The sequence below is a fragment of the Styela clava genome, chromosome 9, assembly GCF_964204865.1.
Source record: "Styela clava chromosome 9, kaStyClav1.hap1.2, whole genome shotgun sequence".
Taxonomy (NCBI): domain Eukaryota; kingdom Metazoa; phylum Chordata; class Ascidiacea; order Stolidobranchia; family Styelidae; genus Styela; species Styela clava.
This window is the reverse complement of record NC_135258.1, coordinates 13877250-13999145: the sequence shown is the minus strand read 5'-3', so window position 1 is coordinate 13999145 and position 121896 is coordinate 13877250. Positions and strand designations below refer to the sequence as shown.

Below are 121896 nucleotides of genomic sequence, written 5' to 3'. Positions count from 1 at the left end.
ATTAAAATGGGAAATTCAAATCAATAGACATATTCAGAGTGTATAAACCTAATTTAAATCGCGATCTGCACTGCTTTACGGGCACGCATGTGTCCAGGTGGATATAAAGATTCATAATCATTTTGTTATGTGCAAAATTTGTCATTTCGAATTTTGTATATTGTAATTTGAATATATTTGTTATTCTATTCAAAACACTTTCAAGTTTACACATGTTCGAAATAAACCCCCAACAATGACTAAATGAATTTTTCTCACAGTTGTTAACTAGTTACCAGTCACTTAGATTCTTAGAATATGATAATATAATTCTAACGGAGAAATACCATCCGAAACAAAAATGTCGAATGCCACCTGGCTAACTTCATATTGCAACTCTTCATTTTGGGTGAGTAACTGTCTTCAAACAAATCCAAAAAATGTTTTAGCTCTGTTAAAATTCAGATTTTGAATAAATTTGATGATTACATAAGGAAAATATTAATTCGTTGTCGTGAACTGAAACCACAAATTTCTATGCTGCAAAGTCCAATTCCTTTAGATATTTAAATTTAAAAGAATGTAAATTTCAATATAAATTGTATAGTTAAATGGAAGTATATAATATTTATATAGGAATATTATTTATTATTTTAAATATTTCTTCTTTCTAGTACTTTAAGGCATATTTTTAAAAAATATTTAAGGTCAAACTTGGATTATAGGACGTATATATATTTCTAGCTAAGACCTAAAATATCTTTAAATTTTTATCATATACCCATTGTGTTGCAGGATGATGAGCTTATGAATAGACCATCTCCAGAATTCACACCATGCTTCCAAGAAATTGCGATGGTTTGGGGACCATGCTTTTTTCTTTGGTTATTTTCAATATATCAACTTCTAATTTTAAAAAATTCAAAACAAAAATCGTTGAAAGTGTCGACACTTCATATCTTGAAACTGGTGAATACGATTTTCATTTTTTTTAATAATGCATACCGAACCTTGAATTTATAGTCCGCAATATTGATAAATTATTTTCTAGAGTAAGACTGAAGCTAAGCCAATATAGGCTTCTACTGTATATCATTAGCCAAGGTGGTAGGCAAGATCACTCAAGTTTATACCTAAATACTTTCATGTATGCTTTGTCTAGCTATGTACACTTTCCATATTTGTGGTGATGATAGTCGAACTTGGATACCGAGGATCGAACGTAGCTAACAATACTATTGAAGAATATACTCAGGCATATTTTGCCACTCCAGCAATAATTGCTGCCACAATGGTAAGGTTTATATTTTGTTATATATTTCACTTGTGATTCTCGGTCACGTTCTAATGCCTACATTAGTAATGATTTAACCCCAATATATCTATGATTCTTCAAATGTGAATTGTGCTTCGTGCTGGCATGTGTTCGACCATCATTTATGCATTATTTAAAGCTTCATTTTTCACAGCTATCTTCATTATTTTTGAAAATAAAAATAGTGATAAAATTTATATTTAATTTCTTTCATATGTTGTCCATTTTCAATATAATTTAAAACATTATTTATTCACTCTTCAGATTCTCGCATTTGTTTTACAAACTTACGTTCGTTTGAAAGGCGAAACGACGTCAGGATTGTTGTTTCTATTTTGGTTTGCATTCACCATTTGTCAGATAATTCCATTTGTATCAATGGTTTATGCTGCAACGCCAGTAAGTAACATATATATATCTTGAAAGGATATTTTTGTCTATTGATGTTGAACACTAAGACTCAATTTAAAAACTTTCTGGCTTGATTGTGAAGTACATTCCCCTATTTCAACGATTAAGTAGCCTTTATATGGTCTTTTTAATTACGTCCTTGTTTACAAACTTTGGCGCTACAGAGCATTGAAAGTCTGAGTCCATCTATAACCAGTACAACTGCTGTTTAAAAATCTTCCCGGATTTTACAACTGGGAACATTTTCAACTAAGGTTTCAGCTAAGCTGCATTTCTGTTTTCTAGGAAATTGAAGACATGGTTGACTTTGTTTGTTTCTTCGTATTTTATTTCTTTTTGTTGGCTTCGTTTCTCCTGTCAGCATTTGCGGAACCGGTCCCGAAAAGGAATAAGGTTTTAATTTTACATGATATATAGATAAAAATTTAATCAAAACAAAAAATCAGTTTAAAATCATTTTTTATTATTAAAATACTTATTTTCTCGTAAAATCGATGAAAGGAAGATTGTTCAACTATAGTGTGTACATCAATAAAATGTCGTATATAATGATGTGTGGATATCACTTTTTGTTGAGATGGATAAATGCATAATAAAAACCAAAATGGAAACAAAAATTGTCACTTTTTAATATGATCATTTTTATCACTATTTCAGAAAGATTGTCCAGAATTGGTGTCTTCTTTTCCAAATCAGCTGGTATTCTGGTGGTTCAATCCGTAAGTACATGTATTGTTACCAGTTTTGTTTTATATTTAACCTCATTCGATGGTAATATTATGCGTAAGAAAGTGCCGGAAATGGTAATACCAATAATCAGTTTTTTGCAATCCTGTTTTGTAGAATAATATGGAAAGGCCATAACAACCCATTGGTTTACGAAGATTTGTGGCGATTGAACAAACGAGATACAACTGAAGTTATTGCACCAAAACTTAATAGAAATTGGGAAGAGGAATTGGAAAAGTCAAGGTAATAATAAAGTGCATTATCATGGTATTTGAACCCAAAAAAATCTGAGAAGAAATATATTTCTTAGTTTGGTTTTTAGATTAAGATAATAAACACTTGTTAAAGATCAGTTCTCATCGGAATTACGAGTCAAGATTGTTTCAGTATAGCAATTATTGACTTAACTTTATATCAAAAATCCAAACGAATCTGTGAAATCTATATTTAAAAAAAAAAGACAATGTGTACTTGTGTCCATTTATATTTAATAATTCTGATTTTTAGGCAGTCAAAGGTCAAATTAGGACTCCAAGCATCGAAAGCAGATCACACAGTTTATGCAAATGTTGGACTAGATGATGTTGTCATTGAGGTACGTCATTCTATGATGTTTGCAACCTAAATATATTAAGCTTACTATCAATTTATAGAGCTGGGATAAAAGCAATGCGCTAATATTTTAAATAATGCTATTCTTCTTAGGTTCTGTATAACAATACCATTATATAACCACATTGTTTTTTTTTTCTTTTTTTTCTTTTAAGTTATGGTACAAGTTTATGCTCCTATTTTCGCATACAAATCAAGTTATTTAGCGCGAGTTTTCGTGTGCGGATTCTGTTTAGGGTGGTTAGCATGATAACTCGTTTCTAATTTATATATTAATTGAAAAATTAAAAAGAAAATTAAAAATTTTTTCCATTTCAGCCCAGCGGGAAAGGATACGATATGTCAGACAAACATTACAAGCCCTCTCTGGTGAAAGCAATGTTTAAAACATATGGAATGACAATGCTCGCTGCTGCATTTTTCAAACTTGGAAATGATACTATTCAATTTCTTTCCCCAATTCTTCTACGGTAACAATTCATCGTTGATTCAATGTTTTTAAATGGTTTAGAATTAACGTCTCAGAGTTTTGGCTGAGGACGGCTAATAATCGTAGGTGGCTTGTTCTGAAGTCTCTTTTTGTCATTTGCAATTGTGAATATCAAGAAAAACCTCATTTCCGTGCGTTTACTCGTAATTTTAAAAAGTAGCATAACATATTCGAAATGTTCATTCGCCAATGTTACTTTTGCAGATCTTCATTCGCTACCCAGATAAGTTCAACAGTGACTCATGAGTTTCAATTTCAAAATGCATTGTCAATATTTTATTGTTGAATAGTGTTATTTAAAACATAATCTGCTTTTTTAAATCCCAATGTAATATTGACTATTTAGTCAATCGTGCGAACGTGCCTTTTGTAAACTTCAATGTTTCACGTTTTAAGTTACAGCGCTATATCATTTTATTTATAGTTTAATATGAGTGCACAAATATCAAAAGAATGGATCGATAACCTTTCGCCTGGTTTTACACATTTCATGAAGTAAAAAATACTGTTTTGTTGTCTGTTAAATTTGAACTCGTCGCGACTTACTTCCTTAGTATCCGGATGTGCACGCGGAAGTCGATTAATACGTCTCTGACGTTCCCTTGTCTTGACTTGAAATACATTCACAATGTCATGTTATCTATTGTGTTCGCATTAAAAGAGTTTATTACGAAAATAACTCAACTAATATATTACATTAACCAAGTTAGACCAACCTTAACTAAATAGGCAAATCCAAATATATATATATATTAGTATTCAAACATTCAGTATTATACCAACCAACACCAAATGAATTTTCAGGTTTCCCCACCTATTTTACATAAGAAGTAAAGTAATCTACATTTTTTTTTATAATATTTTAATCGAACCTACGGCATTTTGACACAATGTTTGCTTTAAATCCCACCCCGCATAGTTCAACAACATCCAATTTATTACACATTAATGAAAACTAAACACACCACCTTTATTTAAACATTCTAGACAAATGATGGCTTTTACTGAAGATACAGATATCTATGAATGGTATGGATACGTCTATGCTACGGCCATGTACGCTGTCACGATTGTACAAGCGCTGTTTCTCAATCAATATTTTCATAGATGTATGCTTGTTGGTATGAACATCAGAACTTCAGTCATTTCCATGGTTTATCGAAAGGTAACGAACATGACCAACTAAGTCGATAGCAACACTAAACGTTTCTTAGGAGAAGACGTACTGCTTTTTATATATTTGTTCTGCAATGCTACAAAGGCCTGTTAACGAAGGCTGCGCATTTTCAAATACCTGATGATTTTAGAATCGAATCAAATATTTTGTTTGAATCGAATCGATACTTGGAAAATGCTTAAATTTATGTGACATTTTTTTATTGTAATGGGTCTTCCAGACCAATAAAGTACTGAAACATAAAATCTACCACTCTGTCAGTTGACTGTCAAAGTGTTCACACCCAATGAGAGACATGTTCTATCAATAACTCTCTCGAAGGAAAAGAGTCATATGTTACTATCGCATAACAAAAATATGACTTCACAAAATAGTTGAAGTATTGAAGCAAGATGACGGCGATTCAAACTTTTTGATTCGATTCGATTGGAATATTTGATTCGAAATGACCGGTTCTACCTGCTTTTTTGTCAAATGTGTAGAGCGTTTGCCTCGATTTCTGACTACTGCTTTCTTTGCATTTTGCATTGCTACAAACATGGGTCTGGCAATTATTTACAAATATATCAGGAGCTACATAATCTGTAATCTTTGCGGCCCTGCTTCGACTACCCAGTTTAATAATCCCTGGGTGAAATGGTGGAAGACTGTTCGGTCAGGGTACAAACTTAAAACAGAATAGTCAATTCAAAGCATTTCTATTTTTGTTCACAGTCATTGCGAATATCTAATGCAACAAAAAAAGAGTCCACAGTTGGTGAAATTGTTAACTTGATGTCAACGGACGCTCAACGTTTTATGGATTTGATGAGCTATATTCAAATTATATGGTCTGGACCTTACGTCATTGCTATTTCCTTATATCTTTTGTGGCAGGTAACAGAATTTGTGTTTTGCAACATTCAATATATATATATATATATTTGTTGTTTTGAAAGCTTTTCTCGATTTTAACAATATAAACAAGTGATAACTCCTGTTCAGGAACTTGGACCTTCTGTCATGGCTGGTTTTGCCCTGATGGTTCTGCTGATTCCGTTGAATGGATGGATAGCTTCCTACATGAGGAAATTATCAGTAAATAATATGAAATTAAAAGATAAACGAATTAAACTTATGAACGAAATTCTGAATGGAATTAAGGTAAGATTGACTTTCTAAGTCATTTGATATATATATATTATTTTTCGTATGACCCGAACTTTCTCATCAAGAACACACTAAAAGTAAGATCCAGAATGTCTAACCGACTATGCTAGCGCTGTTAATCCAGCGCATTACCCACCCGCTTATCGCCGTCACTCAAATACAAAATGAGAATGGCTTATTCAGTAATATTATTCACATATCAATATATATATGCGCTTTTTGTCGGTGATATTCTTCCGTAACAAACCAATTCGTAGTATCAGGAATCAAAATAAACCGAGGAATTGTACTGACCAGAGGCAGTCTATTGAGATATAAAAAATACAAGTCGCTAAGGTTTCAGTACTTTAAAATGGTTTATCCATTTTTTAGGCCATGTAAAGTTAAGAGCACAAATTATTAAAAAAATAGACTTCGAATCCATACCCATGATGCCAGCATATTATCAGATTATTATACCTACCAAATACACACAAGTAACAAGTAAGATATAGCTTAAAGCGACTAAATAATTTTTTAAATGTGAAATATTAAACTTTTATGATTCTTTTGTTAAACTAGGTTTTGAAACTTTATGCCTGGGAGCCATCTTTCGAAGAACAAGTCGGTGAAATTCGAGCTGCTGAATTGAAAATTGGAAGAAAAATTGCATATGTCCGAGCGTTTATGAGCTTTTTGTGGACTGTTGCACCATTCATGGTAGATATTACTTCTTTCAATAAAGCACGTATTGTTTCCAGATAAAAGAAATACAGGAAAAGACATTAGCCATAAAAGGATACCATGACAAGTCTTGAACCCTACAAGTTGTATCGAACATGCTATTACGTAGAAGAAATATCTATATATATTTGTCCCAACTTAGCCAATTTGGTTTTCAGAATGCGGGAAAAAAATTATTGTTAGATTTAAAAGTCATTATATATCATCTTGCAATGAGCTATTCCTACTTTTGAACACTTGTCAGTTTAAACACTTGTTTGGTAAAAGAAAATGTTGAGTGTCCATTATCAAAGTTTTGAATTGTTGTTCCAAATTTTTTGTTGTTCCCTCCCCTAACTTCATCCATGTTATGACATGCAAATTAGATTTTGAATAAAATTTCACTTTTTTTTTCAAATAGGTTGCTCTCTTATCATTTCTTACGTATGTTCTTGTCGACGAAAATAACGTCCTGGATTCACAAACAGCCTTTGTATCTATTTCTCTATTTAATATTTTGAGATTCCCGCTTGTTGTTTTTCCGATGGTCATATCGTCCGTCATAGCCGTAAGTATATGTATATATGTTACTATGTCAATTATTTGGTGAAATAAAGCTATGTGCTGGTGCTGCATAAACTGACATAATAGTTGACTTTATAATCTAATTTTTAAACATTGTTCATTTCAACCAATATGCAAGTTTTACATATAATCATAAATACATGCCTGTATTTTGCGTTACAGGCACAAGTGTCGGTCAAAAGATTGTCGAACTTTCTCACTGGAGACGAATTGGATCCAAATGCTGTTACCAGAAGTTTTGATACGGGTGAGCACAAAAATTTAAATGTGTGAATTATATTATACAGGGTTGCGTCAAAAAGGTATTTTTTATTTCCCTGTTTTGTTATTTTTAGACAAAGAAAATGCGATCGAGATAAACGAAGGCAACTTTGTTTGGGAGCCTGATCACGAATGTGATCTGAAAGAGTAAGTAAAATTTTGGTTTAATATTCAACATAAAACGTTCCATTTATACCAGAAGAATCGATGAGAAATGAAACGTCCGCCAAATTATAAACCAAACTAAATTGTTGATAAACCTTTAGACAAGTAATACTGGGAGTAAAAGATGATTGTGAAATCGCAATCAAACAAGGCTTATCTGGTATGAGGCAAAAATTATCTATGGTGCATACAAATCGTTTAATATTATCTATAAGAGGGTGTAACTTCCTGATCTACAAGAGCTTCAATGTTCAAAATTTGAAAATGATTACAGTCAATATAGTAATACCAATCCATTGAGAGTTAATCTGTACAATTCAGCCGTTCTAACTGCATGAGCTGATTGATTATTATCTTTTCCTACTCATTGTTTATAGAGTAAGCATGAAAGTTAAAACCGGATCATTGGTCGCCGTAGTGGGACATGTGGGCAGTGGAAAATCGTCATTAATTTCAGCAATTCTCGGTGACATGGAAAAGAAGAATGGTTATGTCGAAGTTAACGTAAGTTGATAACATATTACATCAAGCCAACTTGTGTACTGTGAGAAGCATGATTTGGAATATGAATAATTTCGTTGCAGGGGTCAATAGCATATGTACCACAGACGGCTTGGATTCAAAATGCAACATTACAAGATAATATTTTGTTTGGTCAAAAGTATGTCGGAGATAAAATAAAAGAAGATCGTCAAACAACAGAATTTCACAGTGCGAAGGGGCTAGATTCTAATATTGTTACAAAAGCAAAATACAAATCAATTTTAAAAGCAACAGCTCTTGGTCCGGATTTAGAAATTTTGCCCGGTGGAGATCAAACAGAAATTGGAGAAAAGGTGGGATTTTATTTTTATACCCGAACGCATTGTTTGTACAATTCGATCATTTATACATAGCAAAACTATCCCAATTTCGTTCTTTTTATGGATATTTTCCATATATTGCAGTTGTGATAATTTAGTAATTTGCCTCTGGGCTTGCTGAGTATAACTGTGACTAAAACCAACCAATCAATAAGTAGGCCTATATGGTCTACCACAAAAATTCCTGGTGGGTAAATAATTGAGAATGAGTTCCAAATCGTTTTTCTGGACACAGTGTTTATGAAAGATCATCCTGGTATGCATCTCAATGTATAGTTTGCACCTAACTTGATGCCTTTTAATGTATAATCGGGTTTAATTATGTTTTTATTGCAATCCCAGGGTATTAATCTTAGCGGTGGACAAAAACAACGAGTTTCTCTTGCAAGAGCAATATGCAGCGATGCTGATATATACCTTCTTGACGATCCGTTATCTGCTGTCGATTCACATATTGGAAAGCACATTTTTGATCACGTTATTGGCAAAGACGGAATTCTAAAAAACAAAGTAAACTTTTCAATTTTTCAAAAAACTTCTCTATTTACTTGTTCGACTGTGTCTACATCATGAATTATGCTTTTGGGGTCTATTCGCTAAACTTCGAAAAAGGTTCCAACGGGTCTCTGGCGATCACAAACTTCTCCCGAAATACTATGCACGATTTTCGTTGAACAAAACTCTGATCACTTATTCGTATCACTCGGTTTCACCACCGTCTGAATGGGGCTGGGATATTTATTCTGCGAATGCCAGTCGTCTTCCTCCTCTTCCCAGTCGTCTTAGCGAACGGCCTCTCTGAAACGAAGGATCTACTTTGTAGAATTTACCGTATAAAACCTATCAAATATGTCTAATATAGATATATATGTTGAGTTTGGATAGCATTTCCGGTATGTGAATTTTTCGCAGACTCGTCTTCTAGTCACGCACGGTATCCAGTACCTACCAGATGTAGACAACATTTTTGTAATAGATGATGGACAAATCTCAGAGACTGGAACTTATCAGGAGCTTCTAAACACTGGGGAAAAATTCTCCAAGTTTCTAGAAGAATATGCGAATAAACAAGACGAAGGCATAGAAGATGACGCAGAGAGTAAGTTTATAAATCATAAAAAAAACTAAAAGAAATACAATATTTTTTTATAAAAAGAAGTTTTTCTAATTTGTATGATTCAGCTATATTTTAGCAACTATTATAATAAGACTTCACCTTTTATATATAAACCGTGAGGTTTTGAAAAATATATAAAAATACAAATATAAATACAATTTATATCGAACATTATTCTCATGTTGACCCTAATGACTCGGAAATCGTATCCCACAACATATACCAGACATTGCACCAGGTGAGATATGTGGCAACTGGCACGGTAGACACAGCCTTTTGTTTGTTAAATATTCGGCCCCAAATGGCCCAATATACAAAGTTTTATATAGTCTCATCACAATGAAAAATATTTCACCTATAATAAACTAGGCAATTTATTGCATTTCATATCACAGTGGTTTTGATAACCGACGATGATCTGTCTTCGATACCGGAATCAAGAGACTCTGTGACAGATGGCAGTTCTGATTCTGCAGTAGGCGATGTAATGAAAGATGATGACGTGACAGAACTCCGAAGAAGAGCTTCACAGTACGCGTTTTGTGCAAATATTCTCATGGATATAAAAAAAACAATACCTATTAATAAAATAATAACGTTGTCTTTCCATAATTCTAATATTGCACAGCATAGCAGGGTGTCCAAAAAGTTCCGCCCGATTTTATAGCATTGCCAATTGCAAATTGGAATGAATTTTGTTGTATGATAAATGGGACAAAATTCAACATCTAAAACATTCAATAAGAAACAGGTTGACTATAATTCTTTTTTAGAATTATAAAAAAAAAATACCGATTGATTATAAAGATTTTATAATCGGGCGAAACTTTTTGGACACCCTGTATAGTATTTTAAGTTACATGTCTTTTATTTATGTTGCATTTTATTCGTTCACAGACGCGGAAGCAAGAGGTCAGTTGGTTCAATTAGAAAGCGTACCTTGAGTGCAACAAGCAACGGGGCAGTCCAGAGAAAAACGAGAGAAAGTGTCACGAGTAACTCGAAAAAGAGAGAGATGCGAGAGAGTGTTACCAGCAAAACAAACTCGATAAAACGCAAAGAAGCTATGAAATTACAGCAAACAGATACAAACAAGGGAAAGTTAACTGAGGAGGAGTCGTCGGAAATAGGACATGTAAATTTTTTATTGGACACGTTTAGTGGCCATAACGGTCGTTTCAAAATTTTATTGTTATTGTTATTGTTATTTGTCTCCGTCTCCATTTTTAAAAAATCGCTTTTCTTCGAATACTGGACCAATTGCTTTGATATTTTCAGTGGTTAAAGATAAAATTTTTCTCCAGAAGGCTATTACTTTTTTTTCTCGCTATGACGTCATCAAAATTATTGCCACTGGGTGGCGCTACGTGTCCATATATTTGAGCATAGCTCTCTTGTAATTATATCAAATGGAATCATTACAACCCCCTAAAATTATGACTTACTCGTAAGTAAGGAAATTGATAGTAATGAAAACTGTGGGATAAATAATACTGCCGCGAAGCCTGTACATCGCCTATCAACGTGAGACTTTGTGCTCGCGATACATACATATGCAAGAACTAATATTTTCGACATATACCTTATATCAATGCATTTGGTACATCCGCCTGATACAGTCTGAGCACTCATAACTGTATAATCTTACGCACCTTCACGGCATTTGTGTTTTCCCGCTATGCATTCGTATATTATACCCACCTAGTTCCAGCAGTTAATTACAGCGTTTTCAGCAGCCATGTGAACATTATTCGAGTTGATCGATTCCCGGGTAATATTTGTTAATATAGGATGCTACGTGTGCTGATAGTACATTAATCTGTGATACTATATTTCAGGTCAAACTTCGCGTTTATTACGAATATATCAAAGCGATTGGAATTGGATATTTTTCTTTAGTCATACTTGCTTCCATACTTTATCAGGTTTGTACATATCTACTTCTTGGTTATCAAGTGGCCACAACGAATTTGTTCACTAAACCAAAAATAATTTTAAAACAGGGTTCAGTCATTGGAGCTTCAATCTGGCTTACTTATTGGACAAATGAAAACGATAAAGTTTTACTTGGACTTTCGAATGAAACAGCCGTTACTACTGGTGTGGGGATAGGAGTCTATGGATCCTTTGGCTTTATACAAGGTTAGTGTTTAGTCTAATTAAGTCAACTATACCCCATGCAGTTGCAGTTCATTCTGCAATAAAAACTAAAATAACGACGGAAGCAAGTGAAGATGCATTTGCAATTTGTGTTTGCATTCAAACTAAGTTCAAATGCTATTTTAAAAAGCGGCGTCCCATCCCCATAATATTCCCAAAGCAAATCTAACACGCTATAGGACTAGGAGATGTAAAAAATTGTACAAAAATTAGTTCAATTATTTTTTGTGATGTCATTTATAATGACGTCATATAGCAAATTATATATAATTAAAAATTGGTTTTTAAACCAACATTGCTAGGGGTCAAATTCAGTTGTTTTGAATGGCCACGATTGTGCCAAAAGGCTTATTAAGCAATTCAGGGAAAGGCGGTTGGAGACTGCCTTTTTCAAGTTATAAGAAGTTTATCCGCTTTACAGCTTTAATAATTTCATACTATAAAAATGTTGTTTCCTTACCAATATTACCTACAGTAACATTGGTATAGATTTGATATTAAAAAAAAATCTTCAAATTAGCTGACATGAAGTGTTCATTCCTTCCTCTCGGAAACCAGCATATATATGTGTAATTAAGGTTTTGCAGCTTGGCATTACGGCAGTGAATACTTTAAAAACATTTAGAAGATCTTGATAGCAAGCTGCATGAAAAGGCAACCTATCTTGCTCAAATAGTTTTCTTATTAATATTTTAGCAATATTCATTCTTGGAAACGGAATTTTCCAAGCGAATGGAACAATAGCTGCTGCATTGATGCTTCATCACTTTTTACTGAAAAATATATTTCGAGTACCGGTAGGATTCTTCGATACAACACCACTAGGAAGAATCGTAAATCGATTCTCCAAGGTAAAAATTACAGCATATTCGTTATATATATAATGCATAAATTGAAAACTTTTATAATAGCGTAAAGCTGCAACGTCGAAATCTTTTTATATATAGGCTAGGACCAACAAACGAGACCAACTCAAAACGAGTTTGATTACCAAAGACGTGTTATTAGAAACTGTTTCAATAACTCATGAATTGAAATTGACTGGTAAAATTTCATTTTTTGAAAGCCCAATAACTTCATGAAATGCTGATTTTACGAACTTAGCAAAACATGTATATATGTTCCAGGATATTTATATCATCGATGAAATTCTACCTCAAACTGTGAGAATGTGGTTGCAATGTGCCTTCAGTGTAATTTTCACATTGATTGTCATCATTGCTTCAACTCCAATATTTGCAGCTGTGATCGTTCCTATTGGAATTCTCTACTTTTTTGCTCAGGTTTGTTAAGATTTGATTTTTATAAATGCGATTAGCGAAGCAACAACTTTTAAATAGCTTGTCCTTTTTTTTTATAAAAAGCATACAACATAGTAACAAGTAAGGTTGTATTCGAGCCAGTTGATACTATTTTAAGCGTTTGCATACCATGGAATATTTATATATATATATACTACATAACAATCCAGATATTGAGGTGGGGTGAATTTGGCTGTTAAAGTTAAATTAAGTTAATTTGAACAACCAAGACAGCACTAAACCCCCATTGCCAACTAGTAATCATAGAAAATATGCATATGGTATTAGGTATTAGTGTGAATTAAACGATTTCGCCTTATTTTATTTTATCCCACTTTGACTGAAACTCGAACAAAATGTACGAAAATGGTTTTATTTGATGCATTATTATACTTTCTAACATTCGTGTTGATATATAGTACTACAAATACTACCAATTTATTTGTGTACATTCTAATTCACAGCGATTTTACGTTTCAACATCAAGACAACTGAAACGATTAGAATCGGTGACAAGATCCCCAATTTATTCACATTTTGGTGAAACTGTCTCCGGAGTGTCTCTGATCAGAGCTTATCAACAAAGTGAGAGATTTATACAACAATCAAAAGATAAAGTGGACAAGAATCAAGAATGCTATTATCCCAACATTGTTTCCAACAGGTTTGCTTCTTTTCAACTTCAAATTGTTTGTATTTCCGCACTTTTTATCTTGTAAGGATGGTTTCATGTAGCAGGTTTGTATCATGTTGCAAAATGAAATGAATGAATGCTTATTAAAGCTTGATAACAACCGTAAATTGTTTATTGCATGCATTTTTATTCAGATCAGGCAACTACAAAACACAATGCTGTTTTGTCTGCTTTGCTAAACTAAAAATGCACGGCCTAATTCGAGGAATATTTATTCATTGTAATTATCAAATTTTCAGGTGGTTAGCAGTACGACTTGAATTTGTTGGAAACGCGATCGTATTTTTTGCTGCTTTATCGGCTGTATTGAGTCGAGAGACATTGAGTGGAAGTGTCGCTGGATTATCCATCTCATACGCTCTAACGGTAAGCAAGCAAAATGAAACGCGTTCCTTTTTCTTCGTATATATAATGCAACTGTATTTGCTAACTTTTAATCTATGTTTAGATCACCCAAACGTTGAACTGGTGGGTTCGACAAATGAGTGAAATGGAGACAAACGTTGTTGCAGTTGAGCGGGTTCAGGAGTATGCTAAAGTGAAGAACGAGGTAATTTTTATGCTGCCTTGAGTGTTGCCTTGAGTATTTGGAACAAACTCATTATTCAACAAAATGTTTAGCGCTCTAAAATTGTGTAACTTGTGAGTTGTTTATAAATACTTCAACCAGTATGTTCTTCGTCCTTATTTGCTTCTGACCTGTTTTATATATCTCTAATAAAATTTGTTAGAGAGGTAATACTGACTTTGACGTTCTGCAAATTAAATAGACATATATTTTGCAATTGTGTTTAACCCTGGTTTCCAAATCATAACGTTTTCATTGTGTAATACTTGATTTATTGGTTTGATTTTTTGCCAATAGTTACAATAGGTATTCAAAACTATATGCTATATGCTGCTATTTTAAAACCAATGCATAAAGGAGAATATTTTGCTTATGAGCGATTTGTTTTATTTTGTCTAGGCTGAATGGGAAGTAAAAGAGAACAAGCCGAATCGCGAATGGCCTTCTGAAGGACAAATTGAGTTTGAAAATTATGCTACAAGATACAGAGAAGATTTAGATCTTGTTTTAAAGAATATAAGTTGCAGCATAAAACCAGAACAAAGGGTATTTATCCTAATATTGACGCTCAAAAAATGTCCCTCTATTCCGACGTGTGTAATTTTTCTAATTTATTCAAGCAAACACGTTTAAAACATGCGATATTGCATTTTATTTTTTACTTCAGTATGTTTTGATTCAACTAAAAACTCTATGTTAGACAAGGTCGTGTGCTGTGGCCAACTTTCTTTTTGCTTTTTATACAAAGTCTGTGTTAGACATGTTCGTGGGTTTAGGCCAATTTTCTTTGTGCTTTTCATACGTGTGTTCGCGCATTGCTGAGATTAAAAAAAACGTATATGTAAATATTACTTATATTTTATTCTCATAAAACGTTCTTACGTTTAGGTTGGAATAGTAGGTCGCACTGGAGCTGGTAAATCATCATTAACTCTCGCATTGTTTCGTTTGATCGAAGGATCAAGTGGAAAAATTAAAATTGATGGAGTCGACATTTCTAAAATTGGTCTTCATGATTTGAGAAAGAAACTAACGATAATTCCACAGGTAAAATTTTCGAAGCATAAATTATGAATCAATGTGTAAAAATAGTCAACATAATGTTGAAAACAATTGTTATCATCACGATAGAATTAAACTATCCTGAGTGTAGCATGTATATATACACACGCGTTTGAATTATTTTGCTTACTATTGGTCTGATTGTTTAATGTTTTATACCGTATGTGCTATTATAAAAATCTCTTCATTAGTTTTCTAAAATGAACAACCTACCATCGTGAATAGCGGCAACGTATCGAAAACGCGCGAAAAGAATTTCATAGTTTTAAATTTTTCAATATTTTCTTTTATTAGGATGGTACTCGCATACTACACAAATTTAAACTTACCACTTCAAATATAACAAGAATGTGTGCAAGCGATATTACCATACATAATAATTTTCTCAAAAATACATATTCAATTTAACGTTAATCTTTTGAAAGGATCCAGTTCTCTTCTCTGGAACGATGAGATTGAATCTTGATCCGTTCAACTCGTACACAGACGAACAAGTATGGAATGGACTTGAGCATGCTCACTTGAAGGAATATGTCAGTGGATTACCAGACAAACTCGAACATATGTGTGCCGAAGGTGGCGAAAATCTTAGGTTGGTTCATTTATTTCTTCTTAAAAATGAATTCGAAATAATATATACATCTTCCAGTGAAAACATTAGAAAAAATATATTTTGAAAGTACAGACAATCAAAATTGCTGTTCTGTAAAATATGGCCTTATTAAAGGAAGTCAGATCTGATTCAGAGTGAAATTTAGCACATATCATAACTATATAAAAATACTTCACTCCCTCAATTTTAATTAAGTGTTGGACAACGTCAGCTTGTATGTCTTGCTCGAGCTTTACTCAGAAAATCAAAAATTCTCGTTCTTGATGAAGCAACAGCTGCAGTGGATATGCAAACTGATGATCTCATACAACAAACTATTCGAAATGAATTTGATGATTGCACTGTCATAACTATCGCTCATAGATTGAACACTATCATGGATTACGACATGTATGTTATATATAAAATCGTGTGAATAATAAGTAATTTTAAGGGGAAGCAATAAATATTCGAATATTGTTCCAGTCACTCAACCACACGGAGATGATTGTGTAACGACTATAATGTTCAATTTTAGGTCACGTCTAACTTTACTCTATTTTAACAATGCCCCGTATAATTATACCAACGACTGCAAGACCATTCTCCAATACTTTTAATCAAACTTTTATTATAAATACTTGTATAATTCCTGTTAATTTCATTCAGTACAAAATAAGAGAGGAGCGAAACCATACATTTAGAAAATAAAATACATCTGATCCCTTCATAAGTAGATTTTTCCCAGCAGCTGAGTGCGATATTAACTAAGAGAATTGCAATATTAATTGCGATATTCTATCATCAATGCAAAAAATATAATAGTCATCTAAAAAATAATAGCAATACTAGTAGAATTACTACTGAGGTTGAAGAGTCAACCGTCGTTCCGAGGTCAGTTTGAAGACCACTGTCTCCTCTACGTATTCTGACATGCCAAACAAACAATAAGCAAGTATGTCATCACATCCTAAAAATTTTATTGCAGCAAAATTGCAATAAATGCGCTGCAAATACAATCCAATGGTTATTCCTAATGTTTACAACAAAGATATAAATGTTTATTTTTCTATCAGGATCATGGTATTGGATACTGGGAAAATTGTTGAGTTGGATTCACCGACAAATTTGTTAGAAAAACAAGGAGTATTCTACGGAATGGCAAAAGATGCTGGATTAGTTTAATTGTTCCTTTTAGTATTTGGCTTTTCCTATTTTTATTATTCATATTCGTATACTCGTGTTTACTTTGTTGTTTATTTGCCTAGAATTGGATGATAAAACAAATATTCTTTCAAATTGCCTGTTTTAAGGTTCAAAAAAATGAAAAATAAATAAACACTGTATACTTCAATAGAGATAAAATTTTTCACAAAAAAGCATAAATTTTCTCGTTTGAGCTAGATACATCTGTTGTATGTTCCATTTATTCCTACCTTCAAATTCAACTTGTTCCATTCAACACTTGTATAAACACTTAATTCTAATTTTTCATTTCATAAAATTACTGCAACTGCAATAATTTTTTTTATGTTATTCAATAATTACTGTGATTTGTTGATGAAAAATTAATAAAATTTAACCTTTGTAAATATTATGTCAATTTTTTTAATGATCATCTTGCTAGAGGTTTTTTAGACTATCATTTACGCTCCCTATCGAGTGACGAAAATAGCTTTCTCGGCGAAATGATCAACAAGAATTTTTATTAGAATTTTTAATTGAGTCAGTAGGCTACTTTTAATTGAGCCAGAGTATTATGAACAAAAAAAACAGTGATTCGTTGCCGATACGTACGCATCACACGCCGAACTCCTACAAAATCACAATGTATTCCCGTAAATACAATCAAAACTTCTCAATCCTTATCGTGGTAAGAATTTTCAATAATTCTAAATTATACGTTCAAATAAAATATTTTTCTATATATTTCGAGTCTTGCTGCACACTAAAACAAATGTATTTTTGCAACGTTTCGTTCGGCCAAATCAGACTTAACCAGACAAGCCGATATTCAAGTTTAAATATTTTGTTGCTATAATATTTATGTTCATTGCATGTTGTCACCACTGGGATAATGCCCTTCAAAAACTTTGTCTGTATAGTATCTTAATATATAACAAAAAGAGAGCTATGCTCAAATATAAGGACACGTATGATAATTTATCATCGCTTCACCGAAAACCATAGGTTATCCTACACGAAGCTGAACAGTAAAACAGCTACATGGCTATGGTAACGTGACTTACTAGTACCGTACCCGTACCCAGAACGGCACAGTTTATCTATTTCAATAAAGCCCTCATAATAGGCGACATTAATTATAACTGTGACTGTAGGCCCCGCTTTCAAGAGACTGTTTGGGCTTCCATATCGGCAAAGCGGCACTGTTACAGGTACACAGGTTTTCCAGTTTCTGTGGCGATTCTGGTTCAACGTGAATTGAAAAATCAACTGATTCGAGTTACAAATATTGGAGATAACAACGCGATTCAATATTTCAGGCAACGATACACAACATTTATTGTTTTATTGCGTTTCTACAACTTTAAAATCGAACACACAGTAATTCTGCCGTAAGAATAGTGAAATAGAAACTCAACAACATAAAAATATATTACAAATATGTACAGATTAGATGACCATATGCCCGTGGTTCAAAATGAACCGCATGTTCTATTAAATGATGTTGTGTTTCAAAAAGGTGGATAAAATGTGTTTTTCTGTTCAAATGTATTTATTTTGGCGCTTCCGAAGTATGTGCACCAAGATGGCGCACAACCTGAACCCTAACCTGGTACTACTATGTTCAGGTTGTGCACCAATACTTCTGGAGGTCCTTTATATCAGGGGTGCACAACTCAAATGCGGATACGTGCCAATAATCTTGTCGGGTGCCACGCACAATTTGTGGTATAGTAAATTAACTCCCGTGAAGCAAACAAATTGAAATAACAATACCTAACAACGAATATCTTTTTGTTGAAACAATTTAATGACCTGAAAAAAAACTGCTGATTTTGATATGAACGTGATATTTTAATGTATATCATAAATATTTTTTTTACAAAACTATTCGCGTGCCACGTTTGAGCGTATGGCGTGCCAAATTTGGAACGCGTGCCTCGTGTTGTTCACCCCTGCTTTATATTACTACAAAGACGTAAATAGCTCGCAAAGAGACGTGTTTACAAATTGGTTAATATTCCAAATAGTGTTTGTCCAAATTACTAATTTGAGATTGTAAAGTTAGTGAAAATAGAAAATAGAATAGTCATGTGAAGCGTAAAATAGCGAGAAGATTGAAACAAAAGCATGGTACTTCAGTATTGTAGACCACCTACTAATATAGTATATACACAATTGATTTAGAAGCAATTAGGGTAACTCCAGGTATTTACTACCCATCCTTGACTCTTACCGACAAAAATCGTTTTCATGTGGTAGATAAGTGCTGATGAGAATGAGTAATTGAACTTTCTTTACCACTTAGCCTGGAAAATAAGAGAACACAGTAAGAATGAGTGATAATACAACATAGACTACATTTCATCAAGTTCGAATTCCTGTATTGCCTCTCAAATAATATTCATTATGAGTGATGAAGTTGAAATTGAATAATCAAATTGATTAGAATATTAGATTATACACAGCCTTGTCCGGTTAAAAGATTTGAAAACAGTTCATGAGAAAAAATACACGCTTGAATGAAAGCTGGACCTGAAGCGTTTGTCGCTTAGCATGCCTTCTGTTTGTGGTTCAAACATTCTCATTCTATGAACGTAGCCACGTGCTCAGATAAAAAGTCACGTGGCTCGATGAACCAGAATCGGGTTGAAATCGGCCGTCCTACATATAATCACTTGGCTAGGCGGTGGAAGTGGCCTCACCAAAGGTCAAATATAAATCGAACCTGAGATATATAAATTGCGGCATGCGGCAACAAAATGTTTTCAAAATGCTACCAATTCAGTAATTCACTATATATATATATATATATATATATATATATATTAATACTTTTAGAACGCCTAAATAAGCGAATTGGAGAAATTAATCAACTGCACAAATCAAAGAAAATGGGGTAAGCCTATAGGTCTTGCATACCTGTCAATTTTCACTAACAAAACTCACCACAATAGGAAGAGAATCAGTAGTGGACTTGAGAAAAGTATCTGCTGATTTGCCAGACTGGCTGGAGCCAGACGTAGAGTATGGACCAATCGACATGAAACTTCTCCGATACTTCTTCAGGAACGCTTTTCTGACTTCATGGTTTCTCGCGCAGTGGAGAACAAAGATACCGAGTCCCTGTTTGAATTCGATAGATCAAACAAAATACAATAAATTTCTAGTAACTCGAAAACTTCGAAAAAGTATATAACATCAAATACTTTTTAACTGTTATGTACTAACAATATATTAATGTTTACCTGTAGACTGTTACAGATGCAGAACAAGTAGAGGAACCATTTGGTTGATTCGCCGACAGCAAACAAACCAAATATCCATGTAATTCCAAGGAGAGGCATCAAGCAAGCAAGAGCTTTTGCAGCACGTTTTGTTTTCTCTACTTCATTTTTCTTGAGAACCGATTTTAATCCGAGAAAAACTTTCATTACAAAGGTCAACAGAATACAATTGATCTGAATAAATGTTACACTTTTACCTTTAGTAAAAACTGAACCTAAAACTATTCAGCGATGAAGATAATGCCTACCACAATAAACCCAACAGCAGGCCCAATAAATGCCCAAATCATTCCGTTTTCCGTCGAGATCCAACATCCCCTTCCATTACCATAACCGTGATATCCTGCACCCAGGCTAGCGCACACGATGATGATTGGTATAGTCCATCCAGCAACTGAAAATACGGTTTTACAACACTAGGAAGGTAAATAAAACGGCAATAATTTTATATCGTAGACAGCGAAAACTATCTTGTTCAACGTTTAGAGAAATTTGGTAATTTATTTGATTAGCATCACTTACCAATGAGAAAGAAGGCGAATTTATACATTGCATTGTCAAAATCAATTATGAAAAATTATAATTATAATTATTAATATTTTCTAGGGCAGGGGTATGCAAACCGATAATCTAAAATAAACAAATATTACTACACGCATTATTTCGGTTTTTGGACTTTCGTATGTAGAAAATCTTACGTTAGCCGAAGCAATATTTTTATGAGAAGAATTTTCGCAAGCTGGATTTTTCTTGGGTTTTGGGGTTTCTAGGTGCGGCCCGCGGCTCCGCCCAGTTACTCGTATCTGGCCCTCCTGTAATACAGGCTGAACACCCCTGTTCTAAGGGGTTCTTAAAATCTTTCGACCCAAACAAGGCAATGGACACGCGGTCACTGACAGTGAGCAAAACTGTAAGTTTGCAGTCTACTTTGCATGGTTTAATAGTTATAAATGTAAGCAATATTTGAATTTCACCTAAAACAACTTTGAAGTTGTAGTCTCCTTTTACAGCACGAACTGCTTTGAAATATAGCTGGCAACCTTCCATTAACATCCACGAGAATGCAGCCATGAAAAAGAAATGTAGCAATATTGCGATTGCTTTGCAGCTCGCCTGATGAATTACAATAAAAATAAGGAATATTTGTGAATGAGGTTGTGCTGTTCGAGATACTATGTCCAAGAAAAGATATGTGTAAAATGAAAACGTCAACCCTAAAGCGTCTATTTTCTAACTCCAAATTGCTTATAATAATTATACATACGATATATCCTGGATGAAACAATACTTACAATCCCCTAAAAAGTGTTGTTCAATAATAAATTAGATAAGATTCTTTTTTTGCTCGAATAGGGAAAAAGATATGTGGCAAATAAAAAAGACACTAAAACAAATAACACTTACCGTGCCCACTACTGCATTCGTACCTGCTACCAGAATAAGTTGTGCAATACATAAGCAAAAACAAAGATGCCAAAGGAGAACAACACGCTGAAACATAAATTTAATTCAGTAAGTTAGTGTACTCTGGTATATATAGTTAAAGCATTGAAATTTAAATAAACATTGTAACCTGAATCAAGAATAATTAAAAAAAAGTGTTAATTGGTTTTTAAAAATATTAATAAAACAAATGCGGTCTAAATAAAAAACTGGCTAACACTGAGAAAACACACATTCAAGAAAGTTTCGGTTTTGGTTATCAAAACGCTAGCAACCAGACATTTTTTGTTGAGAATCAAATAACATTTTTGTGGTATATACAATACAATAATTTATTCGGCAAATAAAACTAACGGCTAATAAACATAATCGTGACTTATTTATCGTAAAATAGCGTCACCTCAGATTTGTGTAGTCTCAAAGCAGCAAAAGTCGTCATTGTCACTAGCAACGCTGTTATCGAAATTCCACAGCCAATGTATGTGATAATGTTAAACCAGAATTCCTCCACAGCCGAAATCTAAAAAATTTAAATCGTTATAAATATTTTTCGATATGCTCAATAAAAATCGATTACAATTACAAATCTTTTGTTCCGATAAATGTAGGTTTATATTTGGCAGAATTTAGTTACCTTGATGTCAGAATGCAAAAACAATATTGCGAAATTCGTCATGTGATTACAGGAACATCTGGTATGTGTTACATTAGTTGAAATAACACTGCATCCATCTTTTGACCAAACGTTATTCACCGCGTCAATAAATCCACATTCAGGGATGAAAAAGCCGACATCCTGTTGGGGTATACCAAAACATTGGCGATAATATCGTTTCAATTTAAACATATTTATAAACATTTAGATATTAAATGAACAACAACAATACATCTCATAAATATTAGAATAGAAAAGTGTCAAATACATTATTTTCTGAAATAAATCGAAATTATTTAGGAAAACATTCTTTTCCGAGGGCGAGAAGCTTTTTCATTAAAACCTATCGCAGAAAACATTAAACTCAACCCGTTTGTGATGCATCTGTATATTGTCTATAACTCTATAACTTGAGTTTTGCATTCCAATCTAGACAAATGTGAAAAATCTATTATGACGTCACTTTCTATAATTATTGGATGACCTTCCACTCAACTAGATATTGGGCGCGTCATTGCCTATCATGTTCGTTGAACAATTTAGAATACCCATATATTATATAGTATTAATATTAGTTTTCCCATATGTCGGTATTACCTTTTCATGTTTCAAGACGAAATTCACTGGTAACGAAATTCTATTGGAATTAATGTCTTCGACAGTCGCAGAGACAATTTGTGAGCCCACTGATGACGTCACTGAGAATTTTTTATGTTGAATGTAAGTTACACGGAAAGTAGAATCACTTATCACAGGTCCAATTTCAGAACCTCCAGAGGAAAGAAGACATTCTTCACTTCCGGCATTACAGCCAACCACGTTCACCGATCTGTTATAGATGTAAAAAATGTGTAATCAGTATATCTTTACAATGGGATTAGAAAATAAGACATTTCTGGGAACAGTGCGTTGTTGAACTCAAAATACCGACAATTCTTCTTTGTGAATTTGAATAGGAATAGGGGGTAGATATATTACGGGTTTCAGATGTTATTGAAGATCTAGAGCAGTGGCCAGCAAACCGTGGGCGCGGCCCAATCGAGGGCCTCAAATAAATTTTAAATATATATGGGCAGTGATACACAAAAAAGTTCTATAAATCCAACATTACATATCTATTTTTGCAAAATGGTTTTTGGTTCATATATCAAACGCTCATACGTCACGTTCATTTCAACTATAGTACCGGCATTGCAACTAGGCCTGGTATGTTCGCGCAAGCTTACGGGTTCTAACGCCACGTTCGATTGTTCAATCTTTGTACCATCACGTAGACCGGTACGTTCGCATTAATTACTATCAGTATCAAGCATCGTAAAAACGTATCACGAGATCCAGCAATTCTACCGTATGTAGACAGCAGTTGGATCATACTCTTCCAGCTCTTTTGTTTTCAAAATGGGGGACGCACGTGATATGCTTCAAAGCAATTTAAGTGTAGAAAATGTCTACATACTCCAGATTCAGAGCCACTGCTGATTTTCCTCCATTCGAACTTAAGTCTAGAAGTCGTCGCGTAGATGCAACGGCGTAGTTCTCAATTTTAACGGCAACAGAGCTCAATTCTTCTATATTTTCATCGTTTTCCGTTTCATTGACCAAAGCATCGGCCAAAGCATTCGTCGAAAATTGCAGAAATTTCTTGCATTGAAACAAGAAAATATTGAATGAACATATATTTCATAACAAGTCGATTTTAGATCTATATATACTCAAGATTCATTCACGGTGTAAAAATTGGGTGAGGCCAACCTTCCTAAAGCGAAGTTTGACTTACTTTTATTATCGAAAATTTGATTTAAAAAACTATAAACTATTAATGAATTTAATTTGGTAAAGATTATGGATTCTTACATGAAGAGGAGTACGGAGCTAATCGGAGTCATGATTGCAGATTTACTAACGTACGAACCAGCCAAACAAGAACTGGCGATATGAACTCAGTTTTACAGTAGACGGTACTGTGGATGTAGAGTGATGTAGATTGTAGACTATAGAGCATACCATATGCCCTTTACAGAGGAAGCCATTTTAATGGTAATTGGGACCATAATATATTCAACCCTACACCTACCTAACTGATCATTTTATAGAAAAATTTACTTGACGTACCGGTAGTTGCGTTAATCAAGATTTAACACTAACCTCAACTTTATCTTCGTCTAAAATGGAAACGAAGTTTTCAATCCGATCAAAGACTGAGATTAATTCATTTGCACTGATTTTTGTATTGTCAGTCGATACAGATACTTGTTGTTCAACAACATCCATCAAGTTTGATACAACTTCGTTTTTCTCGGATGACGTCAAGTGTGACGTTTGCAAACGATCAAGTATTGCATTTGTATCAGAAACCTATGTGATGGACGGGCAAAAATATGATTGTAACATTTCACAAAAAAGACTATTTAAAAACACTAAAATACATCTGCGAGGGTAATATATATAATGAATAACAACACAGGCAGTGCCTAATTTAAGCTATATTGAAAAGCTAAAGGTATGTAATGTAAGTATGTACTTACAGACTCTGTGTTACTTATCTCTTCAACGAATTGGGCTTGGACAGTTTTGTCAGTCGGACCTGAATTAACAAAAAATAGTAATGACAATACTATTATAGTTGAACTATGTATGTCTGAAGAAGTCTGACCTTGGTCAGACGAAACGTTACAGAAATATATTTGTGCTAGTGTGCAGCAAGACTCTTGAATCCCTTAGGATTGGTATCTCTACTCTTGCTACAGCATCCTTGCAATATATGCATACGGATCTACCGGCACAAACGCATAGAAGAAGGATAAGTAGTTAGTCTCGCAGAAACCAAATAATCAGGACAATACTATTGTCAGCAAATTTCGTTCATGCAATCGCCCTTTTCTTATCTGAAAAGTATAATGTTGCCAATGGAGCAAAAGAAAAATGTATTTACCAGATCCTGAGCCAATTGAAGTCATAGCAGTAGTAGCTTCAATGTGGTCAGTTCTCGGCACAGTTGTCAACTCATTCCCACCACCTGTAACGTTACATTAATAAAAAAATTCCATAAAAAAATCTTGTGTGTCTCGGATTCCGAAATGAATATGTGAAATCCTTTCCCGTAAAATCCTATACATAATAAAACATGATGGTAAATCCGGTCGACGAATCCTAAAGTTCTTATAAACCACAGGTTTCATTTCAAGCGCAATACAAGCGTTAACACGGTGACCGTACATTTGAACCCATGTACATTTGAACCCATGCGTATATCCACGGGTTCAATCTATATGCAGGTGCTAAAACCCATGGGTTAGGGTTAGTATGGGTTTAACTATCCGTGAAACAAAAAAAAATCCATAGGTGCAATAGCATACAGGTGCAATTGTCATGGGTTCAAATGTACGTGGGTTCAAATGTAACGGAACCGTTAACACATGTACAAAACGCAAAACTTTTGACCCTGGTTTTTGATTGTTTAAACTGTTTTCAAACTGAATACGCGATAAACCAAATATTGAGCAGTTTATTACTTTTCAATTTTAATACAGTTTGCTTGGATTTAATCATATATATGTACCGTAGCAAAGAGAAATAATATCTTCACAAAAATCTCGTTTTTTAATGACCATCAACTTCGTCAAAAGGGTATCAGCGTATCGTCGCTCAAATAAATGAGTTCGTAACCAGGTTTAGAATTTTATAACGACGACGCACCCAAATACGGCAAATGAGTTCATAAGATTGTTCAGATAATTTATTTGCCTACTTTTGTCTTGTATGTGTAACGTGTGAGCCATTATATTCAAGCCTTCATCGGTTTCAAGCGTAGAAATCCAACACAACTACTGCATCGAATTTGTGCCAATACTTGAATATTCAGAATACAATATACAAACAATAAAATTTTCAAAACCATTTATATTTATATGCGTTTTTTAAATTCAATGTCAGTCAAAATTTATCTTAATTACCATTTGTAGCAGGCTTTATTGTAGTTGAAGCAACCCACGATCCATTAATGTAGTAATAATAGGTTATGGTAGTAGTTCTGTTTCCTGAACAAGTCATAAATAAAACAAGTTGGAAGATGTTATCAATTTAAACCGATCGCCTCTATATATCATGATTGTTCTCTTCGAAATAAATACCCTTCTTTTCAAACTTTATAGTTTAGTTTATATAATAAATGCGTAGTTTTGCCTGTACATATACCTTTCCTAGTCATTGCATATACATAGTTTGCACTATAACTGCCATTACAGAATTATTTAATGCTTACTTCTTTTCGATGGCATAGGCTATACGTATCAGCAAAAAATCGTTTTTTATTACTTCTGAGTTGTTCTTATGTAAGTTTCTGTGAAAAATCTCAACAAGAACCAGAGATAAGATAATTCTAATCCAAATTTCCATTAATAATCTTGGCTCGAAAAACACCCATGCTTGAAACAAAAACTTACCATTTGCGCTCCAATTTTTATCATAGAACCAGCAGTTTGCAACTGTTAAAGAAAAATTAATCTTCTTATTTAAATTTTGTACTTCAAGTAAATTTCAATCTAAATAAAATATTACTCTTAACTAGCAATATTCGATTAGAATTTTAGAATTTTCCATTATACATATTTGCCATCTGTATTCGAAAACTTACCACAAGAGAAGAGTGCAATGACAACAAAAAAGTTCTTTAAAATAGATCCAAATAGCATCTTAATTTTCATGTTACGAATAATATTTTGAAAATATTAGCAACTGCCATTTTGAATGCGATGCTCTCCGTAGGAAATCTTTAGTCCAAATGAAGTCAATTTTGATATTCAACGAAATAACGTAATCGGAATTGCAGTTTTGCGGCTGTCTTCTTTTTTGAAAATTATTTTATCTGGACCTGATCGCAATTAAAGATGAGGGGTAATATACAATATATATAATATATTTATTACCGGTCGGCGAAATCAAATGGAAATACGAGTGCGCCGTTTCAACTGCTTCATAATACTAATCCATTAATGCAATTGAATTTATATTTCAAATGTTTCTAAATCGTTCACCGTCAACGTGTAAAATATATAGCACATCTTAGTTACTGAAACGAAAATTTTGACAAAGGGGAAAGATGACACACAAATCGATATATACGCATTGGATAAATAAACAATTATTTTTAACTGAATGTCACTCGTTTTCCACCTGGACATAGATATAAAAACAAATCGATTGCGTAATGCAACAGAATATTTTAGTGAAAACGCACCGGAGAAATGACGTCAATTTTCACTCTTAAACGATGGATAGTGCTCAAGTTCAGCGAAATCCCCCGACAACGTTGTCGCACTTGTCATCGTGCATGTTATAACAGACATATTAGATGCAGATAAAGACGATTTTTTCACAACAATTTTGCAAAATGATCCATTGACCCTCTTTGGCCCTGGACTTGCTTCAATTTGCTCTCCAGACTACAGCGCGTAAACCTCTCCTTCCAATAATAATAGTAATAAAAAGAGAGCAATGCTTTAATATGTGGACACGAAAGCCAAAACGAAGTATCGTGTTTCCCCCAAAATAAGACTGAGTCTTATTTCAAGTTTGTTCCGAAAAATGACATTAGGGCTTATTTTTGGGGGATGTCATATATATATATATATATATAAATCATTTTTTAAATTCAGGCTAGGTCTTATTTTTGGGAAAACACGGTAGCACTATTTTAAATCTTTTACAGTATCGGCACCGTAGTCTTCCTGACTTCGACCTATTTCCAAATCGCAACGATCGCGAACGCAAACGTGGAACAGCCACAAGGTGCGCAGTTTGTTTTTATTTTGATGACGTTATATTTCGTGAAAAACGAATCCAATAGAGCCCACAGAAATTTTTGAAATAAATAAGAGCAATAGCCGCATAGTGACAACAGCAATTTTTAATCATTAAAAATTTTAAAGCAATTGGTTCAGTAGTAAAAGACTGAAGCGATTTTTCGCAACAACTATGACAACAAGAAAAAGAATACCACTATCATCAACAACAACATAATAATTAGAAGAAGAAAACGATCTATAGGTTCACTTCGTGTCCAACGAGAAAAAGAATACCAACAACAACATATTAACGAAAAGATTCATAGGTCCACTTCGCGTCCTTTTACTTTAAATATTTGAATCTGTTATTGGACAGAAAACTACTGAACCCATTGCTTTGTGTGTTCTATGGTTAAAGATTTTTGTTGTCGCAAAAAGGGTATTATTTTTATTTATTTCAAAGAATTCTGTCGGCTCTTAGAATCCCCTTCTCACTATGAAGTTTTGTGCGCAAAAGTCATCAGAATTAAAAATTGAGCACCGTTTGGCGGTCTCGCGAGCGTATTGCAGTGATCTGGCGTCCAGACTACCTGTACTCAGTGTACTGTAGAAGATTTGATACTACTTCGTTTTGACCCTGGTGTCCATATATCTGAGTATGGATCTCTTGTTAACACTATCTTATTAGCTTTTAAAAGAATGATTTTCGTTTGAACATCAACCTCACTATTGTCTAATATGGCATACTCGAATATTAAATAAACAATGCGTGATATTCGTATGATGTTTCAAAATATAATAAATATTTGCACAATTTCAATACATGACAATCATTTTTGAATCGTTTTGGTATTTTGTTTTTGATGATCATCATGTTAGTATTTCTTTTTAACTTCTTCTTATTATTATTCATCAACATTGATATAACTGTTAGCCAATACATAAATGTGGTAAGAAGCATAAGCATAAACAAATATGGCGATAATATTAATCATTTTCCCAAGATCTGATAACAATAAATAATCCGTCGTTTCAATCATATATATCAGACATAGCAAATATTGAGTCAAGTTCGTCTTTTTCGTCGTCTGCATCTGAAAGTAAAATGGGAACTGTTGGAGAAAAGTGTTAGAGCGATAAAACAAGCACCATTGCTTCTTACCAAAACGTCCTTAATTTTATTGAAATAACTTCAATTTAGATAAGATGGATATTGCCATTTTTCAAGGTTTGAAATCACTTGCTCATTTTTTAATCCAATCAACGAGAAAACACTGTCTCTTGGGTCAAATTAAAAAAAACGTTCGCATTATAGGCAGATGATAATATGTAAAAGTATTTAGATATGTAAAATCGAGGTTTTTCTCGATCTTTATATACCATCCACGCCATCCCGGCATCCTCTGTCATAGTTGAAATCATCATCAGTATCATTTACACATCCATCTGCCCCGCCCTGTGTATCATACAGCACCAATTCCTCATCGAATAAAGAACTGAAAATTAACAATTAGTTTAAGAAAAGTATATCATAGAATTTAAGTGAAACAAGAATTATAAAACGATTTTACTTTTTATTTTATATTATAGTATACGTAAACCATCAATATTTCCATTGAATGTTACCAAAGCAATCTACACGCATTTAGCAATACGTTAACTCGGCGGCACATGTTGCAACAGGTGACTGAATATCTTATGGTCGCGAGCGGGTAATTTTGAACAATTTAAGTTTGTGACACAGAAGGCCTTTTTAAAAGATTTTCGTCTTGATAATCACTCCAAGCGGATGAAAAATCAGTTTACTGTTACACTAGTAGCCGACATACTGCTGACACGTTAAGCCAGGTAAAGTAAACTCCTTCAATAGTGTGTAACCAGAATACAAAAGTATACATTGACAGCTTCAGAGAATTTGATAATTGCTAAAAAGTAACGAGCATTTGTTTGGCATATATTACCTGCAATCAGAGGCTCTCGAATCGATCGATTCTTCTTCATCGGTCTCAGTACCGGTACTATCTCCATCATCATCTTCGCTTTCTACTGAACCTTGTTCGATTTCTAGCTGACAAGACGCTTTTCCTTCTGCGCCATTGTCGGTGTCACTTCCTATTTCGAAATGAAAACGCTGCTGTAATTTTTTATTGACTTCAAAGTACTGAAAAATTCGGCCCAACCGTAGGACTGCTAACTGATTATAATCAGCATCCATTAAACAAATTATTGAAAATCTGGAACTCAATTTCTCATCAAACTGTATCAAAGTTACTTTTTTTTTAAATTTACGTTTTACCGACCTCGCTTTTAATTTAAAATTCATGCTTAATATAGAACTCACAGCATTTTAGTAATCTTCTGACTACTTGCATATTACGTTACAGTATACTGATGTATCTAAAGCTGGCTTATTGAACACCGTTTTGCCAGATATTCTCCTTTGTCAATTTACCCACGTTGAATGATTCCACCTATTTGCATACAAGAAAATTCAAATTTGTTTTTCACTGCAGCTATCGCAGAATTCGTTTTGTTCAGCGAATACAAACGTAATCAAACGAGGCTTGTGAATGGTTTGTGGAATACCAACAAGCAATGTAATATATATACCTTCATCGTCTTCTTCGCCAGATGATAAATCGCTTGATTCACTACCGGTATCTCCCAAACACCCATAACAAAGGCTGAGGTATTTGGAGCTTGTATACGATGAAGACTTAATAACTGAAGCGGAAGCAGCTTTTTTCGATCGACATCGGCCTGCAGAAGGCCTGGTGGCATTGTTGTATATTTTAATTGTACGGCCGTCTTCAAATGTTTGACGGTATACGATTGTAGCAAGACGATGACTGTGATTTTTATCAGCATTGAAATTATTCAGTCGTGGTTGCTCTTTGACCACGCTATCGCTTTTGCTACGTTGACGTCTATTATGCTGGGAGAATTCAGAAGCTGTGAATTGTCTTGTAGGAACTGATTTGGCTCTTTCCAGTTGGCGCTCACTGTGGCCTTCAGGTTCGGTTGTTAAAAATCTTGATGATTTTTGATTTCTGTGTTTTTGAAATCGATTGCGCTTTTCGGAGAAAGGTTTTGAAACAGGTCCTAAATTTTTTGTCAAATTGTTAGTTACATTTTGCATGTTTTTAGTTTTAGCCCTGGACGTTTTAGATAACGGTTTATCTTTTGATAAATTTATGTAAAATCGATTACAACGCAAATTGGCTGCTTTGTTGTACGGCATAGGAATGTGTTTTTCAAGACGAGAATCGGGGACTAATTCGGGAATATGAATGTTATGAACGTTTACAATATCATATTTCAATATCGTCGGAAATGTTGCAATTCTACGAGTCTTATTTTCACGATTTTCTGGCGTTTGTTTTGAAGACTGTGTCCGCATTATTGTAGTTTTACCTCCCGATACTTCCATAAACTTCTGTGATGACGGTGCACCCATTTTTTGACTATCCGATCCACTATACATGAGTGGTATTTCCAAAACAAATTTTTTCTTATAATTTTAGCTACTATCTAGTTCCATAAAATATGTATAAACTGTAAAATGCATCTGTAATTAAATGCAGTGCTTTAAGCAACGTTTAATATAAATTAATAACTGTTCAGGAGAAATAAGCAGAAAACCTAAAAAATGTGACAAAATTAGTCAACCCAAAACTGCTAGTCAAACTTACTATCGATGTATGCAATCGTGTATGAGAGAAGAAGAAACAATTTAACAATAGCAGGGTCTAAATTGCCTGATTGGATATATTTTACATACTCTTATTGAACACGGAGTGAAAATTTTGTTATTATGTTGTTGTTAGAATTCTTTTTCATGTTCGTGTTCTTCTAGGATTCGTTTTTTATTGTGTGTGATGACGTCATCAAAATTAAAAATTGCGCACCTTGTGGCGGTTCCGTGTTTGGTTTGCGTCCACGTGCGAAGACTACGCTAGCCTACCGTATCGGTAATGTGAAAGATTAGATAGCGTTATACTTCGTTTTGGCATTCTTGTCCATATATCTGAGGTCGCTCTCTTGTTTATATTATTGTCGTCTCATTTCTTTTGAATAGCTTGGGATTATACTTGCAAAATCTTCTTTCCAAGGTTGGTCCAAATTATACCAGATGACAACTCTAACAAATCTTGATACAACCAGAGATGGTGGTCGTTTTTGTGCACATATAGTTTCCACCTCACTATTTTAAATCAGTACGCCGCATCGTTAGGACACTTTGAATATATTAATATGATTACCTCTTGCTTATCCTAACCGTCATGATAAATAATCACGGAACATTTCACAAAAAACATAAAAATCGTTATTGAAAGAACAAAAATGACTTTTGGGTAAACGTATATTGACGTGAAAAGTTAACTTATCTTGTCGCGAAAAATTGACAAATTGCCAATCAAAATTCGATATCTATATTGAGAAAAATGGCAACGTTCAACATCCGGCAATTTGACATCTTAGAATATTAATAAAGAGGTAGTTCGATTTTTAAACTAACTTTGTTTTTACTTCGCAAGTAGATGACCTGATATTAAAGTTCACAATAGTCACGGTACATTATGGGCACACTGTATCCGAAATGTAGTAAATTTATTTCGTATTTCCTAGCAATTTTTATGAATCCTATGACATATACCTACTGTAACTCTTTGCCTAAGGTTGACTATATATATTAATCCCACTGCAACAAAAACACCATCAAAACTTATTGAACTGATTTTATACTTGAAATAAGTTGGTAACAAAAATACTCATTCACACCATTGAACCATCATCACTTCACTTAGGAGCCCACTATCTTACTAAATAAACATGTAACGCTAAATACCCACGTAACATATTTTTTGATTATAGTTACCTAATGAACTACGAATGCTAATACATATAATTATCCGAATCTTATCGTAATTATTTGATGAAAATAGGGTTTGAAATCAATTTCAATCAATGCTGCTAATATGTTGATGGTATTGAACGAACCAATGTAACAATTGTTTAATCAATGGTAAATAAATCCTCCTTTCCATATTTGTTATTGTTCATATTAGCGTTTATATTATTGGCTTTTTGATCATAATAAAAATTAAATCAAAAATAAAAATATCTCGGAGAGTACTTTAATTTTTCTGTCAATATTACTGAGAGTAATGATTTTTATGTTTTGCGTCTAAAAGTCACCGTCCTTGAACCATGCGCAAAATTTTCTAAAATGATTTCAGATAAGATTCCAAATTATACACCAGAAAATATATGAGAAATATAATTATATGGTTTCACATGAATAGAATCAAAAAACTGTTATTATTTCAATGTTCAATTCAAAGAAACATACTACAGGACGAATATATAATTTTTGACAGTGAAATGTGAGTCAATGGTGGAAACTACTCATAAAGAGATTAAGAAAAAGATCCACGCAAGGTTCAAAGTTTTTTGTCTACACAGAAGAAAGGTAATTCAAGACTTTATATACGATTATTCTTGTGAGTAAAGTAAAGTGGCCTGTTTTTTATTTTCACATATATGTATGCTATTGCATATATATATATATAGTTTTAGTTATATCGAGACGGAATAATTTTATCAAGCACCAAATACACTCGGCTCGTACAGCGACTATGCATAATCATGTGAGAATATTCAAAAAATATAATATATTTCGGTATTTTGAATGAGATTTTTTAAGACGCAAAACACGCTGATGATAGCATAAACTATGAATTATTTGAACATGACAACGTTAACTGAAAACGCCCACCTAGAACAGATAGACGTCTGCACCCTCGCGCATGTAACTTCTCTCGACAACTGATAGATTAATCGTACAATGATTTCTACTGTCATATTTTAATTATGCTATTTTAAATTTAGTAAATCGCTCGGATTGACTTATCTCAAGTTTCTAAAAATTGATCGTGTCTGACTTGTAATCAAAAGTTTTCTTTTACTTTTATCAAGAACATAAATCAATTAGTAAAGATTTTTAATTCTCTACAACGCAACAAAAACTTTTTGGAGGCGCAACAACAACAAAAATTGGTGGGCAGCATATGAAATATGGATTGAATACGAAATACTAATTGCATATTAAAAACATATCTCATGCAATTTGTTATTTTTTTAAATCAGACAACGTCTATAGCAAAAAAAAATATTGCTACATTAATGTTATACATTTGGTTCAAAAAACATTAGATTTAGATTAAAAATCCTCGATTCAGACATCGTCTCTCTTACAAAGCGTTGAAAAAATAAAACGAATACTATGATGCACTAAAATAGATAAATCATCGTTGTTTAAAATCGCATCTGTACTCTTGTTGCTTCCTCTAACTATTCGCCTAATACGGTATGTCTATATCAACCTGCGTTATAGAACAGCAAAATATTTCAGGAAAAGAGACTGCTTTCACCACCACAGTTACCTCTTCGGAAAGTAACCTTCTAATTCATAGGAATCACGATTCTTTGATGGTTCACCAATTTCACTACCACGAAAACTCTCAAGTCTAAGATTCAAACAATAAGTGGATTAAAGTCCAATGACGTATCAAAATTAAAGGCTTATCATTTATTGAAAATAGAAATGACAACAACGGTAAAGTCACGCAGAAAGAAATTTCTAGATATCGAGAATCTTGTTCTAGAGTCTAGAATCTAGCTAGACGATAATAAATGACATTGGAACGATATTTTTAAAATTATTTGAAATTTAGTAAATTGAACACACATCCCCATGTAAGTTGGAGTTTTGGTTAACCATCACTCTAAAAATAGTTCTGTTTCAGCATCGAAATGTCGCGACAAGCTGCTGTGTGTCTGGCACTGTTGTAATTATTCTTACTGGCAAAAGAATATGTTCCGCTATATGAAAGCAAAATATAAGTATTCAGAGTTTAGACTGTATTGTATATATTTTTGAAATACTAATCTTTCTTTCTCTCGCTAGAAATTGCATAACAAAATCTAAAATCCGGTATTTTTGTGCAGGAAAATATATGAAGATATTGTGCTATATATATAATTTAAGAATGTTTTTAAAAATGTCAGAAGATTAAAAATTTACTAAAACTTCTCTTCGATTCTAATGAAAATTGTTAAATCAAATGTATTCAGTCCACATTTCAGTTGGAAAATTAGATATATTTTATTCAACTTTGAAGCGTTAACTTCTTTGAAATTCTAGTGAAATTATCATGCGTTTTTCAACAGTGCACATCAGTCATTAATATTTCATTTTTAAAGGTTCTTCTCATTGTTGTGGTCTCAAATATTTTTGATTCCTCATACAGATAGCAGATAATTTTCTTGGAAACACACCAAATTATACAAAAATATCGACCTCGTGATCATAAAATATTCCAATGTTTTTTTCGTCTGAAAAAGATTAAAAAAGACCTGTCATTCAGAGCGATTCAATCAAAAGATCAATAAGATACAATAGCTTAGAAATAAGTGCAAATTCCAAATAAAATGACTATATAGACAATTCTATTTAAAATAATACAGAAAATTGAGTTGTTTTTTTTATTACAAAAGGTTGTCCAATATTTAATTCGAATATGACTTTCAAAAAGCCAAATTAATGTTGGTAAATAATTAAGTTAAATCCAGTGTATAAGACTAATTGGTACACTGCAAATTCGTTTGTAGTTTTTAAGGATTAATTATCGCAATTATTTATTCAAGTTATTATCGTAACTGCTTTTCCGGAATAGATCTCATGAGGAGGAGTGGGAAAACGAATCAATGGATGTGGTATAATGTCCAACTTAACTTGTGTGCAATTTCCAATGCAATTGTTTATAGCGTATGAAATTTTATTTAACTAAAAGTCAGATAAATCCCATTCACTTCATTTTTTACCCAACATAACCTTTATTAATCCTGAACCAAGCGTACTTACTGTTTTCTATTCTGGTACATTTAACGATGTTGTAAGAGCAACCTAATGAAGACCTTACGTCACCACAAGATCAAAGCTTAACCCATCCAAACAGCGGACACACGACGATGATCAAGAGAAACGATGTTGATTAAATAAATAAATAATTAATTGACACTATCGATGAATATATCGTTTTCACATGGTGTTAAAATAACAGGTCGTTACATTTTGAGTATGTCATCTGTGGCGTAAAACTTTCGTGTCTCGAGTTGAACGCTCGCGTTTAGAGTTTATTAATTATATAGCATATATAGCACAAGTATAGCATAGTATATTAAGTATATATATTGTATAGTCGGGTTCTATGAGAAATAATTAATTTATTAGATTTTTAAAACGACGTCCGTAAATGAAAGGTTCTACGTGATTATTGAATAACGTTGGAATTATCGTGTACAATGTTAAGAATAGAATCATTTTGATGATGCATTGACGCTGGCAAGCTGTAATTTTTGTATGGTCAAGCAAAATTGATTTACACATTGTAAATTGCATTATATTTTAGTAATACATATTTTGTTCAAAAAGATAAACTGAAATCTGGAAAAAGTAGAATAATCCATGACATAGTTTATTAAAACATCCATATAAAAGTGTTCTGTTCATTCAAGCTATGACATAATTGTAATCAGAATAAATTCCTCATTGATTGACCAAGCTGATGTCACTGTCATAAAACAATGTTTACTCCCGTTATTGCATTATGTTACGGGGGCTTTCCGTCGCGTGACCGCCAACAATGATAATAGGGGTAACTTAGAGCAAACTAATACCCAAACAAAGAGGCTTTACTAAAATAAAAGTCTATATTTGACATTGATTTGAAGCAGTAATTTGAAAAAATTAAAGTATTGCACCTGGGTTTCTGACGCCTCTTGAATGTTTCGTTGGGGTTTTGCTCCACCAAGGAGTTTGAAAACCACTGGCTGGTAATAAAATTTGTTTGTGCACAAAACCCTTTGGTAGTCTTACTACCGTGATATAATTTCCGCTTACGTATAAGGTGAATACTGCATTTAGTTCCATTGTCACCTCGTAACCCTCTCTCTCTTAAAATATAGGATTTTTGTACTTCCTTTTTTTCATTTCAATTTTCTGAAAGAATGTTCATTGTTTTTTTTTAAAGAATTGAAAAATATTTGGTTCCATTACATTTGAACCCGTTTACATTTGAACCACGTACATCTGCACCCACGACAATTGCACCTGCATACTATTACACCTATGGAAATTTTTTGTTTTACGGATATTTGAACCCATACTAACCCTAACCCATGAGTTTTAGCACCCGCATATAGATTGAACCCGCAGATATACACATGGGTTCAAATGTACATTGTTCAAATGTACGTGGGTTCAAATGTACGGTCACTAAATATTTTAATCACAAAGACGGTATGCTAGAACCCCAAATGCACATGGAATATGACAATTGATAATACATTTCGGTTGCCGAATACTATTGTTCCCACTATCTATAATAAAAATAAAGCTCATTTGTATTTTGCCATTGGTACTGGACAATTGAATATGAATTGACATTTAATTGTTCTTACCATCTACCGACTATTGTGGGTTATAATCACTAAAAGCCGATATATCCTATTAAAAATTGTATTGCTAGCTTAAAATTTCCTTTTATAAGTAAAGCAGTTAACAGTACTGGTAAAGGGAGCTTTACAGACTTAAATCAAAGAGATATTTGCTTGAGGCATTACACAATAAACTGGGAAACATACAATTGGAACAACTCCGTATTTCGTAATAATGAATATGTAAGAGATGAATTGCACAAATTTGTTGGTTCTATACTAATAAAACCAAGTCAAGAGGGATTTAATTTTGCGATTAAAATCAATCAAAAAAGCGACCTCGTCAACATGACCATCTACGTTTAATTTGCAACGTCCTTTAGTCTTTTTTGGTTCAAAAAAAATATGCGTTTATCGTAGCAAATATTTTCTAAAATAAGATTAACAAATAACGTGCAAACATAAAAACTTAAATCATTTTTTCCATATTCAGAAATACTAGATTGATTAGTACATTGCAAAATAAGCATTGATCTACGAGTTGTTTCGAACAAAGCCTATTGTAATGAATAAGAACAATTAGTGATACACAGAAATGGAGAATGACATGCCTTCCGTCTGAAAAAATGGCGGACCTCCTGGAGTATACGCATCAAGATGACGCACAACCTGAACTCTGGTTGTGTACCAGCTTAAGGTTCAGGTTATGCGACATCTTAGTGCGCATACTTCAGAAGTACCAAAATGGCAACTATCATGTACACAGTAGATTGAACAGAACTTTGTTATAAATTTAACTGATATTGTTATTGCAAGTTTCTGAGTATGATTCTAGGTTAGAGATTTTGCAACGGATCATGAAAATTGGTATTACTTTTAAATTTTCTTGTAACGAGCCAGAATTTTTATTGGTAGACGAAATAACTCGACAGTAGGAATATCTGACAAGAAAGGGTAAATTAATAGGTTAAAAAATTACTCAAAAAATAACGGAAAATACTTTTGGTTTATTGAAAATATTGGGTTGTTTGTTTCTATAATTCTGCTCATATTACTATAGAACTTGAAACTAGTAGAAATAAACTATTCTGAAACAAGCATCAAAGAAATAAGCTTGTATCATATCCCAATTTTGTATTTCCTATATATGGCTATCCATAACAACAAAACAAATGTATGAAAAGATGCGTTGTATAAATTTGAACATTTTTATATATATTTAACTGTCTCGCGATATTTAAAAGATTGTGGATCATGATGAAAGTTCTGTTCCTCTAGCTAGTAAAAACTCATTGGTTTGATCAGCATCAAGATTTTTTTGGCCTTTCGACATCTGATTCTAACGATAAAACTGTATCTTCTGCTGTCATAGAGATCGCGTTACATCGTTGAAGCATGTGACTGATCAATAATCTGAATATATTTAAACGAGGTAAAGTTTATGTGATAAACAAAGTGAAATTTTCTATGATTGTTGTCAAAAATGCAATTTCAGAAATGACATAAAATATTCATTGCAGAATATTCACTGTATGAGTCGAATGAATATTATGAATTTTTAACTGAAAAAGGGGGAATAAAATGCATTATCTTGTACATTAACATTTGAGAACTAAGATTAGACAATAGTATAAGATATTGACGTAATATATCTTTAACTTGCTCATGAACTAACTAATTTGGCCAACAAACTTAGCAATTCAGTTATTTAACAAATGCAACGGGGTAACAACGTATGATATTGAAATATACATACTTCATTGCCTCTTCTATTCCTTCATTATTTTTTACAGAACACAGTTTCCAGCCCACAAAACCATTGTCTTTTGCAAATCTATCAATATATTGATCTGATATTTGTCTCTCATTTTTGAGGTCACTCTTTTAAAGAAAATCGATGTCTTAATTAGTCACATCTCAACCTGCATAGGCTATAGTTAGATATTCTTTCAAATCGCTCTGAAAACGATTTTTTTTTTCACTTTTTTCTTAATAATATCTCTTGAAATTTGAAACGCCAAACTGTGATAAAGAAAGGCATGCGTCATAAATGCTGTGTTTTAGATTAGAATTGAATACAGTAGACTTGACCTCGATGTAAAGTGAACTTCGTATTAATAATTTGAAATCAAAGTGGAATTTGCAGCAGTGTTGCTCGATGGCTAACAAGTCATTGAAATTATATTCCTTACTTTGTTTGCCAGTAGAAGACATGGAATCGGATTTTGATCTGCTAAAAAAACTTTTGCGTCGAGATCTTGCTTCCATTTCGTACAGTTTTGAAATGATTTAGGGTCAGTGACATCAAACATTAGAACACATGCAGATGCCCCCTTGTAATATACTCGTGTCAAAGAAGTACCTCGTTCTCCTCCTGCCATGTTATAATATCGAAAAAGCTATGTCAAAGAGGAATATTATACTGCGCAGCGTGAGAGAAAGGCGTGCATCGGTATTTTTACGACAAGGTTTAGGAGCACAGACTTTACTAAAAAGACCATTAAACAAACCATACATACAAGAGCAGTCGAGCAATACAGAATAAAAAGTGCCCCTCCCCTTTATTTAGAATAGAACAGAAAAAAATAAAGATGAAATATTGGGTTCCATATGGCTTCTGAAGTATAATAAAAGTAATAGCTTTCATAGCGACTTCCACCATCTTTAAGTACTACAAATTTAAAAATCCATTTTTTTTTCTCAACAACAACAAGAATTTAGCAAAAAATCTACATTTACAATTCGTGACCAATATCATAATTGATATTCATTTTCTGAGATAAGAATGATATAGGGCAAAGTAATTGCAATATGATCATCGCAAACCCCAATTGTCCATCATATTATATAATATTCTCGGTATTTGCGATTAGTGATACAAAAAAAAAGTCATGTGAAGATCGTTCAGGAGGCAAAGATCTGACATTAAACTTATGAAATCCAATCGAAGCATGATTGAATGTCTATTTCGTTCATTATCATAGATATAATTTAACGGTATGTGATAATATGTAAGTTACATCATTCCAATAGCACCAGGAGTATCAAAGAAAACTACCCAGCGTACAGATTAGCAAAGATTATTTGTAAATGAATATTTCTAGGCTTCTTGACTCTTAGAAACTTAGTTAAAAGTCTCATTCGACTTCAGTGGTTTAAGCGCCAATTCCAAGGGTTCAAACTTCCCGGATTTAATAGCGTCAAGTCTTTGTTTCTTCGTCGCCGTGTATGTGTTTGGATGAATTGTTGTTGTAGTTTAGTCAATATATTATTGATAAAAGTAGTAATCATTGATTTCGTCTTCAGAAACAGCAGACAAAACAGGCAACATGAAATTGGCAGAAAAATGAGGAAGATAAGCAAAACTTAGAATATGGTTCAAGACAAACTGATAAATGCGCGCTCGTCCATGGAGCAATACAAACAAACAAAAAACACCAATGTGTTTCAGTACCTCAATGAGCATATATACAATGAGTGGAAACTTCCAAATATTTGCTCATTAATCCATTGTACCCTGCATTTTTACGTCGTCCAGCTAAATGGTTCGTTGCATATGGAGAAAACATATCGCTCGCTGCAAAAATCCTTTGCTTTGCTTCGGCCGCGCCGGGTGCGAAATTGGCCGTATTGAGGCTTGGAATTTTTCGATTCGTGTTCGGTTTTGGGTTTCGAAGTATGGTACGTTGAAAGCATACTAACTAGGAGCATATGCATATTGGGAATGCATATCTATTATGCAAAAAACGTAGCTACAGAACATAATATGAATCAGTCGCCAAGTGGGGTGCGGTTATTGCTGTATTTATTCATTGATATAACATGGGACTTACATATTTATCCAGGGAGAGAGGAAAATCGAAATCCTGAATATATATGGCGAACCACGGCCTCTCCAAATAGCTCTGTGCTCCATATGAACTCCCAGGCTGCCAGGACTTTGTGAGGTATTCGTTTACTTATTAAAAATACTGATTTTAACTATAAATTACTCTGGGATATCTTGTCATTGAAATTTAAAATTTGCCGTTTTCATGTCTTGTGAATTTACACATAAAATTTTTTTTTATTATATTATTTAGAGCAGGACTTCCCAAACTTTTGAGCTCGCGGCCCCTTTTAATATATTAAAATTTTTCGCGGCCTTGTCCACGTTAAATTATGCCACTTTAAAAAACTTTAACATGTCTACTCAATACAAAAAACAAGCACATATTTATTCAGATTAACGTTTCTCAATTATTCAGTGTAATGGGTACGAATTAGGGATGGGCCGGGATCCGGACTCGGATTCGAGTCGAATCCAGGCATTTGTTGGACTCGGATTCGATTTCGAGTCCACGTCGTTTTTACCGAGTCTATAATCAATTCTGTTTTTACTGATTTACGCTTATGTTTGTACTTTTACCCCTATAAATCTCACTACATACCTTAACTAGTTGAAATTCAAGGTTAGATATTTAACAATATCACTCGTGTGTATTATAAACACTCCTAATAAAAACGACGACAGATATCCAGATAATATAACGCAAGGTAAATACTATTCATAGCATATAACAATGATGCGCCAGTCGCCTTCAAACTATCTATACTTTTTGGTATACATGTGGTACACAATAAAATATGTGTAAGCGCAATATTTTTGAGTTTTCGATTCGCGTAAATAAATATGAAACATGCGCAGGATCAACCCAAGTGGGAATCTCATCAATACCTCTTTTAAATCGAGTTTATTACGTGCAATCCTTTCTCTAAAAAAAGGGAGCAATGGAACGCATGGAGCGTTTTAGAACGTTTACATGAACTACTAAATCGCAAGCATTGTATTGACGACGAGTGGCATCTCTCTACCATTTGCACACGCGACATAGTAAATTTAAGGTTATAAATATCTGGAATTATGGGAAAGCATTGTAGTCAAAAGCTTTTTATTTTCCTATTTGACATGTAAGAATTTCTAAACAGCCGCCCAGAATTGACGCAAGGTGGTGGGCTGGAAATCCAGTTCACAGCCAAGGCGCACATTGACCCACGTTTACGTTTGTATTATGGCAGCCGAAAAGGAAGAAAAATATATTTTTATATTGATTCAACAGCTGCGGAACCATTAGGCAAAAAATATGAGCTCCGACGTATGTTTGTGAGCGCGCGATGCTGTAGTATGGTCAAAAACGTGTTTTTTCTACTTTTACATTGTGACGTCACGGGATCGGAGGATTCGATTCGAGTCCTTGACCTATTACTCGGATTCTTCGAATCTCTGTAATGCCGGACTCTTCCCATCTCTAGTACGAATCCTTTTTTCTGCATAGCAAGGCTCAATGTATGTTTGTTTATACAGGCCTAAATGATGAATTACGATGTGTGGCTACCGACGGCATGGTCCTTATCTCGAATTGTTCACTCTTATTGATCAAACTTAGCATAAGGCAGCATTTTGGGCGACGCCAAATTATCAGGGAAAAAACTCACGGCGCACCTACACAAAAAATATACTGCCTCGAAACAAAACACAATTTTGTCATCGTTAATATGTACTAAATGTCTTTTGAGGGTTTTAATCATGTAGGCCCGAGGAATAAAGGCAAAAAATTAACGTTTTTTTTTTTTTTTTATCTCTGCCTGGTTTTTCCTCAAAATGCTAAAGAAATCACTCAAGTTTGATGAACTTGGTTCAGCAAATAAATAAACTGCAGCCTATACGAAATTGCAGCATGTAGGGTTTATCTCTTATATTATGTAACAACAGACCCTACGTACAAAAAGTAAACACATAGAACGGCAAAATGACTTTGTTTCATAACACGTCATTTGAAACAATAAACATTTAGAATAAATATGATGTGTAATATGTTTCGAGGCGCACTCAGCGAATCGTCTTCGGAAACCGCTAGCCTAGTGATTAATAGAGCCGTCATTGTTATGCAAACCGCAAATCGGGTTTCACGATCAGAATATGCATTGTTATGCAAGCGCGATCATTCTACCGTGTTTCCCCGAATACAAGACCAAGCCTGAATTTTAAAAAAGATTTCGATAAAAGCGCTCGCTTTTAAAAAAGACTTAGTCGATAGCGCAACCTTTTTTTTTGACTCAATCTCGTGGAAGTGCGTCGTTTCAATTTTGCTAGGACGTCGCAAAATTTCGTGATTCGTGAACCTTTCAAACAACCCATATCTTCTACTTTCACTGGAAAAAAGAAAGATTAAATCGATCTTACCCGTGATGTTTCTATAATAGAAAAGTTTAATTCTGGAAATTCGGTTTTCTGTAGATAAAAATTATTTGTCCTTGGTTCAAAAAGCGTTGCGCACTCCCATCTTCTTTGAGATTAATTATTTATATACAGAAGGCTTCTCTACCAAGGCCCATTAATTGCGATTTCACTGACTGTCGTTAAGTTTTGTTTGTTCGTTTATATGAAACTCATTGCGGAAAAGGTCTTTTGAAAGGTATCAATACGTATTTTCACGGGTCGCAACTTGAGCATATTTTTAAAGGGCATCACAATACGATGAAGTTCGAGAACCACTGCGTCCCAGTCGATAGCAAGAAATATTTTCTACTTTTTTTAAATGGTTAATAGTTTATATGTAGCAGTTATTTTAAATAAAAACGTGCTATTTATAAGTAAACGGAAATCGGTAGGCCTATTCATATTTTGTATAATAAAAAATCTCATTATTCTCTATTCCAAAAATAAGCCCTAGTGTTATTTTCGAAAGAAAAATGAAGACAGTGTCTTATTTTCGGGAAAACGCGGTATTATGATGATGTATTCACTCGGAATCTTGAAATCTTTGTTTCACACTATTTGTATAATAATTGTATTTCGAATTCACTGGAGTCTGAAAAAAGTACAATATATATGGTACTTTGTGTAAAATTGGTGTTCTCTTTGCGGCCCCTAAAATTCGTTTCGCGGCCCCTTTCAGTGCCGCGGCCCCTAGTTTGGGAAGCCCTGATTTAGAGTACAGTCCGTTATCAATTATGATTTTTGCCTATATATTATTTACTTTTAACGATCCTTCATATAATTTATGACGGCGTAAGGCGGGTAATAAATTAAAAACAATGCGTCGTTCACAGCGAAATTCCACAGTTACGTGTAGCTCGCCTCTGTCGGTTTTGGTGAATATATACAAAAACACGCTCGCGTGTAGCGCCGATCGAATGCATGAAATGTGGAACTTTTACTTGAAATTTAATGCTAATAAAGTTGATTTTTTATTGTCATTCAATGATTATTTACATGCGTCGTGATTACTGGTGGACAAAATCGTATTTTTTTATATAAAATTATTCGAATAATTTAACGAATATCGGCGAAGATGTTAAAGACAACTATTAAGGAATGCATTCACAACAAAAATTAATTTTATTCTGATTTTCATCTTCTGTGTAGGATTTTTATCACAGTTACGGTCCCAATTTTGAGCGAATAATATTATCCTTACTGACCCCGGGATGCGATATTTGTGAAGCTGGTAGTTGACATTTTTATGTTTTAATTTGATATCGTTTCCGTGTTACTTTCGTATTAAATAATAATTAAAAAACTCCGCAAATTGTTGAGTATTCACGTAACTCAGCTTTGGTTTCAAACACTGATACTTAACACGTGAATAAATCAGCAATAATGGCATTTCTACGTGGTCAAAATATTATTTCTCCACAATATCTCGGGAAATTTGCGTAGAATACCTTATTCACATGCCTTGCTTATCTGATTCAACGTTTCTAAATTTACAAAAACGATGTTGACGTGATTTAAGCAAAATTAGAAATTGAAAAATATGATGGCGCAAAAATGAAACAAAACAAAAAAATCTCACATTCATCGTTTCTGCCTGTTGGCGATAGCCGTCGGTAAATTTTACGTAACTCATTGTAAATTTATGTTAATAAATTCTATTTTCGCCCTGTATTTGTATTAAAATAAAAGAGAATGTCCTTAAACTAGCTTATAACTCTTCTTTCATTTTGAACGCCCTAACTAAACGACGGTTACATGCGTGTTACTGAATAACAATCACGCATTCTTATTTATCATTATTAGCGCCAACTAAAAAAGATAACATGTCGTAAAGATAAAAAAGTCTGGCGGTGTTAATTGCGCTGCAGTGATAATACACAGAATAATATAGTTTTGACGAAACCATAATGCGTGACCGTAAACGAGGGTGCTGCTTTTTTGTGGAAGAAGTTTCGCATAAAAAAGTTTCTCAAACGGAATGGCATTGTATTCATTGATATAAAAATGGGGTTAACATATTTACCCAGGTGGAGAGGAAAGCCGATTCCCTGCTATTCTTCGAATTTTTGTCTTCGTTTTTAATGTCAAGATATCCCAGACTGACAGAATAATTTAAAATAGGGGAGCCCTGGGGATTCGTATGGAGCACCTTATAAACTATGATTGTGAGAAGCCGTGGTTCGCCATACATTTAGGCCTTCTTATCGCCATTGCTTTCCCCTGGATAAATATGTACCTAAATTCCATGCTATAATTAGAAATTACCGCACTTGACTTCATATTCTGTGCTATAGCTACGTTTTCTGCCTAATAGATATGCATTCCCAATAAGCATATGCTTATAGTTAGTATGCTTTCAACGTACCATACTTCGAAACCCAAAACCGAACACGAATCGAAAAATTAAAAGCCTCAATACGGCCAATTTCGCACTCGGCGCGGCCGAAGCAAAGGATTTTTGCAGCGAGCGATATGCTTTCTCCTTATGCAACGAACCATTTAGCTGGACGACGTAAAAAATGCAGGGCACAATGGATTAATGAGCAAATATTTGGAAGTTTCCACTCATTGTATATATGCTCATTGAGTACCTACAACTTAGCCTTAGATAAATCGTTGTTACAGCAGACACCAGTCAGGCTTGGTAAAAGCTGCAACTACTGGCTATTAGGCTGAAATGGATCCAACGGTTTTTCACCGTTGTTAATATATAAAATATTCAATTCTATTCCAGAATCCAAACTCAGAGTTGAGCGCTTCACTAAAAAGCTCTTCGACAAAAATCAATTACTAGATTTCTAGATTGACCCGTATACGCATTCTAATGAAAAGGTATAATGCGATTGAATTGCATATATATTTTAAGTGTGCAATTACAATAAACTGAATTGTAAATATTCACTACCTACCTCCCAGAGTCGATTTATAGGGTTCTTTGAATGTATTATTAACAAAGCGGCGAACAAAGGAAGTCTTTCCGACCGCCAGATCGCCAATCAACAGAACCTTATACATGATTTATGGTTTAAGCCATTAAATGATAACAATGGAATGAAACCTATAGTATGATAACCCATCAACAGAACAAAGTGCTGTTCATCTATTCTTAAGTTTTTCAATTTGTCATTCATTATATAACAAAACAATCAGCTGGGAAGGTGAAACAAGATCTGTCAGTTCGGACCTGATAGTTAACAAACCGGGAAAAATCTTCAGATATGCAACCTTCGGACATGTGAAGGTTGTGTAACCTTGTAGTAACTTTCACAGAGTGGTTATTGGGTCATATCGCCATTGTTTTTTGTTTTTTTAAGTAGGAGGGCTTCTAGTTTAGGAGATACCCTAAAAATAAACTGTTTTGGTAACAAGAATTAATTATTATTCAAAATCCCTTTATTAAATTTATCCTGTGTTGTTTGCATGATTCAAGATGCGTTAAAGTCGTCGCGTAAGACAAACTCCATGTTTTCTGAATGTCTGTTCATCCCACTACAACTAGCACCTACACAAAAATATTTATTGTCTACTTCATAGCGAATGTCTACTCTGGATATTCTATACTTCCTCATAACAATTTCAAAAATGCTTCGTACTTTTCACTAGACAACTCAAGTATACAAGGGCATTTTGTCCGAATCCACAATCCACATCATATCAAACGGAACAGATTTACTGTAGCTGTTTGACTAGAGTTCGATACACTAATTTTTGTTTACTCCCAATTTTCAAGTGCAGGTGCTGCAACTGTGTAAATGATTAGCTATAGCGTGATGTAATAAGCAAAAATATGTATAAATATTTGCTATTGTGTATCTCTTATCCGTCACACAAGTATCTTTTTGTGGGATTACCATACGTCCCGGTTTAGCCCACTTAAAAAAGTAATTAGAAAAGTAATTTAACCCACCCCTGAAATAAAGATTTTCGTCCGTTTGTACGTACTAGGTACAGTATTTGTTATATTTAATTTGTACTAGCAACGCTAGTTTTTAAAATACTATGGAGATGCCTAATCGAAAGAAGGGTGATGAGTATCGTACATTTCAACTTGTGCTGCATGTGAGCAGCCGTTCAAGACCGCAGCGACAACATGCAGCATCAGACGTCACATTAAATGTGTATTGACATCGTATGTGTTGACTTTTGAGTAAAAATTTCAGGTCTGATTAAGTGAAGAAATGCTATATGGCTCGCACGGAAATGCAGTTGAAAATATGTATCTTTTATGGCTTTCTCGACCAAAAAGGTTCTCGACCCCTGCTTTAGTCTAAGTGGGTTCAAAAAATATGCGTCCGGGTTTCTTAAAATATCGCAACAAATATTTTCTAAAATAAGATTGAGTGCAAAATAAGCATTGGATACAGCCTACAAGTTATTTTAAACCAAAAAGTATTGTAATCAGTCAATCAAAGAAAAGAAGGAAATTGCATGCTATTCGTCTGAATGCGAAAAAAGTGAATTATCATGTATGACCAGAGTTAAGTAGACGGAACTCTGGTATACATTTAACTGATATTATTATTGCAAGTTTCTGAGCTTGTTTATTATCACAAATTTTGAAACGAATCGCGAAAAAGGTTATTAATTTTAAATTCCCGTGTAACAAAATATAATTTTTACTGGAAAATGGGATCGAATGGTAGGAGAAATAACCCGTCATTAGAAATTCTTGACAAGAAAGGTAAATTAATGTGTTGGAGAATTACTTAAAAAAATAACGGAAGATTATTTTTTGTATATTGAAAAGACGAGTATTGGGTTGTTTGTTGCTATAATGCTGCTCATATTGCTAGAACTTAGAACTAGTAAAATGGAACTACTCTGAAACAAGCATCAAAGACATAAGCTTGTACCATATCTAAATTTTGTTTTTCCTATATATGACTATCCATAACAATAAAAACAAATGTATGAAAAGATGCATTGTATAAATTTGAACATGTTTTATATATATTTAACTGTCTCGCGATATTTAAAAGCTTGTGGATCATGATGAAAGTTCTGTTCCTCTAGTAGAAACTCATTGGTTTGATCAGCAGCAAGATTTTTTTGGTCTTTCGACATCTGATTCTAACGATAAAACTGTATCTTCTGCTGTCATAGAGATCGCGTTACACCGCTGGAGCATGTGACTGATCAATAATCTGAATATATTTGTACGAGGTAAAGTTTATGTGATAAACAAAGTGAAATTTTCTATGATTCTTTTCAAAAATGCCATTTTAAGAATGACATAAAATATTCATTATATGGGTCGAATGAATATTAGGAATTTCAAAAATACGGTATCTGAAATTCAATGAATCTATGAATATAAGTGAATGAAATGCATTATGTTGCACATTACCATTAAAAAACTAAGATTAGACAATAGTAAGATGTAAACGTAATATATCTATAATTTGCTCATGAACGAACTGTTTTTATCAACAAACTCAGCAATTCAATTAACTAACAAATGCAACAGGGTAACAACGTATGATATTGAAACATACATACTTCATTGCCTCTTCTATTCCTTCATTATTTTTTACAGAACACAGTTTCCAGCCCACAAAATCATTGTCCTTTGCAAATCTATCAATATATTGATCTGATATTTGTCTCTCATTTTTGAGGTCACTCTTTTAAAGAAAATCGATGTTTTAATTAGTCACATCTCAACCTGCATAGGCTATAGTTAGATATTCTTTCAAATCGCTCTGAAAACGATTTTTTTTTACTTTTTTCTTAATAATATCTTTTGAAATTTGAAACGCCAAACTGTGATAAAGAAAGGCATGCGTCATAAATGCTGTGTTTTTGATTAGAATTGAATACAGTAGACTTGACCTCGATGTAAAGTGAACTTCGTATTAATAATTTGAAATCAAAGTGGAATTTGCAGAAGTGTTGCTCGATGGCTAACAAGTCATTGAAATTATATTCCTTACTTTGTTTGCCAGTAGAAGACATGGAATCGGATTTTGATCTGCTAAAAAAACTTTTGCGTCGAGATCTTGCTTCCATGGTGTGCAGTTTTGAAATGATTTAGGGTCAGTGATATCAAACATTAGGACACATGCAGATGCCCCCTTGTAATATACTCGTGTCAAAGAATTACCTTGTTCTTGTCCTATCACGGTATAATACCGAAAAGAGATATGTCAAAGAGGAATATTATACTGTGTAGCGTGAGAGAAGGGCGTGCATCGGTATTTTTACGACAAGGTTTAGGAGCACAGACTTTACTAAAAAGACTATTAAACAAGCCATACATACAAGTGCAGTCGAGCAATACAGAATAAGAAGTGTCCTCCTCCCTTTATTTAGAATAAAACAGCAAAAAATAAAGATGGAATATTGGGTTCCATATGGCTTCTGAAGTATAATAAAAGTAATAGCCTTCATAGCGACTTCCACCATCTTTAAGTACTAAAAATTTGGAAATCGATTTTTTTTTCTCAACAACAACAAGAATTTAGCAAAAAATCTACATTTACAATTCGTGACCAATATAATAATTGATATTCATTTTCTGAGATAAGAATGATATAGGGCAAAGTAATTGCAATATGATCATCGCAAAACCCAATTGTCTATCATATCATATAGAATCCTCAATATTTGCGATTAGTGATACGAAAAAAAGTCATGTAAAGATCGTTCAGGCGGCAAAGATCGTGGCATTGAATTATCAGAATTACAGATACCGTATATATAAAAGTATAATTTCTACTTAGTATCTAGATCCTATTATTCTTTGATATGTTTTGATAAAACGACTAACCTGCAATATCCCATAGGTGCAGTTTCAATGAATTGCCGTCATCAAGTTTAAGAGTTTTCATCGAGAAGTCGACTAAACAAAATAAAAGTTGAACATTTGTGATGAAGTGGGTCGTTTTAAGCTCGAACAAGGTACCGTAATTAAAGTTTTTACGTTAAACTTATGAAATCCAATCGAAGCATGATTGAATGTCTATTTCGTTCATTATCATAGATAAAATTTAATGGTATGTGATAATATGTAAGTTACATCATTCCAATACCGGTAGCACCAGGATTGTGAAAGAAACTACCCAGCGTACAGATTAGCAAAGCTTATTTGTAAATGAATATTTCTAGGCTTCTTGACTCTTAGAAACTTAGTTAAAAGTATCATTCGACTTCAGTGGTTTAGGCGCCAATTTCAAGGATTCAAACTCCCCGGATTTAATAGCGTCAAGTTTTTGTTTCTTCGTCGCCGTGTATGTGTTTGGATGAATTGTTGTTGTAGTTTAGTCTATATTTTATTGATAAAAGGAGTAATCATTGATTTCGTCTTTAGAAACAGCAGACAAAACAGGCAACATGAAATTGGCAGAAAAATGAGGAAGATAAGCAAAACTTAGAATATGGTTCAAGACAAACTGATAAATGCGCGCTCGTCCACAGAGCAATACAAACAAACAAAAAACACCAATGTGTTTCAGTACCTTCAACTTAGCCTTAGATAAATCGTTGTTACAGCAGACACCAGTCAGGCTTGGTAAAAGCTGCAACTACTGGCTATTAGGCTGTAATGGATCCAACGGTTTTTCACCGTTGTTAATATATAAAATATTCAATTCTATTCCAGAATCCAAAATCAGAGTTGAGCGCTCCACTAAAAAGCTCTTCGACGAAAATCAATTACTAGATTTCTAGATGGACCCGTATACGCATTCTAATGAAAAGGTATAATGCGAATGAATTGCATATATATTTTAAGTGTGCAATTACAATAAACTGAATTGTAAATATTCACTACCTACCTCCGAGAGTCGATTTATAGGGTTCTTTGAATGTATTATTAACAAAGCGGCGAACAAAGGAAGTCTTTCCGACCGCCAGATCGCCAATCAACAGAACCTTATACATGATTTATGGTTTATGCCATTAAATGATAACACTGGAAACAAACCTATAGTATAATAACCCATCAACAGAACAAAGTGCTGTTCATCTATTCCTAAGTTTTTCAATTTGTCATTCATTATATAACAAAACAATCAGCTGGGAAGGTGAAACAAGATCTGTCAGTTCGGACCTGATAGTTAACAAACCGGGAAAAACCTTCAGATATGCAACCTTTGGACATGTGAATGAAAAACATGTCTAATAATATCGGTTTATACGTTCTTGACAAAAGGCACGTTGTTAATATTGGCTAGTTATTACATACTACGGCATTTGACTGACATACAATAAACAAAAAGGATGACAAAATGTTACCAAAAACCTAATTGTATCAGTTGCAGAACAAGTAACACATATTGCATATAACCTTGTAGTAACTTTCACAGAGTGGTTATTGGGTCATGTCGCCATTGTTTTTTGTTTTTTTAAGTAGGAGGGCTTCTAGTTTAGAAGATGCCCTAAAAATAAACTGTTTTGGTAACAAGAATTAATTATTATTCAAAATTTCTTCATTATATTTATCCTGTATAGTTTGAATGATTCAAGATGCGTTAAAGTCGTCGTGTAAGACAAACTCCATGTTTTCTGAATGTCTGTTCATGCCAATACAACTAGCACCTACACAAAAATATTTATTGTCTACTTCATAGCAAATGTCTACTCTGGATATTCTATATTTCCTCACAACGAATGCTTCGTACTTTTCACTAGACAACTCAAGTATACAAGGGCATTTTGTCCGAATCCACAATCCACATCATATCAAATGGAACAGAATTACTGTAGCTGTTTGACTAGAGTTCGATACACTAATTTTTGTTTACTCCCAATTTTCAAGTGCAGGTGCTGCAACTGTGTAAATGATTAGCTATAGCGTGATGTAATAAGCAAAAATATGTATAAATATTTGCTATTGTGTATCTCTTATCCGTCACATCTTTTTGTGGGCTTACCATACGTCCCGGCTTAGCCTACTTAGAAAAGTAATTGCCCACCCTTGAAATAAAGATTTTCGTCCGTTTGTACGTACTAGGTACAGTATTTGTCATATTTAATTCGTACTAACAACGCTAGTTTTTGAAATACTATGGAGATGCCTAATCGAAAGAAGGGTGATGAGTATCGTACATTTCAACTTGTGCTACTTGTGAGCAGCCGTTCAAGACCGCAGCGACAACATGCAGCATCAGACGTCACATTAAATGTATATTGACATCGTATGTGTTGACTTTTGAGTAAAAATTTCAGGTCTGATTAAGTGAAGAAATGCTATATGGCTCGCACGGAAATGCAGTTGAAAATATGTGTCTTTTATGGCTTCCTTGACCAAAAAGGTTCTCTGCTTGACCCCTGCTTTAGTCTAAGTGGATTCAAAAAATATGCGTCTGGGTTTCTTTTAAAAACATCGCAACAAATATTTTCTAAAATAAGATTAAGTGCAAAATAAGCATTGAATACAGCCTATAAGTTACTTTAAACCAAAGCGTATTGTAATGAATAAGGACAATCAGTCAATCAAAGAAAAGGAGGAAATTGCATGCTACTGAATGCAAAAAATGTGAATTATCATGTATGACCAGAGTTGAGTTGACGGAACTCTGGTATACATTTAACTGATATTGTTATTGCAAGTTTCTGAGCTTGTTTAGGATTACAAATTTTGAAGCGAATCGCGAAAAGGGGTATTAATTTTGAATTTCCGTGTAACGAAATATAATTTTTACTGGAAAATGGGATCGAATGGTAGGAGAAATAACCCGTCATTAGAAATTCATGACAAGAAAGGTAAATTAATGTGTTGGAGAATTACTTAAAAAAATAACGAAAGATTCTTTTTGTTTATTGAAAAGACAAGTATTGGGTTGTTTGTTGCTATATTGCTGCTCATATTGCTAGAACTTAGAACTAGTAAAATAGAACTACTCTGCAACAAGCATCAAAGAAATAAGCTTGTACCATATCTAAATTTTGTTTTTCCTATATATGACTATCCATAACAATAAAACAAATGTATGAAAAGATGCATTGTATAAATTTGAACATGTTTATATATATTTAACTGTCTCGCGATATTTGAAAGATTGTGGATCATGATGAAAGTTCTGTTCCTCTAGTAGAAATTCATTGGCTTGATCAGCAGCAAGATTTTTTTGGCTTTTCGACATCTGATTCTAACGATAAAACTGTATCTTCTGCTGTCATAGAGATCGCATTACATCGTTGGAGCATGTGACTGATCAATAATCTGAATATATTTTAACGAAGTAGAGTTTATGTGATAAACAAAGTGAAATTTTCTATGTTTTTTTTCAATAATTCCATTTCAGGAATGACAAATAATACGCATTGCAGAATAGTTATTGCATTGGTTGTATGAATGTTAGAAATATTTTGTAAATATCTGAATTCAACGAGTTTATTAATAAAAGTTAAAAAAAAAATTATTTTGCATATTAATATTTAAGTACTAAGATTCGACAATAGTAAGATATAGACGTAATCTATCTTTAATTTGCTAATGAACTAAGTGATTTAGACGACAAACTTAGCTATCAATTACCAATGGAGGGACTTATGTTATAGAAATATACATACCTCATTCCTTCTTGCAGTCCTTCATTATTTTTCACAGAACACAGTTTCCAGCCCACAAAATCATTGTCTTTTGCAAATCTATCAATATATTGATCTGATATTTGTCTCTCATTTTTGAGGTCACTCTTTTAATTAAAAGAATATTCGATGTCTTAATTAGTCACGTCTTAAACTGCATATAGGTAAAAGTCATTTTAACTCGCTTTGAAAAGCGATTTCTTTCACTTTTTTTTAATAATATCGGTCGAAATTTAGACCGCCAAACTGTGATAAACAGGCGGCGTCATAAATGCGGTGTTCTAAATTAGAAGTGAATACAGTAGACTTGACCACACTATAAAGTGAATTTGCTGTGTATTACTATGTTTTATGTAGACAATTCAGAATGTCTAAAAGTTATCACTTCCAATTTTGTCCGATTATTTGATGTTGAAATATTGTTTTTAAGACCACAGAAGTGCATCAAATCATTATAAAATACGAATATCTTATATTAACCAATTAAAATCAAACTTGAATTTGCACCAGTGCTGCTCAATTACTGGCATGTCACTCCTTACTTTATTTGCTAGTAGAAGACATGGAATCGAATTTTGATCTGCTAAAAACACTTTTGCGTCGAGATCTTGCTTCCATAGCGTGCAGTTTTGGAATGTTTTAGGGTCAGTGATATCGAACATTAGAACACATGCAGATGCGCCCTTGAAATATACTCGTGTCATAGAAGTAAATCCTTCTTGCCCTGTCAAAAATGGAATATTATACTGCGTAGCGTTTGATATCATAATGGTATGGAAATGTTAAAATGTTGATAATTAGTATTGTTTTATCTGGAGTACTCGTTTAAACTGGGTTCATATTTTATTGGTTGGGGTAGGATAGAGGGGTAGGATAACAATTCAGCAATGCTCAAATAATGGACAAGTAGGTCGTGAATTGGTATTGTTGCGTAAAAATGAATTGAAGAACAAAAAATGATTAAAAATCGGGTCCCATACGGCTCGTAAAGTACATTAAAAGTTATAGCTTTCTAGCTTCTTCTTCCGACTTTAAGGACTGAAAAATTGAAGAAAAAGGTTGATGCATTAGTTGCAAAGAAAATCAATTTTTCCCCAATAACAGGAATTTAGCAAAAAAAAATCTACATGTACGATTCGTCTGCAATAATTGATATATATTCTTTATTTTTTATTTTCTGAGATAAGAGTGATATACAACAAAGTAATTGATATATGAACTTTGCAAAAACCAAATTTTCCGTCTATATACAGGGTGTCTCAAAAGTAAGTAAACACTTTTAATTTTCATTTGCTTTTCATGTACTTATCATAGAGCGTTCATTTCTTCAGAAAACATAGTATGGATAAGTAGTAGCATTTAGGTATTGAGGTATTGTTTGCATTTTTCATCAACCCACAGTATTTTTTCTTTAACCTATAACAGTTTTGGTCAAACGACTAACCTGCAATATCCCATATTTGCAGTTTTAATGAATTGCCGTCTTCAAGTTTGAGAGTTTTCAACGCGAAATCGACTAAACAGAATAAACTTTAAACATTTGTGGTTAAGTGGGTCGTTTTAGGCTCTAACAAGATAATTAAAGTTTTTACGTTGAACTCTCTAAATCCAATCAAAGCATGATTGAATGTCTATTTTGCTCAGAATTATAGATAATGTAACAATTTTTGATAATACGTAGGTTAAATCATTTTAATACCACCAGGATCATGAAAGAAAACTATCTAGTGTACAGATTATTAGAGTCAAAACGCTTATTTATAAATGCTTATTTCTTTGCTTCCGACATCTAAAAAACTTAGTTAAAAGTCTCATTCGACCCCAGTGGTCTAAGCGCCAATTCCAAGATTTAATAGCGTCAAGTCTTTTTTTCTTCGTCGCCGTATATGTATTTGGATGAATTGTTGTTGTAGTTTGGGCAATAAATTACTGATAAAAGTAGTAATCATTGAATTCGTCTTAAGAAACAGCAGACAAAACAGGCAACATGAAATTAGCAGAAAAATGAGGAAGATAAGCGAAACTTAGAATATGGTTTAAGACAAACTGATAAATGCACGCTCGTCCACAGAGCAATACAAACAAACAAAAAACACCAATGTGTTTCAGTACCTTCAACTTAGCCTTAGATAAATCGTTGTTACAGCAGACACCAGTCAGGTTTGGTAAAAGCTGCAACTACTGGCTATTACGCTGAAATGGATCCAACGGTTTTTCACCGTTGTTAATATATAAAGGTTCAATTCCATTCCAGAATCCAATCTCAGAGTTGAGCGCTTCACTAAAAAGCTCTTCGACGAAAAAACTAGATTTCTAGATGGGCCCGTATACGCATTCCAATGAAAAGGAATAATGCGAATGAATTGCATATATATTGTAAGTGTGCAATTACAATAAACGGAATTGTAAACATTCACTACCTACCTCCGAGAGTCGCTTTATAGTTTTCTTGGAATGTATTATTAACAAAGCGATGAACAAAGCAAGTTTTTCCGACCGCCTGATCGCCAATCAAAAGAACCTTATACATGATTTATTCTTTAATGACCTTATTCATGTCATTAAATGATAACACTTGAAAATAAACTATTATATATAAATAGATCAAAGTGCTGTTCATCTATTCTCATATTTTCAATTTGTCATTTATTACATAACAAAGTAAGCAGATGGAAAGGTGAATGAAATGAGCGTAGACGGAAACAGGTCTGACAGTTCGGAGCTGTTAGTTAACAAACCGTAAAAAAATCTTCAGATATGCAACCTTCGGATATGAAAAAATACATATCTAATAATTTCGGTATATACGCCTTTACAAAGAGCACGTTATTATTGTCTTGTTATTAAATACTACGGCATGTGACTGACATATATACAATAGAAAAAAACAACGACAAAATGTTACCAAAAATCTGATTGTATCCGTTGCAGAACAAGCAACACATATAGCATATAACCTTGTAGTAACTTTCACAGAGTGGTTATTAGTTTATATTGCAATTGTTTTTCTGTGCATGAGGGAGATTCTCATTTGGGAGATGCACAAACAATAAACTGGTATGGTAACAAAAAAGTGAGAATTGGTATTTGAAATCCCATTATCAAATTTATCCGGCACAGTTTGAATGATCCAAGAAGCGTTGAAGTCGAATTTTGAGAAAAATTGAAACTCTATGTTTTCATGCCACTACAACTGGCATCGACGCAAAAATATTTATTGTCCACTTCAGGGATCACCAAACTATGGCCCGCGGGCCAGATCCGGCCACTGGCGTCCTTTCATTCGGCCCGCAATAACACGAAAAAATGGCGAATTTTTTCCAAGGGGTGCTTCCCCGAGCATCGACTTCCTTGTTCATTACGTGTCATTGGCCAATCAGCAAGGTGCAAAAAGCGCGTAACAATAGATAGACCCTTTTGCATCCGCTCAAACACTTTTGGCACTCGGACAGATTTTCAGTCGTGGTTTCAAACAATACCTCGTTTTCGAGATTTTGCTTGCTATTCGCTAGTTTTTGGTCTTGATTCCGAAATTTAATTATAAATTAAATAAGTCATTTATCATTTTGCCTTCTTAGAAGTTGTAGCTTAATTGCAGTAATCAAAAATTGTCTAGAAATAGCTGTGATAAAATTCTCTACTGTGACGCAACGTTTTTTGCGAAGTGTGCACTCGTGGCGCATGCTTTCGGCGAAACTGTTGCTGTGTACGTTTCTCGTGCTAAAAAAAAAGGAGAACGTATAATTTGCGCTAGTAGTGCTAGTCACATTGACTTTTGTACTGCTTACATGCAGATATTCATGACAGCAATTGTTTTGCTAACAGCTAACCTCAGAATATTTGTCTAGAATTGTTTTGGTATGATGTTCTTGATCTATATTCTGCGATATAGAATTTAATATTCAAGTCTTCATAAATGCAGAATATATATTGTTGAATCAATTTCCTAACTTTTGAGAATTTATTGTATTACATTAACAAAAATATTTGTCCGGCTCATTTCGACACAGTTTGTTTTATACCTGATCCGCGGTCAAAAAAGTTTGGTGACCCCTGGTCTACTTCAAAGCAAATATCCACTCTGGATATCCTATACTTCCTCACAACGATTTTAAAAATGCTTTGTACTTTTCACTAAACTCAAATAAACAAGGACATTTTGTCTCAATTCACAAAAACACACGATATCAAACAGGAACAGATTTACTGTAGCTGTTGGACTAGAGTTTGATACACTGATTTTAATTTACACATAATTTTCAAGTGCAGGTGCTGCAACTGTGTAAATGATTAGCTATAGCGTGATGTGATCAGCAAAATATGTATAAATATTTGCTATTGTATATCTCTTATTCGTCACAAGGGTATCTTTTACTTTTTGGGTCTGCCGTGATGTTTCAGCTCAAGTTAATGATTTTGCCTAATGTAAATAAAAATGTTTACAGTCGGATCATTCTTGTTCATTACAGGGGTATTATAATTTGAGGCCTTTCGTGATCGCTTTATCGGTGATGAATGGTGACCGCATTTCATTGATTACAGAAAATAAAGTGTTAATAATGGCTACCGTAACCTCATGCCACGCGTCTATGGTCAATGTCATTTCCCAGTGCGGTTATGGTTTATCCAGAACAGGATCTTTTGACTGCCTGATTCATTAGAAGTGATAAAACCCGGATATTTTGTACAAAGCCACAATAAAATATAAAAAACGCCACCGCTTAATATAAAAATAGTAATTATCATAACGTCACTTTCAATAAAAAGCGCACGCTCGCCGTAACAATCAATTTTAAACATAGCGCCTCAGATTTCAACAGAAAAAAAATTTCATTTTCGTAAACCAGCACATTCTCGACATTCATTTTGCTTCTTTATTGCACATTAAATGTATATTCTTATCTGAACAAGTTAGTTAGTATATAAAGTGAAATTCGTCGTTACAATTTACATATTACCCCTTTGTTTGAAACTTTTTTTGATATTCAGAAAATCAAAAATTAGGCTAAACAGAATATACTAGACTAGACCATTAATATTACCAATGGGTAAATGTATGAAAATGTATTTCGACCAGCACATCGCGGTTGTCGAATATTTTTCCTAAGATTATCAAATTCAAAAGATAAAATGCCATCGTATTTGTACTATTGATTTTTCGAAACTAAGTTAAAATTTAACATTTTATTTATTGCCATTTTTTGACTATAGTGAATTATAATATCATACTCTACTTTTCTTGCCAATTCAAGTTTTCATTTTGATAGTAGGACAACCAGCAATATCAGTAAAATAAGGTTGAAAGCCTAATTCAAAGAGCAATTCACTTTAGGCAATATACAACAAACTGGGGAAGCTCGCCATAACACGGTAGTCATTACGTAATGCGTAATAATAAATTGAAAAAATATATGTGAGAGAAATATTGCATAAGTTTGTTGACTTTACAAATAACAACAAAACTAAAGGTATTTTAATTTATGCATTTCAATTAAACTCCATTCAAACGATTTGTTTAATAGTATCTCAATCTACACATAAAAATAGAAAGAATAAAAAAAGTTTCACAAAAAAAGTCTACATGGCCTAATTTGCCAGGAAAGCTGGGAAACCCTAAAAAGAATAGATGATGCGTAATGTATTGGGTATTTGTAGGTATTCCCGACAGTAAATGTAAATTAATAGGTGAAAAATTAGCTCAAACTGTAAAGGTAATTTACTTTATCTAAAATATACACAATTGTTATGATATATCATAATCCTGGTTAGAACTAGTAAATTTGAAGCCATTCTGAGCTGAGTATTGTTAGGAATGGACTTGCATCAATTTCTTTGATATTTACTGTAATATCCAGCATATCGAGATCAAAACATAAAAAATAAATCAAATTACATAGTTGAAATTTGACTATTTTTATGTATTTGACTGTCTCCTCACATTTCGAAGCATGATGAAATTTTGTTGCTCCAATTAATGTTCATTGATTTGATCGGCAGCAAGAATTGCTTCGATTTTCACCGTCGGATTCTAATGATAAAACTGTGTCTTGTGCTGTCATAGTGATCGCTTTGCATCGTTGGAGCATGCGGGTGGTCAAAAATCTGCATATATTTAGAAAAAAAATTAGGTGAAGCGAAATTTTCTATCTGATTTTGATAAAATTTTTGAAAAAAATGACATTCCAGACATGTTTTTGCTATGCATACTAAGTTGACATTATTCATTGAAATATACATACTTCATTCCATCCTCTAGCCCTTCGTTATTTTTTACGGAGCAGAGTTTCCATCCGACAAAATCAGCATCTTTCACAAACCGTTTAATATCTTGATCTGAAACTTTTCTCTCATTTACAAGGTCACTCTTAAAATAAATTTGATGCCTCGATAATAATTTCTTTTTTGCGTTTTATTGCTAGAAATTAACAGTTTATATTAACGGCGGATATTGACAAACTAAGCAAAAACTCGAAATTTAAATTGCTCCACTAAAATATTCGTTGTGTACATGCAAAAACAAAATTTATAATGTGGCCCAACCAGATGTTTGAAGCCGACAAAATATTGTAAATCCCTGTCTTAAATAGGGTTTTGTTTTTTATCAATTGTAAAAAAAACATCGTGTTTTAAAACAAGGGCTTGTTTTAAATCAAATTCTTTCTGTATTTTTCGTATTTTTTATTGAAATACCCTTTGCATCGCCGCGAAACTACGCCAAAACGTTGCATTCTGGCAGCTGCACACGCAGTCGGAATTATAATTTCAAAAATGTTAATTTTTTAATTTGACTCTTTTTTCTATTGCGTAGATTCATCGCCACGTTTGTATCACCACCAAAGTCATAGGATTAGACCCGGAATGTTTAGCCGAGATATCAGAGAGACGTTTTGAGTAAGAAAAATCATGAAAATCAGCTCACGAGTCCACTACAAAAGCAATTAGAGTGCAGCCCTTCGGCAAAACGAGTGGGTTGAGATAATGAAGAATATGCTTATATCGGCGGTAATCTACTGATATTAACGACGAGACACCCTAGCCTAGCATATGCTAATTGTAGGAGTCCTCTGATGCAAAGACGCCACAACTAATCTGTTATGACGTCATAATATGGATTTCGAGTTCATGTATTGACATTTTCCTCATAAAATGAAGGCATTATTACGGTTAATAGTAATACTGTTCGGGTAATTTATGCTTAGCATGCTTTGTTTTTAAGTGTGAAGTGATAGAGTTTTTCAAGGTTCTACACCCTCATTTATTTGATCGCATTTCAATTTTCGCAAGGTTGTTTCATCGCAGCAGGGTCGTTCATAAATGGCTTATCGGTTGCGTCTTACTGCGCCAACCACTGAACGACAGCTTGAGAAGGTGTACATGAGCCTCTATCGATATTCAATGGCGTATTGAAAGATTTATTGCAAATAAGAAGCGCTTGGCAAGTTTTTACGTCCATTATTTTTCAACCTATTTAATACAAAAAAATCAAATAGTACAGCCATTTTGACAGAGCAGGCCAAAAAAACTTTATTTAAAACAATTGTTCAAATCATTAACTTTTAGATGTATTAAGGCATTTCGAATGAATCCGATTATCTCATGAGCTATTTCAACCATATTTTATGATAACTTTGTATTAACAATTTAAAATCAAATTAATCGTGCCAGCCTTGATTCATATCTTATGAGTTAGTAAATTCTATTCCTTACTTTATTTGCCAGTAGAAGACATGGAATCGGATTTTGATCTGCTAAAAAAACTTTCGCGTCGAGATCTTGCTTCCATTTCGTGCAGCTTTGAAAAGTTTCAGGGTCGGTGACATCAAACATTAAAACACATGCAGATGCTCCCTTGTAATATACTCGTGTCATAGAAGTTGCTCTTTCATGTCCTGCCAAAAATTATCAATATTCAAGTCTAGTATAGGTTGAGCGAGTTGATACGACGCTACCAAATACATTTGCACATGTTTTCAATAAAAAAATGTTGCATTTCTTTTACCTTAAATCCGTTTAGATTTACTGTAATCTCTATTTTCCAAAAATTCGAGCAAGGTGATATGGTAAAGTAATTACAGAGGACCAATGCAATAATTTTGATGTTGATTATTACTTTCTATATGTTTTCGATTAATAAAACTAGTAGATCGCCATTATAATGATGCAAAGTTAGTTCTAAACTTGGGAGGCAAAAATCGTGGCCATTATTTATAATTGTAGATATGAAAGTATCATTTCTACCAGTTTTAGGGAAATGACTAACCTGCAATATCCCATAGTTGCAGTTTTAGTGCTTGGCCATCACTAAGTTCCAGAGTTTTCAACGCGAAGTCGACTAAACAGAATGATATAGAAAGAACATGAAAAAGGAAAACTATTCAATGAACCTTGGGTCTTTCAAATTTAAAAGTTTGTATTTGAATTCATAAAATCGAATCGAAGCATGACTGAATTCTATTTTGTACTAAATCACAGTGGTTAAATTTTGATTGAGGTAGCAATGAATAATGATGCTGTTTTTTCTTATGAGTGGTAATTTTCATTCTAATTATAGAGTTAAAGTGTCCATTTTCGCGGAAGGCTGAAAACCACTGTACTAGATCAGTGGTTCGCAACCTGGCGGACCGGTAAAATTAAATGTACTCGCGGACCGGCAAAAAATTGAAATGACCGGAACAGAAAAAAATAACATAGGCTATATTTGCGTGATATAATGCAATGTCGGGCACTCAATGGGCTTCTAGACAAAAAAGGCACCGTAAAAACATTTCTCACGAAGAAAAACTATTAAATAATGTGCCGGTCAAAAATTGAAATAGGTGAAACATAAAATAATATCATATATTTGCGTAATGAAAAGCAGTGCTGGGCACCCATTAGGCGTAAGAAAAACACGCATAAAACATTTCACATAAAAAACATGTAGCCTACTTGCCAAATCATGTACAAACACAATTTACTCTATAGTGAGAATTTTGCTGCCGTTTCTTTTCCAATATAGGATTGCGAACGAGGCCTCAAGGCAGTTTCTGCAACACGTAGCTCTGCAGCGGCGTGCAGCCGATTTCTTTGCTTCGATTTAATTAAAGCTAGTGATGAAAATGTTTTTTCGCATAACGCAGTAACTGGTTGAAAATACGGACAACAGTTTGATTGCTTGTTTATTTGGCGATGGGTATTCGTTGTCAAGAGATATCCAAACTTGTGACAGTGATTTTTTTTTTTTCTGGACTCTAAAGTAGAATCCCAATTTTAATCAAGTTTTTTCTTTTTCATCGGGTTTATCATATTAATCCCTCTGCAGTTGATCGACGCCTCAAACGAAATGAATTTACATTACTATGACAAAGTCGTCGGTAACTTCGCACTAGGCTCAAAATCCTACTGTATCTGCTCAAAATACTGGAGAACATCTTTTTTGTCAGTCTCGTGACCACCTGCAGGGTCGCAACAAGTTCATATCTTTTTGGAATATGATATTGTTCATGACTGTTTTCTGGTTTAAACAAAGAAATGTGCTTAACGTTTTATATGAATGGTCATATTAACCAGGAAAAGCACACAGAACAGAAAAAGCACGCGTGCCGATTTTTAGGTTTCTGAATCTTACAAGATTTGATGGAGTGCATTCGCAATGAATCGGAGCCGAGAAAGCGAAAAGTGTGATTACTCGGCGCCAAGATGTCGCGAATGACGTCGCAATATGACGGCGGAAGAGAAATTGCGTAATAAACCAACGCAACCTCGTCTTCGGTAAAGCGATTGAGACGGCATGAAAACAACAAAACAGCGAAATTTTCTCGCGGACCGGCAAAAAAGCTTGGCGACGGTGGTTGGGAACCACTGTACTAGATAATATAGAATTTCGTGATAACATGTGAAACTTAGTAGCATCAAACGTGGGGAAGGAAACTTAGTACATATTGAGAAAACCTAACAGCTCATTTAGCGATGTTGGCATGATTTATAACCAATTTTAAAAAAAAAGTATCGTGTTATAGATAACGAATCCATGCAACCTTTTTTTTTTACTTCTTGTCAGCTACGATTTTTTTCGTTGTTTCAAAGTCTTAAACGTATTTTGATTAAAGGATTGAACAGGTATAGATTGTTATTTCTTTGTAATTTCATTTTCATCTTGCTCTGTGGTTTGAGAGAAATCGTGTTGAAATCTCTGCATAGTTTGCAGTCGAATTGTATTTGCACAACACTCGCAACAAAACAAATATTGTGTTTCGGTGGGTTTAGATTAGACAAAGCTTTGTTAAAGCAGACGCCAATCCGAGTTTAAATGTGTGAGAAAGTTTATCACAAAACAAAGTATAAAATCTGTTATGTAATAGCACTAATTTGTGACTTCAGATATATATCTAACGCCTAAACGCCCCCATATTTGAAATTTATATTTTGCAACGATGAAATTGTCGCATATTTATGGTGATTGTTTAAAAAAGATTCGAATATATCATTCAATATGAAAGATCCAATTTTTCAGTCCCTAATAGGAAGTGCTTTCCGCCAAGTTTATATATGATTGGATTCAGTTTTGGAGATGGATCCACACACATTCTAATTGACTGTGCAGGTTCAAATGAAACATTTCATGCAGGGTGGGTGTAACTACAATGATATGGATAGTAAATATATATTCACTACCTACCTCCAAGAGTCACTTTATAGTTTTCTTTGAATGTGTTATTAACAAAACGATGAACAAAAGAAGTTTTTCCGACTCTGACATCGCCAATCACAAGAACCTTATACATGATTGAACGCTATTGAAAGTAATAAAAAGTAAATTGGAGTATATTATTTGAACAACTTTTTGTTCATCTACTCAAATTTTTAGCTACCGATAAGGAACATGAAACTATCAGGTCTGTTGATTCTGAACTGGTATCAATTACGCAACCTGCGGAGCACAATAAACATATCCAGTCCGCTCGGTACAAACACGCCAGACAAGCTGCACGTACCACGTATATTGTCCGGTTATTATATTTTATAGCATGTGACCGGAATACAAAAAAACATATACAATGACGACATGTGACCAACACCCCGACTACCTATTTGATTTAGCCGTTGCAAGTCAAACAAAACGTATTGCAATAATTCCTTCCGCATACAAAAATACCTATCACAAATATAACCCGGTAGCAACTTACACAGACTAGTTGCTGGATCGCATCCAGTGATGGGATTCAAAATTTTAGGAACATTTTCTCTTTTTTTTTATCGAACTCACTAAATACAAACCCCTTCTTGACGAACTAACAAAAAAAAGATCGAGTTGGCGCGAACCCCCGAATCTCACTTCTGGCCGAATCCGTATTGTCGGTCTATGTATGTGATGGTTTGTCATTTGGGAAATTGTGCTAGATTATCATCCGATAGGACAAAATAGTAAAAAGTTAGTTTATATTTAAAATGTTGTTATATATAATTTCATTTCGCGTTTGAATGATACACAATACAGAAAAATCGGAACGTAAGGCAAATTATAACCTCCTATTTCATGTACGCCTGCTCATGTATTATACCTCATCTATTACATATCTACTTCACTCGAAATACTATGAATATCCTATATTATGTGATTGGAAATGCTTTTCACTAAGCCCAATCACCTCCCATTACAATATAATATGCTTATGCTACTATTTGGGGCGTTTTAAATTGGCGATTGCAATTCTGAATTTTATCATCCCCACTTGATAACTTCTTGCTCTCATTCAGAAGATAAATATATACGTTAAAAATATACAGAAGTGTCATGACTTCATCTGCATCTACTAACACAGTATTGCAATACGGGAGAGAATTTACTAAAGCTGTCCAATGCATTAATTTTGTATTTACCTACGATATTTAAATGCAGGCGATGTATGTAAATGATTAATTAGACTTACCTCATTAGCAAATAAAAAATTACATAGCCTGCATCGGGTTCCCACTGGTTCATTACTGGGGTATATTTCGGGACCTCCCGTGATTATTCAGAAATTGATGACCTCATCATAAGGATAATGAAAAACACGGCTGCGTAAACATAGGGCAAACTATACAGCGTTTTTCGTAAATGTGCAGTGCAGTTATAGCATATTTGATTCGATTCAGACACGTTATGGCAACACACGAACACATAAGATAGAAGTATAAGTATTTCAATTTGCAATTAGGTGGAACAAAGGGTCGAATAAAATGATAACAAATGTATTCCGAAAATAATTGAACTCAGCCAAGAAGTGCTCATTGGCAACATTGTCAAAATAATATATATATATATTGAACTTCACTGTCAAGTCCCATGGTTTCTGGACTCAAATAAATCTATTATTTATACTGCTACAATGTCCAATTTGTTGTTGTTAGGACAAAGCCATCCCTTCTTTCTTATCTCCAGAAACCAATCTCTTTCAGATTTATCATTAGTCAAAAAAAAAAACGTGTGCCTAAAGATCATTGTACAACTTTCACATTTGGCCCTATTTGGGATGAAAAAATCATTCACAGTGATTCTGCTAAGCCAGCCAATGAGGTGCTTTGCATTATTTTAATTTCAAATAAACCAAGCGCAGTTTAAAACATAAGAATTTTTGAAATATAGTTGAATACTTCAGGTTACCCCGGTTTGATGTCATATCATCGTTGGTGACGTCTGTTTACTCGGGAAATGAACTTGATAGCGTTTTTAACATTTTACTTAATTCAATTTTGAGGCATTTCCAGTAAGACATAAGTTCATACGCCTTTTCCAACTTCATTTTGCTCTATTCTTAAATGATTTACTAAAAACCGGACGTTTCCTAGCGTGATATCAATAATTCTTTCGCCAAATGAACCAAACGAAGGAAGGATTTACATACTTCTTCCGGGGGGAGAGGAAAGCCGCTAAGACGGCTTAATCACATGGCGAACCACGGCCTCTCGTCCGGTTACCGGTTCAGGTCGGGTATGGGATTAGTTAGCCAGTTATTTGTTTTCGGAAGCATGGACTTGATGGTGGAGGAAGCCGTAACCGACCAGCGGTTACGTGAACCACCCTACGGCGGCGAGGAGTCCAGCAATCCTCTCGCACATGATCATCCCCGCATAGGGATAGATAGATGAAAATGCGCGCTTGTGTGCCTTGGATAACTTTGACAGCGAAGTGAGTCTGTAGAGCTATCCCTCTGGCTAATTTTATCTGGCTTCGTTCGGAGCAAATGGCACGAGTGAGTGTCATATTAGGAAATCGAAATAAACTATCTATATAATTATACAAAGATTGGGCCCCCCTAAACATTTTGGATTGGCTAAGCTCGTGCATGTATAAGATATTGACGTAACATTTTTTCACTTCTTTTGCCCCGATTAATTACATACTTTTTTGCTTTCATCAACACTTTGGATAAAGCCCACAAAATGCCGAATACTGGAAGAATACGTTGCTGTTTACACCGGTTGCCTATTTGAAAAATGAGAACAAATTAATGTACAGTTTATGAGCATGTTTAATTGAAGGATCAAACTAACCAAAAAAAACTCTTTTTGACTCCAGAAAAGCCGGATTATCAGAACAGGGATGTCCAATACGAATTTAATATTCGAATATCGTTTTTTGTGTTCATAAGAATACCGAATATGGCGCACACATTCTAATCTAGCGCAAAGTATTAATCAACCATATTATAACCTTATTGCAAAAAGCATGCGTGAATCGCGTCGCCATCTTCAAGTTGCTGTTCTAGTTACAAGTTGCTACTCTATTGAGATTTATTTTGCGTACAACTACCGTAAGGTGTCTATTTTTGCGTACACATATGTAAGTAAGATAGGTACAAGTGGACCTATGTTCATTTTGCGACTACCCTGTTCGTTCTGGGCGAAAGCCTGAATGTATTGCCGACAGGCCGAAGCATGATCCTATTTAACCGTCATAAACCATCTCCACTATCTTAACTCTGACAACAAAAATCAGAAATATTTGCATTTTACTTTTGACTATAAATATTATTTTGAGGACTTTACAGAAGGACTGGGTATGTTGTAGTGGTGGGAGCAAAAGTGTGGTAAAAGGAGTCAGTGCACCAGAACTCACTTTTTAACACCTCAAAGCCCACCCAGTATAAAAATGCGAGAAGATCATAATAAGAATAATAATAACAATAAGAAGAATAATAAGAATAAAACTTCCAAGTTTGGAAACACTTCATATAAGTCAATAAAATGCAATTTGCTGTTCACAGCGCAGGAAAAACCAAGAATAAAAAGGATGAAGAAATGTAAATCTGTAAGCCAGAAAGAAGTTTAACCGAGAGCCTTTTGTAACTTTATGAACCGATGCCGGGTTGTGATAAAACCAATATACAAAAGAATGCATGAACCAGTGACGTCCATCAATAGTTTGACATCATTTGGCAAGTTAGTGACAATACCTGTTCAGAATTTGTCATTATGAAATCATAAATGTCTCTAGTTGGTGGTCATCAAATAGTATATAGTGACAGAATAATACAACTTGACTAGGGATGTCTAAAGTATTCAGTCAAATGGAAATAAATATCCAGAATCATGTTTATAAAATCCTGGCAAACATTTTTTTTTTAATTTGTCATCTCTGGAGAGATACGATGGCTATATATCATATTTGACGAGATAAATTTTGGCAAAATTTTTCGAGATTATTCCAAATCAAAATAAGTGTCAAAAATGAATTGTAGAACATGGATATATAAGAGATATGGTCAACCTTAGATTAATTGAAACCAAGTGCCACATCCAACATTTTTGAGAGTAAAAGTTATGGATAGCAGAAAAGAGCTAAAACGACAAAAAATGTATGTAACATTTACATTTATGCATCTTAGTCGAAAAGTGAGATTTTTGACAACAGCAAGGAAAAACGTACTACAACAGAATATCTCCAATTGGCCAGAATTGAAATATGACTACACACAAACATAACAACAACCTGGACCTTAATGTGGTTTTGGGTGGAATGGAATTTAGTGCAAAATGCACAGAACATCATGGTTAGTGTATTTTGAAGTTTGATTATGACATAAACAACGCAAAACACAAGTCAGTATTGTCATGATGATACAAAGAAATTAGTTTAACTCATATTAAAATGTATGATTACCAAAAATTATATAATACATTTTGATTTCCAAGTTATCCCACATAAGACAAAATTAGTAACATCTTCAATAATGAATTCGTGTCAAAAGGATCAATAGCTTTTTTAATATAGATAAAAATATTTAAAAAAATTCTGAGTATCTCTACATTAAACTATCACTATCCTTGCCCCAAAATATTTGAAAACTCCGTTAACAAATTAAAAAATAGCTCTATATCAGATGAGATACTAAACAAATATGAGTACAGAAAATTACCCAAGAAAACACACACAAGAGTAAAATAAGAACTCTATCTTAAAGCTTAAAATTTTACCATTGTGACCACAAAATTTTACATTTGTGAAGTATATCATTATGACAAAAAAAAATTCCAATGAAAAAGGTGATTGTTAAAAAGACTCACCATATTGCAACATGCATTATGTATACATTTGTAGCATACCCCATATATTTGAATAAATTTAAATTGTTAGTTACAATTAATTTATTACATTTCTTCAGCAAGAATTTATTTGAAATACACATTAAACAATTCCATAAGGCTTTAATCATGTGATATGTGGGGCTGGAAATGGTTAACCGGTTAATCGGTTACGATTTATTTTAACCGTTAACTGATATCTCACGCACAAATCATATTTTTAATGTAAAATTTTTTCAAAAATGTTAACGACATCGCAAATTTATCTCCTGCGGCGTTTAACTGAAAAGAATATCACTAACTGTATTAGTAAGGACCCAATAAATGTGAAAAATAAGTGAAGAACCAAGATTGCTGATTATGAAAATTTGACAATGATAAATTTTGTTTCAGTTTTCGATCGAAATATATTGTTCCCGATTTTATTGCGAAATCATATACTCAATCTCAGAGTGGACGTCGAACACTGAAAATTTGTCACATAAATGACATTTAATAACGGATTTGAGTTTTACTAAAATACTTTCATATGTCCGAAGCACGCTGCATTATCTCTTGTAGCAGAACGACCATCCGGGAATAATTATGAGCGAGCGTACTGTGATAAGATCAAACAAAATTGCTTTTTGGCCATTGTGACGTAGCAATCTAAAATTAATACGTCAAACATCACGCTGCGATTATCCGGTTAATTTTACCCAGTAAACAGTTAATTGTTTTCCCTGAAATTCCCAGCCCTGGTAATATGGTATTTAGCATATCAGTAATATGGGACAATTATGACTGAAAAGTGTATTAGAAAAGATTAGTGTAGAATAATGGTCAAATATGGGTTGTTTATCACCATAATATGAGAACAAAAATCTGTTCACCTTTGCAATCTTTAACCTTTCTAAAATATCTTGGGCTGTTTTCATCTATTTTTTCATCATTGGGACGGTAAAGTTACCATATGTTTTAGTGTAGAATAGGTACTTTCACGACTGAATTTTGATTCGAAATTAGGAGGGGAGGTATTATGTATCGACAGAACCCCAAAAGTTTGAATAACAATTTTCAAATTTTGACTTTCACACATCCATACTTCATCAATTTGTTGAAAGTATTCAGTAAACCACATTCCTATGAATGTGGCACTTGGTGAAAATCAGCAAAAAAATGTAACTTTCAGATGTGGGGAAAGAATTATGATCCATATAAATCCATATGAATTAGATACATTTTCTGGTGAGAACAAAACAGATATGAAAATGAAAGGTATTTAAAAACAAAAGTCATAGGTTATGATGATGTACCCAGACGTCACACTTCCAGTATCAGCTAATTAGTCGATATGGTATTCATATAAAAGCTATTTAAAAATGTTCAGTACCAACAAAAGCACTGAAAAAGTCTTGTTTGTACGATAATAAAAATGATTCTTTCGCCATTCAATGACAGAAAGTGTTTGTTGTTATTGTTTTATAATGTATCAAAGTATTATGTAGTATAGTTTTTGTTCTAACCCAGATAAAATCTATCATTCGTGCTCATCATGATCGGCCAAGCATGGCATACATACACAATTTCACCAGTGAGTACTCATGGGAAATAAATTTGCTTTGGCATACGTTGGGCGTTGGCTGACGATTTGAACGTTCATGAGCAAATCAATTTATTCAAACCTTTTTTTGTGAATTTTTCCAATCAACATAAAAGGCTTATTATAAAAATGCTCCTGAGTACATGCGGTATAGGATTCAAGATGGTATGTGCATTTTGTAAAACATTGTTAACACACTGTTGAAAAGAAATAGAGATTTAGCGTCACCTGAAACAAGGACCCTGTTTATTTATATATATTTTGGATGAAAATCATTGATTAGTGGATTTTAGTCAGTTTAACATAAATTCAATTATGTATGGATGCATGCTTGGCCGAAACATAATATGGTGTATCGATGGCAACGATAAATTTGTAAATGGGAATAAAAAAATCTCAGTCCGACAGCATTGTCGATGTAGAAGAGGTCACAATTCCATAGTTTCTGTGCCATCCTCTGAAAAATCACTCATTGAAGATTCATCATCGGAGTCGCTAGATTCACTGCTCCCACCGGCACAATTTCCTTTTCTTTTTTTGTTTTTTTTTTCTTGTTCTTTCAACGCATCCTCAGTTGCGTATCGTTTCACATAATCTAGGATAAAACCACACAAACTTCAAGAACAAAAGGCATCCTGCTACAGGAAGTATTTATATTATTTATAAATACAAGTTTGCCTAAGATATGTCCTTCGCCTTCAAAAAAAGAAATCTAATAGAAGAGTTTTATTACCACTAATATGCTTAGATGGAGCTAAAGCATAGATTTATCGCCACAACAGGAGTGTCAGTGGCTAACGGTTGATTCCAGACTGGAAACATATCAAGGTTACACTTTTAGAAATACAGATGGAAAGAGTGAATTCCAAAAAATTCCAAAAAAAAAACGATCCAATAATTTGGTATTTTAGGATTGGTAGCCTATTCAGTGTAGGAGTTTTGAGAAAATCCAAATATTTATATAAAATTAAATTATAGTTGTAGCAAAACCACGAGAGAATAAATACCACTTCATAAAATTTCAAACATCAATAACATATTCTTAGAGATGTGTAATATCTCATATTCTAAATCCAGTCTTTTTCAAAATACATTAATAAAATTTCTTCATAGCAGACACTGTCATTATCCATTACTCAAATATCAACTATGTATCTAGCCTATATATCTTAGAAAAATAGGTTGAGAGCTGATGGAAATTCATATAAAAATATAGCATTGAAAAAAACAAATAATACCTTTAATTTTCTTCTCATAATCTTGTGGTTTGTGTAAATATAAAGCAGCTGCGTCTCCATTCAGTGGGTCAACAGGATTTGGATATGTTAGCAACTGAGGTAAAAATGTCTCAAAAATATTCGCTAAGTCTGAAAATTAAATTTATAATCATAGTTCATAATCATAGCATTCTTCTGAAGGACATTAACAAGAAGCGTTAAGTAAAAAAACTCTTCAACAAAAGCTAGGAAGTTCAGTTATTCAATAAATAAACTGAAAAACCAGAAATTATGAAACTAAAAATGCAAGTTACAAGCAACTTGAGCTGAACCACCATGAGATAATTTTTAGGCCGGTTATTGAACCAGAATTGTTATGAAACTTATATGCTTGAATATAACGTCAGCAAAAGTAAAGACTCGAAACAAGGAAATGAGTTTTTGATCAGACATCAGGTAAGAAAACATTCAAAAATCAGAAAGGTTGTAACCCAGAACCCAATGCTTTAGATCAGCGATCGACAACAGGCGGTTCCGAAGCCACATGCGGCTCTTGTTAGCGGAGTTCTGGCTCACATGAATCAAAGTGGTTACAGTAGTTTTTAGTTAAAAGCAGTAGGTATTATAAAATAGCATAATTGCACATCACAGCGATTCCCAAAGTAGAAGTCGTGAGTTAAATAATGGGTCGCATTAAGACAATTCAAGTCAAAACAAACTTTCTTTTTCATTTCGTTTCGTTAATTATTGTATCATCCAAATGTTGCAGCTCTCAGTAAGTTTGAGTTGAAAAAGATACCAAATGGCTCCTCCAATGCTAAAGGCTGCCGACTCATGCTTTAGACCAGTGGTCGCCAACCACCGGGCCGCGCCCATCGCAGGTCCGCAGGAAAGATTACTACCGGTCCGCAGAAAGATTACACAAAAATGGATAATGTCCCAGACTCCCAAAAACACCTCTACAATCTAACAACAACGAATCCTTACGATTAATTAAAATTTGAAATGATAAGAAATTGAAAAGCGTATTTGCGATATATATCTTGGCAGTCTTTTGGTCGATACTCTTAGATAAATATTCAGACATTGCAAGAGAAGCTTCACAGACAGTGTTACCTTTTTTATGCAAGGTCGGTTTTTCGATATTTACAATAACAACTACAAAATACCGAAATATGATGGACGTTAGAAACACGTTACGTGTATCAGTGTCAACCATATCTCCAAATTGGGAACAGTTAATGGCCAAAAAACAAATACAGATCTTGGATTAAATAGCATCACCAGTACCCCTGTTTATGAAGATATTTGCAACATAAATTTTCTAACGCATATAATTTACTACATTAGCTTAGCTTGTTTGTATAAGGGTGGTCCGTCACTTAGAAAATGTTGCCGACCACTGCTTTAGACGATACGTCAATGGTCGAAACACTTCAAAAATAGTCCCAACAGAAGGAACAAGAAAAAGAGAAGGTTTAAATATAACGCAAATTTGGACCATGTCCACAACTAAATTCTGGGATAGTTTCTCTGCAATCTTTTCATCTGTAGCCTATATACCTTCATTTGGTTTATTGTTTATAATATATAAATTATCATATTCGTGCTAGTTCTGTTTCACTTACCATAAAGAGCAGTCCATGTTTGATTAATAACATCCAAGCACACTGTTCCAGATCTAAATAAATAGAAAATGATAACAAGATTAGAATGTGCCCTTCTAAAACACTTTATTTCAAAACTTGACCCAGCATAAAAACATTCTTCAATTTTGAATGGGAATTACAGTCATATTTTTATCAAAAACAGAAAACAAACCAAGGAAAGATTTGACTCGAGACTTCTGATGATTTTTAATTAAAAAACTATCCCTTCAATACACAAATGTTTGTCTATTTATGTGTGTGAGTCAACATAATAATGGGATTTTGGTTTTTAAGCTCCTGATGACAAATCAGCAATAATATATGGGTATAATCAGAAATTTCACTGAATCATACCAGGACGGCATTTCAAAAAGAAAATAGTAAATCGCCAAATTTTTTCATTTCAATGGAGATTTTTTGCAGGACATAAATATACATGCTCATATATGCATGCCAGAATTTTTTTCTGACAGCTTTGGCAGGAATTCTTGTCTTGTTAGACTTACGGGTGTTGATTTAAATTAGCTCAAGTCAGAATTTAAGGGCAAACTGTTAAAGAAATAAACATGCATAAAAAGCATATATGCCATAAAAAGAATGTGGATTCCGCACTTGCAATGATTGCTTCACCAGAGACCTTAGGCATTCACACATCTGGTCAAGCACTGAAACATATCTATATGGTGCATGCAAAGGTAGCACAAGCGTACCCAATTTTTCAAGGGAATAATTTTCGAACTTTCGTTCCCATGTTTTATTCTAGAGTCCTAGACTGTAATTAGACGTACAATCACAAAAAAAATTGATAAACAGTCACTGTATACCAGGGGTGGGCAATTACTTTACTGAGTGGGCCGGATTCGGATAATAGACTTGGTTACTGGGCCAGAGGATCCAAACTCGAAATGATCAAAAACGGTTATTTGTAAATACGTAGACATAACGATTAATAATGGGACGTTATTGCAGAGGATGGCAAATTACGGCAGCTGCACGAATAAAGTTTATAGAAAAAGAAGTTTGCAAGTGTTTTGGAGAGTTGACACGTACAAACTGATTTACATGCACAAACCTCTCCGTTTTTGTTTGATTATTGCAACCAAACTGAAGCTCACCGAAAGACATAGTGACAATTTAAACAGTTCATTTACAACTAATTTATTGAAACACAACTAAAAACCGACAAATTCACGCAAAATCGCTAAAACTAGGCAATGTTTACATCTATGCTTGAATATCTTTAATTGTTAGCTAGTCATCGTAAACTTTTTGATGATTGGTCATTGTTACGGAAATAACCAGGGGGAAACATCCATACGTAGGGAATTATGGTATTTACTTTAGCCGACGATCAGTAATCGATATTTTTAATGGAATGTCATTTTAAATCATCGCTACTTTCAACGGAAATTTATATTCATAAAAACCATAGTTCTGATGTCGGCACAAGTGGGCCGGATGAAACACTCGGGTGGGCCGGATCCGGCCCGCGGGCCGTAATTTGCCCACCCCTGCTGTATACTAATAAGACATATTTTGACTGGATTATTCGTTGATGGGGAAAACTTACGCTTCATCAATGTTTGGATGGAAGATCTTGTTGAGGAATCCTAAAAAAAGTGTAAATTCAAAGTTAAAAATGTGCATATACATCAATAGTCATTAATAAAATTAAATACTGATAAATTTGGTTTCTTCATTTTGAAATAGTTCAGTGTTCTAAAATCCATCTATTCTCAAGATTTTTTCAAAATTATTCAATAGATTCTGCCTTTTATTATAGTTTGATAAATGAATTCAATGACAATGTGAAGTGTTCAATATTAAAATCAATATGATTGATAAAGAAAATTAATAAAACACTCGACTATAGAACATAAAGATGAAATGGATCAATATTATGTGTTGATCAAAGGCAAATGTACAGTTTACTTCCACTGATTTAGCAATTACTCTTTGATGATATCAGCTTAGCCGTATTGTCTTCATGATGCCATCATTACAGGGATATCTTATAACCAATTATAGTGGTGCTTACTAATATTTTCAGAAAGGGAGTAAGTACTTGGGTATAAGGAATACAGTTGCCATCGCATCTATGATTACCCTGTGTAGGCTCACAGGATTGAATCCTGTGGGAGATAATTATGTGGAGGTGATTGCTGGACTCCTCACTGCCATAGAGTGGGTCCTGGAACCAACCACTGGTCGGTTACGGCTATTCCACCATCAATCAAGTCCATGCATCTGAAACAAATGCCTAGCTAACTAATCCCATACCAGACATGGACTGGTAACGGATGAGGATGGCATTAATTGGGCTGCCTTATCAGCTTTCCTGTTCCCGGGGATAAAATGATATCTTATCGTAATAACAAATTCAACTGAACTATGCGTAGTACGGTATAACACATTGATCACAAAACTTAATATTTTTGTTCATCGAACCGTTCCGATATACACATTTTCGCAAGGTAATCACTTATTTAATGAATTTTAGAAATCAAAATAAACAGTATAAAAACTCAAAACTGTGTGAAAAGTCAGATGAAAAAACAGGACGATATGTATTTAATGCTATAGTTTTCAATTTACATCCTCTTTTGAAGACTCTTTTGAAAAGTTTTCTCAACATAGTCTTATGTTCTTATTACCTATTGAAGGTGACTTGAATGGATATTTTTCAGGTAGATCAACTCGAACTTTCCATATTCCACCTTCATATGGAGCTGGAAAATGAAAGATAGAAATTTTAAGAGTGCTTTCTCTAATTTGCCACCAAGTTCATACCCAGATTGGGAAGTGATATGAAAACAATCCGCTACCCAGATGTGGATATTTTTGATTGTTTACCCAACAAAAACAGTAAATTTACAGCTTTTTTTTCTTAGTCCTGATTATATTGATTATGACTACTCTTTGTCACTCAGATTCATTATATATTCAAAGCCTACACTGTTAGAATCAGAATGAAATCTAGTTTTGTGCCAAATATAATCAGTATTCCTATAAACCAAGCCTGGGGCATTGAAAGAAATATCCTACCAAGGTCCAGTTAATCTAAGGCTCGTGTTTATCAAAGTAACTACATAAGCTCTAGTTATGGAATAATAATAAACATACTTCCAGGTGGGCCACAAAATTTCACCACAAACTCATTAAGTCCTCCCAGTACAGTCACTTCATGGTTGCTTTCAATGCTGTTAATTGGTTTCATGTAGTTAAGGAAATGATGCTCATATAAAGAGGATCAATATGTCATGGAATGTTATTTTACCAACAAAAAGAAATGGTATATGTCCATCTAATATTTTTCATTGAACTAAACTGCTCATGGTAAATATTATTTGCTTCAATATTTATTATTTTAACCATTCAATACATTGTGTAGTTTAATAGAATAGGATATTTACTTCATCTCAACAGAGTTCTACTATACAGCTCATCTCTTAAGCGTTATTGTTTTAAAAAAAACAGGGATTTTCTTTCAGTTGTGAATATAAAATTCATGTTTTGAAATGACTGGATAATTGTGACATCATAAAGCTATGTTGAAATCATTTAATAATTTATATATATATTTTTTTAAATTGGGTATAATTATGAGTGTCAAATAAACTACTGAAAACCATTCCAGTTCCATTTAGAACCTTTCTGCAATGTTCGACTTCAAAATAGCTAAAACATGTTTGCCATCCCTAGACTAAATACAACCATGTGACAAGATTTTTATAATCAAATTTAACAAGGGCGACAAAGAAAGATTAATTACCACGCCTGTATAACAGCTGTTACTCTTTATTGATCTCAGCTTTTATTAATCATAACATGCTTAATATATTATTTTAATAAATGGTATTTAAGATCAAGACAAGTAAAATAGAAATTTAAATGGTATAAAGACCTAGGTCATGTGGTCAAGCAACGTTTCCTCTGGTTCTAATCAGGGATTAATTATGTCCAGCAATGCCTATTTGTCAAATTCTTGAAATTGGAAATATTTACATGCCTTTTTGGAATTGTTTGATATTCAAGTTTAATGATATTTTTTTTGTTTTTATAACTTATACAGCAAAGTTGTATGTGAAAATTACTTCATAATATTATGACTTTTTTGTAACTGAAAAAAAATATCTGAGAACTCAGTATTTCTAAAAAAATTATTAGGTCTATCATATTTTGTCTTGTAATATTATATCATTATTGCCCAGGTAAAATTTCTCTGATATATTGATCTATCATTGAAAGAATAACTGATGATTGGTTAATGTTCAAAAAATCAATATTCTTCTTAGTGGTAAATTCTGATCATATGACAAGGTGAGGGTCATAACATCTACTATCTAATAACAACCATGAATCAAACGAGAGTCAATATAAATACATGTAATTAAAGTCACTTTGGACCAGTTTATCAAGTCGTAAATAATAGTTATTAAAACATCTGCTCCATTTGTTCAAACTAAACATGTAAGAGCAGAACCATATACAAAGGCTAAAAACAAAATAAATATGTGATTAAATTTGAAATAGGTTACCGGTACATGTTTTCAATCAGTATAAAAAAGGGAATTTCATAAAATATTTCAAACTAGTTTTTTTAATTGAATATGGGGATATATTAAACATAATTTTAGATCACCTTTTCTGTATTTTGAAAATTTTTTTTAACGATTAATGAGACTCATAGAAGATTAAAATCAGTTTAAAGATTATCTAGCTTTTGTTCACCGCACATTAATAACATTAAGTCTCAATTAGGATATATTAAATTGTTAATAAATTCTCCATTTGGCCTTGGATGATTTAGATTAAAACCCATACTCAATGATTACAAGTATTTTTTAAATCATAATCAGACTAGCCCCATGTACAGAGGACACCGACTTTTGTTGAAGTGTAGAGTTTGCTCGTAATGAAGCTGTAAGGGCCATACCATGCGATGCCAGCATCCACTAGTGCTACGTATATTGTTGCTTGGTATCATAAGTTAGTAGTTGCTAATTGGCACTCTATTTTTACAGCATGAAAGATTACATCTACATGCATATTTGTTTACAGTCACTTCCGACAAAAAGATGCTGAATTAATTTCAGGTGAATTCGACTGAACTAAATTAAAAAATGAAAATCCAACAAAGCCTAAACAAATAATAGAATGCAATACATTTCGTGCTATGCTGAACTTGGTTTATTAGCCAAATCAATTGATCAATTGGAAATATTTTTATTATCAAATTCAATGCTGGAATGAAATGTATAACCTTCAAATAAAACACGGAACACAATAAAATAATGCAAAAAATTTTCAAATTATTTCAAATAAAAGGATACAGTTTTATAACATCAGTGTCCATACGACGTTTGCCAGGGCTTGGTGAAGACATGGCTGCCGTCAATCAATTGAGTGGTACAAAGATTTTCTTTTCTCAATTGCAAGTTCTTCAGTCTCTTTATACAATGCACTTTTTTTCACAAATTGTTGTCAAGACAATGAGAATATTTTATTAGCAACAAGACAATGTTTGCTGAATATGTTGTCAAATACCTGTGAAAATCTAAAGGTTTTTTTGATTTATTAGATAAGTATTAAAATAAAATTATTTCAAATTTTTTGAAATATATCGGCAAAACAGAATGTACCAGTTCCAGTATATACGAAATCAATGAATAATTGTTTGAATATGAATAGCACCAAACCAGGGCTTCAAATAAACTCAACTATAAGGCATTGTCGTCATGGTGTAAATATCCATATGTGGATTTGGCCAATGCAGTTATACAGATATAACAGTATGACTTTATACTGTTATAACAGAGCCACATGTTTAGATCTCTTTATGTTGTTATGTAAATGAAGGGGGTTCTCAATCATTGCAGAGTGCATCATGCAATTCCTGATCAGCAACAGCTTTCTGAATCATTTATGCCAAAAAATCTGGAATTGAAACATTGAACTACAGAATCTTATGACAGTATGACTTGTTCCATGGCTCGCAAATCCATAACTGTCAATAGCAAATAAAAAATGCAAGATGCTTTCATGCTTAAAGCTTTCTCTCTGTTTTCACAAGTTATATTCTTGTATTTCAAAAATCATTCATTTTCGTTTACAACTTCTGAACTTACTGCAGTACTGACATATGAAAATACAGGAACATAGCAACTTTCTGACTTTGCTCTCACTACAGCACTTTATCACCATTTTCATATACAGAACTTTTTTGACTACAATAATATTAGAATTATGGCAGAGTATAGGAATACAAGGAGTACGGTATGGTGCCATATTCCTGTATTCATATTTCCAGCATTGTCTGTTGTCTGACAGTTCATGAACAAAATTACATAAATCTGTAAATTGCATAGGTATGTACCAATAATGTTATATCCATGTATTCAAATAGGTGTCAGAATATTCATCATTGACAGTATTGCACGAAACAGCTGACACCCAGACTCTGCAGCAGGGTGGGAATGATTTTTTTTATTGTTGTGATTTTTCATCAACGCCCTTTTCTTGTTGTCCTACCGAAGACGATTCGCAATCGCAATCACTGTATTTACAAATCAACAACTATAATAATGGTGTTAACAACTAGATGTTGCATTTCTCTACTGAACAACATACCGACAAAACATTTGATACCGATACGAACAACGCGAACGGACGCAACAACGTTCACAAACAAAGGACATCGAGAACGAAGTAGAATATTATTGTTTTGGTGAGGTCGCGGGGTCATAGAAATCAGCTGATGATGTAGCGTTGCAGTGACGTCAAAGGTGTGCAACGTGTTGGAACCTCAAATGTTGCTAATCAAACTGGAAAATGGCCTGTACCGACTACTATGGAGATATATGAATATATTGAATAATAATAACAACATATGAGAGTTGACCATGCCCTTGTTAAGGTTCTGTCAAGCCAAGTCAAGTTTATTTTATCCAGCCAGTAAAAAACCATAACATACAATATTAAAAAAGAGCTAATCATATAATTTTACTGTGGAAGGGTAGCCGCGGGTAATGCAGTCTTGATGTCCGCAGAGACAAACATTTTAGATCAAAAACGTAGATCATAAAAATATGGGTAAGAAATTCTACACCTGAATAAGGATGACTCATTTTAGTTCGGTGCATATCAAAACATATTATATTATTGTTTTGGAAATCTCAAAATAAATTTATTTGAACACATCATGACATGAAACGATGCAATGTTATGTAGCCTAGTTAAAAACTATGTTGCTTATACAATTTTTTCTGAAAATGTGGGCTACAGGTTATATAATTTTTTCAGTAGCGTAAGAGCCTAACTGACATAATCTTTTTTTCTCGCGAGCATTGCAGACGTTTTTCTACATAACTGCTATAATGATTACCACCATCTGGAATACTTGTCATTAGTGCTGTCAAGTTCGCCTAACAGAGTAAGAACTCTTACAATTTAGATATGAGTATGGTTACGATGGAAACACTATATTCGCCAACACAACCGACAAGAAGTCCAATATGCACATGCCAGTGCCAAGTGTGCACGACTGGAGAAGAGACCACAAAAATTCAAACTGATTCAAAATTATGGTGAAGGTAATGGGAAACAAGAAGTTAGAAATATAAGTTGATCACCCGAAAGGTAGAAGTCAAATTGAATGATGCTGAATCAAACATTGACTGTCACTTCTAGAATAAAAAAGGTTCAGACGCCTACCATTGATAAATCATACCACCAATTCATCTGCGAGACTTTATCAAGTACAAAATGTTTGGTTCGCTTTTGTTCGAGTGCTAATTGAGTGTCTTGTCTGCCTTGAAGCTTGGTTATCAACTCTTTCCGATGTACGATACAGGTAATATGTATCTAGAAACTAGAAATAGTAAACATTGAAAGGTAGTGGAGTTTTGCCCAGTACCATAGGTTTCTAATCTTTCTACCTCGGCGAACCGGTAATAATAATAAAAAATGACTTCGGGGACAAGCAACATGAATTGAAATAATTAATCATTACATATGTTTCATTAAATATACATTTTCAATTAATATGGGCAAAACAGCTACGGGTCTCACTCTCATCTTGTTGAAGCATTTTTTGATATTTTACTTTGTTGTCGTGTTGTTAATGACTGCTTAAAGCGTTTCGAAATTAATTCAAATGTCTATCAACTTTTGTTACAAAGTTTATGCTTACAGATAAAAATGTTTTGACCCACTATTCTCCTTAACGAGTACCGACTTGTTTTCACTATAGTGAATCGACCATTCTAAAACAAATTGTGTAAAATCATAGGTCCATCAAATATCAACAAAATGAAATATAAATGAATGAATGAAAAATGAATGAAAAAAATGAATGAAAAATAAACACTTAGATAGCGTCCGTAGCGACGGAAATTTGCTCAAAATCAAAATTCATCCCAAGTATTAAAAGGTGCACGCTTTCACACCCGTTCATTTTTTACGTTTTATACCAAGGCATGTGAAGTGACAAATTTATTCTCTTCTGGACCTCTGGGAGTTCTTTTTATTGTTATTTCTCCTCAAATCAGATTACCAATCCTATCTTTCAAACCATGTCTTTTTATTGTTTAGTCAGTCAGTCAGTAGTTTATTTTTCATCCAAATGAAAATGCACTCACAGTGAACATAAACTTTAAGTTGGTTATCGAGCAGCGACACCTGTGATAAGAGTCTAACTTTGATACAAGTTTAATAGAAATAAGACGAACAATATATATATAAATTAATATATCAAATATTAAACTCCAAAAACCAAATTTGTTACAAAAAAGAGACTCCGGACACTGTCAAGTACGGCAGGGGTAACCATGTGCAGCGAACAGCATAGCAACGACCAAAGTGAATATCCCCTTGGCACAGTGACAGCAGGCTGGCCTGGCTGGGTACAGTCATACTGGAAAATCCAACGACGTTTAGGTACCAGTTTTTAAGGGTGCACGCTCTATATAAAAACTCTATATAAAATATTTCTATAACATCTATCATGCGACACTCCTTGATTAAATTTGGAGACAATAAACTTTGGAGGCATATATTAGTCTTTGTTCTTATTTAAAGGAGTATTTGAGTTTACTTTCTATCAAACGCAAATTTGGGTCGAGTATTTGAGATGAATGATTTGGCAATATTTTTTCCGATTTTGAATGTAAATTTTAATCAGTATTCGGGGGTAACAAGTAATATTCTAATCTGTTGTCAAGTACTTCAATACTCTTAGTCCGGCAAAATCGTGGCCGAAGCTCGTTTTGAGACATAAAGTTTTTTTTTATTGTTCAGATATAATGTCGCTCTAGAAGTATTCGTACCAAGATTACGCACATCCTGAACCCTGACATGGTGCATATACAATGTTCAGATTGTGCGCTATCTTGATGCAAATACTTCGGGAGCACCTTTTTGGTAACATAAACAATTATTTTATAACACAATGTTCATGTTATGCGCCATCTTGGTAGGAATACTTCGGGAGCACCTTTATGGTAATATAAACCAGCGGCTCCCAAAGTGGGCGGAAACGTCCCCTTGTGTGCGTTTTCCCTAACTTGGGGGGCGCTTATGGCGATTTGGGCAATTAGGGGCGCTGACATCAAAACGGGAACTCACAAGTAGTATGATATTTCATGCCATTTACTCCTATGTTTTGGTTCAAACTAGTTTACTTGTGATTTCGGTGCTGGAAATTTCTCGCTTAACGTAGAATAGGTATTATGATTTTTTTAAATCTGTATTGTTTCACAATGAATCAATAATACATGGCGCATACAGCATACGCTTCATCCACCATGCACTGCACGTTTCGTTTTACTGTTTTGAATAACAGCTTCATTTTACTAGCGGGTTCTATGATGCTTTGAAGCGGTAGTGTAAGTACAACACCCTTATGTTATAATTTTAGTTTTGTTAAGAGCAAAATGTGAGAGCTGAGTATCTGATAGAACTGACGTGCGCCATATAGGACCATCTCCATGTTGCGACTCAACTGGTTCATTTTCATTTCTTGGGTCATTGAATAATAAGGCTACATATGTAATTCATAAATTGGCAAAAGGCAAAAATTTAGCCTGTTGTTATATCATGTTGTGTCTGACATTGTTTAAAGTCGGTTTATCATTTGTGTTGCGTAAGTTTAAAATATCGAATACAGTGACATAAGCAGCATATTTAACCGAATTATATTAAAAACAGTATTATACAGCGTGGTCCTCAAAAAACGAGACCATCATTTTCTCGATTACTTATACGAAAATGGAGTGAATTATTTAATCTTGTCTAAACTTCAACTTCTGCTTGCGTATGTTTGTACCCAAAAGTCTCGGAAAATCTAGGACGTTTTGCACAAAAATTATGTTGTTTCTTGAATATGTTCCAAATGCCCTACTCGGCAATTGCATTCTTTTTGCAACATTGTCAATCCCTCTTCTTTGAGTATTTCTTCATTTTATTCCTGCAATCGCAGCCTTGAGTTCACCAATCGTTTGAGGATTGTTCTGATAAAAATTGTCTTTCGAACTCCGTACATATCAAGTTCTAGGAGGTTTCAGTCCGATAATTAAGGTGCCTACTGGATGTCACTGGTAACTTCTCTCGCAGGAAAGCAAGCGTCTGATTTGATGTATGGGGTGTCGCCTCGTCATTCTTGAACCACTGCTGGTCGCCTCTATCAATCCTTCAAGTAATGTCCAGATTTTTCTCGGACACGTAATGTTCTGTATTTACCGTTTTGATTCTTTCATTTCCATGTCCTGACAGCAGAAGGTAAGCTTCAGCAAAAAACTAAGTGAGTGGTTGGAAATTTTGCAAAACTATTGAGTATAATCATACGCAAACAGAAGTTCAAGCACAAATAAGATTGAATAATTTTTTTGGAGATGGTAAAGAAATTTTTGGTTTCCGTTTTCTAGATAACCCTGAATTTCCAGAAGCGAAAATGCACCACTATCATTGATTTTATACTTCCAAACTCATGTTTAGTGTTCCATCTTTTTGGGAACAGAATCAAATTGAAATATCCTCACGAGTGAGATCGGGTTAACGTTTTTTATTGCTCTTGCCAGCTCATTCTTTGTAGAGCGAGCATTTAGTGCAGTGACTGCACTTTTACTTATCAAGGGAGATTCCCTCGACAGTGTCAGAAGAGGAGACTCAGGACTGTTTTTGACTGAAATGAAGCCAGCTATTAACAAGCTGGTGGCATTTCACTAAACTCAACCATCACACTATATTAATGATAAATGGAGAATAAAATTGCTTTGACTTTTTTGTTAGAGGGGCGTTTGCTAGTTGAAAAGTTGTCCAAAGGGGCGCTGGCTGAAAAAAATTTGGAAAACACAGATATAAACAATTATTTCAATTATTTTCACTACATGGGTCAGTTTTGAATAAATAGTAACATTGAATCTCCTTACAATGTCAGAAATTGAATTTTAGTAGAATAAATAATAGTTTATTTCACTAATATTAGCCGAGATACATCGACAGCATCTATAGCCACTCTTCAAGCTACATTTGTGTTGTCGCGGGCATTCCGTTTTCCCACTTAAATCTTCGTAACTCTGAAAATACTTTATTAATTGAAATAGATTGGAATATGTGACCTCGTCTTTCGAGTCGAACAAGGCCATGTAAAACCATCCACTGGTATCTAACGATGTGTAACGTGTTTTCTTTTGGAAGAACCGGAACCTATCAGACTCAGCATTGACTTTGGTCGGGGCGATGTGGACTAAAACACGTATGTGCCGAATTTAGACACTTTCTTTTGTGACAGATCAGAACCTGAAAAGTGTGATCACGTCGACTGAGACACCACAGTGCAGTTAATCCCAAATTTGACGTAAATTCGTCTTTCTGGTGACTAAGCGGTAACGCGAGCAGAAAAAATAACAGATCAAGAAAATTTCTCGCGTTTGGGAATCATTTCCATGGCCTAGGGCCCTGGACTGATCACATGTTTTTATGAACAGACCGCTACGGAATGAGAAAGTCGTGGGTTTCGGCATGAAGTATACGACAGCATCATATGAACTCATCCCTTGCGGTGATGATAAAACGCCATGTTATGGATCAAGATATTACAGACAATTCCTTTGAAATTGTCTCTTTCAAAAGAGTAAACTACATTGTATGATCATTGTGTATAAATTATTACGCTTAGCCTTTACTTACTGTCCGACTATATATCATTTGGAAAAATATAGACCAGTGTTCCACAATGCGAAAACCACTTTCTATCATTGGTCTAAACCAGGGTCGTCCAACCCGTGGCCCGCGGGTCAAAATTGAATAAAAAAAAATTGAGTTAACCATTATCGAGTAATGTAGTAGCCTATGCAAAGTTGTAATACAAACAATTTTTTTTCTGAAATGCGCTCTGCCAGCTCTTTCAAACGAGCCATGAGTGCCATTTGCAAGAATTAGCCTGTAAAGACTGCTGATTTGTAGAACTATTCGTTTGTCCCAAGCCATTCGGTTTATGTAAACATCACCAGATGCAACACACAGATACAAATTGTAGACTAACGATTTCTGAAGCGATTATTGTAGAAAGACAAGATCATAATTTAAGGTAAATAATTTTAATATAAGTTTATATCATTTCGTTCACAAAAATGGATAAATTTCAAGTCTCTTTTCTCGTCACAACACTTCATTGGCAAAATAGGCATCCACGGTGTAATATTAGTTTTATCAATATATATATATATATATACAGAAAATTTGAGCAATGCGAATAAAATATATTTCATTCAAACTAGTTCATTCAAATGTTATTGAATCAGGATATTTTATGTGGAACTGCCACAGATTTGTATCGTCACAACATGAATTGATTTTTTGCGTGTATCCTGTGCGTCCTCTGACTCAGAGAATCTTCACCCAAATTATAAACAGTTCATTTTGACGTAAAGTAAACATAGAAGGATAGAACAAAACAATGAGTAAGATTCTACTCAAGAACTATGAAATGAAAAAGGGCCTTGGGAGGCATAAAAGCAGCACAATAGAATATAGACTATAGCAGCATTCACATTGCAGCTATGTGAACAACAGTTCATTCTATTTTTGGTTGTTTTATTGAAATAAATTTTAGATAAATATACTTGAGATGTTTTGAATAAGGCGTTTTAAAGAACCTTTGTTTGATACATATAATACAGATGAACTTTTATACAAAGCAAACCCATATACGAACAACACGTTTTCCTATTTGTTACAGGTAAATTAGAAAAATCACGAAGCGTTTATGGTCATAATGAGCATGATTTCAATTGTTGAATTACTCTTACTATTGTCATCAATTGCACTGATAACAAATGCAAGTCAGTTACAGAAAAGCTGTATTTCAGAGGGCATGGAAATCGATGCTGGAAAGGTACGGTGGAGATGAAGATAACAACTCAAATTGAGACTAAATTATAGAAGTGTGTTGAACCCACTTGTTTTTGCTGATTTTAATGAAAAACATGACTCTTTAAGTTAATATTAAAGTAATTACTTCCAATCCGTTATTAGTCAAAACCATTTTCGTGTAACTAGTATTAAATTATAATCAACCAATGCTAACATACACCGTGTTTCCCAAATATAAGACAGGGTCTTATTTTAATTTTCTTTTGAAAAATAACACTAGGGCTTATATGGGAGGATGTCATTTATCAAAAACAAAATTACGAAGTAGAAAATTACGAGATTTTCAAATATACAAAATATGAAACCCGATATCCATTTATATAAAAATAACACGTTTTTATTAAACAAAAAACTGCCATTATTCAGAATTGACCATATCATCATCCTCTGGAATGTCATGCCAGTCACTAGATTCATAAATTCCAATGAAGATTTTACTCATTGAACCTTTTCCTTTCTCACGCGTTTTAGTTTAACCATTTGAAACGTGTAAGAGAGATTTCTTGCCTTCGATTAGGTCAAAACAAATTTCACGCTATCGGCTAGATCTTATTTTAAGGGTAGGGCTTGGATTAAAATCATTTTTAAATTTGGGCTAGGTCCTATTTTCAGGCTATAGGACTTATTTTCGGGGAAACACCGTAATTTAGGTTTTACCCATTTTGTAGTTATCAAAAACTACGTGGTATTCTGGACTGATGAAATAACGTCTATGGTCTCTTGTGCCAGATTCACTAATATCACGTCTACAGAAACTGGATTCCAAGCTGTTTCAAAGGAAAATGGGTCCAGGTAAATATATGAAAACAAAAAGCAAAATCTACAGAGTATAAATGTGTTACAATAAGTAAAATATTGTTGAAAATAGCTAAAATTAAAAATAAATTATTTACCTATAGTGATTCTTCTACATTTTCATATGTTGTTTAAATTACCAAATCTACCTGAGAACTCGACCAAGAGTTACGAGTCTATTGCCTCGGATCTGGTAGCATACTAATTAATAATGCTTTCCAATAAATTCTCGAAAACACAATTATAAAATTAGATAACAGGTTGCATAGAAGGACAATTTTTGTAACACCGTTTTATTTGCCAGATATGTTGAATTTGAATTTCATGTTGACTATGAAGGAGATGGAACTTATCGTATCAGGAAATCAGACGATGGTATGTTGTGTACACAAAATGTATCCCAATTGAATGCTTTCAAAACGTCGTGGAAAGTTATTGATTAGCATAACAATAAAAAGTACTAGTAAACTCTTTTATTATTTTCCTTCTAATTTAAGACATTTGTTAATTTTTTGACACAAATTGAACGTTTGCAGAATTTATTCACCTCGAGCACGGAGAGGAAATGAACGGACTTGCGAATGAAGCGGTGTCAAATATGGGTAAAATTACTAATACATGTACATATATAATATAATATTCGATATATAGATAAATTATTATTCTTTTGTTGGTCTGCAGTTAAACTCATTTAATTCTATTTGTTTTAATCAGAAAACCTTTTAGACAATGCAGCTATAGTTTTTCTTTCTGACTATGAAAATTATTTTGCGGCTTTGTTATGTCCACTCGAACTTTTTAAGTACTGGAAGATATTGTAAATTAAATTATCAAGTCGAAGTATTTGTTGTTGCATCATGAACTAGTACAAATACCGGAATATAAATACTCCTTCCATTGAGTTCAAACGTTTGTTCTCTACCCATTGTGGACATGAACAGCAGTCTCGTTTTGCCTTAGCTATATATATATGCAAGGTCTGGTGATATCAGAATCTTATCGAAAAAACTTGTGTGCTTTACTTTGTTCAGATCATCAGGTGATTCGTGGATTTTTTCCAAGTCCAAATCCAACTTTGTGACAGGTTGCAGCCTTCATTAACGTCCTGCATGATGTCGCAATATCTGCAAAATTTTCTCCTTCAACATGTCCAGAAACTGACTGAAGTCATTATTTGAGCTAACCAACTATTATTTATCAATGTTAGTTACATATCTATATATATATACTAATTTCATCAACAGTCCTCGATGTTTGCTATTATTCAGAATATTGTATTTTAAAAAATAACGCTGATTACGTTGTTTTATACTTATCTAAATATATTTTATCACACCAGTATATGAATGAAAATAATGACTAACTCGTAACCTGTAAGATAATATCACTATTTGACAATTTAGCCATTGATAAAAAAAAATGCTAAAAAATACGTTAAATATAATTACTATGACCAAATTTATTGTTAATTAGGTTTTGATTTGGGTATTTTGAGAATTTCGAAAAGTATTGATATTACGTAAAGCAAACTCGCCACGAATTAGCTTGGTTTGGGACAAGATTGTGTTGTCAGTTTAGTTCATGCGATGTGACTGCTATTCGTTTCTTAATATAGACGCCGTCGGTAAAAAGTAATGGTCAGAAGGATTGGCAAGATTTACACACAAGCCATTCACAGATTCTCACTTCTCTTTTTATTCACGTTTCTATTGCAAAATATACTAATAATTTTAAAAATTCGAAATCTTCTTTACGGTCGACAGAGTATAGTCAATGATTCGAGAAAATTCATTCCAGTATATATACATGCTCTTATCCTCTACGTTCATAATGGTCTCCCGGCAGCTTATGCATATACGTACGGTTTCACAAAACATTTTCATGCTTCCGAGTCTTATTCCTCTGTTTTAAATCATTCCTATTTTTACATGTCAATTTGTCGTACTATTTTCAACTTGACAAGCTGGATATTCAACAAGTACATCCGCTTGCTATTGCCAACCTCCGTTTTTTTTTTCAGAGCTCCAGAAGTATATGCACCAAGATAGCGCACATCCTGAACATAGTATTTGTACCAGGTTATGGTTCAGGTTGTGCGCCATCTTGGTGCACATACTTCGGGAGCGGCGTTTGTTTGATCCTGCTTAAATATAATTTTATCAAAATAATAAACCACATTACAAAATATCATTTTGTTTTAAATTTTAGCATGAATATCAATCGAAAACAAATTTAGCACTTTGCCTTAGCCATGATCCATCACAATTATATATACCAGCTTGTCAACAGGATTTCGCAAGTAAAACCAGAGCCAACCTATTATTAGAATGAGAGCTAAAAAAAGACAAAGTTATTAGTAGATTATCAGTAGCATTGTGCATTTCTTTATGTTTATATATTTATTGGTATTCGTTATTCACCATATACTTTCTTTTCATATAGTGGGTAAATCATTATTTACTGATAGCCTAATAAACAAATAGTGATATATAATTATCTATGATTTACCCTATGTGGGATACCTTGTGACATCAAGATGCCAAAGATCAGATGCCCAATCAACGAATGTGAATTTGAAACAGAGGATGAGGCCTCTATTGTTGCTGCATTGCTGAATTTACACGCTACCACACACAGCGCACAAAAAACTCAACAACCCACAACCCACGTTGAGAAAGTAAAACGTCCAACCATCACATCTGCTAGCTCAACTGAAGAATGGACATATTCTGAATCAAGATGGACAGACTACAAAGCTGCCACAAAAATATCTGGCCAAGACATAATTTTCCAACTATTGGAATGCTGTGACGATCCACTGCGCAAAGATCTAACTCGCACCTCACCTAATCTTACAGGAAAATCAGAACAAGACAGACATACTGAACGCTATCAAAGGAAAATGCCAGAGTCAACATGAAACAAGACAGAGACGAACCTGTAAGAAACTTTGGCGCCCGCATTCGTGGCCAAGCGACAGTCTGTAATGCAGTCCCTCATGCAGTCAAGATGTGAAGTATACAGAAGAAATTATGCGCGACATCCTCTCTAGAGGAATAGGTAACTCCGACTTTCAACTAGATCTTCTTGGGGACCCGAACCAAAACATGACCCTGGAAGAAGTCTTCAAAGTCGTCGAAGCCAAAGAATCGGGCAACAGATCCGCCTTCAGACTGTTCGATTCCCAGTCCACAGACGCCATCAGCTCATATCGAAAGGGGCGCATTCAAGTCAAGCCCACATCCGATAAGATGCAAGCCACATGTACTTACTGCGGAGAAACAGGACACGGCAAAAGTTCTCCACTGAGAATCAAATAACGTTCCTGTCCTGCTTTCAATCAGACTTGCTACCACTGCTTGAAACTACACCATTTTGAATCAGTTTGTAGAGGCAAAACATCGTCAAAAAAGGTCAAACCATCACAGGAACCTGATGACATGGAGAACTCTATGTCCAATTCATTACGCTCAGTTTACAAGAATTCATCCAACGGAATGGCTCTGGACCACCACCAATATGTGCCAAAGATGGGGAAGTCAGATCCACAGCTATTTTTTGATATTATGATGGACATACTGCCATCTGACTTTGCTAAATTGGGGTTTAAAAAAAATTTCAAACCCCAACAACAATGACTGCGACCAATAACAAATGGATACATATCCTTGGCGCCCTAGTTGCAAGATTTTCAGGAACAACTGATAAGGAGAAAATAGTTCGTTCCCGTCAGATCATTTACATTACCGACAGCTCGGACAAGCTGTTCTTGAGCAGGAAAGCATGCATTGAACTTGTTTAATTTTTCAAAGATTGGCGGAGTCAACAGGGAAATGACATTAATTAACATGACGGACAAAACTTTGACAGGGACTAAGAATGGTGACATATAAAGATGCACATGTCCCCGCCGCAAACTTCCCCCACCAATCCCAACGTCGTTACCATACTCGCCGAATGGGGAAAACCGACAGAAGCTACAGGAGTATCTAATCGAATAATACAAATCTAGCACTTTCAACACCTGCGAACACCAACCGCTCCCTATATGATGGAAGGGCCGCCATTAAAACTTATGATAGACCTTGAAGCAAAGCCTGTCGTTTATCACACACCAGTACCAGTACCCCTCCACTAGAAAGAAGAGGTAAAAGCCGGCCTAGACAGGGACACTTATAGGATATTGGGTAAACTATCTGCTTTTGGTTAATAGATCACGTGTTTAAACTTAGACACTCTAATCTTAAAATTAGAAGTAATATCTTAGTCATAAAATACGTAACAATTAGACGTACTGCAGGGCAGGGGTCCGCAACTACGGGGTCGCGACCCAAATTTGGGACGCGAAACCTCCCGCTCTGGATCGCGAAACAATTTAAATTTTCCATAAATATGAGCATTGCGTCTGTGTAGCGTATTTATGTATAACAACTTTATAAATCACTGATTATAATTATGAATGTTTCCCCGAGTATACACTTCCTTATTTACTGTCGTAACATTGGCCAATCAGCATAATTGCAAAAATGAAATAACAATAAACGTTTCAGAAGCGCTCAGATACTTTTTCCATTCAGACAGTCTTTTGTGGTTGTGGATATTATCTCGTTTTGGCAATTTTCGCGTGTTGTTTGTTAGTTTTTAGTTGTGTTTTGGTAAATATACGTCCTAATCAAATAACTAAGTCCTAGTTCTTGAAATAAGAACCAATAATTTTGCAATGGTAGAGTGTAGATTCAAGAGGAAGAATTCAAGAGATCAAAAGTCGAGGAAATATTCGTTACTTAGTTGTTTGCATTGTTACATTCTACTACGTAGACTTTAGGTTTTCAAAATGCTCCGTACGCACCCTCAGGACTCCGTTAAAGACACTTAGACCTCCGCGAGCTATTCGTTCACTTGAAAACTGTCCTCGACCCACTGCCCTACATCAATCTACTTATCTATCCTCGACCCACTGCCCGCCCTCCCTCAACTTTCCTATCCTCAACCCACCGCCCTATCTCCCTCAACCTTCCCATCCACGACCCACTGCCCCATCCCCCAACTTTCGCATCCCCGAACCACCACTCTATCTCCCTGAACCTTTCCCCTCTCGACCTACTGCCCTATCTCCCCCAACCTACCTATCCTCGACCCACTGCCCTATCTGCTACAACCTACCTATCTTTGACCTACGGTGCTATACTATTCAGTACTATTATTTACTACCCGATCGCCACACTGAACTTTACTATCTTGCGACCAACTTCCATGGGTTAAACTGGTCGTGTATGCCAATGAGATGATTCAATCGTACGTCGACAAAACAGGATTGACGGCATTCGTATAATATGTAGGCTGGAATCTCAAATGGTAAACAATAACCATAATTGACAGTTTAAAAATGTGTTACTAATTGGGCTACTGATGGTTTCTTGCTGGGAATGACAGTTTTCTAAATTTTAACAAGCCGTTTTATGCCCTCAATAATTGGCCATGTCGTGAGTCTTGGGACAATATGATGCCGATCCGAAATGAGCAATAGTGCTCCTGTTCGTATAAAGTATTTTTCTTTGACATTTTAAAGTAAAAGCTTCGTCCTTTGCAGCTTCATAAGTTTCAGATAAGATAAGCTCAATTTTGGGACTACACGCTGGATTGGAGGACAGTCGGCAACGCTAGCTACGACAAAACATTTCATGTCTTAAAAATAGTTTGGGAGGAATTACACTCACTAAGCGACTTATATTTTTGACTGTTTTTGACTATTCAGCCTCCTCAGCCACGTAAAAAAAATTTGTATATACAACAAGGATATGGCAGAACATTCGTTGAAAAAGACTAAGCGCGCAAATATTCGATTACTTCCTCGTCGTTTTGCCCTGCACGGAAATACAGGCGACATTAAATGAGTTTCTGAAAAGGAACTCAGATATTTCGATATCGAAAGGCCTGTTAAAATTTTAAAAACAGTGACTCCAAGCCCGATGCCATCAGTAGCCTAATTAGTAGCACATTTTTAATCCACTAATTATGGTTATTGATTACCAATTGAGATTCCAGCCTACATTTACGAATGCCGTCAATCATGTTTTGTTGACGTACGATTGAATCATCTCATTGGCATACTCGACCAGTATAACACATGGGAGTTGGTCGCAAGGTGGTAAAGTTCATTTTGACGGTCGAGTCGTAGTTTTAGCGCCGTTAGGTTAGGTACTCAGTGGTATAGCGTCGTGGGTCAAAGATAAGTAAGTTGAGGGAGGTCGGACAGTGGGTCGAGGGTGGGAAGTTTGAGGCAGATAGTGCAGGGGATTGAGGGTAGAAAAGTTGAGGGAGATAGGGCAATGAGTCGAGGATAAAAAAGTCGGAGGGGATAGGAAGGTTGGGGAAATAGGAAAGTGGGTCGAGGATAAGAAGGTTAAAGGAGATTGGGCGGTGCGTCGAGGATAGGAAGGTTGAGGGAGGTGGAGCAGTTGGTCGAGGCGAGGGAGACAGGGCAGCGGATCGAGGATAGGAAAGTGAAGGGAGATAGGGCAGTGGGTCGAGGATTTGAGTTGGAATGACTGTATAACTTCACTGGCTCTAAAGTCTAAATCAGAGGTCGGCAATCTTCTGTCGTTCGCGGGCCAAAATAAAGGTTGCAAGTCATTGGCGGGCCGCACGTATTTTAGAAAGTTAAAAACCAAAGGAATGACCAATGAATGACATTTTTTCACCCAGAAATTTCAAGCAGTGCGCGAAGACTGATTTGTTGAATATTTTCAGCGTCATTAAACCATTTGCGCTCAGCATCAACTTTTTTACGTTCTGTTGCCATCTCTCTGCTCAATAAACGAGTGAATGTGAATTATATACTTGTTAGGTTATAGTATAATTTAGTTTCTCAAAACAAATTTTGACACGTAAAGAATATATTCGTCAATAAAGCTGTTTTGTTAATATAATTCAGTGAAGCGTCGCGGGCCGAATCCGAATGCGGTTTGCCCACCCCATATTTAAACCCTGCAATGAAAGTTTGATCATTTTACTGTGTCGGTCGATATTTGTCTCATCACTGCATCTAGAAATCACTGATACATTTATGCATAGACCGAATTCGATATGAAAGTATCAAATATAATTGGCTTCATAACTGCAAACTCTCCCTTAACAACGAAACATTGCGATAATCCTAAGTGCTGAAAGAGCAACTCAAAAATACGATTTCAATCCATTCCTTGCTAGTAGACGGTTAAAAAAGTATTCCATGGTTGCCGTAGTGTAGTATATTAGTCAACTCGAAGGCGAGCAACGATGAACACAATCGAATTGATATGACAAGACATTTTAAATTCACGGGTCGGCCATGGATTGAGCGATGAGTGTTGCTCGGGAATTTTCTATTCTGAACCCCCTCCCTTATAGACAGGGTTGCCATACCGTGCTTATTTCTAAGATTTTTGCTTATTTTCTAGCCCGCGTCTTATAAAGTAACGATGTGCTTATTTCTAAGTAAAGTGCTTATTTTTGAGTCGCGTGCTTATTTGGTCTTAGAAACGTGGATGACCAATACTTGTTTTGCGTACAAAGCTTGCGTGGAAACGATGGACGAACTTTTTCTGTCAACAATGGGGTTTGCGGTATTTCCAGGCAAACTGTGACACACACAACAGTTGCTGCTAGTTTTTAGGAATACTGTTTTTAGGGACAAACTGCAATTTAGAGTAAGCGTAACCATGAGTTCTGTTTCGAACATGAAAAGAATTTTTTTTTATTAACTACTGCTATTGCGACATCGAGAAAGGTGGAAAACAGTAATCGGTGCCCACAATACTACCATAAAAACACAAGAAGCATTGTGGGAAACCAAAGTATGAGGACTTCAGGTTAGAAGTCGGCCGCCTGCGGGCCATATCCGCCGCACGGAGTAAAATAATCCGGCCCACAGTGCTAACTTAAACCTACGGATCGTTGTTATGTTATTCTTGTTCTTCATTAATAATTCGTTTTCCAATCTTTATGAAAAAAAATCGCTTCCGTTTTCAATTACTTAACCAAAATAAAATTTTCCTTGCGAAGAACTAGGATTAGTGATAGACATTTGGAAAATTTTGATTTTATCTAGTGTGTCACCTAGTGTCGCATTAAATATTATTTGTAAATATTTTGTATAATAAGACGACTTGAGTCAACGAGTTGTCGCAGTGTTCGCTCGCTATTAAAGTCCGAAATTTGAATTTCTAATCTGTATGAATAATGTGGTTCATCAGCCACCCGTTCAGTTTTTAACTTTCTTGAAAAAATATGTGCGGCCCGCCAAGATTCGTAACACTTGGCTTTGGCTCGGGAGCGACAAAAGTTGCCGACCCTTGTCTTAGAGATTGCGTGTGGCAGTGACTTCGTCACTTTCCATAGCTTTTTGCAATTTTAGAGCTGCGTACAATGTAGTAGTATATATTTACGGTACAACCATGTTTGAAGCGACTTCTAATGATAAAAAGTGGGAGACTCGTGTATGATTTCATGCCTATTTTTGGCTCTGGGTAGATGGCAACCCTGCTTATAGAAAACCATGGCTGCTGCGCCCTTAGTTATAGATAATGTTATATTTGAATCACTACCACATTTCGAAACCACCGTCGTCAAATTTTATTAGTGATGGTAATGCTTCTTCACAGATACAAAATTAACCAAGTCAGTTTTCCAAGTGAAAGAATAGCTCGCGGAGCCCTGAGGCTCCGTAGGGAGCATTTATAGCAGTGGGGATCAACGCCCGACAAATAACTCATCTTCTCACCCTCATCGGATAGAAATACTTCACTCAAACCCTAAATATAAGCGGAATAACAGCGAATATTGTATAAAGATTGGTTCCACGTGTATCTTACAGCAAAGCATCCAAAATTCTTAAAAAAAACAATACATTTTTCCCGCCTATCAGCGTTTTCATACATAAAATACAATTACAGATCAAGGCTAGAGGTAGAAAAATATCTTCGAGTTGCTGTCTCCCAAATTAAACCTCGATTTGATATGTTGTGTATTATACACAAATCTTATAATTTGCATTAGTCATAATAAACGCTATTATTCACAATTTTATGTGATAAGTTTCATATAATTTTGTGCAAGAAAAATGCTAGTGTCGACAATAGTCTCAAAATCGATAACTAATTACATGTTTACCAAATGCTTGGGTCGCGAGAAGTTGAAAATTTTTTTGGTCGCGCTAAAATGTAGTTGCGGATCTTTGCTGTAGGGTACGATGACGATAATGCGTCATGCCCTAAGGATACCAAAACCAGCATAAAAGCGACCATTCGTTAGGAGAGAAAAAGGGGATAACGATAGACAAGTAATTAACGAACTCGGGCTTGCAGTGAAACTTAGATTTAACAGTCATGACTTGAACTGATCTTTGTATTTGTAAATATACAATTGCAATACATGTATTCGGAACCAGGAGTATGTCTTCATAAGATCAGATCAGAGAGCAACAGAAATAGCCAGAAACAACCGCAAATACAAAAACAATAGCAAATACTGATTTGTTCCCTAAACACTCACCTAGGAGTAATCGAACCTGTCCCTATCGGTCACATGGTGCCACGAAATGGTTATATGCGCAAAGAAAAATGGTAAGCCTCGACGAACTGTTGATCTACAGCCCCTGAACAAGTTTGCTACTCGCGAAACACATCACACTTTATCACCTTTCTACCAAGCTCACTAGGTAGCTCGTAACACAAAGAAGACAGTTTTCGATGGTTGGAGCGGCTACCATAGCCTACCCCTACACAAAGATGACCGCCATCTAACAAGTTTCATCACACCTTGGGGCAGATACCGTTACAAAACAGCCCCAGAGGGATATATTGCATCTGGCGATGGCTACAGCAGACGTTTTGACGAAATCGCCTCTGATATTTCTGACAAAACGAAGTGTATCGATGACACATTATTATGGTCGGACAGCATTGAAAAAGCATTTTTCCAAGCTGTTCAGTGGCTCGAGCTTAACCGATGCCCGGTCCTGGTTTGGCATGGTGAACCAGGTATCATACGCTTTTGCATCAGATAAAAAGATGTTACCATTCCGCCAATAGCTCCAGCCGTCGACCAAATTTGTCTGGACGGAAGAACTCAACCAGCTCTTCGAGGGATCAAAAAAAACAATCATCAGAGAAATTGAATCGAAATCTATGACAAAGATAGACCCACGTGCCTAACCACTGATTGGAGCAAAACCGGAATAGGATTCCGGCTTCTTCAAAAACACTGTTTATGTCCCACACAAAACCCATTCTGCTGCAAATCAGGATGAAAAATAACACTTGTCGGTATCACGCTATGCGTCAGTAGAAGGCGAGGCCCTAGCTGTTGTTGACGCCCTTGAGAGAGCGCGCTATTTTGTTCTTGGGTGCGAGAACCTAACAGTTGCTGTTGATCACAAACCACTCTTGAAAATATTTGGAGACAGATCACTGGAGAACATTTCGAACCCTCACCTAATGAACTTAAAAGAAAATTGGTACGCTACCATTTCAAAATGATACACGTTCCAGGCCTAAAAAACCTAGCGGCTGACAGCATGTCAAGACATCCAGTTGGTAAAGCAACAAAGATGACATTGATTGATGACATATCTGCATTAGATAACGCAATCGAGCATTCTAATGATCATAATTCGATACCCTTTCTACCTGGCTCTTTCATTGCTAACATCTGCATATCTAATGAATCAGAGAAGTTTCTCAAATCCTGCGAAAATGCCACCACAATCCATGCTCTCAACAGCCTACAATCAGTTACATGGGACGACGTAAAAGTAGCCACTAATAGCGACCCAGGCATGTCAAAACTCATGACTATGATCAAAGATGGCATCCCAGAATTCCGTATGAAATCCCCGTGGAACTACGCGAAAATCATAGATTTCGTAACGACCTCCACACTTACGACGGGATAATACTCTACAACAACAGGGGTGGGCAACCCCTGGCACGCGTGCCAAAATTGACTACAAAGAATTATATTATGACGTAAAAAAAGAGTGAGGTCCCGAGAAATTTTGTCGAGAAGACCGCAGCATTCATTTGGCTACATTCTTACGTAATATAGTTCGTCTGTGCTGCCCTTTTTCTTCATTTCTGCCTGATTTATGAAGTATAGCTCATGTTGGTTAGAGTTACTATTTGCTACCTTACTGTTATAAATTGATTTCAAAAGAACTATAAGCGATTAGGGAAGGGAATACAAGAGAGAAGTGCAGAAAACGAATTATTGCATGATTGGAATGCCATTGCCAAAAATATTTCGTGTCTTAAAAACTTTGCAACTGCATTACTCATGTATGTTTTCATTCACATATGCTTGTGAATCTCTGTTCTCAGTTATGAACTTTATTAAGTCTCGTAACAGGAGTATCCCAAAAGATGAAACGAGTAGTTTGTCTATTTTTTTGAAAGTTACCAAATATAAAACCAATGTAAAATCTCCATCAGCGGTAATGCAGCAACAGAAGGCTCACTGATATAGAATAGTAAGAAAAGTAATCAAATCTATTTGCCGGACTGATATTTTACCGAATAGTGGATCTGTCTGTACATGTTTAAAAAGTTTTTTGTTTTGACAGTAGCAAAGCATTGTTTCTATATTGGTAGGCACGCGGAAGAATTATGTCGTTAAATTTAGCCGATTTTGGCACCCGAGCCGAAAAAGGCCCACCCTGCTCTACAAGAACCGGATTGTGGTCCCACCGTACCTCAGGGAACGCATCCTAAAATCCACTCATTCTGCCCATCAAGGGTATCTTCTATGTCAAGACATCACGAGCAGAGACATCCGTTTTCTGGCCAGGCATCCCAAATGGTATCATAGCTGCGAGGACAAGATGCAAGCACTGCAATCGCATGGCACCATCTCAGCCAAGCAACCCACCTACGCCCACAATCCAACCAGTATATCCATTCCAATTTATATGTGCAGACTATTTTCACTATAAAGTGTTTAACTACTCTGTCATAGTCGACAGATATTCACAAATGGAGAATTAAACACGGATGCATTCCAGCGAGCGATGCTACAATATCGCAACATCCCAGATCAGGATACTAAAATGTCTCCGGCCATGCAGGTATTTGGTAGGCCAATTCGGGACTTTAGTCCTATTCCACCCGGAAAATACGTACCTCAACAGACATGGCGAGAAACAAGAACAGCCAGAGAGGAAGCCTTGAGGAATCGTCACATGAAGGCTGCGGAACGCTGGACTGAACACATGCGACAACTCCCTGCCTTGGAGATCATGTCCGAATCCAAAATCGAACTGGCACACATCCGAATAAATGGGATAAGACTGGAATTATCATAGAGGTGAAACAGTTTGACCAACACATGGTTAAAGTTGACGGATCTGGTCGAATTATCATGAGGAACAGAAAATTTCTTAGGCGATATGTACCATGTATATATCTTAGGAGCCCAATTATCGACCTCTTTCAAAATATGGCATCCCCATACATGCCACAAATCCAACATGACCGCACGTCCAAAAGCGTTGACCGGTCACGAACAATACCACCTGATGATGAAGCAAAAATCCGTACTCCAGAAGAATAAACACCAGAGAGCGAACCCAACCACCCGCAGAAACCAACAACTGAGTCCCCGTTGACACCAACATATTCAAACTATAAGAAACTACCTATAGCAGGGTGGTCCAAACCCAGCCCCGCCGCCGCTTCATTATCTGTGGCCCGTCACATTCGGAGAGTAATCAATAAATCGCATTTCGTGTTGTTTTGTAATCAAATTAATCAGAAAAACATATTGTTACATATTAATGATTCATATATTTGACACTAATGTCACTGAATTGACTATATGGCTAGCTGGGGCAATTGGCGAAGTTGAATGATGTGCTTGGCAGTCTAAATTATTACCTAGCTTTCTATCTTTTTGGTCGGGAACATATGCTAACAATATAGGCATCATAGAAAACTGAAAATCAAATGCGGATTCTATTAGCCTGGGATGGCTATGTCTGATAACTATGTGTTTGCACAATAAAAAAAGCGTTTGTTTTGTATTGCACTGTTTACCTATTCTTGGCACTATTGTGGCCCGCAAACAATGAAAAAATAAATTTGTGGCCCGCGGAGCCGACAACCTTGGATCACCATGACCTAGAGCGTTATCCAGGCTTCAACCTTATAACAACTCTGGTCTACACGAATAACTTCACACAGGCCTAATACCTTGCCAAATCAAGATCTACCACTTCGGTCATTAAGACACAAGAAAACCGACTAATGACACAAATTTAAAATAATTTGCAATTATTGATATTGCAAAATTGTGTCAAACATTTATTTGTCACAATGCTCATTTATATATCAGTCTTTGTCTAAACTGGAACGCTATCCAAAAACTTGGGAGCGCATAGTGGATTATCAGTAGCATTATGCATTTCTTTTTGTATATATATTTATTGGTATTCGTTATTCACCATATACTTTCTGTTCATACATTGTTTACTGATAGCCTAATAAACAAATAGTGATTTATACTTATCTAGTTATAGTCGTCAAACATCATAACTTTACTTGAAGCAAAAATAAAAAATATTCCGTAAGAGAAATATTGTCAGACAAGCCAACTCAATTTGAAAACCTGCATACATTTTGTGATTTAATTCAATGCTTCGGTAAGATTATGGGTTGATGCGACAGAATGTGCAAAGAAGTTGACAAAATAACAAAAGTAAATTACCTTAGATAATTAGGTCCTCATAATTAGCGCCTATATAAACAGACACGAGTTATTTGTATTCATGTCAAATAGCTATGAGGCGAATTTTATCCTATAATAGACGATGCCCACAATGAACGAATTCATGAATATAAATTTCGAAAATCGAATGAGGCCGCAAAATGTAAAACACTGACCAGGTGAGCTACTGGTGCCACCATGTCTTTCACGTTCGCATTTTTTTTTTCAATTTTCATGATATCCAAAGGTGAAGAATTAGCCTTGGTGTTTCTGGCGGAACCTTATACATGCATGAGAATCAAATATTTCACTTTGGCTATTCATTTGCGTCCCATATTCAGATAATGAACATATATAGAATGACCTTTAAATTTTTAGGAATTTTATCTATGTTCGATCAAGATTCGTCTGAATATAGAGGTTTCATCTGCGTCCGAGGATATTTTACTGATGCAATAATGGCACAATCTGAACTCAAGCTGTGAACAACCAAATGCGCAATTGCGCAATCTACCTTACGCAAAGCGTTACGCACGAAACGTCGCGTGAACGTTATCACGACAATGTCGTCGTCGCCCTTTGCGTTGTTACGCAAACTTGGCGTCAAAATAGTTGATCAATTTTGTTCACAAACCATTGGAATCGATAGCACAAATTCTGCAACAAAATGAGTTATGCGTAATTTAAGAAAGTCATCCGTATATCTCCTGATAGGTAATTGAGTATACTTTTCAAAATTTTATATAAATTGATGACACATTTCTAAAAAAGTTGTCAAATCTTACCAAAATACAAAAAATTAGTAGATGGGGCTAAATATAGGCTTACACATCTCATCAAAACATCTCGTAAGAAAGATGCCAGTTATAAATAAAAGACTAGATTAGCTTTTATAAGACATATTACATACCATCTGATATCTAATGGTTTAGAAGTTACATTGATTTAAAATTAGGGATATTACAAATTTTTAACGCGTCGAATTGATGAGACGCCGTGGGATGTCAGGGTGAGAAAGTAGCGTCGTTCTGGGGATTCAGAGTTCAAGGAGTTAATATACCGCACCAATCTGCACCAGTCTCACTCGAATTTGGCCAGTACAAGGTTAGAAAGAAACCATTTAGTAGCAAGAATACTGTTTATCAGACTTACCAAAAAACGCCCAAAATCAAGATGATCGTACACAAAATCATCTTCATCCACAAATGTTTTGCTATATGGCGCATATTCACCAAACTTCAAAGATATGTGTTTTTATGTTGTTTACAGTCGGTTCATGTTCGAGAAGTCGGCAATTGCTTGTTTTAACGTGTGGTTGTATCGCGCGAAATATTTGTAGTATTATCAAAAACATAAAACTAAATCTCTCAACATGCGACTGCGACTAAGGATTCAACGTGTTACTTCAATACAAACTCAAACCAGAATTTGAGCTAATATCTGTGTTTTTATCTATACTAATTTTATTACATTTAATTGGAAATACATAGCAAACTAATATATACATATTTTGAGTTTTAAACTGCACCAGAGTATAAACGTTGTATTCATGATTTGAATATATTTTAACGCTCCAGATAATGAATATATTTGAGAGGGTAATATTAGCCATCAATTTAATTCTTTGGTATAATTGTCTAAGTTATCAACATAAACACATTTGGAAAAATGCAATTTCACAATTTCCCATCCATTCCCTATTTCAATCATTTTGTTGAAGACTCGCAACAAATCTTCTGCTGTCAGGTGCCGATTGCGCATTTGTGACCGAACACTTCTCGAGCTTGCTTCGATATCATTGTTAATAGGATTTCCCGTGTATATTATATAATTTTCGTAATCATTATGCATAGAACACATCAGCGTCGGAAAATCCTCTGCGACTTTTTCATCAGTTGTTTGCTGTTCCGACGAAGATGCGTCGATGTCTTTTGTTAATTCACTCTCAAACCTGTTCCGATCACCATTCATAATTCGATATCTGTTGTCTCCTATATAATCAGAGATTAGGGGAATCTTTTTAAATCTTATCTTTTTAATTATGTAATCTAACTGATAAAAGAATCTACCACGTTCGGTTGATTTATATTCGTTCGCTGCAACACACCCTGAGATGCTGTCGATCCTTAGGTTAGCATTCAGAACATCGAACCATTTACCGTCCAATCTGCCCCAGTTTATCTGATACGCAGTATCATGTCCCTGAACACTTTCCTCATTGCCATACGTTTCTTTTCTTACAAAAAAATACAAAGCCCTGTGTTACTTCAAGACAAACTCACCCCGAATTCGAGCAAATAGCTGTGATTTACTTATATCCGTTTCATTACATTCACATGGAATATATATAGAGTTACCATATTTTAATGACTTCAAAGCGGGACGCCTCCAAAGACCAACCCGTTAGCTGTGATTTTTTTGACTTCACATTTTCCGATTTTACCACATAAACCTACATTTAAAGCCATCCCGGCAGTCTTCATTGACCATATTGTAAACGAGAGTTCATGCGCATATTCTCTGTCTAAATATCGGGTTCAGATCGAAAATAGCAAGGAATTGACTTTAACGATACAAAATAATTTGAATTTAGACTTTTTTTATGTACAGCAAGAAGAAAAAGAATAATAAAATTGCCTGCCGCTTTCAAGCAATGAGAATTTACTTATTATACTCTATATTACTGTTTACTAACGATACAAAATAATTCGAATTTAGAATTTTTTATGTACGCTTTCAAGCAATGATAATTTACTTATTCGCCTAACCATATTGTTCTGTAGATAACACCTTCTTTAAAAAGACGTTGTTCGATGTTACATTCTTGCGTACGACTTTTACGTCCTGCTGAATAGCAACCTCTTGACGTACAGGGCTTACACGTAACAAATTGTACCAATGAACCGCCAACAATGTTAGCGGAAAACAACGGAACAAACAAAACCGCCTTCAGTAAGTATAGGCTTCCGGCACGCTACACAGCAACAATAGTACCAAGAACATGCTAATTGGTAATGTTCGTGTATTATGCTGACTTAACGCCAAACCGGAACTTTTGGCTGAACGGTCGGGACGCCGGGACAAGACGTGAAAAAGTGGGAATGTCCCGCTCAAAACGGGACGTAAGCCTAAATATAAAGCATATATATATACAGGGTGTCTCAAAAGTAAGTATACACTTTTAATTATGATTTTCTTTTCAGGTACTCATCATAGAGCGTTCATTTCATCAGGAAATATCCTAAAAGTAAAATTTAGATATTGTTTGCATTTTTCAACAACCCACAGAATGACAAGGAGAGTGACCCAAGAAATGAGGTGGAAAAGTGCTGTTTGGCAAGCATATAAATTAGAAAGGCAAAGTATTATTAACTAAGAAATTCCCTAGCGACACACATCTTTTCACCAAAATGCTTTTAAAAACGTCTGTCAAGTGTTCCACTTGTGGGACACATTCGGACAGGCCCTGGGGACATTCAAAGAGAACAAAAAACAATGATGTAATATATAAAATAAAACCGGCATTTATATATTACCAAGCAAAATTTCTAATTCCGGCCAAAGGCAAGTTATTTACTTTTTCGAACCTGCATCAAAAAAAATTGAATCTGGTTTACATTTCATATTGGGCTATGGGTCAAAAGGTATCCTAATAGTGCTCAAAACATAACGCATTTCTAGACTTCCAAGCACTTGATGAATCAAAAACTGTCGAATTGTGCCCAGTGGAGCATGTTCCACTAAACCCCGGTCCATTGTTCCCCACAGGGAACAAATATTTTTAGACTACCCCACGTCGAGATTAGGAATGCACATCGAAACGCCAACGTTTTGAATGTTTTACAGCGGACTGAAGCTGAAAAATATCAGACGTTGGTTTGTCATGTTGGAAAGGCTATGGTAAAAAAACAATAAAACTTCAATGCTAAAATTTTAGTTTCAACCCTCCAAACAAATTTTATCCCATAACTTACGTCGCTCACAGCCGTTGTCCGTTTGCGAGGACGTTGTAACTCAACGAAGGGCGGATTCAAAAATTGAACCGCAGACCTGATTTCGGGTATAGTATAAGTGAGAGAGTTGATTTTCTGTTGTGCCCCGTGGCCCACCTTCCCTTACTTACTTTGAGGCACCCTGTATAATAATACATATATCAAGTATTTAACTACTCATCAAAGATAAAAGTTGACTTGAATATATTTTAACACTCCACTGAATATTTTGTAATGTCATACAACACATCGTTCTTCGGAAAATTTATTTTTATTAGTTTTCTACATATACAAATTTAAAAATACAATATTATACGGCATTCCATCCATTTCCTATTTCAATCATTTTGTTGAAGACTCGCAAAAAATCTTCTGCAGTCGGATATCGATTGCGCATGCCTACCAAACCCTTCTCGAGTTTCCTTCGATGTTTTTGTCAATATATTTTGCATTCAATATTTAATTTTTATAATCAGTATAGATAAATCTATATCTTATCTTTGAATAATTTTCGACAAGTTCTTCTTCAATTTTACGTTGTTTTGGTAAGATTACATCAATGTCGCCTTCAAAGCCTGTTTCCAATTTCTCCAAATTTTCATGCATAATCCGATATTTTCCGGCGTCTATATATTTGTAATGAACTTAAACTTTTTGTATTTTTCTTTTTCGATGTTATAGTCAACCTCATACGCAAATCCTTCGCGCTTGTAATCGTTTTGTAATGCATCCAGTAATGCAAAATCCATGATGCCTCTTCCAATCCATTTCTCAAGATTGAGAGTGTGTGCACTAATTAGATTCGTTCAGATGTCAGAATAAAAATTCATATTTGTAGTGCAAATTCCCGTGGTTTGCATGGATGACATAGATTACCCTATAGTTGCTGTGAGCAGGGGCTGCGTGTCAATTGATTAGCTACATACAAAATTATGCGATGATAGTGTTTGTTTTTTGAGATTACAGACCCTGTACGGAAAAATGTTGCCGACAAATCATTTCACGTTTCTTTTGCAATTAATAAAACGCGCAAACAAGGAACATATCATGATTATGCCCTTCTTGTCGTAGCGACAGACGCAAGGATTCAACAATTTAACGTTGGTTGCTAAAGATGAAAATAGATATATCATTCACAAGTTTGCTGCTATTTATCCTTTGCATTTGTCTGGATGGTACCCCTGTCACCTGCATTACTAAGGATACAAGTATGTATGGCAATGGGCAATTACAAATCACCCAAGCGCGGAGGATTTGCTGATACGATTGGCACAACATCGAACGAAAAAAATACAAAAAAATTCCAGTTTATTATAAATATATAGACGACGGAAAATATCGGTTGATAAATAGAAATTTAGAAAAAATGGAAATTGGCTTTGAAGGCGGTATAGATGCAATTTTACCAAAACAACGAGATATTGATAAGAACTTGTCGAAACTTTTTCCAAGATAAGATATAGATTTATTTGTACTGATTATAGAAACTACATAATATACGCAAAATACGTTTGAAATATGCATTCAAGATATGCTTAAAATTGGTTCTATCATATATATGCCTAGAAAACATACATCAGATGGTCGTGTGAATTCACGGTATATCGATACACATTCCTTGCTTGAAAAAGTTTCATCCATGCTTGAATCGCACATAAAAAGCGAGATGTACTGTTTACCCTTAAGTACGTCTTCAATATCATTACAATCGGAATGAAAAAACACATAAAGTAAAACGACATGTTATTCTCTTGCATCCAGCAGCATTGAGTTTTCACAGGTTGCCCTGGCAAACAACTGTACCCGAATAATTTTATTGTTGGTTGGTGAAGATGGGAAGGAACATTTTATTTTTTAACTTCATGTTCTCATATTTTTAACTGCAACGTATGGCAGCAATGAGTAAAGTGTTCAGGGACATGATTCGGCGCATCAGCTGAACGGAGACATATCAAACGGAGAATGGTTCAATGTTCTAAATACTAACATAACGATCGACAGTATCGCAGGATGTGCTGTAAACATCGACTATAAATCAACCGAACGTGGAGTATCATCACATTTGTACGATTACAATATCAAAAAAAGCAGTTTTAAAACGTTTCTTCTACATTCTGATTACATAGACGGAAAAAATATCGATTCATGAATAGAGATAGGAAGAAATATGAAAGTGACTTAACAAAAGATATTGACCGGATATCTTCACCGAAACAGCAAAAAAATGATAAAAGTTGTTGAGAACTTTCCGACGCTGACGTATTCTATATACACTGGGTACACGCGGGCCCCACAATTATTTTTGTATTGTTTGCGGGCCACAATAGTGTCAAGTATAGGTAAACAGTGCAATACAAAACAAGCACTTTTATTGTCTAAACACATTGATCGTTATTTGTCATTTATCAAGCTAAAACATGCAAAAACTACCAAAAAACTCACTTAAACGTACAAAAATCTCACTATATCTACATTTAGTGTAAGATTTCACACTCATAACAGAGAAAGTTTCCGTTTCAGATTGTCTGTTTCAATTGGTCAGCTTTATTTTCATTAATATTTTGTTATCAGGCATAGCCAACCAAGGCTAATAGATTCCTCATTCGAATTTAGTTTTCTATGAAGCCTGCTTTGTTAGCATATATTCCCGACGAAAAATCAACTTCTATTCAATATTTGTATAGAATATTGTCTAAACACATTGATCGTTATTTGTCATTTATCAAGCTAAAACATGCAAAAACTACCAAAAAACTCACTAAAACGTACAAAAATCTCATTATATCTACATATAGTGTAAGATTTCAAACTCATAACTGTGAAAGTTCCCGTTTAAGATTGTCTGTCTCAATTGGTCAGCTTCATTTTCATTAATATTTAGTTATCAGGCATAGCCAACCAACGCTAATAGATTCCTCATTCGATTTTAGTTTTCTATGAAGCCGGCTTTGTTAGCATATATTCCCGACGAAAAATCAATTTCTATTCAATATTTGTATTCGCTGCCTCATTTAATCGCCGAAGGAATTCATTTATGATATATTCCTCATCGGCTGGGTCATACGAATTCTGGAAAATAACGTCATTAGCATCTTTAACAGGGTTGATGAACACTGACAGCATTATATAATTTTGGAAATGATTGAAAACGAATTGGATGGGACAAGTTCAGGAGATTTTCACCGCCAACAATATTTCTTCCCTGAACAATTTTGGTGCAAACAATTACAACGTAAATTAAGCGGCATTCGCTATTTTCCAGAAAATGCTCGAACACAATGCAACACAGACCGGAGTTTTCAACTGGTTTACTGACCCATTGCGTGTAATATAAGATTATATTCTGAAAAACAGGAGAAATTTAATTTTTTTGTTTGTTTTTCAAATTGAAACTCAATTCAAACTAAAAATGATTCAAAATAGATGTATTTGATAGTGTATAGCAAATAATAACAAAAAAATATTTTTTATGAATTTATCAAGTCAAATTTATGGCTATTCAACGACAATATCCCAAATGTAATATTTTCCTTACCTTGTAAATTGCTCCTACAACTTTAATAATATCTGTTATAGTGAATGATGCATCATTATTTACCTAAAATGAAATCTTGCTATCTAACTAAATTTTTTAATGTTGTTGCTCTGTAGCTGAATTTCACATTCTGAAGTTTGCAAATAACTCTTGCTAAGCATAAAGCAGTGAAGAATTCTTTTGAAAATCAAAAACTAATTGGATGATTTTTTTAAAGCTCCTCAATAATTCACAAAACAAATGGTGCTGTTTTGTTTTGTTCCTGTAATACATTCTTCATGTAATTTTGATTAATTTCGTTTTGTCTGTATGTCAACCGCAATGATACAAATATTGAACAAGATGTCGGAATGTCCACAATAGCTTTTTTAATACCTCGTTATATGATAAGAAGAGTTGAACGATATCTTCAACCCTTTGCGAATATTTTTCAATCCCATTTTTTCCCTGAAAGAACAAACAATGGGAAATATATATTATATTGTAAAAATCATAGTTACATACCGTGTTGAGTCATATCAGGTCAACTTAAAAGTAAAAGAGGATAATTCTCGAATTACAAAACTGAAATGTCAAAATATATATGAGGTAAAGAAAGAGCATGATACACGTATTTATTAGAAACAAAAACATTATAGTGCGTTATAATTTTATCAAAAATTATATACGAAAATAGACAACTTCTACCTAACTTACAACGGCTCCTGTCACGGGTGTTGAAATTCATTATGCAGATCTTTGTACAGGGTAAATTACCCTTTTGTGAATTTGCTTAATTAAATATTGCCAAAGACTTATCTAACTTTCTAAAATTAAACGATTCATCTAAATTGTGTAAGAAAAGAATTGAGAGAGCCTTGAATCATTATATTCCGCGAAAAAGTTGGAAATTCAATGCTCGAATCTAGTCAATGAGCCTGGTCATATAGTTACGCGGTTTGGAAATATAATATACTTTGCCGTACAGACTGTAGAAATTACGATATATATTAAAATTTTGATAATCACTGTTCGAGATGCTCATGGCTTTTCTAATTATTCAAGACTTCGCATTAGGAACGAATAACCTGAGAACTATCTTTTTTTATTGATTCGGATTGGCGACTTAAATTGAACTTGGCCAGTTAATTGACTCAGCTATTCAGACACATCAAAGGAAAAGAATATTTTTCGAATTGCGACACATGAACGAAGACGAGAATTTGAGGAATGTCAAACTTCTATAAATAAATGTGTTTCTAGATTTGATTTTACCCTGTGATAATATTTTTCATTATACGCCAGCGTTCTTACCATATCATTATTCCTTGATTAAGTTTGTCTGCATTGAAACGTCACCAAATTATATTATGCCAACACCAAATTAGAAAAGCGCCAAAAGACTTACTCAACGTATGAGTCGCTCGCTATACGGAGTCTAGTAGAAATTTACTGCATTGTATACTTTGAAAGTCGATTTTCTGCGATCTTTATTTCGCTTTGCACTTTTTTCATACACAAAGCATATTGCCTACAGCATATGCGCTCTAGAATGTGCCACTAGCTACCTCATTGCTTCAGCCAATACTTCCTTGCAGTATATTGCAACATGGACATACTTACACGTCAGCAATTACTTTACCTCCTTCTATTCATCTTCACCATCAGACTATATTTGAAATAATAAAAGAACGATACTCAAATAGATGGACACGATAGCCGGTGATCCTTAAGTATGCGTAACAAGATGGCGGACACCGGAACGTAGTATATGTACCACGTTGGGGTTAGGCCAAAATTTCAGGTACAAATACTACGAGAGTATCTTGGCTAGTCCCCTAACTTGAAATAAAACAAAATAAGGAAAATTGGAATAAAATTATGGCCTAACCCTAACCTGATACACATACTTCGTCCCGGTGCCCGCCATATTGGTTTACATACTTCGGGAGTACCGAAGTCGAATACTTAGTCATATATTAGGTGCAGACGTTATGTGGTGTATGTGGTCGCCGAGTTCGCCATATTTCATTTTACTTGTATTGTATTATTTATCGACTGACGATTTGCTTGCTCGTTTTTATTATTTTCCTCCGCGGGACCGCACTCGCTGATTTCTATTCTCTACCCAGGTTTCTACCACCACCATTTTTATGTTTCCTGGCCTGCTGTCATGCCCTCCCTTTTTTACCACGACCACCTGTATCGTGTGCTGATCCTGCCCTGCCCTGCCCTGGTGTATCAGAATCTAGCTTATTCAATAACGTCACGCATGACAACCCACGACTAGGCTAATTAACTCTCAAAAATTACAATACACATACTGGATTGTTTTAAAGGAAGTGTTGTTATAGCTGAATGGAAGTCGTTCATCTGAAACTATCGTTTGCGTTTGCTTTACACTTTTACAGTATTCGTGGAAATAAAATGATATCTCATTTTAGCTCTTGATCATTTTAGTTTTTTCGATAAAAATGCGTAATTGCGAAAAGATGCGTAATATAATTGAGAAGTGAATCCGCGAACCAAATTTCTTACGTTCAGTCAGCTTTTTCATCCTTCACAAACAGATTCAAGTCATATTTGAGTATTTTATTTCAACCGGCCAATATCGAGGTATATGTCGTTTGACTGATTCGAATCTGCCAATTAGTCTAATTCTAAACACTGAGCCCATTGAAAAATCGTCTATGGAAATTACTAAAGTGCAGATATTTCATTGGTGCCCATTTTCATTATTGCCAGAAGCACCTGATTCTATTACTTAATGCAGTGGTTCCCAATCATTTACCCTAACACGTCCTAGCAGCCACAGCCTGTCGGTACTGGACTATATATGTTTCTTTCTTCTGACAGCATTATCCAAGTCTTCATTACGTTTCATTCCACTGCTCTTGACCTATAAATAATAGACTACAATCTAATATACAAACGTTATTGCGATTATTTTGCAACTTTGTGATTCTTCCGAAACTATGCCAGCAAAAATTAATCAACTGAGAGTAGGCTACCGTACGATTTGGGCACATATAGCAAACGTCAGCTCCAATAACAGATGCATCGTATGACATGGAAATTACAAGATTGCAAAAAATCTTAGCCCTCTGCTTCAGGCAAATACTTGCTTCACCTATGTTTGAATATTGTGACAAAAAACAAACATGGGGGGAAAATGTTAGAAGTCTTTCAAGTTAATTATTATTCTCGTAATTGTAAATGAAATTGCAAGCTGGTTCATATTTTACACAATGCCATAAGTTTATAAGTTATATATTTCCGTAGTATGTGAACTGGGTTAAGCCATACCTTCATTCAGATTTTCCTTATTTTAGTTATATTTTGAAATCGGGCTGCCTGTGTTGGCCAAGTAAATATACTCCTTAACATAGGTTTTTGTCCTTGATGTAAAGTGGCCCAACAAAATTAGTTACCTCCATATTTGTACACACACTTCTGGAGCGCCGTTTATGGGGCTTGATCTGGCATTTCAAAACCTTGTGCAAGTTTGAATGCCTGACATTGGGTTAAATAACTATCTTAAGCAGAGATTAAAATTAATTGATTACCATCTCGACGTAGCATGTTACAGACAAAGTTTCTTTGTTTTATTTTGTATATATTTGACAGGGTTTATTTCAAGATATCGGTCATTGAGCTTTGTTATTTGGTTGACCGCTTATAAATTACTCCCTTTTTAAAACAATTTCACCATCTGTTTGTGGGCAGGAATAGGCCTGTCGGCGTAAACAAAACCCTTTATAGGTCTTTTCTTTTTCTCTCATTCTTGTTTATTTATTATTTTGAATCATTGCCAGTCGGCTGTTTACTATTTATTTAGTGTTAGGACTTTGATTTATTTTGCATAATTTAATGTTGCTATTGTTTGCATATTTTAGAATAAAGTATGTTTTAACCTGCCTGTTGGGTTGGTCGTAAACTTTAGCCACCCTCAACATTACTATATCCATTTATTGGGCCCTCTACATTGCAAAAATTATTTACACGTCTATATCTACGATACTGGAATCATTTGTTTTTATCACCACACAATTTTGTTGTTTCATTCATCACATTTACTTGTTGGTATTTCATCGACTGCAATATATTTCAATCCTATTCAAAGTGGTGGAGTTTTTAATTATCGAGAAATCTGGCAGGTTATACATCAAAGGAAGTTAATAGCGCAAAATATCACCGCCCAACACGTTATAGGCTTCTTGTAGAATGTAGATCCTCATCATAAGTACTAAGTCGCTTATACCCTACATATCATATTGACACTCTCTGTTGTCATGCTCAACATATATGTACAAAACTGCGTGTCGAAATTGGTTGGTATAAATTGTCACGTTTCTGGTTTAAACATGGAGATCGTCGCCAAAGTGACTCTAGAAAGAAAATTTTCTATAGAAATGATCACTTGCCCAAGTGTACATGCAGAATGAGATATACTTATGGTGGTGTCTCTCTTTTGTCAAATATAAGTTTTATTGGGTCTCCTCAAGCACGACTCTCTCGTCAAATATTTATTTTATCTGATTCTTCCCAAGCACAAAAAACGAATCCCCCCTTTATGGTTTTTAACTTGCTATACTCCGTCATGCTAGTCAGCAATTTCTTTGGTGTATCTACGTTCACCCATGCATGAAGTTACAAAGTAAAACTGACTACGCTCACTCATGCATGGCGTTACAAAGTAAAACTGACCATGCTCACTTATGCATGACGTTACAAAGTAAAACTGACCATGCTCACTTATGCATGACGTTACAAAGTAAACTGACTTAGTGCACTCATGCATGACATTAGAAAGTAAAACTGACTACGCTCACTCATGCATGACGTTAAAAATGTGAACTGACTTCGCTCACTCATACATGACGTTACAAAGTGAAACTGACTAAGCTCACTCATGCATGAATTACGTTACAAAGTAAAACTGACGCATGAAGTTTTATATTAAGACTGAGTATGTTACAAGGTAAAACTGACTACGCTCACTCATGCATGATGTTACAAAGTTTAACTGACTATGCTCACCCACGCATGAAGCTACAAAGTACGCTCACCCCATGCATGAGGTTACAAAGTACAACCCCATGTATGAAGTTACAAAGTAAAACTGACTATGCTCACTCATGCATGAAGTTCCAAAGTAAAACTGACTACTGTCACTCATGCATGAAGTTACAAAATGCGTGAAGTTACAAAGTAAAACTGACTATTCTCACTCATGCATGAAGTTACAAAGTAAAACTGACCACGCTCACCCATGCATGAAGTTACAAAGTAAAACTGACTATGCTCACTCATGCATGAAGTTACAAAGTATAACTGAATATGCTCACTCATGCATGAAGTTCCAAAGTAAAACTGACTACGCTCTCCCATGCACGAAGTTACAAAGTAAAACTGACTACGCTCTCCCATGCATGAAGTTCCAAAGTAAAACTGACTATGCCCTCCCAAGCATGAAGTTACAAAGTAAAACTGACTATGCTCACTCATGCATGAAGTTACAAAGTGAAGCTGACTATGCTCACTCAAGCATGAAGTAACTAAGTAAAACTGATTCGCTGGCCCATGCATGAAGTTACAAAGTAAAACTGACTATGCTCACTCATGCATGAAGTTACTAAGTAAAACTGATTCGCTCACCCATGCATGAAGTTACTAAGTAAAACTGACTATGCTCACCCATGCATGAAGTTACAAAGTAAAACTGACTATGCTCACTCATGCATGAAGTTACAAAGTAAAACTGACTATGCTCACTCATGCATGAATTTACAGAGTAAAACTGACTATGCTCTCTCATGCATGAGGTTACTAAGTAAAACTGATTCGCTGACCCATGCATAAAGTTTCGAAGTAAAATGACTATATGCTCAATCATGCATGAAGTTATAAAGTAAAAAAGAACTATGCTCACTCATGCATGAAGTTACAAAGTAAATATGACTATGCTCACTCATGCAGGAAGTTACAAAGTAAAACTGACTACGCTCGCCCAAGCAAGAAATTACAAAGTAAAACTGACTACGCTCACACATGCATGAAGTAACAAAGTAAAACTGCCTATGCTCATCCATGCATAAAGTTACAAAGTAAAACTGACTATGCTCACTCATGCATGAAGTTACAAAGTAAAACTGACTACGCTCGCCCACGCAAGAAGTTACAAAGTAAAACTGTCTACGCTCACTCATGCATGAAGTTACAAAGTAAAACTGACTTGCTCACTCATGCATGAAGTTACAAAGTAAAACTAATTGAACCTAATACGCTTACTTACTCATGCATGACGTTACAAAGTAAAACCGACTACGCTGACTCACGCATGACGCTATAAAGTAAAACTGACTATGCTCACTCATGCATGAAGTTACAAAGTAGAACCGACTACGCTCACCCATGCATGAAGTTCCAAAGTAAAACTGACTACGCCCTCCCATGCATGACGTTACAAAGTAAAACTGACTATGCTCACTCATGCATGAAGTTACAAAGTAAAACTGACTATGCTCACTCATGCATGAAGTTACTAAGTAAAACTGATTAGCTGACCCATGCATGAAATTACTAAGTAAAACTGACTATGCTCACCCATGCATGAAGTTACAAAGTAAGACTGACTATGCTCACTCATGCATGAAGTTACAAAGTAAAACTGACTACGCTCGCCCATGCATGAAGTTACAAAGTAAAACTGACTATGCTCACTCATGCATGAAGTTACAAAGTAAAACTGACTACGCTCGCCCATGCAAGAAGTTACAAAGTAAAACTGACTACGCTCACCCATGCATGAAGTTACGAAGTAAAACTGACTTGCTCACTTATGCATGAAGTTACAAAGTAAAACTGATTGAACCTAATACGCTTACTTACTCATGCATGACGTTACAAAGTAAAACTGACTACGCTGACTCGCGCATGACGCTATAAAGTAAAATTGACTACGCTCACTCATGCATGAAGTTACAAAGTAGAACCGGTTACGCTCACCCACGCTCACCCATGAATGACATAACATTGTAAAACTGACTACGCTCAGCTATTCATGACGTTACAAAGTAAAAATGACTATGCTCACCCATGCACTCATGCATGACGTTACAATGTAAAACTGACTACGCTCACTATATGTTACAAAGTAAAATTGACAGAAGTTATAAAGTAAATCTGACTACATTTATCTATGCATGAAGTGATGTTCACTCATGCATGAAGTTACATAGTAAAACTCTCACCCATTCATGAAGTTGCAAAACTGCTATGCATAAAGTTGCAAAGTAAAACTAACTATACTCACCCACGTTTCAAAGTAACACTGACTATGCTCACCACCCATGCATGAAGTTGCAAAGTAAAATTCACCCATTTTCTTGGAGACCTTTCAATGCATTTCTTTTTGTAGTCTTTCGGGAACCCTCATCAATTGCGAACTTATAATATTTGTCTAATACAGACAATTGCTGGGTAGATTTATATAATTCAATAGCCCGACTAGATCTGCCATTTCGATACGGAATAGAACAAAACAGTCAAAATCGTTATTTTATTAAACAGATCTATTTTTTCATTTATTATATATATGCAAAATACAACTAAAACATATTGCTAAGAAAGTGCAGTAGTCACATATTTAATGAAATAATAAGTAATATATATTCATTGCAAATAGTAACATTGTATTTTTCAATCATTAAAATAAAAAAGTATTTTCTAAATTGTCAAAATAAAATACCGATCTTCCATGTGGACCCAAGAGGTGTCGGTTTTTCCACTCGTTAGGACTTGTTGATGGGGTCCTATCGCGCTCCAGAAAAATCTGAAACGCCCTATGCCCATATTTAAATTCCAAACGAATTAACTAATTTGGGAAACAATACTTTACCAATATTATAAAAACCCAGTCATTAGGGCATTATATTATACCTTATCGTGATTGTCTTCACAGATATTGTTTGGCTTATTCTATTTCTTGGTAAGTAATCTTCTGAAAAAAATATCATTTAATAAAATATTCAAAAAAAAACGGACTTATTAATAAAATTCACCTAATTGAATTTCTTATCATAAAAAATATCTAAGCCTAATAAATTTGGTAAAAATATTTACATGTAATTTGATTTTCCTTGTATCCGTCTTTTCGTAATTTTTCCAGTCCCTTCATAGTTCTGTGCCTGAGAAGCTAGAATAACATTAAAAATATCTAAGCCTAATAAAAACCCTATTTTTCCTAATGGCGGGAATGGGTCTAAATCTATCTATAACAAATAAAATGTTTATAGTAAAAAAGCCATGGCGAGCCCTGTTAATACTTTTCTTCTTTTGTCGGTGTCACAATATCTTGTTTCCTGTTGAAAATATCTCTAAAATAGAAGAGAAAATAATGATTATGACAAATAAGATAGGCAAATATGGATGCAGCATATTACTGAAAAAGCTTTAATAATAAATCTTCAATAATAATAAAAATTAATACCATATTTACCGGTATTTTAGATTTGTCTCAGGTTCCGTCTTTTTTCAATTTCTTCAGTGCCTTCAAAATTCTGTGCCTGAGAAGCTAAGATAATATTAACAATATCTAAGCCTAATAAAATTGGTAAAAATATTTACATGTAATTTGTAGATTTTCCTTGTATCCGTCTTTTCTTAATTTTTCCAGTCCCTTCATAGTTCTGTGCCTGAGAAGCTAGAATACCATTAAAAACCCTATTTTTCCTAATGGCGGGAATGGGTCTAAATATATCTATAACAAATAAAATGTTAATAGTGAAAAAGCCATGGCGATCCCTGTTAATACTTTTCTTCTTTTATCGGTGTCACAATATCTTGTTTCCTGTTGAAAATATCTCTAAAATAGAAGTGAAAATAATGATTATGACAAATAAGATAGGCAAATATGGATACAGCATATTATCAAAAAAAGCTTTATTAATAAATATTCAATAATAATAATAACATATTTACCGGTATTTTAGATTTGTCTCAGGTTCCGTCTTTTTTCAATTTCTTCAGTGCCTTCAAAATTCTGTGCCTGAGAAGCTAAGATATATTAACAGTATCTAAGCCTAATAAAATTAGTAAAAATATTTACATGTAATTTGTAGATTTTTCTTGTATCCGTCTTTTCTTAATTTTTCCAGTCCCTTCATAGTTCTGTGCCTGAGAAGCTAGAATAACATTAAAAATATCTAAACCTAATAAAAACTCTATCATTCCTAATGGCGGGAATGGGTCTAAATCTATCTATACCAAATAAAATATTGAAAACAAAACAAAAAACATGGCAACCCCTGTTAATACTTTTCTTCTTCTGTCGGTGTCACAATATCTTGTTTCCTGTTGAAAATATCTCTAAAATAGAAGAGAAAATATGATTATGTCAAATAAGATATGCGAATATGGATACAGCATATTATCAAAAAAAGTTTTATCAATAAATTTTCAATAATAATAATAACATATTTACCGGTATTTTAGATTTGTCTCTGGTTCCGTCTTTTTTCAATTTCTTCAGTGCCTTCAAAATTCTGTGCCTGAGAAGCTAAGATAATATTAACAATATCTAACTAAGCCTAATAAAATTAGTAAAAATATTTACATGTAATTTGTAGATTTTCCTTGTATCCGTCTTTTCCTAATTTTTTCAGTCCCTTCATAGTTCCGTGCCTGAGAAGCTACAACAACATTAAAAATATCTAAACCTAATAAAAACTCTATTATTCCTAATGATGGGAATGGGTCTAAATCTATCTAAACCAAATAAAATATTGAAAACAAAACAAAAAACATGGCAAGCTCTGTTAATACTTTTCTTCTTCTGTCGGTGTCACAATATCTTGTTTCCTGTTGAAAATATCTCTAAAATATAAGAGAAAATATGATTATGTCAAATAAGATAGGCAAATATGGATACAGCATATTATCAAAAAAAGTTTTATTAATAAATATTCAATAATAATAATAACATATTTACCGGTATTTTAGATTTGTTTCTGGTTCCGTCTTTTTTCAATTTCTTCAGTGCCTTCAAAATTCTGTGCCTGAGAAGCTAAGATGATATTAACAATATCTAAGCCTAATAAAATTAGTAAAAAAAATTACATGTAATTTGTAGATTTTTCTTGTATCCGTCTTTTCTTACTTTTTCCAGTCCCTTCATAGTTCTGTGCCTGAGAAGCTAGAATAACATTAAAAATATCTAAGCCTAATAAAAACCCTATTTTTCCTAATGGCGGAGGGAATGGGTCTAAATCTATCTATAACAAATAAAATGTTAATAGTGAAAAAGCCATGGCGATCCCTGTTAATACTTTTGTCGGTGTCACAATATCTTGTTTCCTGTTGAAAATATCTCTATAATGATTATGACAAAAAGGATAGGCAAATATGGATACAGCATATTATCAAAAAAAGCTTTATTAATAAATATTCAATAATAATAATAACATATTTACCGGTATTTTAGATTTGTCTCAGGTTCCGTCTTTTTTCAATTTCGTCAGTGCCTTCAAAATTCTGTGCCTGAGAAGCTAAGATAATATTAACAATATCTAAGCCTAATAAAATTAGTAAAAATATTTACATGTAATTTGTAGATTTTCCTTGTATCCGTCTTTTCCTAATTTTTCCAGTCCCTTCATAGTTCTGTGCCTGAGAAGCTAGAATAACATTAAAAATATCTAAACCTAATAAAAACTCTATTATTCCTAATGGTGGGAATGGGTCTAAATCTATCTAAACCAAATAAAATATTGAAAACAAAACAAAAAACATGGCAAGCCCTGTTAATACTTTTCTTCTTCTGTCGGTGTCACAATATCTTGTTTCCTGTTGAAAATATCTCTAAAATAGAAGAGAAAATAATGATTATGACAAATAAGATAGGCAAATATAGATACAGCATATTATCATAAAAAGCTTTATTAATAAATATTCAATAATAATAATAATAACATATTTACCGGTATTTTAGATTTGTCTCAGGTTCCGTCTTTTTTCAATTTCTTCAGTGCCTTTAAAATTCTGTGCCTGAGATGCTAAGATAATATTAACAATATCTAAGCCTAATAAAATTATTAAAAATAATTACATGTAATTTGTAGATTTTCCTTGTATCCGTCTTTTCCTAATTTTTCCAGTCCCTTCATAGTTCTGTGCCTGAGAAGCTAGAATAACATTAAAAATATCTAAACTTAATAAAAACTCTGTTATTCCTAATGGTGGGAATGGGTCTAAATCTATCTAAACCAAATAAAATATTGAAAACAAAACAAAAAACATGGCAAGCTCTGTTAATACTTTTCATCTTCTGTCGGTGTCACAATATCTTGTTTCCTGTTGAAAATATCTCTAAAATAGAAGAGAAAATAATGATTATAACAAATAAGATAGGCAAATATAGATACAGCATATTATCAAAAAAAGCTTTATTAATAAATATTCAATAATAATAATAATAATAACATATTTACCGGTATTTTAGATTTGTCTCTGGTTCCGTCTTTTTCCATTTTCTTCAGTGCCTTCAAAATTCTGTGTCTGAGAAGCTAAGATAATATTAACAATATCTAAGCCTAATAAAATTATTAAAAATAATTACATGTAATTTGTAGATTTTCCTTGTATCAGTCTTTTCTTAATTTTTCCAGTCCCTCTATAGTTCTGTGCCTGAGAAGCTAGAATAACATTAAAAATATCTAAGCCTAACAAAAACCCTATTTTTCCTAATGGCGGGAATGGGTCTAAATCTATCTATAACAAATAAAATGTTTATAGTAAAAAACTCATGGCGAGCCCTGTTAATACTTTTCCTCTTTTGTCGGTGTCACAATATCTTG

The 121896-nt window shown here is 34.4% G+C and overlaps 7 protein-coding genes across 9 annotated transcripts; 1 reads left to right on the top strand and 6 right to left on the bottom strand.

The window, feature by feature from the left end:
• The first annotated feature begins 258 nt into the window (after positions 1-258).
• LOC120340150 (multidrug resistance-associated protein 1-like) lies at positions 259-17263 on the top strand. The gene is made up of 34 exons (XM_039408424.2): positions 259-388; positions 775-948; positions 1142-1273; positions 1559-1693; positions 1991-2098; positions 2363-2424; positions 2549-2677; positions 2942-3029; positions 3365-3516; positions 4524-4701; positions 5428-5589; positions 5698-5856; positions 6424-6561; positions 6986-7132; positions 7312-7396; positions 7485-7557; positions 7953-8079; positions 8160-8411; positions 8781-8948; positions 9351-9537; positions 9951-10086; positions 10453-10690; positions 11394-11480; positions 11559-11697; positions 12412-12566; positions 12843-12998; positions 13481-13680; positions 13950-14076; positions 14159-14260; positions 14678-14824; positions 15167-15325; positions 15766-15932; positions 16149-16343; positions 17009-17263. Exons 1-34 carry the CDS (start codon positions 341-343, stop codon positions 17115-17117), a joined length of 4821 nt encoding a protein of 1606 aa, XP_039264358.2. The 5' UTR covers positions 259-340; the 3' UTR covers positions 17118-17263.
• Positions 17264-18445: 1182 nt separating this feature from the next.
• LOC120340159 (adhesion G protein-coupled receptor L3-like) lies at positions 18446-27374 on the bottom strand. The gene is made up of 16 exons (XM_039408443.2): positions 27136-27374; positions 26945-26986; positions 26456-26539; positions 25435-25518; positions 25028-25086; positions 24648-24857; positions 23959-24143; positions 23100-23331; positions 22482-22643; positions 22248-22367; positions 21809-21895; positions 21379-21517; positions 20653-20798; positions 20366-20578; positions 20067-20243; positions 18446-19426 (listed from the first exon to the last, which is right to left on the bottom strand). Exons 1-16 carry the CDS (start codon positions 27203-27205, stop codon positions 19415-19417), a joined length of 2022 nt encoding a protein of 673 aa, XP_039264377.2. The 5' UTR covers positions 27206-27374; the 3' UTR covers positions 18446-19414.
• Positions 27375-28233: 859 nt separating this feature from the next.
• Positions 28234-33161, bottom strand: LOC120340162 (uncharacterized). 3 transcript variants are annotated; one of them, XM_039408449.2, is made up of 5 exons: positions 31700-33155; positions 30896-31387; positions 30247-30397; positions 29666-29781; positions 28235-29379 (listed from the first exon to the last, which is right to left on the bottom strand). In XM_039408449.2, exons 1-5 carry the CDS (start codon positions 31767-31769, stop codon positions 29318-29320), a joined length of 891 nt encoding a protein of 296 aa, XP_039264383.2. In that variant the 5' UTR covers positions 31770-33155; the 3' UTR covers positions 28235-29317. The 3 variants fall into 3 exon arrangements, with proteins under 3 accessions (XP_039264382.2, XP_039264383.2, XP_039264380.2); XM_039408448.2 differs by having other exon boundaries at positions 28234-29379; positions 29675-29781; positions 30896-33161; XM_039408446.2 differs by having other exon boundaries at positions 28293-29379; positions 30896-33153.
• A 5682-nt stretch (positions 33162-38843) lies between these two features.
• LOC120339262 (ras-related protein Rab-7L1-like) lies at positions 38844-51920 on the bottom strand. Its single transcript, XM_078116400.1, has 5 exons — positions 51821-51920; positions 50815-50886; positions 39979-40160; positions 39543-39667; positions 38844-39199 (listed from the first exon to the last, which is right to left on the bottom strand). The coding sequence occupies exons 2-5, from the start codon at positions 50873-50875 to the stop codon at positions 39094-39096; spliced, it is 474 nt and encodes a 157-aa protein (XP_077972526.1). The 5' UTR covers positions 50876-50886; positions 51821-51920; the 3' UTR covers positions 38844-39093.
• Positions 51921-53835: 1915 nt separating this feature from the next.
• On the bottom strand, positions 53836-57108 carry LOC120340167 (ras-related protein Rab-7L1-like). The gene is made up of 5 exons (XM_039408455.2): positions 57003-57108; positions 56023-56094; positions 55121-55302; positions 54561-54685; positions 53836-54210 (listed from the first exon to the last, which is right to left on the bottom strand). Exons 1-5 carry the CDS (start codon positions 57106-57108, stop codon positions 54099-54101), a joined length of 597 nt encoding a protein of 198 aa, XP_039264389.2. The 3' UTR covers positions 53836-54098.
• Positions 57109-59530: 2422 nt separating this feature from the next.
• LOC120340164 (ras-related protein Rab-7L1-like) lies at positions 59531-65346 on the bottom strand. Its single transcript, XM_039408450.2, has 5 exons — positions 65236-65346; positions 62839-62910; positions 62286-62467; positions 60818-60942; positions 59531-60680 (listed from the first exon to the last, which is right to left on the bottom strand). Exons 1-5 carry the CDS (start codon positions 65339-65341, stop codon positions 60557-60559), a joined length of 609 nt encoding a protein of 202 aa, XP_039264384.1. The 5' UTR covers positions 65342-65346; the 3' UTR covers positions 59531-60556.
• A 3188-nt stretch (positions 65347-68534) lies between these two features.
• On the bottom strand, positions 68535-80129 carry LOC120340165 (ubiquitin-conjugating enzyme E2 H-like). Its single transcript, XM_039408451.2, has 7 exons — positions 79906-80129; positions 77696-77772; positions 77227-77301; positions 76143-76182; positions 74552-74604; positions 72945-73073; positions 68535-72301 (listed from the first exon to the last, which is right to left on the bottom strand). The coding sequence occupies exons 1-7, from the start codon at positions 79956-79958 to the stop codon at positions 72135-72137; spliced, it is 594 nt and encodes a 197-aa protein (XP_039264385.1). The 5' UTR covers positions 79959-80129; the 3' UTR covers positions 68535-72134.
• Positions 80130-121896: the final 41767 nt, after the last annotated feature.

Excerpts from the sequence above, each read along its gene's own strand:
- LOC120340150 (XM_039408424.2), top strand. The coding sequence starts at position 341 with ATGTCGAATGCCACCTGGCTAACTTCATATTGCAACTCTTCATTTTGG. Across the intron at positions 10,691-11,393 it reads AGTCGTCGGAAATAGGACAT|GTCAAACTTCGCGTTTATTA; the intron begins GTAAATTTTTTA and ends ACTATATTTCAG. Across the intron at positions 11,698-12,411 it reads ATCCTTTGGCTTTATACAAG|CAATATTCATTCTTGGAAAC; the intron begins GTTAGTGTTTAG and ends TTAATATTTTAG.
- LOC120340159 (XM_039408443.2), bottom strand. The coding sequence starts at position 27,205 with ATGAAAATTAAGATGCTATTTGGATCTATTTTAAAGAACTTTTTTGTT. Across the intron at positions 26,540-26,944 it reads TAAAAATTGGAGCGCAAATG|GAAACAGAACTACTACCATA; the intron begins GTAAGTTTTTGT and ends TGACTTGTTCAG. Across the intron at positions 25,087-25,434 it reads TTCAATTGGCTCAGGATCTG|GTCCGACTGACAAAACTGTC; the intron begins GTAAATACATTT and ends TTGTTAATTCAG.
- LOC120340162 (XM_039408446.2), bottom strand. The coding sequence starts at position 31,769 with ATGTATAGTGGATCGGATAGTCAAAAAATGGGTGCACCGTCATCACAG. Across the intron at positions 30,398-30,895 it reads TGGCGAAGAAGACGATGAAG|GAAGTGACACCGACAATGGC; the intron begins GTATATATATTA and ends ATTTCGAAATAG. Across the intron at positions 29,782-30,246 it reads TCGAGAGCCTCTGATTGCAG|TTCTTTATTCGATGAGGAAT; the intron begins GTAATATATGCC and ends GTTAATTTTCAG.
- LOC120339262 (XM_078116400.1), bottom strand. The coding sequence starts at position 50,875 with ATGAAAACTCTTAAACTTGATGACGGCAATTCATTGAAACTGCACCTA. Across the intron at positions 40,161-50,814 it reads GCACCTATGGGATATTGCAG|GAGGAGAACGAGGTACTTCT; the intron begins GTTAGTCGTTTT and ends ATAACATGGCAG. Across the intron at positions 39,668-39,978 it reads GTCTTCTACTGGCAAACAAA|AGTGACCTCAAAAATGAGAG; the intron begins GTAAGGAATATA and ends TTTCTTTAAAAG.
- LOC120340167 (XM_039408455.2), bottom strand. The coding sequence starts at position 57,108 with ATGTATAAGGTTCTTTTGATTGGCGATCAGGCGGTCGGAAAAACTTGC. Across the intron at positions 56,095-57,002 it reads CTATAAAGCGACTCTCGGAG|TCGATTTCGCGTTGAAAACT; the intron begins GTAGGTAGTGAA and ends TATTCTGTTTAG. Across the intron at positions 55,303-56,022 it reads GCAAATATGGGATATTGCAG|GGCAAGAAGGATTTACTTCT; the intron begins GTTAGTCGTTTG and ends CATTTTTGACAG.
- LOC120340164 (XM_039408450.2), bottom strand. The coding sequence starts at position 65,341 with ATGTATAAGGTTCTTGTGATTGGCGATGTCAGAGTCGGAAAAACTTCT. Across the intron at positions 60,943-62,285 it reads GTCTTCTACTGGCAAATAAA|AGTGACCTTGTAAATGAGAG; the intron begins GTAAGGAATAGA and ends ATTTATTTTAAG. Across the intron at positions 60,681-60,817 it reads GGGCTAGAGGATGGAATGAA|ATTTTTGACCACCCGCATGC; the intron begins GTATGTATATTT and ends AAATATATGCAG.
- LOC120340165 (XM_039408451.2), bottom strand. The coding sequence starts at position 79,958 with ATGTCTTCACCAAGCCCTGGCAAACGTCGTATGGACACTGATGTTATA. Across the intron at positions 77,302-77,695 it reads ATTTTGTGGCCCACCTGGAA|CTCCATATGAAGGTGGAATA; the intron begins GTATGTTTATTA and ends TTCATTTTCCAG. Across the intron at positions 73,074-74,551 it reads AACATGGACTGCTCTTTATG|ACTTAGCGAATATTTTTGAG; the intron begins GTAAGTGAAACA and ends TTTAATTTTCAG.